This window comes from Clytia hemisphaerica, unplaced genomic scaffold (assembly GCF_902728285.1).
Source record: "Clytia hemisphaerica strain Z4C2 unplaced genomic scaffold, Clytia hemisphaerica genome assembly, whole genome shotgun sequence".
NCBI classification, from domain to species: Eukaryota; Metazoa; Cnidaria; class Hydrozoa; order Leptothecata; family Clytiidae; genus Clytia; species Clytia hemisphaerica.
In genome coordinates, this window is record NW_027104184.1 from 913,492 (window position 1) to 1,057,060 (window position 143,569).

General features: G+C 35.4%; 13 protein-coding genes across 13 annotated transcripts; 9 read left to right on the forward strand and 4 right to left on the reverse strand.

Annotated features, from left to right (window-relative positions):
• The first annotated feature begins 6,154 nt into the window (after window positions 1-6,154).
• On the forward strand, window positions 6,155-11,894 carry LOC136814761 (TNF receptor-associated factor 2-like). Its single transcript, XM_067071183.1, has 3 exons — window positions 6,155-6,198; window positions 6,768-6,920; window positions 10,213-11,894. The coding sequence occupies exons 1-3, from the start codon at window positions 6,155-6,157 to the stop codon at window positions 11,024-11,026; spliced, it is 1,011 nt and encodes a 336-aa protein (XP_066927284.1). The 3' UTR covers window positions 11,027-11,894.
• A 4,366-nt stretch (window positions 11,895-16,260) lies between these two features.
• LOC136814811 (zinc finger protein 16-like) lies at window positions 16,261-18,167 on the reverse strand. Its single transcript, XM_067071237.1, has one exon. The coding sequence runs from the start codon at window positions 18,136-18,138 to the stop codon at window positions 16,573-16,575; it is 1,566 nt and encodes a 521-aa protein (XP_066927338.1). The 5' UTR covers window positions 18,139-18,167; the 3' UTR covers window positions 16,261-16,572.
• Window positions 18,168-21,134: 2,967 nt separating this feature from the next.
• Window positions 21,135-24,924, reverse strand: LOC136814812 (nudC domain-containing protein 1-like). The gene is made up of 6 exons (XM_067071238.1): window positions 24,630-24,924; window positions 24,016-24,508; window positions 23,417-23,660; window positions 23,051-23,210; window positions 22,201-22,317; window positions 21,135-21,995 (listed from the first exon to the last, which is right to left on the reverse strand). The coding sequence occupies exons 1-6, from the start codon at window positions 24,888-24,890 to the stop codon at window positions 21,570-21,572; spliced, it is 1,701 nt and encodes a 566-aa protein (XP_066927339.1). The 5' UTR covers window positions 24,891-24,924; the 3' UTR covers window positions 21,135-21,569.
• A 7,722-nt stretch (window positions 24,925-32,646) lies between these two features.
• Window positions 32,647-37,563, forward strand: LOC136814813 (ER membrane protein complex subunit 8-like). The gene is made up of 6 exons (XM_067071239.1): window positions 32,647-32,952; window positions 34,646-34,722; window positions 35,475-35,544; window positions 35,860-35,907; window positions 36,268-36,311; window positions 37,261-37,563. The coding sequence occupies exons 1-6, from the start codon at window positions 32,755-32,757 to the stop codon at window positions 37,424-37,426; spliced, it is 603 nt and encodes a 200-aa protein (XP_066927340.1). The 5' UTR covers window positions 32,647-32,754; the 3' UTR covers window positions 37,427-37,563.
• Window positions 37,564-39,704: 2,141 nt separating this feature from the next.
• On the forward strand, window positions 39,705-92,247 carry LOC136814763 (transmembrane prolyl 4-hydroxylase-like). Its single transcript, XM_067071184.1, has 12 exons — window positions 39,705-39,765; window positions 40,189-40,449; window positions 41,840-41,918; window positions 42,289-42,420; window positions 42,733-42,812; window positions 43,412-43,473; window positions 44,877-44,911; window positions 53,949-54,114; window positions 58,603-58,660; window positions 59,459-59,592; window positions 91,277-91,367; window positions 91,685-92,247. Exons 2-12 carry the CDS (start codon window positions 40,204-40,206, stop codon window positions 91,997-91,999), a joined length of 1,398 nt encoding a protein of 465 aa, XP_066927285.1. The 5' UTR covers window positions 39,705-39,765; window positions 40,189-40,203; the 3' UTR covers window positions 92,000-92,247.
• On the forward strand, window positions 45,400-47,197 carry LOC136814753 (protein BCAP-like). The gene is made up of 2 exons (XM_067071175.1): window positions 45,400-45,544; window positions 45,858-47,197. The coding sequence occupies exon 2, from the start codon at window positions 45,983-45,985 to the stop codon at window positions 47,195-47,197; it is 1,215 nt and encodes a 404-aa protein (XP_066927276.1). The 5' UTR covers window positions 45,400-45,544; window positions 45,858-45,982.
• LOC136814820 (uncharacterized) lies at window positions 63,361-64,950 on the reverse strand. Its single transcript, XM_067071247.1, has 2 exons — window positions 64,722-64,950; window positions 63,361-64,246 (listed from the first exon to the last, which is right to left on the reverse strand). Exons 1-2 carry the CDS (start codon window positions 64,933-64,935, stop codon window positions 63,501-63,503), a joined length of 960 nt encoding a protein of 319 aa, XP_066927348.1. The 5' UTR covers window positions 64,936-64,950; the 3' UTR covers window positions 63,361-63,500.
• Window positions 65,078-67,448, forward strand: LOC136814822 (uncharacterized). The gene is made up of 2 exons (XM_067071248.1): window positions 65,078-65,348; window positions 66,596-67,448. The coding sequence occupies exons 1-2, from the start codon at window positions 65,132-65,134 to the stop codon at window positions 67,330-67,332; spliced, it is 954 nt and encodes a 317-aa protein (XP_066927349.1). The 5' UTR covers window positions 65,078-65,131; the 3' UTR covers window positions 67,333-67,448.
• LOC136814818 (uncharacterized) lies at window positions 76,879-78,939 on the forward strand. Its single transcript, XM_067071245.1, has 2 exons — window positions 76,879-77,229; window positions 77,943-78,939. Exons 1-2 carry the CDS (start codon window positions 77,019-77,021, stop codon window positions 78,707-78,709), a joined length of 978 nt encoding a protein of 325 aa, XP_066927346.1. The 5' UTR covers window positions 76,879-77,018; the 3' UTR covers window positions 78,710-78,939.
• Window positions 84,578-87,166, forward strand: LOC136814819 (uncharacterized). Its single transcript, XM_067071246.1, has 2 exons — window positions 84,578-84,789; window positions 85,503-87,166. The coding sequence occupies exons 1-2, from the start codon at window positions 84,579-84,581 to the stop codon at window positions 86,255-86,257; spliced, it is 966 nt and encodes a 321-aa protein (XP_066927347.1). The 5' UTR covers window position 84,578; the 3' UTR covers window positions 86,258-87,166.
• Window positions 87,217-90,379, reverse strand: LOC136814823 (uncharacterized). The gene is made up of 3 exons (XM_067071249.1): window positions 90,341-90,379; window positions 88,243-88,469; window positions 87,217-87,912 (listed from the first exon to the last, which is right to left on the reverse strand). The coding sequence occupies exons 2-3, from the start codon at window positions 88,466-88,468 to the stop codon at window positions 87,224-87,226; spliced, it is 915 nt and encodes a 304-aa protein (XP_066927350.1). The 5' UTR covers window position 88,469; window positions 90,341-90,379; the 3' UTR covers window positions 87,217-87,223.
• A 6,696-nt stretch (window positions 92,248-98,943) lies between the features above and the next one.
• LOC136814814 (uncharacterized) lies at window positions 98,944-101,230 on the forward strand. The gene is made up of 2 exons (XM_067071241.1): window positions 98,944-99,201; window positions 100,312-101,230. Exons 1-2 carry the CDS (start codon window positions 98,985-98,987, stop codon window positions 101,037-101,039), a joined length of 945 nt encoding a protein of 314 aa, XP_066927342.1. The 5' UTR covers window positions 98,944-98,984; the 3' UTR covers window positions 101,040-101,230.
• A 16,129-nt stretch (window positions 101,231-117,359) lies between these two features.
• LOC136814755 (transmembrane prolyl 4-hydroxylase-like) lies at window positions 117,360-118,120 on the forward strand. Its single transcript, XM_067071177.1, has 2 exons — window positions 117,360-117,468; window positions 117,787-118,120. Exons 1-2 carry the CDS (start codon window positions 117,382-117,384, stop codon window positions 118,099-118,101), a joined length of 402 nt encoding a protein of 133 aa, XP_066927278.1. The 5' UTR covers window positions 117,360-117,381; the 3' UTR covers window positions 118,102-118,120.
• The last annotated feature ends 25,449 nt before the right edge of the window (window positions 118,121-143,569 follow it).

The window sequence follows — 143,569 nt, forward strand, 5'->3', positions numbered from 1 at the left end:
GATTTTATTTGTTTATAAGTAAGGAATAAGTCAAATTATTGTGATTATTCTACAATTCTGCAATGCCAATGGTTGACGGCCGCCCCTTTTTAAAACTCTAGACGACAACCATGTAGCCATTTGGAAGATTAGATATAACCCACAGACCTCTATATATACCCTTGACCAAGTTTCTCAATCCCAGCCAAGCAAAATATTTGAGCGGAGATATTTGAAAGTGGTAACCTAACGGTAGCACGGCTTAATAAAGGAGAAAAAAAATTTAAACAGAAAATTTGGATGAATTATAAATTGGCCCAACAGCGAGTAGTGCTACCATTAGTGATCAAAGATGGCGGATATGACTTGGTCCAGGGTATAAAAAGGTAAGTGGCATAAATGCCTCTCATCTACTACGGCAATTAAGTTATGTTTGGTGAATCAGGTATTATTATATGGCGACCAAAATTGATCAGGCAAAAATTGAATAGTCGAAATTTTGGATATCAAATCAGTCTGAAAGTTTCTTAACTTTTAGCAGACAAACTAGTGAGTGATGCTTGGTTCTAACAGCGTTCAAAGATGCGTTCTCTAGGTGTGTACAAAACAACCGTAGGTCATCACAAACAATCCAGTGCTAAGAAACCTTTGCATTGAATGTTAAGATAGTGAGACTAAGAGAATTGATTTGATAATAAAAGACCGCTTTATTGCATTAAGCATATTTTGTTTATGTTCGTGCCTTTTATTGCGTAAACGCTTAAGTTCTTAAATAAGCTTAAAAATGTCAGTTATTTTTAAACAAAGCAATGATTGCTGACTAAGGGAGCAGCTATGTCAGTCATTTGGATTCTCTCTTTGATCATATATGAAGCTTTATGTCTGAATTTTTTTAAGAGCTAATTCAATATTCGTAAGGAATTTCGGTAGACAAGATTTCATACTGTTTTTGATTTAAGTAATTGATGGAAAATTTGTAGTTCGTAGGCAAGTAACCATGAATATTATCTCTATCATAAACACAAAGGCTTTGAACGTTCTTAACTTTTTGAGTTTTAAGACTAGAAGTATTCTTAAAGTGTTCTCATTTTCACCATTTTGTAAGTATTTTTATACAGTTTCCTGAGAAATTTGTTGTTATAAGGTCCAGCTGTGCCTTAAAATATTCTCATCTTGTTCTTAATATTTTGGCTATCGAATACTTGTGCTTTTTTATATAGTTTAGTCTTGCAAAATGAACATGTGTTCATGGAGACGCAAGAATCATAGTACTTTCTGATCTTCTGCCCTTCAGATAGAAGCTTTAGGCTTGTTAAGACAAGAGTATTGACTCTATGCCACTAGCTACCTACGCGAAAGATGTTTTTGGCAATAAAAGAAAATTTCTTTTCGGAAATTTCTTTTAAACCTTCAATAAAAGACAATTTTCGGCAAATATACAAAACAAACACGAAAGTTATGAAGCAAGTTGAGAAGAATAGGTGCAAAGAAATGAAGTTTTTCTCTATGAATCAACATCAAGCATATTAAACAGATATAAAAGCTGGTTATTGGGATTTATTGACCAAACATGTGAGGCCTAAAAAATGTTCTTAGCATGTTCTTATTTTCAACATTTTGTAAGTATATTTGTCCATTTACTTAAGAAATAGGTGTTTTAGGGTCCGCAAAGCGTTAAAATGTTCTTAACTTGTTCTTAACAATCTGGCCATCGAAGCCTTATGTTCTTATAATAGTTTGTTCTTATAAAAAAATGTGTAATTATTGACTAACGAAAACACAATCGAAACAACGTTCAAACTTCATTATATTCGCAACATTACTTGAAAACGAAGCCTGGGTCTTAGTGCTCCCTAAACGGAGTTTTTCATTGCAAGCAATTTTCAAAATATCCTTTCTGCAAACTCACGATTTAAAATTGTGTCGTGTGAACATCGCTTAGTGTTTTACATCGCCTTGTTAGTGCATTTTAGTTATACCTCTCTCTAGCTAATTCTATTGATTGATGCCAGCCCATTTTGGTTTTCAAGACATTCCAATACCCACGCATGGCGGACGGTATATCATAATTATGGTCATTTATTTGGTTCAACGATTATCGAATTAAGAATGTTGTGTACGAAGGAGGGTATGGTCTAGTGTTGTTATTTAGTTGTGTTGATTACAGTATCGAATTATGAAAGCTGGATGTATTCATGATATTCATGACGTAATGTTTTCTACGGAAAGACGCCGGTTTTTGCCAGTCGTGGCAAATTTTATACAATTTTTGTCTAAGTTAAATTTGCCACTACTGGCTAAAACCGGGGTATTTCCATAAAAAACATTACGTCACGAATATTATGAATATAAGGTATACCCTCGGTGTTTTTTTTGTTTTTTTTGCTTCCATATACTTCTAAAACTTTAAGAAATCAGTTTTAATAAACATTGGTATAGTGACGAAAGAAGAGTCGAGAAAAGTTCTTTCTTGGGGCATGTGACCAGAACTTGTAAACTGGAACACATTCCCGTGCACTCAAAATATCCGACAAATTGTTTGATACTAGGGTTCTACCAGCGCTAAAAGATTCATTCTATAGGTATGTACAAAGCAAAAGTAGGTCGTCACAAACATTCCAGTGCTAAGAAACCTTTGTACTCAAAATATCTTAGCATAATTAAATATCAAAAGTGCCATTCTGAGAAATTATCAACCTTGATTGGCAAGTCTTTGCCCGATTTAAGCGCCTCTCGGGTGCTAATAAATGATGTATGGATCGTGGCGCTACTAGGTACCTACTAACGACTTCGTACACGTTTTTTTTTATAAGAACAAACTATATAAGAACATAAGGCTTCGAGACCCAAAGATTTAAGAACATTCTAAGAACATTCTAAGGCTTTGGAGACTTAAAAACATGCATTTTCTTAAGAAATTACATCAAAATGCTCAAAAAATGCTGAAAATAAGAACATTTTAAGAACATTTTAGGCTTCCAATCCAAAAAACTAAGAACATCCGAAGGCTTCGAAAATTTTTGACGTTCTTATAAAAAAAAACACGTGTATTCATGATATGCACCATTGCAATACCCTCTGACATTACGTCACGGACCCAATAGCTAATTACATAAAACCAGTCAATACGTCTCTTTCAACCAATCAGCTGTTGGGTCCGTGCAAGAGATCGCAATGGTGGATATCATGAGTAGTTAATAGTTACATTAGCGGAAGTATAAACAATTTTTGTAGGAAATGAGGTTGTGTCTCCACTAAAAAAAATATGTTAATGACAGACAACAGCCTCTTAATATCCTCGACTTATTAAAAGTGCGTAGGATGTATTATGAGAATGGAATGTTTTGAACGCTATGAAGAGAGGCTCAAATGGAAGATGAAAATATCATTTTGTAGTTTGAAAGTTAGATACATTGATGGGTGAAGAAAGAGTAGAGTCGTTATTTGATCAGAAGATTTTGCTCGAAATATGTAAATTGTTTTGTATTCGTCATGGAGTAGAAAGAGGTTCTATGCATGTTACTTTAAGGAGTTTAAAAACACGACTCACGGTTTGACCCGAACATTTTCGGGCCAAGTCTCGGACCATAATTTTTTTGATTTTCGCCTCAAAAAACCCTCCATACTTCCCCGTTTGAGTTCGAATAAGCGAAAGTCAATTATAATTTAAATACAAATGTATCAAAGTCCCCTTCATTTTGGTGTCGATTAAAATTTCAACTTAGTAAATTAAAGGAATATTCCACCCTTTATTCTTAGTTTCACGTGTTTCAATATGTTTCTTTTCGTTGTGAAAGGGGAAGGGCGATTTTGGGATTTCTTAAAAACGCGAAAAAATACAATATGAGTGGTAGTTGTAGTTTTGGGTTGTTGGGATCACACATATGTTAGACATTATGGAAGTGTCAGCTTACCTGCTGTGAGGGTTTTTCTGTCTGTGTCCATACATACATTCTAGTTAAAGGGTAGCTTGCGAATAGCCATTGTGGTGATCCTAAAAGGTAATTCAATTCAAACAAATATAAATCGAAGAAATTTGACTAAAGTATGGGTGTAATAAAAATGAATTTTGCAGGCCTTTAGCGAGCATTCCAGTATGAAAATCAGTCTTGCGTTTAATCATATGGGCCTGTAAAATCACAAATTTTTATATTATTGAGGTCAAAGTGACCCGCAACACGAGAAGCAAAATTTAGAAATCTCTTTCTTGACCTTTCAACACCCTAACTGTCCACGCTTGTCTATTCTTTTAGGCCACACACACAAAATGATCGTTTTATGGGAACAAAAACACCCAATACATGTTTTTGTTTATATGAACATCCAAAAATTTTGAAGCCTTCGGATGTTCTTAACTTTTTGAGTTTTAAGCCTAAAAATGTTCCTAAGATTTTCTTATTTTCGCCATTTTTTGAGTATTCTTTCCCATTTTCCAAAGAAATTTGGTGTTTTTGAGTCCGCAAAGCCTTAAAATGTTCTTAACTTGTTCTTGATATTTTTGCCATCGAAGCCTTATGTGCTTATAAAAAACAACATGTATTACAATGGGGCGATCAGTCCAAAAACCTGCGAGGGGCTAATAACTTTTAAAATAAGGTTAAGGGGATAAAGGGGATGTATGAAAAGCTTCGTATTTTATTCAAGAAAATAAATGTTTTCAAAATTTGGCTTATTGATTGATAAGGGGATGTTATTTAGTGAATTAATATATACTAAAAATTTGAGGGAAAACCATACATTTATGTAAATCATGATATGCACCATTGCAATGTCTTCCATTCCACCCAATAGCTGATTGATTCAAAGTGACGTATTGACTGATTTTACGTCACTTACAACCAATAAGGGGATGTTTTATGGTTACAACCAATCAGCTGTTGGGTCCGTGATGTAATGTAAGAAGACATTGCAGTGGTGCATATCATGAATACACAGACAAAAAATTTAATCAGTCATTTTTGTACATTGGTTTTCTAAGGATCTCTTATGCGTAAATTCAGTCTAGGCCACTAGATGACGAAATTTGTGGTCGCATAAATACCCATAACGACACTCCTTAAGGACTCTAAATTTCTAATGGGAATTTTGAGATGGATTTGGCGGTTGTCATTGACTACCCTGTAAATAAATGTAAATTAAAGGACTTCATTTATCGGGTACTTTAATGGGATAAATTTTCGCGGGGATTAATTTTCGCGGATTTCGCGGATTTGGGTGTCATCCGCGAAAATAAGTCCCATTGGAAATTTGAGAAAGGTCCATCCGCGAAAATTAGTTTCCGCGAAAAATTTGAATTTTTTTTGCAAATTTAGCTCCGCACCATGGAAGTTCAAATTCAACTTTTGATAGTTGTAATACATATCTCCTCGCCCTATTCCAAAACACCCTCTTATTACTTGAAAAAAAAAATTCTTAATTTTCCTGGAAAATTTTTATTTCAATGTTTTGACCCTTTTCAAAAATTTTAATTTGTACCCCAATCCGCGAAATTAAATCCCCACGAAAAATCAGGAAATCCCTCATCCGCGAAAATTAATCCCCGCGAAATCTTAAAATTTCGCGGATGAGCTCAACCGCGAAATTTAATCCCCGCGAAAATTTATCCCATTAAAGTATAAGAATTATCGTATATTAAGGTGGCGCTCACATTTCGACGGTATTTAAGAGTGTGATCAATTTTTTTCCAGCATTTTTTGTTTCGGGATGAGTACTAGTACATTGGTATTTTTTTTGAGAATGCATCTTAAAGAATTCATGATATGCACCACTCTGGAGAGTCTTCTGAGAACTTTTAAAATTTTCCACCCAATACGTCACTTTTTCTATTGTTTTTAAGTGATGTATTGGATGGAATATTTTAAAAGTTCTCAGAACACTCTCCAGTGGTGCATCTTAAAGTATAGTTTGTTTTTTTTACAACATGCTATTTATACGCTACACGTTTTTTATAAGAACGACAAAAGTTTTTGAAGCCTTCCTCCGTAAAATGTTCTGAAAATGTTCTCATGATAATCATCATTCTTTTTGTGAGTATTTCAGTTCAATTTTCTTAGAAATTGGACGTTCTAGCGTCTTCAAGACATTATAATGTTCTCTTGAATTTTTGACCCGAACCCTTGTGCTCTTATATTCTTTGTGATGTTCTTTGTTCTTTGTTCTGGAGTTTCTGGTAAAAATGAGAGTGAAAGTCCCAGAAGGAAACGAGATTTTCTATAAAAGGTTGAAAGGAAAACAGGACTCAAATTTCACAGAAAGATTGATGAGGACTTTTCAAAACCAAATCATATTACAATAACGTGCGGAATTTATTATACAATTAGAAAAAAACTTGTCGAATAAGCTCTTATAAGGGAAAGTACGAGACTGACAATTTGATTTGATATAAAATGAGGAAATATACCGTGTTTTATTCAAAACAGTGGTTTTTTATAGAGTAAGCATAGTGCTGGAAGATACGACGGAGTCTTTATAACTTTATGAAAATTCACGGGGAAATTGAATTTTTTCGAGTTTAATGGAAATTTCGAGTTATAGAAATTGATTTGTAAGGCATTGGAAAGGACAAGTAAATTTGTTCGAATTAAGGAGACACTCGAATTAAGGAGACATTCGAGTAAAAGAGGTTCCTTTACTTTACAAGGAGTAAAATAAATCGATTTCATTTAGTTAGTTAAAGTTAAGTTAAACAAATACAGCTGTCTGTACGAATTTTTTGCAGAGAAGGTCACATAGGGGATTGGGAGGTCTGCAGGCAGCCCTTGATTGGGTTTTAACCATTCACTCCTAAGTTTTAACCATAAAATTCAACTGTATGATAATAAACTTTGTATCAGTTTATTTATCCCTGGATTTGATCATTATATAAAGTCTTTCGTATGTCAAGGTTTTCTTTCTCAAACAGTCAATATGAATTTTTATCAAATGATGGAATCAAAAAAAATGTACATCAGAAATTTTGTTCGTCTGTCTATGAGAAAAATAACATTAAAGTGACATCATTTTTGGTTTACTCTATTAACCAGAGATTAACTCGACCATGTTGTTTCAAAAATGTCTTAACAATGTTAAGACTTTCTCTATCATTACATTTTGATAAAATATATCGTCGTGTATCTTGGTTAATGACTTGACGAAAAATGGAGATGATGATTGAATGAGCTACGTCGTTCAAAGTTTGCGTTAATAATTCTTTATGTGTACGATTTTGAGATTGAGAAGCCAAAGAGAGTCATTCTTGTTCGTTTTCTAGATATATAAAATAGCGAAATTCTATTATTGCTAATTTCTCTTAAAAATTTACTCCAATTTTAGAACGAATTACTCTTTAAGTTTTTCGAGAGCCAGTTTTTTTTTAGGCTTTTTTGGCAAGTTGTTCTTATCTAAATCTGATTCTTATTTCTAGGGCAAAACTGACGCTATTGTGTTGAGTACTCTTTTTTTCTAATTTTATCCCTTAATCAATTTGCTTAAAATTTGGTCATTCCAAGCTAAACATTGTTCTTGACTTTTCTTCTCTTTAGAATTTTTGAGCCTCGTTGTTCTTATGAAAAATTGTGTAATTTAACACACAAACAGATGGTCCATTTGAAGTCACTTTCTAAGTCCCTAGAACGCTAGGAATGTAATTTTAACGTTACTCTCGGGTACCTAATAGCCGGGGGGGTTGGAATAAGCAGGGGGGTCGGAAAAAATCTCAAAACTTAATAAGCGGGGGGGGGGGGGGTTGGAATAAAAATGTCCTGGGTGGAAAATGTTTGAAAAGGAGGCTAATACAGCAGAATTAAGACAAAAAAGGAAACTTTCAAAAAAATTTTCCCAAAAATTAATAAGCGGGGAAGTTGGAATAAGAATGTCCTGGGTGGAAAATTTTCGAAAAATTAATTAGCGGGGGGGGGGGGGGCGGCTATTAGGTACCCGAGAGTAGGTGAACTTTGAAACAATGTATTGTCAGCTGGCTGGGTCATTTCAAAATTTCGCTCTTTTGAATCAACACAGTAGGAGAGCCACAAAAAACTTTCAATATGGAATGTAAATCCTCTCCGTCGCCGAGATGTTTTTAAAACTTTAAGCTGGGCACACGTTCAAAGATTAATTCTATATCCAACATTTCAAGGAGTATTTTCCTTGAAAACGCAGAAAAAGGGCAGGGAGGGGGAGGGCTGTTCATTTCTATAATGGGAATAACTGTAGAACTGAGACACTCCATCTGAGAGATAGGGATTAAGAGATTTTGTGACATCATTTCTGATAGGTTAAGGAATTAAAAATGACAGCTTATCGATTCATATTAAAGTCTGTGTGTGGAAGTTTATATAAAAATGGTTTTGATTTGTTTACTTGCGTTGATCATGTTTTTGTTGTGAGTTCAAAATATTGATCTTTTAAAATGATTTCATGTTTAAATGATTGGGCAATGATAACTTATTTTTTGTACTTCGTGGATCTAAGTTGCGTTATTTTTGTACTCTATGAAAGTTAGATGTTGTTGAGATTCTTAAAGATTTCCTATACCTGTTTATTTGGTCGGGATTGATAGATTGTTTTTAATATACAACCATGGGTATGGAGGTACATCAAGTTTTATATTATCTACTTTTAAATATTGCCCTCTCATTTGGATGTTTTGCAGTAAGATGGCCCACAATCTTTTGACTGAAGCTCATTACAGAGCCCTTAGGGCTAAGCAAAATCTTCTCCATCTTAATTATGATGAGCTTCTATTCATAATGGTATTCTTATGTAACCTGAATTATCCTTAACCTTCCTAAATCTTAATTTGAATCTCTCTATGTCTGAAACTACCTCGAATTTATATGTTCAAGTTATAATAAAAGATCACTTTATCTATCATAGCTTTCCCTGCTGTTTGGCGTGGTAATTTATCTTTATGGGGTTTGAAAAGATTTGGGGGGGGGGCGTATACTTTGTTGATCCTGCAAATTCTTATCCTTCGTCAAATAATGAAGGAATAATCAGTTCTAGGTTCTGAATCGAAATGCGTGACATGCTACTAGATTGTGCCATCGCGTCATTGATGAAATTAAACGACAAACGTGTGCTATACGTTGATAAAAAGATAAAAATAAATGCAAGTGATGTGAGATCATTATTAAAGAAAATCCTTTGTAAGATTCTTATCTCTGGTAGACAGATTATAAACCTTGCGAACATTATGGCTAGAGGAAAAATGGTTTGTACACGTTTTTTATAAGAATAAACTATATAAGGACATAAGGCTTCGATGGCCGAAATATTGAGAAAATTAGCTAAGAAAATCTTAAGGCTTCGGGGACTCCAATTTATTAGGAAAATGGACAAAAATACTCACAAAATAGGGAAAATAAGAACATGTTAAGAGCATTTTTAAGTTGAAACTCAAAACATTAAGACCATCTGAAGTTTTCAAAATTTCTGGATGTTCTTATAAAAAAATGTATGATGGGTAATATCATACAACAATCCTCTGTATCGTCACAACAGGATTAGGTGCTAGTTTACCAGTGCTGACTTCACTCCTCGACCCTGGTACATTCGAACTCAATTCCTGTCATTTAGTTTTTGAAGCAGCAGTTGTAATGTGTGTAGACATTGGCTAATTGAGCTAATAAGACTTGAAGGTTAAGGACGTTTTTGTCAACTTCATTTTAAAATATTTTTTAGAAAGTCTCGTACCTTACAGTGTGACATCTTGTTCTTTTACCTTAATTTCAATGAATGATTTCCAGCCTATAGAGCAAAAAATATATAAAATATCATGTACCGTAAGTCATTCTAATGTCGACATCGCTCGTCTAATTCCGACTCCCTTCTTATAATTGGATCAAAAGGTTGGTTGGAATCACTGATTGAAAAAGATTTTTTCCTCGCTAACTGTTAATTAGCGACCAGCGATTTCAACCTTCCCATTATTATCCCAGCTCTAAAGAAGAAGGGTGTGAGAATTAGATGAGGGATGTCGACATTAGGCCAACTAACGGTAAGGACTGAGTACAAGACTAGAGTGTCTTTTTGTTGTTGTTAAATTTACTAGAATTTATAATTTCTTTCTTTCTATTTTCATGGGTAAGCCTTGGTACCTTGGTTATGTTATCTCGTCTTTATTTCAATGAGTGATTCCCAGCCTAAATTTGTTTGATAAATAAAATTTATAATTTTTCTTTCTTTCTATATAGATAACCCAAATAAAAATACAATCACAAAGTATACAGCATTACATGCTAACAAAATATAAAAAATGATGGTACTATCAAAAATAAAACGATTCATATCGATTGCCAAAGACTATATGGATAGACCGAAACAACGCGACAAAGCGATCGAAGAATTACAAGAACAGTTTCGCAAACAAGAACAAAAACTCACAGAACAGCAAGATATGATCAACAAACTCAAAACAACACTACTAAAAAAGTGTAAAAAGATCGAAAAACTCGAAACGCGAATTGAAACACAGGAAAATGTTTTAAAAGAAGTCACAACAAAGATACGAAAAAAGCGTAAAAAGATGAATAAAATCAAAAATAAAATCGAAGAGGCTGGGGAGACAGTCGAGGAAACTCGTGACGTCATGCATTCTTTTATAAAGACTGAGAAAAATTGGTGCCCGTACGCCTGGTGTATTAGCGATTTCGCGGCCAAACGTAAAAACGCACGATTGAGAAACGAAGAGTATTACGTAACTAGTGAGCCATTTTTTATGGTCAGCGGTTATAAAGCACAAGCGATATTATACCCCAATGGATATGAGAAATCACAAAATAAACACATGTCGATTTTTATAAGACTTTTGGAAGGCCCTATAGATGAACATTTAAGATGGCCGCTTATATGTTGTATAGAGTTCGGTGTTATACATGAAGGAGAACTTGAAAATGCTTGTCAAATAAATACAAATTTATCACAATGCTCTGAAGCTTTTCGTAGACCTTCAAGAGATAGTGATAAGAGTTATGGATTTTTTGAATTTCTACCGTTGACAGATTTGAATAAATATATTGAGAATGATACCTTGGTGATTAATATATCCGCCTGGTCAATCAATCTATGAAAATCGTGTCTCTCATATGTTTTATAATGGAGATAAAATGATAAGCTGGTGATTAATACATCTGACTGGTCCATTTAATCTATGAAAATCGTGTCTCTCATTTTGTGCTATAATAGAGATAAAATGGTATCTTGGTTGATATATCAGCTTAGAGCATTTTGTCTCTAAGAATCTTGTATTTTATTTGTTTTATCATTATGGAGATAAAAATGAATGTTTATTTATGGCAGAGGGTTCAAAAATCTTAATTGTGGAAAATCGTTTGAGAACATAAAATGTAGAACTATGAATTGTATAGACTAAATTTTGCTTAAAAACTTTTAAAAGCTGTATGTAAATTTATTCAGATATCTTTTGGACTAAAGATTTCCCAAAAAGTACGCGTGTCATATTTCACCTAATATTTTACTTTGATTCTCTACAAATATATATGACGGCCCCGATATTTTTTTGTCGGACGCACTTTTAAGAAATCAGTAAGATAGTACAGTTGAGTCTCTATAACTCGAACACACACGGGGAACACAAAAATGTTCGAGTTAAGGAAATTTCGAGTTATGACGTATAAGGTTTATAAAGACATTTTTATCTGAAGGAACGAGAAAACTTATTTGAGCTAATTAGACAATCGAGTTAAAGAGACTCTATTGTATATTTTGCTTCGATTCTCCACAAGTAATACTGATGACCCAGATTTGTAAGAATGCTGAAATTTGTGCCACGTACTTTTAAGGAATCGGTAATTTTAGTATTTTTTAAATAAACTGCTCCGCTGGCGTATGCAATCATATCTTATACATAATATCAAATTGTAAATATTTATTTTCTTCAAACTATATATTACTCTTACTAAGAATTAGCAATGAAAGATTTATTGTCATCTATTACTCGCTATAGAATTCCCCAGGGAGGTCTGTTTACACATTGAAGATTCCTCCTCATTGTATGAAAAACCAATATTTTCTAAAATTCATAAGTTTGGGTAAGTTTTTGAGTTCTAAACAATGTATTTCCAGGTATCCCAGGTATATTCCAAAAGCATCCACTGAAGGGGGACTTCAAAATATTTGTTCTGAAGGCACGTTCCAGCTGGATACGGCGGTCTGTTCTTAGCGAACTAAAGAAAAAAGTCAGCTGGAAAAAAGTGGCCTGTTTTACTGAAGATTGGGACCTGCTGGAAAAATATGGTCTGTTCTACTGAAGATTGGGATCAGCTGGAAAATATGATCTGTTCTACTGAAGATTGAGACCACATGGCTTGGCAGCGGGTTTTAGGTGCCCCCTAAGAAACCAGGCGACCCCTATAAGATTTAGGTAACCCTTGGTTGCCAAATATTTTAGGTGACCCCTAAGTCAAACACACTTTTTTAGACAGAAGACATTCCATAGTGAAGTTTATGATGAAAGAAAAACAAGTTCAGAAAAAAATCACCAAACATAGAATCTAGCCCCCAGGTCCATCTGAAAAATCCAGGTGACCCCTAACATGGTTAGTCTCCCCTAGCCACAGGCTAAAATCAGGTGCCAATTGCTGCTCGACCTTTTAGCCCCCCCCTTCAGGCTAGAGGGGGGGGGGTTCCAGCCATGGACCAGCTGGAAAAATATGATCTGTTCTTAAAATAGTTGATATCCAAAAAGTAAGGTGTCTACGAATTTCCTATCTGTTCTGAGGGAATTTCAAAAAAGTCAAAAACTCTGAATGTGGTTGCCTGGAGTGGCAGCTGAAAATTCTCCATCTATGTAGAACATCTGGAAATTGTTGATCTGTTCGCACAGATATTTGAACTATTAGCTGGAAATTAAGTTTCTGTTCCTAAAAGTCCTTCAATGTCGAGCTGGAATTTAGCGAGATTTATAAGATTTTGTCATCCCTGGTAGATAAGAACAGTTAACTCGCATAAAATCAATCGCCTGGTAATTTTTTTACCTCCTGGCTGGAAAAATATAACTGTTCTGAAGTAAAACTTTCTCCCCTGGAAAACGAGGAACTGTTCTTAATTTCGGGAGAGTCCTTCCAGCTGGCATATCAGAACAGATATATTTGCAAATTTTAGGTCGGCGGCTGTATCTAATATTCGAACTCCAAGCATTCGATTTTTCGACGTATTTTTAAACTAAGGAACTTGCTATAAAATACTCAAAATCCAAAATTCTCAAATAAATTTTGACGTTTGTTGCAGAACTGGGGTAAAACAGGTGAAAATGTGTACTTACTTCGGAGGGAAAATTCGATGGTTCGATGACATCGATGAAAAATCGATATTTTAAGAGCACGATCGAATGAACAAAGATTGAATTATCTCATTTCATTCTCGATTCTCCATCGAGGATTGTTTTTGAATAATTCTTTTGTTCAATAAACTTCATCTAAAATAACAAAAAAACAAAAAGTTATACAAGAGATCAAAGTAAAATGAACATTTCTAGTATTTCGGCACATTTAACGATGGTTAAGCTTATAAAATTAAATAAGCCAGTCGAGTGAATATTAAAAACAAGATTGAAAAGCAAAGCAAAGAGGCCAGGAGACTTTCGGTTTTTTTATTATTATTTCAATTCTTATTTAAATTTAAATTCGTTCCTTGAAATTCTTGTTAGTGTTTTCGAGGATTCGTCACGATGGCCTTTCCACACGCATTACAACACTCTTGATACTATCATAAACATCTCGTCTCTTGAGACACTGTTCAAATTAAGAAATCTTTCCCACACACAAAGCTTTTGATACTATCATGAACAGTTCGTTGTTTCTCTATCGGAACAATGCTCAACTGAACAAGTAATACTTTAATGGACCTACCTATTTATAAAACGAATAATTAGAATTTAATGGAAGTAATGAGAAAATCTCAAAAAACCGCTTTTTTCGGGACATTCCCGGTTCTAGCGGCCGGAAAAATTTCTTTTTCGAAAATTGGGCCCTGTCACATTTTGGGCATTGCCATTTTACATCATTGTGCAAAAAATCATGAAAATCTATCGAGTATAAGTTGAAAAAATGAAGGAAAACCGTTTTACGCCGGTTTTCGGCTGTTCCGGCGATTTTTAAGGAGTTCCGGATTCAAAGGATGATTTTTTTGGAAATCAAACGATGCTAAGTTTTGGGCATCATCATAAAGAACATTTTTCTGTAAAGAAACAATTAAATAAGTTGAAAAAATGTGACGGAAATGTGAAAAAATGACGATTTCCGGCACATTTCCGGTTCTACAGACCGGAAAAAATTTTTTTTCGGCAAACGGTTTTCGACACCTTTTCGGCAGTATTAATGTGCATCTATGGGCAAAAAATCGCAAAAAACTAATGATAAAATCTCGAGAAAATCTCAAAAAACCGCTTTTTTCGGGACATTTCCGGTTCTACCGGCCGGAAAAATTTTTTTTTCGAAAATCGGGCTCCGTCACATTCGAGGGTTTATAGTAATGCACCTTTGTGCAAAAAATCAGAAAAATTGAATGAGCCAATCTCGAGAAAAGTTGGTAACTAACGAACGAACTAACGAACACGGGTTAATTTATAGGACCTTCACCCCACCGGGGTAGGTCCAAAAATCGTTCTTTGCATTGGAACAATTTACCTTCATGCAACAGCCCGTTTATGTTCTTCAAGTATATTCACATGGTGGCTGTCGGCAGCGCCAGAGTCTATCCCCTTTCTTAATTGCGCTAGAACTGGGAGGTCGAATGTTGAGGTGGAGTAGCGCAACACCTACTCTCTGAGCTCCCAGTAACTTATCACCTAGATCAAATTACCTCATCTAGGCTTCTCATATGCTGAGTCGGCGGTGACCGGGGATCGAACCCACAACCCTTAGATTGTAAGGCGAATGCTTTACCGACTGAGCTATCCGGCCACAAGGTTTGGTTAAAAAAGGAGAATCATTGTGCTCAGCCATACCTGATCATTTTGAAAACTCATTGTACGGTTTTGCAGTTGATTTTTTGTCCGGGTGGGTAAATTTCCAAAAAATGTTATATACTCCACCCCCCATATTAATTTTTTTCTGGAAGAGCCCATTATATCAATCAAAATTACCATTTGCATGATCGTTTGATGGAAAAACAGTACCACTGATTGTATACTGAATATCAACTTCATTCGGCTACAAAAATACCAGTACTTAGATCACGTGATTGACAACCAATATAAATGGATGCTGAAAACACAGTCAACATCGGGTTGTCGTCAAAGATGCCAAGCCATTTGATGATTGGTTGAACCAAATTTTTTATCTGAAGAATTTTGTTATTTTTATTACTTTTTGCTGAAAATGAGAAACATAATGTGAAAATATAGACAGTTGGAAAGAAAGATATAAATTTCCCCAGAGCAGCCCCTGGTATTTTTACGTTATAAGAATAATAGAATGCTCAAAACCTAATATTGACTGAGATTTATGTACTATATAAGAATGCAACTTACGCGTTTTTTATAAGAGCAAACTATATTATAAGAACAAGATTATAAGAAAGCTTCGATGGCCCAAATTTTAAGAACAATCTAAGAACAGTTTAAAACTTTGCGGACTCTGAAACAGCCAATTTCTGAGGAAAATGAGCCAACATACTCACAAAATGTTGAAATTAAGAACATGTTAAGAACATTTTTAGGCTTAAATCTCAAAAAGTTAAGAACATCCAAAGGCTTCAAAAATTTTGCATATTCTTATAAAAAACATGCAAATAGAGTTTTAGGTGTTGTGGAACGGATCATTTAAAAAGGAATAAAAAATTAAAAAGACAAACGATCATAAGACACAAATAAAAAGTGTGACGTGTCAGTAAAACGAGGTCGAAAATTTAGGGTGGCCCAAATAATGAGAAAATCCAGGGGGATCCTGGTTCCCAAAAACTCCTCAACATAGGGGATACAATTTCTGGAATAGCCAAATATTAGAAAGCAATATAAAATTGAGTTTTAAGGTGTTGTGGAATGGATCATTTTAAAAAAGCAATAAAAATGAAAAACAATCATAATACAGTAAAGATAAAACAATGCCTCGAAAGATTTGACTCTTATTAACCGATCAACTTTTTAAGATGCTATAGTACCGTTCCAGTGTAACATGGTGCCTTTACAGACTTGAACTACTTTTTGACTTTATTTACCTTAAGGGAAGAAATTTTCGCGGGAACAAAATTTCGCGGTTTTCGCGGATTTTGCCTAAAACCGCGAAATTAAGTTCCCGCGAAATTTTACAAAATCGTCAATCCGCGAAATTAAATTCCCGCAAAATTTAATTTATTTCACGCATTCTCCCAAATTCGTACTATTTCAAGCCTTAAAACAGGTTTTTTGCTTATTTAATAACGCTTTCGGCCAAAAATATCCTGCAACCGCGAAATTAAATTCCCGCGAATTTTTCGAAAATCGCTAAACCGCGAAATTAAATTCCCGCGAAAAAAAATAATTTGACCAACCGCGAAATTAAATTCCCGCGAAAATTTCTTCCCTTAAGGTATTATTATCGGATTGGTTAAGCACCAGTATGCATTACACGATGTCTTTTAAGACTTGAATTGGTCGAAAATCGTTTCCCACATTCTTCACTCACAGCTGAAAGATTCCGTACCTTGATGAATTTTGATATGCCTGGTTAGGTTACTTTTCAATCCAAATCGAATTCCACAAATTTCACATTCAAAAGCTTTTATACCTCGATGAATCACTCTTTCATGATTTAACATGCCTCTCCTGTTTGAAAATTCCTTTCCACAAACCTTACACATAAAATCTCGAACACCTTCATGTACAGTCCGCTCGTGTCTTTTGAGATTGGCATTAGTTGAGAAGTTTTGTCCACAAACTTGACAAAGATGGTCCTTTGAGAGACCTTCATGAACAGTTTGTTTGTGTCTTTTGAGATTGTCATTAGTTGAGAAATTTTTTCCACAAACTTGACAAAGATGGTCCTTTGAGAGACCTTCATGAACAGTTTGTTTGTGTCTTTTGAGATTGTCATTAGTTGAGAAATTTCTTCCACAAACTTGACCAAGGTGGTCCTTTGAGTGATCATAAGCAATATTCTTAGATGTCATCAGAGCAACATCTGTAGTTTTTGTGGCTGTTGCTTTTTTTAATGCCTCTTTATCAAATGTCTCTAAGGTCTGGGTCATGTTACTATGGTGTTTAAAATTGCTATCAGAGTTCTTAAAGCTCTCGTGTACTTGTAAATGTTTGTCCATTTCATAATCAGTGTTGAGAGATTTCTCACAAATTGGACATTTGAGTATCACTTGCTGATGTTGTACCATGTGTTTTGCAAGAATTTTGTTCTCTGAAAACCTCTGCCCACAAACATTACATTCCAAACATTTCCAGCTAAATCGTTGACGTAGAGATCGCTTTCGATTTCTTTGCATGGTTTTAACCTTCTTCTTGATTGATTTAGATTTATGTTTCATTTTACAATGCTTGTTGAGATTATATTTCCGTGTAAATGATTTACCACATTCGGTGCTTTTGAAGGAATCAATTGGCTGTAGATCATCTTGTTTTTGCTTATGGTTCCCTTTTGGTAATGCATGAGATAGCATATCGAATGTGGTGCGATCCTCAACTGCTGGTACCTTTGGTGTGCAACCAGAAATATCCCTTTGCTGCAGTTCAAAGGAATCAATTAGCTGTAGCTCATCTTTTCTATGCTTAGCAAAGTTATGGTTTCCTTTTGGTAATGCAGGAGATACCATATCGAATGTGGTGCGATCCTTAACTGCTGGTGTGCAGCCTGAGACTTCTTGGTGTAGGTCAAGATTATTAAAAGGTACTTCAGTGTTCTCATCTGAAGTCAGGTCAATAAATTCATAATTAACAGACTCGTCGTTAGTTCCATTCATCAATGATCGGGATGAATCTGCGAACTGCTCCTCCATATATAAATCCTGATCGTTTTCGGTTAGGAAATCACCAAAGTAATCCAGTGTTGATAGATCAGTGATAAGTTGTAATTCTGCCATTAGAGACATTCCATTGTTTTCAAACTCTGATATGAAAGGTTTGTGGTAAAGTAGATCACAAACAGTGCGATTCATCTTTATGCTGAATGAAAAGTTTTGTTGATCATCTTCAATCTCATCCTTAATTTGGATATCAATATCATCATGATGAAACATCGTTTTATTTGTCTATTAGTTTTTATTAGATTGCTGAAAAAAATAAAACAGAAGTAGAGTGAAATTTGAAGTTTTATAATACAGACGAGTAATTGAATTTGATGCAAAAAAATGAAAAGGATACAGAATGTCTAGATGACAAGGTGTTTCACATTGAAGATAAGAATAAGAGAGAATTAATGATCCACTGTAGAGGCTAAACAACAAGGGTGTGCCGCTAAGGTTGAAAAAAGAGCCATCCGTTAGACTTATTTTTCAGCTTTTCCAAAATCTAACCTTGACCACTTGAACACCTGTCCTCCAGTACTCCTTTCGACCTAAGTGAGTGACTCTTAGTCCAAGAGAGGGGGACATAGGCAAATGGAGGGTTAGGGTATGTATTGCCCTTAAGGGTGCCTTTTTTGGACCTTCAAAGTCCCTCTGAGGGCTGCTGAGGGTCATAATAATCACAATTTCTAATTTCAGTCCCCCTAAGGGAGGGTTGCAAAAAAAGCTCAAACTCCAATATTTATTTAGCTTAGAAGGCTAAAACTTTCTACAATATGTCTTACATTGAAAATGCTTTTTTAATACTAATAAATTTTTTTCCAGATTTGTCATAGTTAAAAGACATTGTACCTCGTTGGATAATTTCATGTTTCTTCAGAGAACTCTTTTCTGTAAACTGTTTCTTGCAGATCTCACATTGAAAAATTTGAAATACCAGTATGGGTTACACAATGTCTTGAAAGATTTGACCTTCTCAAAAGTCCTTTTCCGCATTTATCACAGCTGATGCGTCTTAACATGTATAGTGAGGTAACTTTTCGATCCAAATTGAACACCACAAATTTCACATTCAAAAGTGTGTATAACTTGATGGATAGCTTGCTCATGGTTTAGCACACCTTTTCTGCTCGTAAATTTCTTTCCACAAACCTTACACTTAAAATCTCGAACACCTTCATGTACAGTTCGTTTGTGTAGCTTCAGACTGGCATTTCTGGAGAACTTTTTTCCACAGAATTGACAAAGATTATCTTTTGAGGAAATATTTGCACCATCTCTAACTATAATCATAGCCGTTTCAGTTGACTGGGCATCTTCCAATATCTTCTTACCACCGTTTCTATCTACTATGGTCGGAAGTATGTTGTTGTCATGTTTTTCAAAGTCTTTGTCCATATTAGAAACTCTGTCAAAAATTGTTTTCTCGCCAATTGGGCATTTGGGTATTGCATTCTGATGTTGCATCATGTGTTTTGCAAGAACTTTGTTCTCTGAAAACCTCTGCCCACATACATTACATTCCAAACTTTTCCAACGAAACTGTTGACGCAAAGAACGCTTTTGATTACTCTCTTTTATAGCATGTTTTTTTGAATTAAGAAGTTGTATATCTTCTAACATCACTTTGCAGTTTCTATCTATCTTTATTTTGTTGATACTTTTATCAGTGTAACTATCAGCCTTTTCGTTATTTTTCTTGTGTTTGTGAAGATGTTCTCATAATTCAGAATCAGTGCTGAAAGTTTTTGTGCAAATTGAACATTTGAGTATCGCCTTTTGATGTTGGACCATGTGTTTTGCAAGTATATTATTCTCCGCAAACCTCAGCCCACAAACATTGCATTCCAAAATTTTCCACCGGAATGGTTGCCTCAAAGTTTTCTTTTGATTCCCTTGAAAGTGGTTGATATCCGAATTATTAATCTTGGAATTGATTGATCTAGTCTTTAAAGGTTGATGTTTCACTTTAATATGCTGATTATATTTTTGTGTAAATGATTCCCCACATTCTGTGCACTCAAAAGATTTGGATTCATTTTGGATTGATGTTTCTTGAGAAATTCTTTGGTTTTCAACAGGGGCTGTTTTTAATTTTGTGTTCTGGTCTACTATTGATTCAAAATTTGAATAACTATTGACTGGCAGCTTCTCGTTACATTTCTGCAGCTCATCATTAATCAAGTTTGATTCATTAAATTCCTCTAAGTTAATCTTTGCTTCATCTCTTTTTGTTTTATTTGTCTGTATTTCATTGGAAAAACCCCGCTGAAAATTGTCCTGAATATTTTCCGTTAAATCACCATCATAGCAATTCAATATCGATAGATCGGTGATCATCTGCAATTCTGACATAAGTGACATTCCATTGTTTTGAAACTCTGTTAAAGGTTTGTGGTAATTTTCATATTCAGAATGATCTATTTTAATGTTGAATGAACAAATCTGTGGATCATCTGATTGGTAGGGTGCAGGCTCTTCTTTGATTTGAATATCAATAACATCGTAATTTTTGTTGCTCATTTTATTTTCGCTTTTGATTCTGTAAAAGAAAATTGTAAAATTCACCCCTTTCTCACAGACCCTCTTGGGTAAATGTGGGGGTAAATATAATGGACCAATAGTCGACGGGGATCGATATTCCCATGTTTTCTATGGCTGGAGATTTGAATTCCATTGATTTCTAGCCAGAAAATTCAGTGGGACAAAAAAAGTAGCATAATATTTTGTAACGAGGATTTGCTTATCTAATTATTTTCAGCGGGAACAAAAACTAGAATGTAATTTTCCACTGGCAACGATATTTTTACCAATTTTTCCAGTTGGAAAAGGGTTCCCAGTGGGTCTGTGAGAAGGGGGTGTTAAAATCAAGCACCTTCCAATTTTCTCAATAAATATTCTACAATCAGTTCATGGTACACTAGTTTTTTGTTACACTTGGCCCAAGACAGATGGAACTAAGAAAACCGGAAGGAGATTAAAGAAGAAAAACATTCAATATATCTTAAAAAAGATACATAGCTTGAGTATGGTATGAGCATTCAATATATCTTAAAAAAATACATAGAGTGTTTACCATCACAATATATTTAAAATGTACAACTAGAGTATACCAGCACTAGACAATTCGAAATAACATTACCATAACATTAACACACTATTCCTTGAAAGCATTCATTAAAGCAGACCTAAAATTTCAAGTAGTAACAAGTAGTAACAAGTCGGTAAAATTTTGCCAATCTAGGCCAATCTTAGGCGTTTTTAGGTCGGCAATGCTGATCTGAGCTCAATTATAGGTCAGCAAAGTTGTTTAAAGGCTACGGCAACGTTTTTTTTCTATTTGAAAGCTACAATGTTTGGTTCAAAGGTCGGATTTGCTGACCAAAAAGATCACTAATGGTCTGCTGCTGAGATTATTGATGATTATGGTTGGCAATGAACTGCCGATCATACACACTCTTTGGTCGGTATTGCCGAATGACGACCTGAAATTTGAGGGCTGTTAAAGTATTTACTTTTGTAAAAATCAATGTAAGTAAGACGAATTAGCTAGTTTTCTGTAGTATTGTGGTCTAGAATGTGAGGCTCAAATCAATTTATCAGTACCAGTAAAAATATCCTTCAAAAGAAAGTCTTTGAATAAATTCCATTGAAGAATAATCCAGCTAACGCTCATTTGTATCCATATTTGGGTCAGGTAGCTCTAAAATATGTACATGGTTATCTGTTAATACACATAATTTATTCTTTGCAACAATACAACCAAAAATTTCATCACTGTCTCTGAAACTTGCAACATACTGTGCACGCTTTTTAGAATGCCCTTGAGAACACTCGTATACATAAACATTTGATTTACAATCTGTAATCACAGCATAACTGAAATCAGGCGAACAACCAACAAACTTATGTTCCTGTTTAGACGCTAGCACATAACCAAAGGCATCTATGGTTGCAATGTGAACCCAAAAGGTTGTTTTGCTACGAGAAGGTTGCCATAGGATTCCATCAACATCATAACGTAAACAAAAATGGGGAACTGAATCTTCACGTACTGATGTAGAAAACAGCATTTGGCCACCAAGTGATGTCTAGAAGAAAAAAAATTTACATCACTTATGGATTTGTTTCTAGTATAATCCTGATTTATACCTCCCATTTATAATTGTTTCTAACAAGATGCAAGGAGAGGGCAGGAGAAGGGCAGGAGAAGTTAAAATTATTGCATTTCTTCAAATAACAATTTTTGTTAGCTGGGTTGATATTATTATTAAAAAAAACGTAAACAAAGCACACCTCTAATTGAACTTTTCCATTTGTGATGTTTATACTATAGACTTTGATTTCTTCTTCTAAATTCTCATCGCATTCCTCTAATTGTTGAATGTTGAAATCTTTTGCATGTTTTTCTTCCTACAGAAAAAAAAATTAAGGTTGCATACCTTTTAATGTTCAAAACCAAAAAACTGAAACTGTTTCACTAAACTGCAAATGGTTTGGGTTTGTTTACCTAAACACAGAAGCTGTTACATTGCTAATTCGATTTCCAGGATCTTGCCTAAAGTCACAGCAACGAATTTCAAAATGGTAACCCAGCAGAAGAAAACATTAAAGCTTAGGGCTTATGCATGCGTGCGCTTAGTGAACTAGCGTAAACAAAATGTAGTGCTTGGTTAGAATAATGGTTTAGTAAAACAAAAAATCAAATGGTGCAGTTTGTTTGCTAAACCCTTGGTTTAGCGAACGAAGAAAACACAGAAAAAAGACTGTTGGCTTTGATCGTCTGTTTAGGTAAACTTTTAAATGAATCAATGCGTTCGCTAAACCCTCTGTTTCACTTTTTGGGGTTTTTGGCTAAATGGTATGCACCCTAATAACCTTCCGGTTTGATGGTAGTGAATTTATCAAGGCATTGTATGAACATGTAAAGCAACCAGTTTGGTGAAGGTTTAGATAGAATTATTACACCACAAAATCACATTACAAGTAAATTCGTATTAAGAAAAAAAGAAATAGCGTATTGCATTGAAAATACAGGAATATTGAATTTTTACATTCAAGTTCCTGTTGGATATTAGCAGGTTCAAGAGTAGAAAGAGTCTTATAATAAAAAGAAATAAACTTAGAAGTTTAAATATCTTAGTACCCTTTGAATGCCTTCAGAAGTTAAGTGTTCCAGCTGCTCATGTATTTGATTCATTCTTTCAAGCTCTTCTCCCTCAATATCATGGACACCGTGCTTTTCATCAGGAATGACCGATGACCAGAACTCACCCGGTGTTTTCTTGACCAACACGATTTCTAATCTGTAAAAAAAAGATTGATGAAATTACATTGGGTTTTGTTCTCAATTATATCAATTAGAGGAAAACCTTTCATTAGAATTATTCTGATATCAAATCCATTAGAAATTGACCATGAAAAGTGTGTGACATTTATTTAGATCAATTTATGTGAAGATCAATTGACTGATACCAGCAGCCAAAGATGAATTTTGAGAGTTATGAATTACCTTCCTTCTTGAATATACCATTTTGAAGCATCCTGTAAAATCATTTTTTCCAATGTCCCTTCCAACAGAGTTTTACCAGTTTTCAGTTTAATGGACAAAAAGTTGTGAAGAAATTGGCATTCCACCTCATCTTGAGTTAGTGTGAGGTCGAAAACAATGGTCAGCATTTCTTTACATTGATGCCAATGATAGTATTTGATGGTATCTTCAGCTTCATCTTGTGAACTTACAGTGTGCAATCTCTCTGTGGGAAGAGATAAAAGGTTATATATAATAAAGCAAGTATGGGTTCAGATTGGTTTTTTGTTTGCATGAAGGTTTTCTTCATATTGAGAATTTTGTGTATTTTTTTCAGAATCTAGAGTTCAGGCAAAAATTAGTCCCACTTATTTCATTGGATATTTTTGTTTTGGAGGGTTTCAGTGGCTTCTAGTCTTTAATTATCATGTTAAAACTCAGAGATAAAACTCTACAGACCCTCATAGCAGCACTCATTTCCTTGAGGCAGAAATATATTTATATGCCACAAAGAGAAGAAGTTTAAATGTTTTAATGTACTTATAGTTGGTAACAGAATATCTAATATGACTTTTTCTTACCATATGTTACTACATTGACCAACTCAAATTCAGTTTCTGAAGCCACAAACAACTCAGTGTAATCCTCACTCAGCCAACATTCACGTGGCAAATTACGGCCTTTGAAAGTTTTCCAATTTCGGACAGTACTTTCAACGTCATCATTTGGACTGTTTGATATTTGAAGCCAATGCAAAAGCGCGTAAGAAACAGATTTTTCATCCTCTTCAAAGTCTTTTAAGGAAAGAACCAAAACATGTATTATATTGGTTGTTGGGTCGTGATGTGAATTGAGAATGGATATGGGTGTGTTGAAATCATGAATTAGTCCTGTGGCTAATGGGCGGAATTGCTTTGATTGACCATCCTTGTGAATCTTCATCAAATGAAGAATACCGCATCCTGATGATGTGATGCAGAGATTTTCTGTTGGAAAAGAAATTGTTGGACTGAAACTGTTCAGATCTTCTCCATGGCTTTCAAGTTTGGCAACAGTATAATACTGAAATTCAGCCTAAAATAAAACCCACAAGTTGGTTTTGAGATCTAGTTTTTGGGTTTTGAATTGTGATTTAGAACATAACAGGATATGAAGAATGTTAAAGACAAAAAAAATAAATTCTCTTTATACTCACCTTTTCAGCTTGTATAAGAACAATGTTTAAGTTTTCATCAACAAAAAAGATATCATTGCTCCATTGATTGAAAAACAAATGATTGTGCATTAGCTGACGCTTGACATAGTTGAAAGTGAATTTATTTGGATCTCTCTTTACTTGGTACACTTTTGATAAAAGTGGCTTAGATGTTGCTTTTAAGCCATCTGTGTTTAGTTTATAACCTTCAAAATCACTATTTATCAAACTTCTTTTTGGTCTCAACGCTCGAGGGGACATCGTGCTTTTTATGTAAAAATTGATAATATAAAATAATTCTACAAAGAAATGAATAAAAGATAAAGCATAACAAAAACACATTAAGATCAAAATTACCTGCTGCAAATAATTTAGGAGAAAGGTGATAACAAAAATAAATTGGAATCCCCAATCTGCAAACTTACTTAGTGGTGCCTATGAAATTCTTTTACTGTGGCAAGATGTTAAAGTTTTTACCATCTTATTCTGGAAGATATTTTTGACATCGATTAAAAAATCAGTTAGGAAAGCCATTCAGGATCCTGCCAGCAAAAACTAAATGACACCTGTAAACTTAAGTTTCTTACGATTTTCCATTGAAAACAATCGAAAACATTAGGACATCCCAAAGCCAGAGCACGAGACCAAAGCAAAATGATCTTCCTTGATAAAGGCGCCCTTTTGGATCTATTGTTAACTCATCTAAAATGGTGGACAGAGTTACGGAACGATAAAGGCGCTCCTTTGAGGGTGGTAATGCCAAGACGTCCAATATGATCATCAGCCAACAGAAGCTGAGTTTCTTGCTGCGCGAGTTACGTCATGCACTCCACCGTAGCAACAAAAGCAAACAACATTTCACAATTATAAGAATATCATTTGTGCTTAATTCTATTTGACTTTGAGAGCTTCATTGAAGATGAAGAAGTAGAAAGATAAAAAATGCGCTGGTTCATTTTGTTTAAATAAGTATTTCCTATCATTGTTGAAAGTTGGAAAAATTTCTACCAACGCAGAAATTTTTTACAGCCAAATAAAGGCACAGTCTGCTTATCACAAGTGTTTCAAGCAGTATATATTCCAACGAAGCCATATTTTGGTTTGTACAGAAATTTCGCCGGCTCAAATCAAAACGACAAAGTGGTCAATCTCACTAAAGCAAAAGATTGCGGCCACAGTATTTCCCTGGATAAAAATTCTGGTCAGGCGATCATCCGTGATTTTAGACCAATGAAAACGCTTCTCTTCCCCGGATTAAAGTTGTGTCTACACTAACATGCGGGAAATAGCTAGAAAAAGAGAGAAAACTGGGGGTCAAATTAAATTGTTCTCCCTTCTTGTGGCAAACATAAAAGACTTTAAGAGGCCATTTATTTAAGAAAGGGGTGTTATATCATCAATAAATGTAAGTAAGTGATATTTTAAGTAACTAGTTCATTAACAATTTTACTTTGAAGTTTGTTTTTGAAAACAAAACCTGCTAGATGATAATTTCATTTTCTTAACTTACGGACCCATTTGGAAGTATTTGTAATACAGATCATTAGGCAGTGTAGTTGCAGCCTATATATACAAGAATTGGAATCTAAAGTCTGAAGTCGTAACTCCTTGCCAGTGACCCCGCAGTGAAATTTTTAGTTGGCAGGACACTGACTTTAGGTTGGTTTGGAAATCATTTTAGTTTGAAATGTAATCTTCACTTTAGATGAATACTTTTATTTATTTGGATTCATGAAAGGTATTCATAAGGTTAGTTTACTTTTTATTTCAAATTATTTCATTGATTTATGGAGCTGCAATAGCTGATTGAAAAACGAGGATTTTTGATAGTTATCAGCCTAGGCTTGGCCGCCATTTTGAATTTCAATTTTTTTCTTCTGTACTCGGCAATAGACGATATCGGATTTAGATAAATGCAATGCATTCTGGTTTCTAGGGATTCTCAAAGGAATTATAATCTATTATAATTGATCTATTATAATTCCTTTGAGAGTCCCTAGAAACCAGAATGCATTGCATTTATCTAAATCTGATATCATCTATTTGGAGGTTGTTCGTAATACGCGATTTGGCTTACGCGAAACACTTGTGTTATTACTTATTATGTTTGCTATATCGTCTAGGCAAAAAACGGTAAAAAAAGACCTGATCTTTTTATGAGTGCAGTTATGATTTTTTTTTTATTGCAGCTGCATACAGGAACTCCACCCCCTGTCAGTTAGTCACACACTAGCGTCCCGCGAAAATGCATATCAAAGATTAATGCTGCGAAAGCGCTATATATATCGTTTACTTGACTAACAAGCAAAAAAACACGCTGCAACTTCTAAAGGGATTTATGAAAAAATAACCCGGCGCTTTTAATGAAATTAACATTCTCAAAAACTATGAGAAATGAGGAAGAGCCCAATGGCTTCAAATCTAAGAACAAATGAAATCTGATGTTTTATATTTGAATTATGTAATCTTACGCATTCGAAAAACAGACAATGCCAGGGTATCAAATAGCGCTATCAGTAAGAATAAAAAAGCCAATAATCACAAGTGTTACACGTAAGCCAAATCGCGTATTACGAACAACCTCTAAATTGCTGAGTACAGGAGAAAAAAAATCGAAATTCAAAATGGCAGCCACGCTGATAACTATCAAAATTTCTCTGCGGGGTCACTTGCAAGGAGTTACGACTTCAGACTTTAGATTCCAATTCTTGTATAGGCTGCAACTACACTGCCAAATGATCTGTATTACAAAGACTTCCAAATGGGTCCATAAGTTAAGAAAATGAGATTATCATGTAGCTAGCAAGGGGGTTTTGTTTTTAAAAACAAACTTCAAAATAAAATTGTTAATGAAATTGTTAATGAACTTGTTACTTAAAATATCACTTACTTACATAATTTATTGATGATATAACACCCCTTTCTTAAATAAATGGCCTCTTAAATTCTTTTATGTTTGCCGCAAGAAGGGAGAAAAATCTAATTTGACCCCCGGTTTTTTCTCTCTTTTTCTAACCATTTCCTGCATGTTAGTGTAGACACAACTTTAAAGGGGACGTCTGCTTTGGGATATCATTTTTACCATTTTTTTAGAGAAGATACCTACGATGAAAAAAAAGTGATTGCAAAAAGAACGAACAAAAAATCTTTTTTTTTGGCTGAGTTATTCAAATTTTAATTTCTATTGTTTTGACTCTACAATGGAGAAAATAAACGAAGGAGAGTAAATTTGTGACGTAGATAATGTTCCCCTCCTCTTTCTTTTAATAACAAATTACTCCGAATAACTCACAAATATCTGCTCTTTTTCGCCAGCGATTTCTAGAACAGAGATCCTCCATTTTCCAAGGCACTAATTCTATACTCAGAAGAGATCGTATTTCAGCCAAGTATAGATAAACTAGATAAAACTAATGAACAGATAAAATTTTCTGAAGGAAAGAAAGCAGATCGACTTTTCTGTTTAATAATTATGAAATCTCTCTCTTTTTACTGAAAATCTTGTTTAACAAATGTTGTTTAAAAAATAGAAGTAACATTTGTTACGTCACAGATTTAAAAAGAAGGGAAATTTTCAAACGTCTATTATTACACATTGAGAAAAAAATTTTCAATAATATATAGCTCGTTTTGATCGTCTTGTTCTAAATTTTCTAAATGTAACAGAAAATGTGTGACAAAAATTTGGGCTGACGTCCCCTTTAATCCAGGGAAATGAAGTGTTTTCATTGGTCTAAAATCACGGATGGTCACGTGACCAGAACTTTTATCCAGGGAAATGCACGACCCTGCCTATGCCCCGGACAGTCCGGGGTTTTTTGATGCGTGCCCGGGGTCCGTATTATTTGTTTTTGAGAGACTACCCCGGACGCCCTAGACAGGCTGCGCGGTCGCTTTTTATAGAATCGCTGATCGCACGGGCTTTTTTCTAATTCATTGAAATATTCTTCCGTGGACAAACGCCGTCTTCCAAAAGATCTTGTAATGTCCTGATTTTGGCGTTTCGTGTGTGAGGCCTGTATTTGAACCTTAAATCTCAAGCGTGGTTTGTTCAGCAATCAAATTCTAAAATCTAACCGAAAGCTGAAAAATGGATCCTGACAGTTACATCAAAATGCCTCGAAAATGTCAATATGAAAATTGCGTAATCAGAGAACGTATGTCTCGCTCATTATACAAAGGCCGAGACAAACTTTCAATAATTGGATTGTAACATCGAGTTAAGTCTCTTTTGTTAAGTCACCAGGGGGTAAATAAAACATACCTTGATACATTTATCGTTCGTTTCAACTTGACGATTCGTTTAAAACTCAGCCTCCTAAATATTTGGGGTAGGTAATTTATGTACAAAGAAATTCATACTTTTCCATCCTGGCCAATCTTTAAAAAAGAAGCGAACAATAAAATGTAATTACCCTTTCCAAATAAACCTCTTCGGTGGCGAGCGTAGTATACTCTGACGTAATTGTAAAATTTATGTAATGGGAGTTTGACATAGTAATATAATGTTGTTTGGGGAATTATGAAGTTCTCTGGAATTCCGATTGCATTTATTCATGTTGATTTTTTATGACTTCTAATGGTACTTTTTCTAACGAGTTTGATTACTCTGTTCTCACACTTATGTCTTTTTTTTTCGCGTCCTTTTACGTGATTACTTTTATTTATATTTTTAAAGACAGGTAAGAAGGCATATTGATGTAACTGCCTGATCAGACAGAGAAAGGTCAGTACAGTCAAGTATGAATATTTGAGGTATTACGAAAATCGCTACTTTTTGCCGTAATCGCTTTCGTTTTTAACATAAGGTCTTAGCAACAGGTACTCCGGGCATAGTTACCGGGCATTGAGAAAAAATCCTGACATAGAATTTCAAAAAGATTCACGCTATCATATTCTACATTACAAAATACACCTGTTCTATGTTGGGTTTTTTTCTCGGTGTTTTGTAGGCTTAATTATCGTCATGCAAAGTAAATAAAACCCCCTGGAAATCTTTAGGTTTTGATAAGCAAAATACTTACATACTATTGTTTACTTTTCAGGTATTCATCCAATCAGAATTCACGCTCAGAAACTTTCAACCAATCAAAATTCAACCGTGACGCGGGAAATGATCCAATCAGAATCCCGAAGCTAAAGACTTACAGCCAATCAGAATTTGTTAGCGAGTGGTATTCATCCAATTGGAATCGCGTTACACGAAAGCGAAAGTGAAAGTAAAGGCGGAAATATATTCTTTTTTTCGATGTGATTTGCATATATTAGAACAGAAAGAAACGCCAATTTGTCAAAGATTTGTTTAAAACCACCTTATTTTTTGTTGAGTATCGCCTAAATTTATCGAAAAAATATGCTTTTCAACATTAATCTTAAAATCTCTTTTATTGTTAAGTATCCCCGGGGCGCTCAATGCCGAAAGAAAAATAAGCGGGCGGAACCGCCCTCGTAGTTTAATCCCGGGATTGAAAAAACCTGGAGAAAACCTTTTCCCTACATATAATGTAGCTAAGGAATTTTAAAACACGGCATTTAAAGTGAAACAAGATGGTGGAGAAGTAGTGATTGGAGGTTTTTGTAATTAGACAGCATGACAAAGGTTTGTTATATTTTAGCATAACAAAGACAAACTCAGGAGGTAAGGTAAATTGCGTTTTGACTGCTTTTAACTGTTTTTCTAATAAAGAATATCTTCAAACTTGACTTCACTGAAGGTAAGTAAAGTTAGTTTTTTTATTTTTAATTAATTTATTAACCTTGCCTAGTTTATAAAAAAAATCTCTCACTTTTTTTGAATTTCACTGTATTTGTGGGGTAAATTTATGGCGCAAAAATTGGAGCCCCGGACGTAGGTCCGGGGAAAAAGTTATTTTTTTCAGACCCCAGACATTTTCCCCGGACAGTTACATCAATATGCCTTCTTACCTGTCTTTAAAAATATAAATAAAAGTAATCACGGAAAAGGACGCGAAAAAAAAAGACATAAGTGTGAGAACAGAGTAATCAAAGTCGTTAGAAAAAGTACCATCAGAAGTCATAAAAAATCAACCTGAATAAATGCAATCGAAATTCCAGAGAACTTCATAATTCCCCAAACAACATTACATTACTATGTCAAACTCCCATCACATAAATTTTACAATTACGTCAGAGTAGACTACGCTCGCCACCGAAGAGGTTTATTTGGAAAGGGTAATTATATTTTATTGTTCGCTTCTTTTTTAAAGATTTGCCAAGTTGGAAAAGTATGAATTTCTTTGTACATATTTTACCTACCCCAAATATTTGGGACGCTGAGTTTTAAACGAATGGTCAAGTTGAAACGAACGATAAATGTATCAAGGTCTGTTTTATTTACCCCCTGGTGACTTAACAAAAGAGACTTAACTCGATGTTACAATTCAATTATTGAAAGTTTGTCTCGGCCTTTTTATAATGAGCGAGATATACGTTCTCTGATTACGCAATTTTCATATCAACATTTTCGAGGCATTTTGATGTAACTGCCCAGTCAGGACCTCTTTGGTCTTTTTTAACATTAGTTCGGATAGAATAAAAACATACCTGATCAACAAAACCAAACCTTCTGTCTTGCGTTTACTCTTTCCTTCCCAACAACTTTCGTTTTTGCTTATGTAGGTTTTAAAATCCACAAGTAATGAACCTCTATAGCTTTATCTGAATAAATCTGGTTGAAAACCTTTTATCAGGTTTCATTCCGTACGTTTTTTATCCACGTTGTGAACCGGTTTCCCCGATTTCCCGATAATTAAAAATTGGAACTTTCCCGTGGGCGTGATTGGGCGTACCGCCATCGCGAAATATTTTTCGTGAAAATTTACCGTATTCTAACGCTAATATAATCTAGATAGGAAACAAATATCAAATTTGATCTTTTTTTTCTCGTATTTCTAAATTTCAAGATAAAAAGAACTATCTACGAATTATTATTATTAACGCGCGTTGAATCGACATTGACATATTTAATGATGTCATAATCAATGCCGTGCATATTTTGTCAACGCCGTGCATATTTTGTCAACATCTTTCTCATTGGATAAATACCACTAAAATATACAAGATAAGTAAACATAAATTTATCGCCCGCGAGCACGGCTTAGCTAAGCACACCTCTCTTATTCATTATCTAAGAATTGAAGCGGGCAAAGATTACCGTGCGGCTGATAGCGGAATGAGGTTTTTTTGAAGATATTTTCAGTTATAATCCAAGGTAGAACAAACTAAACATAGAAAGGGAGTATTTTTTAGTGCTCTATACGATGATCGGTATTTTTTTTGAATTCTATGTTTAGATTTTTCTACCCAGCCCCGTTGCTATGTACGCGCGCCCTGTTGCTAAGACCTTTGCTTGAAATCGAAAGCGAAACCAAGATTATTTAGCGCACACTGCAGTTTGCGTAATATCGATAAAGTGAAATGAGGTCCTGACTGTAACTGCCGGACTGTCCGGGGCATAGGCAGGGTCGTGGAAATGCCGTGGCCGCAATGTTTTGCTTTAGTGAGATTAACCATTTTGTTGTGATGATTTGAGCGGGCAAAATTTCTGTACAAACCAAAATATGGCTTTGTTGGAATACCGGTTGAAACACTTGTGTAATACACACAGGGGACGACGAGGTTGGCTTTTTCTCAGAAAGAATTTAAAATTTTGCTCAGACGTCAGAAAAAAGATCTTAGAAAGTCTTCTTCTAAATAAGTGAAATAAGATAACCATTCAGATCTTACATGAACATTCAGCTCAAGAACCATACAACACCACACAATTCAGCGAATGTATACCTAAGTCGTTTTATCAAGCCCTATCTACCTTTCAGCCTTTACGACGCAACACATGCACCATGTCACTTGATGCCATGTGCGATGGTGCGATTTCGCGCCATTTTAAGATACAGGTCTGGGTTCAAACACCGACTTTGATATCAATTATATTAATCTTTCCTTCAATAGTGGTACATAAAAAATTAGCAAAATTCGGTGAACGTAACAATGGCCTTCTTTCATCAAAACAAAAAATATGGTAGCCCAAGTAGCGTGTTCTTGAAAAAAAGAACTTTTGACGGATTTTCACTTTTATTTTTTCTCAAGACAATTATATCTAGTCATTATGAAAGTTTCTTTATCACCAAGAGCATACTCTAAGGTTCTCCTCCATGCATGTAAATACCCACATAAAGCTGTCAATGGTGTTTTGTTGGCTGAAGAATGTAAACACACAAGTGATCTTTTGAGAATTGTTGATACAATTCCACTTTTTCATCAATGTCTTGGACTAGCACCAATGCTTGAAATTGCTCTTAATCAGGTAATCTTTATAATCTATTTTATTTGTTAATTGTTTTATCAAGAGAGACAGGGTCTTAAGACCAAGAGAGACAGGGTCTTAAGCCTTATAAAACGCTATACGCCACACAAACCGCGCAACACAACACCCTGCCACCCCGCCCGCCCTGCCCCGCCCCCATACTTGATACTTGCTGTTTAAAGTCAAGGAATGATGAAGATCCTTTCTTTCACCGTTCAAACTAATTTTTTTCCATTTAACAGCAAAAAATAAACATTTAAAACCGAAGAACCACTGTTTAGATGCGTGCCTGCGCTGCGCGGCCAGTTTGATCAACTTCAGAATCTAAGCGTCTCGGTTTCCGGTAATTTATTTGCTACTCACTGTAGGAGGGTACCATTTTAAAACGGCATTTTTCGCAGTCCTAGCTACCAAACCAAGGAAAGTTCTGAAGTTTTTGCGGCTTCAAGCCAAAACATTCAAGGTCATTTTGACAAAATCATCAGTTTGAAGATGTGATTTATGGGATAGAAGTTAAAGTAAAGGTACGTGCACACAATGTAGCAAAGCTGCTTCGCTCATAAATTTGTTTCCCAAAAATCACCAACCAGGTCACAATCCCTTATTTCAGGCAGGGAAATCCCTCAATTGCGGTATACTGCAATTGCGGTAGTTTTCATTCGTGTTTAGCCTACAAAGGCTTATAACGACTACATATAGTGCTGGTCGACAAAGACAAACAAACATCGACTGTAAAAAATCGTACGAGAAGAAATTTTTTCTTTATTAAAAGAATCTGATCTACGGAAAAAATATTTTGTCTGTGCGTTAAAAAGATATGATCAATTATGTTCAAAAATTGCCTGTTTTTCATTGAATCTTGAATTCTGATTCTTGAATGTACTGCAATTGCGGTATATGAAAATTGTAAAATTGACGTTTATACTGCAATTGCAGTAAAAATTTACTACCGCAATTGAGGGATTTCCCTGACTGTATTTGTAGCACTGGGAGTTGAAGATGAGAAAAAGCCTACACTCTAGACAGATTGAAACAATTTATAGCTGCTCGTTTTGGGAGACACTGAATAAGCAAGGCAATGATCCTTGATGTGTGATTGATAAGAAAATTCTTGTTGGTGTGAAGGCGCAATAAGAGAATATTTTTTATATGATGACAAGATTAGAATAGGGTGTAAACTGGAACCATGAAAAAATACTTTTTTTGAATTTTCAAAATTGTCACAATTTTTTATCAAAATTTATCATATTGTAAGACTTCTTGCGCAATTTTTAGGTCCATACGTCAAAAATCCACTGTTTGCCCCAGGGGTATCTGATTCGCAGTAGTAGCAAAAAACGGCAAAAATGGCATTTTTTGTCCATTTTAAGACTACAAAAGGCCAGGAAATGGTCAAAATGGTTTTATTTTGATGTGAGAGCGTGATCAGGGATTTATATGAGCTGCCAATTTTGGTCATTAGTTTTACTTTAGTTGTCCTTTGTAAATTTACTTAAATCAGGGAAAATGTGTTAATTGTTAGAATTAGTTTTTTGGCCTGTATTTGTTTCATATATGATTCTCTCTTTCGTCTAAAATGTTAGTGACAAAAGTCAACTTACTCTTGCACAAGATATTGAGTAAATCATCATTTTACACAGAGTTACTTTTAGATTTCCTATTAAAATTAATAATAATTATTATTTTTTCATAGATTGACAGTTACTGTAGAAGCAATCAACTCGTCATTGCTGGTTATTATCAAGGCAATGAAAATTACAATGACAACGAGTAAGTTTCATTCTTCATCCTGAATAATAACCTGCAACTCAACCAAATAGAAAAAAAAATAATAATATACTTTATTACCGTAAGTAGGTCTAATATCGACATCCCTCGTCTAATTCCGACACCCTTCTTTAGAATAGAGACAGGAATAATATGAAAGTTTGAATCGCTGATTGAAAAAGGATTATTTCTCCCTGCCCACTAAGCAAAAGAAAAAGTTTTGACCCTTCTATCAGTTTCAGCTGATAAAAAGGGTGTTAAAATTAGATTAGGGATGTCGACATTAGACCAAGTTACAGTATAACTGTAGTCCTCTTCAGGGATAATGAATCTCATGGAGAGAAACATTTAGTTACCCATTTGGTATCATAATTATCTCAAAAATTGAGCTCATTCTTCAATAAGTCGTCAAATGCTACACAACAACACCCTTTTGCTGAGAAAGACCATGTCTTCAGAACTGGCTTTTGTTTCTTTACAGAAATATGGATTCTATTTTTTTGTGAGGGTTTTCTCAAAATGCTTTAAAATTAGCTCGCAAAGACTAGAAGATTTCTCACAATTTTTCAAAATGACACCTAATTTAAATTCTCTCTTTGTTATGGTTTTTGTTTCTCGTCAAGAGTTGATTCTTTATTAAGTTATATATAATCCAACTTGAATTTTGTCATTCGATTTTTATTTTTATTTGATTATATTATTTTGAATAAGTGTGATTTAGACTTATTTTAACCGTCTCCCTCTTTTTTTTCCAGTCCTGATTTTATCGCTTACAAGATAGGAGAGAAACTTGTTGAAAACTCACAAAATTCCATATTAATGATGGTATGTCAACTTTTCATGATTTTGTATTGAAGATCTAACCCTAACCCTAACCCTAACCCTAACCCTAACCCATTCAAAATTTTTAAAGGTTAAAAAATATAGAAATTTCTTTTCGCTAACATGATTGGCTCAAATCATGGCAAATAAGGCCAGAAACAAAGAAACCCAAAAACTTGCACACCAAAAGTATGGATAAAGTTATAATGTTAGGAATGCGATCATTTATCTATCTATACCTTTAGTAGTATCGAGATTTGTGTCTTGTTTGAAAATTCAGACAATGATTAAAAAAAAATATATTTTAATCTTTTACAGATTGATAATCAGAAAATGGATGTCGACTGCAAAGAAACTGCTCTGAAGGTATTTTATTGTTTTTATTCTTTGATTGCTTTAAATTCTATTGTGAGTATAAAGTTGGTTGTCTGAAGTCAATGTATTCATTGCCTTTCTTTGACGTCTTTCAATCATCTTTTTCAAGCAAAGTTTTTAAAGTTTTTGACTACTCTATAAACAGCTAGAATAGGCAGAGCGAAAAGTCAACCGTCTAAGAAACCTCATACTTTGAAAAATGTGAGCGTAAGCTCAGGTTGCTCTGAAGGCCTGAAAACCGATTTTCTGGCAAACTACAAATAAACCATAGAAATAATGCTACTTAGGGACTAAAGAATAGCTCATTCGCTTATAAGGTCGTGTTTTTTTAACGTTTATTTTTATTTGCAGCTTTATCAAATGCAAGATAATAAATGGAAAGAAAATCCAACTTGGTAAGTCTTCCTAAACTTCCTTTATAATGTTTCTATGGAAATGTCATCTCCATTTTAGTTCCATAGGCCATTTTACAGTCTCAAGGCCGGTCTCCACTTGCGCGCGCTTCAAAACGTATTAGGTAATCAGGACCACTGCGTGCTAATGACAACTTACTATTAGTCCAAAGTTTTGAAAGATTTTGAAGATTTTGGCGTCTAGGCAACCGGAAGTCGTTACTAGAGCGCAACCAGTCCATGATTCCCATGAGTCATTACGACTCACCTAAAGGAAAGTATTAATACATGGGAGTTTCCCTAACTCGAAAACACACGGGGAATATAAATGTGTTTGAGTTAAGGAAATTTCGAAATACGAAGTAAGGTTTATAAGGTATTAACTGAAGGGGACTAGAAATCTTGTTTGAGTTAAGGAGACATTCGAGTTATGGAGGTTCGAATTACAGAGACTTCACTGTATATATGGATCTTTGAGTTGGGGAAAATATATTCTTTGAAAGAAATTTACATTGAGCGAAAATTCCCTTGGTTAACTTGCTGTTATTCTTTCGACTGTAATAATATTGAACAATACAGATTTGAATGTTTGGACCTAGCCAGGTGGGTGGAGGTCCTTTAAATTAACCGAATGTTCGTTCGTTCTTCGTCCGTCCGTTCGTCTTTGGGTCAATAATTTTTTTGGATTTTTTTTGTAAAATTGCTTCATTAGTTTTTCCTAATTTTTTGGACTACTCGTTACACTTTGTCAATCTCTTGCTATTTTGTCCTATTTTTATCTGATTCTCATTATCAGGTAGGTCCATTCAGCATATTGCTTGTTTATCCATCGTCACATGTTGAATTTCAGATAATGATTTTTATGAGCTTAGTATATAGTAAAGCTCAAATAGCAGATGTAGAACGATAAACTCGGTATACTGTACAATGATTTTTTGTTTCTTTATTGTAGGCATCTTGTTGGAGGAGAGACAGCTTTGGCGTGTTCCAGTGATCTGATGAGAAGCAAAACATACCAGAGTTTAGTGGACTTTGATAACCATCTAGACGATATTACATCTGATTGGTTAAACCCTCATCTTAATAAAGTGATCGAGTTGACGTCGACTGGAGAATAACCCATTAGGATAGGAAATATTTAAAGTACTTTTTACCCACTTTTTAACAATCGATACATAACTTGGCTCCATTAAAGTGTATTAGTTTTGGCGGAACTGGAAACCTTTACCCAAACAAATACTCAAATTTTACATAACCAATTTTAGATATAGAAATTTCTATGAAAATTTAGTCCTGTTTTTTTATTACCGAGAGAAATCGTTAGTTTCTGTTAAATTGAATACCGACCAAAATTGCATAAAGTTACTTTAGGCGTAGAAACTTTCGCGAGCAGAAACTTTCGCGATTTTCGCGAATTTTGGCCCTTTTCGCGAAAGTAAATGTCTTTAAAAATTCTAGGAAGGGCCATTCGCGAAAGTTTATGCTCGCGAAAAATTCTTAACAAAATAGAAAATCTGTAAAACTTCAAATTTTGAATAAAATGTAACTTTTATGGCTATTTTTAGCCTGCTAAAAGACTAATAAGTCAAAGGACAAATGTTTCAAGCCAATCTAAGAAGTATTAGTCCCTCTAAGCCATTTTTTCATATGAAAATTCTCAATTTTACGTCTTGATTCGCGAAAGTTTATGCTCGCGAAAAATATTTTTCCGTTAAATTCGCGAAAGTAAATGTCGTGAATTTCGCGATTTTTCGTCCTCGCGAAAGTTTCTGCTCGCGAAAGTTTGTACGCCTAAAGTAGTACCAATGGAATTTAATACACTTAAAAAAGTATAATATTGACAAACTGAAAAGACAGATTGAATGGGCAGATTTTCAAATTGCTCCCTAAAGAATCATTTATTGAAGATTTAATTGTACGAAACTTGACAAATGACGTTATCGAATGGTTAATGGGATAGTAGAATTTAGTTTTATCGTTTGGCAATCGAATTTACCAGTATATTGAACGGTGGTGGAGATACAGAAAACTTGGTTTTAACCTGATGGTTTTCAATGGTTTCAAGGGAATAACAAACGGAACAGGAAGATACATCTTTAAATGATTACGAACAATCAATGATGATTTGTTAATGTTATAGATTTAACAACAGAGGATAATTTTCTTTCACCAGGAATATATCCGGGGGGGCACTCGGTTCAAAAACGATCATATTCTACAATACTTTTGTCCATTAAGGTTAACATGACCGAATTTCCCCAACTTTTACTCAAAAGACTTTATTTGTCTCCACTTTTCTAAACCTTTCCAGTGCTCTTTGGGTAACCCAACCAAATATAATTTTGATTGCCTCCCGGGGGGGAGGGGGGTCACTCAATTAAAAAACGTCCGTACACGCGACCCATTAGGTAATTGAATTAGGTAATTGAAATCGGACCCTTACAGTGCAGAGAAAGTTTCGCCATATTTTAGTAAATTTGGGCAAACAAATTTTGACCCTTCTAAGACAAAATATGGTCAGATTTTCAAATTTGACACCATACAGTATACTTTGGGACGCTTGGACAAAGGACCCTTAAGGGCCACAACGTACGGTTGGTCGTTTACCTTATAAGTGCCCCCGGGTTGCCTCCCCCAGGGGTAAATGCATTTATTAGTTCATGAATAAGAAGATTAATTCGAATTTGAATTACACGTTTTCATTTGTATTTTCGCGAGTCACTCAAAAAATTATGATAAATTCCTCCTTTTACTGTGAATTGAAACTTTGAGCTCGAACTTTTTATTCAAGGGAAAAAAACAATGTTTGCTCACTTTGAGCATTATTCACGTTTCTGTTTGTTTTAAGTTTCGCAGACGAACACGTAAACACGGTAACACGCAAACAAAAAGAACAATTTTAAAACATATCTCATGCAGCATTATTTTGTACTTCTCTCCATCGCAGTGACATTTTAAATCTTCAAAAAGGTCAGTATAAACTTAAAGTCAAAGATGATTAGCTATCAAAATTTAGACAATGTCACTTTATTATTGTTTCTTTGGCTTTTAAAACTTTTATCTCCAATAGCTTCATGGAAATCATTTCACGTCTCTCTTACCATTTGCTTACACAGCATTTTTAAACAAAAGAAAGAACAACCTCTCCCGAAGGAGGGTTCAACGCATGCACAAGCACAAACTTTGACAAGTCTTTTTGTTAATTCTGCATTGTCAACATAAGAGGCTTACCTCCTTTCTTTATCAGAATTTTAGAACAACAATATTGCACTATTTTTAACGAGAACCTATCGGCAACTTCTTACTACTTTTGACACCCTCCTCCGTATAGAAACTATTATATTATAGGAATGAGATGGTCTACGTAAGCTCTACGATGGAGAGCTATGTGAAAAGATTACAGAAAGTGAGAGATAAAGAGAAAGAGAAGGGAACAAAAGATACATAACAATGAAACGTAATTGTATACATTTTTTGCAAGTAGTCTGAGAAGTTTTATCATCTAATTTGTGAATGGTTTTGTATTTTATTTTGACCTTTTTTGAGATTGTGGTCCAAATATTGTTTTAATGGTTTTATTGTAGCAAAAGCTTATACCGTGGACTCTCCCCAATTCGAACTAGAATGGGGAATCTTCTTTGTTCGAATTACAGAGAAATTTGAATTATAGAAAGTATTTTAAGAGGGTTTCCCCACGCAAAAATCTTCAAAAAATTTTAAAAAGGTGAAGTAAATGAAACGACAGAAAATCAAATTTTCAATGTCTTCTCGAAGGGAAAAATGCACAGATTTCTAAATCTTTCCCCTTTAATAGCATAGAAAATAGCATGTAACAAATGCACGAATCCTATGAAATAGGCTAATGTCTTATATTTTAAAGGTGAAATAAATCAAAATGAAGAACCATCACATTTTGTTTTCCACACTTGCAACACTCCTTCTCATCGTTCACTTTGTAAAACTTGAAGAAACTGAGATCGCTGAAGAAGGCCATTGTGACGGTGACGAACCATGTTTCTTTGATGATATTGATGACGAGGAAGATGCCTCGGTACCGGTAACTTTGAGGAAAGATGGAGATGAAAAGCAAAATGGTGAATATCCTGTATTTGATCATTTATCACGACTGGATGGTGTCAAGGTTTGTTTTTCTCAACTTCAGTTGAGTTAGAATCTGAGAATGTGTGTCTGTGTGTGTGTCTGTGTGTGTGTGTGTGTGTGTGTGTATGTCCCAAAACTTTGGGGCAGCCTAGAGAATTCAAAAATTGTTCGATTTGGCTGAAATTTGGCACACTTGTTCCTTGGGTGAATATCTGGGGGTGTTTTTTTCATTTTTTGAAAATTTTGATTTTTGGGGCCTGGGGACGAGTTTTTCGCCAAAACGAGGCTAAAACCTTAGGGCAGCCTGGAGACTTCAAAAATTGTTCGATTTGGCTGAAATTTTGCACAATTGTTCCTTGGGTGAATATCTGGGGGCAGTTTTTTTTCATCTTTTGAAAATTTTGATTTTTGGGGCCTGGGGACAAGTTTTTCGCCAAAACGAGGCTAAAACTTTGGGGCAGCCTGGAGACTTCAAAAATTGTTCGATTTGGCTGAAATTTTGCACACTTGTTCCTTGGGTGAATATCTGGGTGTGGTTTTTCCATTTTTCAAAAATTTTGATTTTTGGGGCATGGGGACGAGTTTTTTGCCAAAACGAGGCTAAAGCTTTGTAGCAGCCTGGAGACTTCAAAAATTGTTCGATTTGGCTGAAATTTTGCACACTTGTTCCTTGGGTGAATATCTGGGTGCGGTTTTTGCATTTTTCAAAAATTTTGATTTTTGGGGCATGGGGACGAGTTTTTTGCCAAAACGAGGCTAAAGCTTTGGAGCAGCCTACAGGCCTCCAAATTGGTCGGATTTGGTTGAAATTTGGCACACTTGTTCATTGGGTGAATATCTGGGGGTCTACAATTGGGCCTATGAATAATTTGAAGCCACTGAAGTTGAGCCCAGTGCGTTGCGCACGTTCGACTATTTTATATACAGTGTGTCCCAAAAAAGCGGACAAATTTTTAAATATAAAGTAAAATCCTTAAGACCTATTATCTAAACTGGGCTTAGAAGAACTGAAATGAGATTATAATTCCCTGTTCAATCAACAATCAATAGATATTCAATTCCCAAGATGATTGAATAGAAACCTGTTGTTGAGATTGAAATATTAAGTGAACAAGGAATTTTGCATAAATCATAAGGATTTTACTTTATAAAAAAATGTTCCGGTTTTTTTAGACACTATACATATCGTTTTCTCGATAGCTTGTTCGACTTCCGTTTGGCGAAGCATGAAATTTTGAGAAATTCGAGACGACGTTTTTGTTCGAAAGATGCCCCAGAATCAGCCAGCTTTTAGCTGTTTAAGCTGATTGTAATCTTTGAATTGATAAAGTACGCATGCGCTGTAACTCGATCGAAATATAAGAAAGATCAGATAAAAACACCAGAAACACCAAAATGAGATATGATTGTTGATTTTTTTCTTCTGTCAGGTTGGCGACGTATTGAAAAAAGTTGTCAATGGCAAAACGTACGAGTTACATACACGGTCATTGAAGCCCTTACTATTCGGTAAGAGAACAAATACATTCTAAACCTTGTTAAATAAAAAAGACAAAGAATGTTGATTAAAGCTGACTTTTACTTTAATTATAGACACCTCTCTCTAATTCGAACCCCTGTAATTCGAATAAAAATATTGGTTCCCTTAGCTAGCTACTTGGTATAAGCCCTCCCTAATTCGAAACTCTCTGTTATTCGAAGAATATTGAAGATCGAATTAGAGAGAGTCAACTATGGTCATGCTCAACAGATTATTGTAAATGTTCATGAAATCCAAGGAATGTTGATTAAAGCTTTCAAGTGAGATATTCCCGATTTCAGAAGGAAAAATTGGACGCAAATTGCATATGATTTTGAAAAGATCTTTCGATTTTTTAAGAAATCCCGAACGCTATCACGGAAGATGAGATTTTACACATTCGAGAACGTGCAAAGTTCTTTACTGATGGTCTCATTCAAAGCGAGGCTAGAGGTGGTCTCACTCCCATGGACAATTTCAAACCCTCGAAAAGTAAGTCTCAGTCTCTTTCTTAGGGGAAAAAATCATATTCTCTAGAAATTCTTTTATCCTGGTTGTGTCTGCGTCTAAGAACGCGCATTCTTTAGGCCATTTCATAGTCGAAATGAATCATGGGTAATTAGATCTAGCGCTCTCGATGCATTTCTTCGCTATTGAGTAGAGCAGCCATTAGGGTACCACTTTTCAAAAAACTCCTATCAAAGTTTTCTTGGTTGGCCGAGATTGAGTAACTTGGTCCAGGGATATATAAAGGTCAGTGGAAACGAAGCTACATCATCTTGATTTTCTATTTGTTACTTTTAGAGAAAGGAAAGGGCCTGGGACCAGCAGCTGATTTTGTAAACTGGGATCTCGATGAGAATAAAATCATTGATCTGAATGAGGTATGTAAAGTAAAAAATCAAAACATGTCACCTATGACACTGCACACTTACACTGATTTTCATTATATGCACCACTATTATTTCACGAAATTATGCAACTTTTCTGTTTTTGTTCCACCCAATACGTCACTTTTTCAATTGTTTAAGTGACGTATTGGGTGGAAAATTTTTTAAAGTTCTCAGAAGACTCTCCATTGGTGCATATCATGAATACCTATCTCACCACACGATTTTTTTATGACTTCATATAACGTCATCTTCAGGACGCTAGGAGGAACATTTGTACAATCATCATACAATCTCCTTTACAATTTGAATATTTGCTTCCATAATGGCTGATTTCCTTAAGTTATAAACTTCAGCATACCTGGAAAAACTTATGTACCCCTGTAAAGTGACGTCATCAAATCTGATCAAATCAGAATTTTTAAAAATTATCCAACGCTATACTGAACGGTTTTGGCGATAGAATAACCTGTATTTTGCGGTACCAGTTTTTGTTTGTGTACCGCAATTGCAGTATGTGGTGTACCGCGATTGCAGTGTGTGATTTCACGTATTACTGTAAATAAAGGTTAAGAATTTTTTGTTTTTTTCAGGTCCAATTGTTCTGTCGAAATTACAATTTCCTTTACTTCGACGAAAAAGAAATTATAGAGATGTAAGCTTTTTACTTTTCAACATTGAGGGCGTTCGGCGTTTCAAGTCATTGGACCTATTAAAATTCTTATTGAAAATTGTAAAGTCTTTATAATTTGAACCGCCATAGTTCGAATGTTCCATGGAAGGGACAATTTTGCGAACCCCGGGAATATTCCGAATTGCGGAGACATCTAACAGTACCCGTATAACTTACAGTCAACTATCTCTAATTCGAACTAAAATATTGGTCCTGTCAGCTGAAAAGTAGTACCGTCAACTGCTCCAACTAGGGACTATCTTACGCAACATGGGAAGGCCATTCCACCACCATTTCACCGAACCTCCAAAGTCATTTGATTTGAGTTTAATGAACCGCCTATTAAAAAATACACAATTTCTCTTTCGCACCGAGTAGGCTTTAAAATCGAAATATGAAAAAAATCCGTAGTGAAACACGCGCGAATGTGAGCGTTTGACGTCACTCGCGCGGCAAGTTACACACTCGCTATTTGTTAATCTCATCGGGCGGTAGGCGGTTAGGCGGCGGGCGTTCTCTAATTCTCCATTCGGCATCCGGTCATTTTAAATGAAAACAAAAGTTAAAAAGGGCGTGCTATCAGTGAAAGTTATCATGACTTGTTACGACAGAAAGTATGATTGATAAACTTGGTAATGGAGTTATCAAAACAAATTTGTTGTCAAAGAGATTTAACAGTAAGTGAAAATACAGGCCAGATATCAACAAGTCCCATGTTGCGTACACTCATCCCAAGTTGGAGCAGTTGACGGTATCGTATGAGACTGTTCATCTAACGTTTCCAGATCATCTAAAAAGAACGACAAATAACTATTAAAAAGCGACAAAAAGAACGACAAATCTTTAAAGAACGACAAATTTCATATTTCGAAAGTGCAATTTCCGAAAGTGACTGTACCACCCTTAGAGATTCATTCCTCTTTGATTATCACGGGAATTTACTGCATGTGGTCGAAAAGAACGGCAAATTACGCATGCGTATAAGTCTCTATTTGAGTGAGCTGGAAACATTACATGAACTAACTCGTATAGAATACTCTCTGGAATTCTCTAATTTGAAGAAAATATATAGTCCCCTGAAAATCGAATTAGAGAGAGTCAACTGTATTTCTATTGAGCAAAGTTTGATAATTAACTTTGAATTAGCATGTATAAGGCTTAATAAAGAACTGTTTGGATTAAATTTCATTTTTTCATCTGGTCACCCCTTGAAGGTCTCGTTATTTATTTCTCGTGTTTTGTAACAATAGACTTTTTGGTGATACAGTGAAAACTCTGTAATCAAACCTCATTAAGTCGAAATTTTCGTTGTGTTTCCCCCTGCTTGTTCGAGTTATGGAGATTCCACTGTAACAATTGTTGTTTTTTTTGTTCAATATCAACAGGTTCAAAAGAGTTGAAATCACTGAATTTGATGACGGTATGTTCATCTTTTGTTACTACAGAACATTTAAGTTCACAATTTTAGGAATGTTTCGTTGTTTTCAAACAAAATCTCATTTCAAAAGATTATTTCTTTGTCTGAAAATATCATTTCAGGACATTAACGGCTAAATGCATAGAACTCGAGTTCATTACATCGATAATGACACCCCGTGTCACAGACCCGGTGGACCCTCAGCCCAACTCGAAAAAATTGCCAAAAAATCGTCCCTTCTAGAAATAATACCCAAGAATTTCAACCCTGTAATGTTTGTGATTATAAAATGGACAAAATCATTTTAACTTCGTGTTAATGAACTTTGATCTTATAAAAAGATCGCATATTTCTTAGAGAAAACATATTTTCTTATAATTAGCATAAAGCAATTATCTTTTTACGCATTTTTAATTGTTTCAATTTTGATCAGAGAGTTTTCACGTTTTCTGATTTTCACATTTTCTGACAGAACACCTTTTGTAGAAGGATGTATGTTGAGGGAAGTCAGAGAAAAAGTCACTATTTTTAATTTACAAATTTGGAATTTAAGTCAATGAATTTCAAGTTATAATTCATCAATTTTCACTGAATTATTGGCATGGCATTTCACAGCACACACTCATAGGCCAGCCGGTGAGTTTTGGTTCTTTTGTTTTTCTGTGGTTTTGTCTAGGACTTTGGTTCTCAGTGTCTCTCTTTAAGTTAGGATAACCATAGGATTTTCAGTACAATTTTCAATTATAGAATTTACCTAAAATTTCATTTGGAATTAGCTCATTTCAGTCATGTTTTCATGTCATTTTGTCTCTATGATTTGTTCACATTTTTGAGATATTTTAGAGGTTTATCACGAGCATTTTGAGGATATCTAGGATATTTTGTCATTTAGTCAAGGATTTGTCATTTTAGTTCAAAATATTTATCATTTTCATTTTGTACTTTTTAGTTTGAACTCTGTCAACACAATACATCAATCAACTTCAATTGTGTGCGTGTTCCAAACCGACCCTTAATCTGTGTCCAGCCTGCCTGCCTCTACATTCAAACGGACACCTTTACCATCCCAATCGCATGTCAGAACGACCCCGACGGAACATTTCTCGCTTCGACTATCGGACGTATAATTTGACCGGAAGGAAAGTTCCACATCAACAGGATCAATCATCCTCACCCTCAACTCGGATCAACTCAGACCAGCCTTCAAAGCCGTCTGAACCGAATCAATCAATCAAGCAACATCACTCAACGATGGAAGCTCAATCTCAAATCGAATTGACAATTGAACATGTCAATGACATCATAGACGAAACACCCGTCCATTCCTGTGCGACCAAAGATGTTGACATCGCCGTCAACGAATTGGTTGAACATCGCAACACTCTTCGACAACACCGTAAACATCTGATGGATAGTGAAATTCATGATGAGAAATTTGTTGCACTATTAACGATCACCCTAAACTCAATTAAAGCCTATTTCAAGGAAGCGAAAGAGTGGAATTTCAAACTCGAACAACTTCGTATCAAACGTGCTAACCAAGATGATGACGCCAAAATAACCGCCATGAAATTCACCGTGGCCGATCTCAAACGCAAAATCGAGGAGATCAATTGCAAGCTTACTGTTGAACTCGATACAAAAACCGACGTTCAGCTCGTTCAAATGGAAAAGGATTCCTCTAATATGAACACTGAGATAAAAGAGGTTTCTAACAAATACGAACAATTATTACAAACTCATGTTACTGACAAAACTTTAGTCACTGATATTACTAAAGTTGGAAAAAGCTATACAGAACTGACCAAGAGTTTCTCTGATTACCTGAAACTTTTGAAAACTGAAGTCGATGAGAGAGACATCTACAAACAACGCTCGTTTGATGAATCAAAATTGAACATCAAGTTGGAAAAATTTGCTGGTTATGCTTCAGAGACCGACATTTACACCTTTCAATCGACATTCAACAAAATCCATCTGCAGACAACACCAACAAAGCTGCTACCAGACCTTCTCAAAAACAATTTCCTTCGAGGACCAGCTCTGTCATTAGTCAAAAACATCCCAGACATAGACGAGATATGGACAGCCCTCAAAGCAGCCTATGGAGATACCAGATGTCTTCTCACAAAGAAACTCCAAATGCTGAGTGATAAGGGAGCGTCTCCAAATATTGTTTCATTTTTAAACGAAAATGAAACGAAAGCTTCGTTTATGTTTCGTTTCGACTTCGTTTCGACTTCGTTTCGACTTCGTTTCGAATATATTCAGATAATGATGTCTGATTAACTTTAATTACTTAAGAAAAGAAGATAATTGAACTGAAAAAAGATAATATTTTGAAACGAATTGTGAAACGAAATAAATTTTTTCTCTGGATTTCATGTCATCCAAAAATTTTTAGAATTTTTAGCAATAGTCTCATTTTGTTACTACAACAATAGAAAGTTCTTACTTCCTCAAAATGCGTAATATTTTTTTCGATGTTTAAAGGGATTCAGTTTCTGAAGTTTCTTGCTTTCAAGCTTGACAAGTTTTCTAATATCTTTTGCCGTCGATTTAAGAATTCTTTTAAACCTGGTTCTGATAAAAAATAAAAATTATGGTATAAGGCTGCGAAGGTACTTTCCCACATAACAACCCGAAACACTTTGCAAATTACTTCAATAAAATTCATATGGGAATACCGTAATTAATTACAACTGAGTTGGTAATTAATTACAAATTGAGTCGGTAACACCTTTAAGACCTGTTAAAATTGTTGCACTAATTATATCCCTGTTAGCTGATAGCCCCGAACAGTAAGAAAAACATATTTCTGAAAAAGTCTACATCATAAAATACGAAAGCAGACTTCAATTTGGATTGATCTTCAACCAAAACATTCTGTTGAAAATAAAGTTCAGTCATTAAGATATATTCCTAAAAAAGCGTGCATATGTGAAATTAAACATGAACTCCCTATCGTATCCGTTTCAAATTTTTAAGTGAGAAGTTTCTCTAAACGAAATGAAACAAAATAGAAAAAACTCAGAGATAATATTAGATAATTATCTCTAAATTAGAACTAATTATGCATTTCGTTTGAGCTTCGTTTGAACTTCGTTTTAAATCGTTTCATGAAACAATTTGAAACGAAAAAATTGAAACAACATTTGGAGACGCTCCCTAAAGACCCACTGTATCGTATCAAGGACCCCGAAAAACTCATCCTAGCTATAACATCAATTATCAACATCATCAAAGAACTGATGCGACTAGCAGAGGAACACCATCTTGAGGAGTCTTTATTTTATGGAGATGGCCTGAATCGTATCTACAACCTGATTGGAGATAGTCGTTTAACCCGTTGGTTATCATCGATCTCTGACGAAGTCCTTTCACCCAAAACCACCTGGCTTCGCTTCATCAAATTCTTGGAGAAAGAACAACGACTTCAACAACAGAAACTAGTGATTCACACCAACAACCCTCAGAAGAAGAAGACTGATCCACCACAGAAGGACAAGAACGGTCCCAGACATGGGGGATATTCAGCAGACTCAAAAGAATTGTTGTGTTCAATCTGCAACACCCCTGATGGATCAGATGATCACGTCTCCACAAATGGACCAGGACATTCTCGATTACTTCAGTACTTCACATGCAAAGCATTCGCCGAGCTGACACCAGCAAACAGACTTGCACTACTCAAGAAGAAAGGATATGAGAGAGGAATCTACCTACTTCAAACAATCCTCGTCAATGACCAACGAATCAACGTGTTCTACGACAATGGTTGCAGTGATCTAATCATCAAGGAGTCAGCGATCGCCAAACTTGGTAACCATGCAACCCAGATATCATCCACACCGATCAAAATTGGTGGTGTTGGTGAATCAACAACCTTATCAACACTTGGTACCTACAGTTTACAACTACCATTGTGTGACGGAGATCAAGCCTTGGTTTCCGGCATCTGTATCAAGTCGATCACAGCAACATTTCCTCATTACCCATTGGATCAAGTCATGGAGGATATTCAGCAATCATTCAGCTCAAGTGGCATATCACATGTCACACTTCCTAAACCAGCTCACGTCGTTGGAGGAGACACTCACCTGGTGTTGGGTGTCAAGTATTTACGTTATCATCCCAAGCTCATTTACCAGCTACCATCCGGACTTGGTATCTATCAATCCGCATTCAAAAACGCCGATGGAGGACGTGGAGTGATCGGAGGCCCACATCACATCTTCACAAAGATACACCAATCATTCTTCAGTCATACCCAGATGTTGAGTTTTCTTCAATCACCAATACCTCATCGCAAGAGGAGGAGTCCAAGTCGACCCAGATGTGAAGATGCTATCCTTACTCAGCAAAGACAAGCGTTTCGAGCTCTCAGAATCAACAGGATCAGAGATTACATATAGATGCATCAAGTGCAGATCCTGCTCGACCTGCAAAGTTCCGACCATCAACAAGATTCAGCATCAGGGAGGAAGCAGAGCAGGAGCTGATCAATGAATCAGTCAAACTCGACCTCAATACCAACACTGTGACAGCAACCTTACCCTTGCTTCAGGATCCAAGCATCAGACTCAGCCCAAACAAGGACATTGCTATGAAAGTTTACCAGCAGCAAATTAAAAAGTTAAACAAAATGGAGAATCAACAAGACAAGCATGACATCATTGCGTCAGAGAAGAAACTTCAAGATCTTGGTTTAGTTGATTATGTTCATAATCTACCAGCTGACCAACAACAGATGCTCAAATCCAGTACCGTCCAAAACTACATACCCTGGCGAGCAGTGTGGAAGTTATCATCACTCAGCACTCCATGTCGCATTGTTTTTGATGCGTCACAACCAACCCAATCAGGATTCAGTCTCAACGATTTGCTAGCCAAGGGAACAAACAATTTGAACAAAACTTCAGGAGATGATGATCAGATGGTCCATCCATGAAATTGGTTTACACAGTGACGTCAGTAAAATGTACAACACTGTTAAGCTCGACCCAACGCATTGGACGTTGCAACGCTACATATGGCAAGATGAACTCGATCCATCAATGATTCCCAGAGAGAAAATAATCAAGACACTGATCTACGGAATACGTTCCAGCGGTAACCAGGCTGAACGTGGATTGCGTCAAGTTTCCGAAACCTTCAAAGATCAATATCCAGCTGCCAATCGAATTCTTCAGGAGGATGTGTACGCCGACGACTGTATTTCTGGCGACATCAACTCAGAGGAAGCATGCAAACGAGCAGACGAGCTAGAAGTTATCACATCCAAAGGAGGCTTCAAGCTGAAAGGAATCACCCTATCAGGTGCAGATTCACCATCACACCTTACTGACGATGGAGTATCAGTGGCAGTCGGTGGTATGAAATGGTACTCAAAGTCTGAAGTTTCGATCTCAATCTCAGAACTGAACTTCTCACCAAAGAGAAGAGGAAAGAAATGTTCAGCTGCAACCAATATCATCCCAGAAGTACTCACACGTCGCCACTGTGCATCAAAGGTGGCTGAAGTTTTCGACATTACTGGCAAGCTATCACCACTTATCGCTGCTATGAAACTCGATCTACGAGAGTTATCCAATCTTCAATTGACTTGGGAAGATACCATACCAGATAGCCTACGACCAATTTGGATATCACATTTCGAGATGATGCAAGAACTTGGAAACATCAAATTCAAACGTGCCATCGTGCCTATCGATGCTGTATCGCTTGACATTGAAACGTTGGATTTCGGAGATGCAAGTAAAACATTGATCTGTGTATGCATATACGTTCGATTTCTCCGCAAGAATGGTCATTATTCCTGCCAGTTATCATTTTCAAGAACCAAACTCGTACCAAAAGACATGGACATTACACGTGCTGAACTTTATGCATCTCTAATGGCTACCCACACTGGAGAAGTTGTTCAACGATCGCTCAAACGATACTTCAAATCAGCAACAAAGTTTACAGACAGCCAAATATCCCTGTATTGGATAACCAACGATCAAAAAGTGCTCAGACAATGGGTCAGAAGTCGTGTCATTGAGATCAATCGATTCACAAGCAAAGATGACTGGTTGCACGTAAAATCCAGTGACATGATTGCAGATATAGGAACCAGGAAAAGAGCAACTTTGAATGATGTCAGTCAAGAATCATTCTGGATCAATGGCTTCGATTGGATGAAACAAGAAAGAGTCAATTCCCAGCAAAGCGTGTTGAAGAAATCACATTGTCCAACAAGAGTTATCCGAAGTCAATAAGGAAACCCAAATCTGCAAGAACATTGAAGTGCACGTCAGTCTCAACAGTGACGAAATAAAGAAGAGATACGAGTTCTCTTCCTACATCTTGGATCCAAATCACCATTCATTCCATCAAGTCATCCGAATCATGGCATACATCTTACGCTACTGCAACAATCTTCGCAAAGCAAAACCAAAGCTTAATGGGGAATTATCTGAAGAGGAGTTATCATCAGCAGAACAGTACTATTTTCAGAAAGGAACATCTGAAATCAAGAAGTTCACCAACAAATCGAAGTACGAAAACATCGCAAGAGAACAAAATGGAACACTCAAGTATTCTGGTCGTATACTTCCTGATCAAAGCATCTCAATCGTGGGAAGATTCACCAAAGTCAAGAAAGACTTGAGCTCGTCAACCTTCTGTGTGCCTGTTTTAGATAGGTACTCTCCCTTATCATACAGCATTGTCATGGACATTCACTGGAACCACCCTACTGCACGTCATTCTGGTGTTGAAACAACTCATCGATTTGTTCTACAGAAAGTGTACATCATTGATGGCAGAAGTCTCGTCAAGCAAGTTCGTGATTCATGTCAACGGTGCAGATACCTGATGAAACGTACAGTCGAAATTGCAATGGGACCAGTTCCACCATATAATCTCACCATAGCACCAGCTTTCTTTACTCACAATCGACCTATCAGGACCTTACCTGGCTTATCAACCACAAAACAAAAGAAGACTATCAAAATCTGGCTTGTAGTTTTGTGTTGTTGTTCAACTTCGGCAGTCAGCATCAAAACAATGGATGACTATTCAGCAACATCATTCATCATGGCATTCACAAGATTGATGTGACAGAGGATTTCCAAAAAAGCTCCTTTGTGATGAAGGGAGTCAGTTGGTTAAAGCATGCAAAGAGATGAACCTCAACCTTCGAGATGTCCAATCAACCTGATGAAGCTTCACAAAGTCGAATTTCAAGTCCTTCCTGTGCAGGGACACTATATGCATGGGAAAGTGGAAAGGAAGATACCTGAAATCAATGCATCTATCGAAGATCGCTTCACAAGGAAAAATTGTCTCTCTACAGTGGGGGAAACGTTATCTGCGACAAAGGCAAATACGATCAATAACCTACCACTCGCCCTTGGTAACATCGTTGGTGATTTCGAATGCATGGACTTGATAACTCCAAATAGATTGTTACTAGGAAGAAACAATGATAGAATCCTGAGGGAAACGTGATAACACCGATAATCCATCAAAAATCTTACAAGCAAATGAGCAGATCTATCAGTCTTGGTCGAGATTTGGCTTATTACCCATGTTCCAAATTGATGAAGCAACAAAAATGGTACCAACAGATAGCATCAAATTGGAGATATTGTCATCTTTACGAAAACTGATTCGCATATCAAAGGATTATACGTATGGTCAAGTTACTAATCTTGAATACAGTACCGAGGTGTTGCACGTAAAGCCCCACCATAGATACAAAAACGTGACAGAGAACGTATTTCGTGAAAAAAACGAGCAGTTCGTGGTTTGGTTATTATTCATCATGTTGACGAGTCTGACGTAATGACTCAACTTGGTCAAATGGCATTGTATGTTGATTTGGCTTGTTCAAAATGATTTTCCCATTGGGGGGAGTGTAATGTTTGTGATTATAAAATGGACAAAATCATTTTAACTTCGTGTTAATGACTTTGATCTTATAAAAGATCGCATATTCTTAGAGAAAACATATTTTCTTATAATTAGCAGAAAGCAATTATCTTTTTACGCATTTTTAATTGTTTCAATTTTGATCAGAGAGTTTTCACGTTTTCTGATTTTCACATTTTCTGACAGAACACCTTTTGTAGAAGGATGTATGTTGAGGGAAGTCAGAGAAAAAGTCACTATTTTTAATTTACAAATTTGGAATTTAAGTCAATGAATTTCAAGTTATAATTCATCAATTTTCACTGAATTATTGGCATGGCATTTCACAGCACACACTCATAGGCCAGCCGGTGAGTTTTGGTTCTTTTGTTTTTCTGTGGTTTTGTCTAGGACTTTGGTTCTCAGTGTCTCTCTTTAAGTTAGGATAACCATAGGATTTTTTTCAGTACAATTTTCAATTATAGAATTTACCTAAAATTTCATTTGGAATTAGCTCATTTCAGTCATGTTTTCATGTCATTTTGTCTCTATGATTTGTTCACATTTTTGAGATATTTTAGAGGTTTATCACGAGCATTTTGAGGATATCTAGGATATTTTGTCATTTAGTCAAGGATTTGTCATTTTAGTTCAAAATATTTATCATTTTCATTTTGTACTTTTTAGTTTGAACTCTGTCAACACAATACATCAATCAACTTCAATTGTGTGCGTGTTCCAAACCGACCCTTAATCTGTGTCCAGCCTGCCTGCCTCTACAAACCCCACTGGGAAATTGCCCTATGATTTTATCACCAATTGAAAATTGCACTTCAAAAACAATCCCCACTTGCGTTTTTGAACTGAAAACAATAGATTTCCCATTCCCATTGATATTTCATTAGTTTCAATAGTCAGGTATGATGATTGTAGCCTGTTACTCCCCCCGGGGATACCTAGGCAAGTGAAAGGTATGTGTATGTGCCGCCATTAACTCCCCACTGAGAGAAAAAGTTCCACTGAGCTTGCGAGACAGTGGTGTTTAATACATTGAGTACTGGAAGAAATGTTCTGCGAAATTCTTTGACTCGAATTTCTAAATTTACTAACCCTCAGAAATATTCTTCTTTTTCAACAATAGGTAAAATAACACCTGAGGAATTTGAGACGTTAAACACACTCGGTATCGAAGATTACTTAAACATTGTGATGCGAGAACATCCCAAACATCGTCAACGAACTTCCGATCAAGTCTGGTTACCAATGTCTGAAGAATACGATGTAGTCCTTAGCAACTTAAGAAACAGGTATGACGATTGTAGCATGTTACTCTTCCGGGGGTATCTAGACAAGTGAAAGGTATGTGTATTAGCGCGTTTAGCGTGCAGTGGTCCTGATTACCCATTACGCTTTGCGACTGTGAAATGGCCTATTGCCAGACGAAGATGGCTTTATTTCTAAGCAATGCAGTCAAATAACAAGTGGTTGACTATAAAAGAGTTTGAAATGTTGGATTAGAAGCTTAAATCATTGTTGAGGGGAAATAATGATCGCGCTGGTTTGGAGAGTTCCGTTTCAGTTAGAAATATATTATCTTTCTGTAAGGAACTACCTAGATTCAGAGATTCAGTTTTAAGTGTTTTGACATTATTATAGGGCCCGAGTCAGGATAAAATCAAACGGAATTTAAACAGCGATGACGAGTTTTAGGTCCAAATTAAAGAGAAATTCATTATGTTGTTATATAAAGTGGTAAATTGTCTAAGAATAAAATTATAAATCCTTTAGAGTATGTATTTCTATCAATATAAACGTTAAGGTTATTCCCATGACACATTTTGATTTGCGCATACCATACCATAGTTCTTGATCGTCCTCGTCTAAGATAGTTTACGATAACCGCCGCCCTAATGCACATTTTGAATGAGAGACATTTTAACTCTCGTGTTATATCCATAAGTTCAGCTAACATGACACTTAGTATTATCCTTAAATCTATAGTCTAGCGTATGTATCAGTAAATTGCGAAGTAATGTGTTTTCCTCTGGGTGTTCCTATTTTAGGAGTGTATAATTTCTCATTAAAACGTCGTGGCTGTGTGTTGCATAAATGTTATTTGATAAGCGTATTGTCCTACAAAGATCATATTTTGATCATGTTCATCGTTACGACCTTGAATCGCAAATTGCGACCTTAAATCACAAATTACGACCTTGAATCAACACCAATAAATTTTGTAGAAGTGAAACCAATTCTTACAAACTAAGAGCCAGTACGCATGCTCCAAATCAAGATCAATATAGAAGCGTTGATAGATTCCATTGATGTAAACCATCCTAAAATGAAAGCCCAATCATAATCCATCGCTACTTTGGTTACCATTATGTTTTTCTGATTATCCTTGTCCGAAAAAATCGCCATGGCAATGATCCCAAACACTGCTGTTCCAAATAAAGCAACTGAAATTAATTTTGCTTTAATCTTAACTCCGAAAATCAAGCCGGATAACACCAGTGCCAAAACACTACATATTAATGCTAGAATGATGCATGCTTGCACTGCCCGTAGACTCTTGGTGATTTTCAACTCCTGGCAGACTATACAGCGACGTTCGCCTATATCTGTCTTACGATTATACTGTGTACATTCACGCCAGAGACCGATTGATATGGTCTGCTTAACACCTCCGTTATCGATGCTTCCGTCAACCCATTTCATCCAGCCCGTCATTTCGTCATGACCAATGCAAATAGATGCAAAAAATGCTGTTATTTGTATGCAGATTAAGAAAATGATCGTCTTTGCTATCTCCATTGTCTCTTTTGTATTTTCTGAAAGAAAGAAGATATAAGTTAATAAAAAAGGTATCTAATAAGCAACGGTGTCTGAAAAAGATAAAGTGTCAGAGACTCTGGGACTCTCGGGCGATCTCTAGACTAACCCTTTTGCTAAGAATCTTACAACAATTTTGAAAAAAGAAATTCACAAGCACTTATGTACAGCTTGAAAAAGCTATCCTCAGAAAGTTTAGCTATTCAATAATGTGATTGAAAGACTGAAAGGTATTTTACTTTCAAAAACCGTTGAAAACTACTGAAAATAAGTTAAAAAAGATACGCTTTAGATATACCCAACGTAAACTTTGGTTTTCAAAGGTTTTTCATGATATAATCTTCTTTCGAGACTCCCCTTGTCCTTTTTATTTGCATAATACCTCTCATTTACCCTCCGGTACATAACCCCTGCTTCTTCCCTGAAACTACCTTGTCTCATAATTCATTTTACTAACTTTTAAAACTCTGTTCATCTTGAAAGGAGCAGACTTCTTCCACTCCGTTTCAAACCTAACTCTAACTCGTGTCATTCAAAAGTTTTCCCAAAAAAAAACCACAAGACTCTCGACAAACGAAAAGTAGAAAAATATTTTTTCAGACTTAAATCTTTTTCAGTTTTCCCTCAAAGAGAAGAGTAATCTTGAGCCTAAAATCTTTTCCACATTATACATGTTTCCCTTATTTTCTCCAAACGTTCATAACATTTTTGTTTTTACTTCATATTTTATTCATGTCTAATGTATTATAGATACCCCGCCGTTCTCAACTTTTTCCGAACTAAAAGCTTTCACATCTAAAACGTTTTCCTTCATTTACAAGAAGGGTATAAAACTAACAAGTTTTTTATAAGAATATCGTTTTGGTTAAGGAATGTTCTATAATTTTAACTATTGAAACGTTTGCCTTGAATTCTGAACTAAATCACTACACGTTTTTTTTATAAGAAAGCCTTCGGATGTTCTTAGATTTTTGAGTTTGAAGCCTAAAAATGTTCTTAACATGCACTTATTTTCACCAATTTTTGAGTATTTTTGTCCATTTTCCTAAGAAATTGGATATTCTAGGGTCTACAAAGCCTTAAAATGTTCTCAACTTGTTCTTAACATTTTGGCTATCGGAGCCTTATGTTCTTATATAGTTTGTTCTGATAAAACAACGTGTAGTTTATTCTCAAGAAAAGAAACGATCCAATTTCAGAATAAAGAGTTAAGAAAAATCCACAAGACTCTTCTCAATATATTTTCTAATCATTTATAAATTTCTCTTTGCTGCTATCACTGTCAAAATATATTTTGGCAATTTTGGATATTAGATTAAAGCTCGGGCGAGAATTGTGCTTTCTGGCTACATATTCTCAGCCTTAATTAAATTTATTGGAACATTTTTGAGCTTTTAAATCCTGCACGAAAAGGGTCCTGAGATCCTAAGGTCCTTAAGTCTCAAATTAAAACTCAGAATTAAAACTCTACTTTCCAACCCTACATCAAAGCACATAAAAATCACTTGTGATTTTAAAATTTTAAAGGAATTCCCCTGTTGTGCAAATACTTTACAGCGGTGATTGTAGCATTGAGCCGAAAATCAGAAGACAGGTTTTTCTTCAGAAGTTCAGTCAATCTACAGCGAAATTAAAACAATATATACCAAACAACCAAAGCGTCCAAATGTAGTAACAATTTTCTGTCTGTTTTCCATGAATTTTGAAAAAAAATTGTAAAAACGACAGCTTTAATAATTTACTCTAATTAGCTAAGGTCCTCTTGAGGGTTAATATAATCAAAATCTGATTATTATTTTATAAAAATTTGATAACTTTGTTTTTGATTACCGCCAAAAATCAAGCATTACGGACAGTTTCTGTTTAATCCTTTAATCTTCAGTAAGCTGGATACACGTTTTTTTTTTATAAGAACGTCAAAATTTTTCGAAGCCTTCGGATGTTCTTAGTTTTTTGGATTTGAAGCCTAAAAATGTTCTTAAAATGTTCTTATTTTCAGCATTTTTTGAGCATTTTGATGTAATTTCTTAAGAAAATGCATATTTTTAAGTCTCCAAAGCCTTAGAATGTTCTTAGAATGTTCTTAAATTTTTGGGCCTCGAAGCCTTATGTTCTTATATAGTTTGTTCTTATAAAAAAAAAAACGTGTACAGAAACTAAGTTGTTAATTAAAATAATCCACAATGGGCAAAGATAGTCGAAAGGATTACATCGCCTGTACAAACAACTTCACACGTGATGATGATTACCGCCAAAAATGAAGCATTACAAATCATCACGGATCCTTTAGCGAATTTTCTTTACAGCCCTTGCAGCCTGAATCAGTGATACGGTGGATTTATCATAAGGTCAGTGAGGTGGCCCTCCCAGCGGTTTGCATGATTGCATGAATTGGTTGTTTTGGTTGCGTGAGTGCGTTAACGTAAAAATCCAAGGATTGCATGAATTTGCGCTATTGTGTATGAATACTTGAATTTTACCTTTTGCAATACAATTTCCCCCAATTTTCAGATGTTTCCCCGATTTTTCTCGAAAAATATTCCGATTTTCTGAAAAATCGTGTTTGCGTGAAATTCCGCTTGAGGGGCCTCAGTGAGAATACAGTTAAGAAGCTATAAATACCAATAGTGAGATGATCAAACCCCATCTTTTGATATACACGGTTTTTTTATAAGAACATCCAAAAATTTTGAAGCCTTCGGATGTTCTTAACTTTTTAAGTTTTAAGCCTAGAAATGTTTTTGACATGTTCTTATTTTCCCCCATTTTGTGAGTGGTTTATTAAAAATAGGTTATTTTAGAGTCCGCAAAGCCTTAAAAAGTTCTCAACATGCTCTTAACATTTTTGCCATTGAAACCTTATGTGTTTATTATATGGTTTGTTCGTTTGTTCTTATAAAAAAACGTGTAGTGGGTTTTGAAATCTTTAATTGATTTAACTCCCTTGTTGTTTTTTTCTACAGATTTGGAGAGATCTTCAAGATTCCACAAAGAGTATTGCTTGGTTCTGAGCATATGCAAGTAAGAGAAAGTTCTCTTTGGTCGGGGCCATTGACTTCCAAGCCCGAAGGGTTAGACTCGAGACTCCTGGATGGGAAATGAAGCCACTTATTTCCCATCCAGAACGCCCGGAAAGTAAAATCTATCACTAAATTTCAAAAAATGCATTCCTCAAAAACAAAGGAACCGCTAGATACAATCCGTCGTCATGATTAGGGCGCATTCTAGGTGCGTTCTGGATGGGAAATAAGTGGCTTCACCTTTTCTTGCCAGGGAACGGTTAAAGATTCTACTCTAGCCCTTCGGTCTTTAAACTCAATGGTCGGGTCCTCTAAGCTTATGAAAACCTTGAGAAGAAAAATATTGTAGCAAAAAGATAGGAGGGCAAAGTGTGTTGAAACCCCAGGGAGGGGTACTTAGGTAAATGGAGGGGTACTTAGATAAATGGAGGGGTGCTTAGGCAAATGGAAGGCACGTGTATGTGCCACCCTTTAGGGTTTCTTTTTGGGCTTTCAAAGTCCCTCTAAGGGTCGTAAAAAGCACAATATCTTATCACAATACTCCAATATTTATCCCTTAAAAGGCTAAATTTTAAGGAAAAATACCCGGTTAGGGTTCCAAATTTCACAAATTTCCGATTTCCGATTTTAGACCCTAAAATTTCCGGTTTTTAAAATTCGGACTCCCCCCCCACCCGGGATTGCAACCTCATCGTATTGCTTGCTTTTCGATTGTTACTGATAGCGTCCATCAGAATCGTAAGTATATTTTTCTCCAATGAAATTGCTCATAATTTTAACATATATTTGCTTTGTTTAGATCGTGCGTTACAAACCGGGAGGTCATTATCACGCACACCATGACACGGAAACACACAAAGCAACCAACAAACCGTGTTGTCATCACACCAGTACAGCAACCATCAAACAACATGGTAGATGTAGGCTATGCAGGTATCCATTCTCTTTTGTGTTATCTTGCTGTGTTACTTCCGTTCTTTGAGAATGTAGATTGCTAGCAGTATGGTAGCATAGTTCGGATCCCCCTCTCAAAGGGGCGGGGTGACACCTTCCGAAAAAATGAAGCAGGGGCGGGGATCAGAAATTTTCATGAAAAGGGGGATAGCAAAGAATTGTAGATTATTTTCAAGCACTATTATGAAATTTGGTCTTCATGAAAGGAAGCTTTGTGCTAAAGTAATCTGAGTCAAAAAGAAGAAAGAAGTTTATTATTTCGCTTTCTCTTTATCTCTCTAAAGATATTTCACATATATTTGTTAGCTATTTTTGTCCAAAATCCTTGGGTGATAAGCATTAATGGTTGAGGGATTCCAAGAAGGAGGGATCAGAACCCTTTCCGCACCATGGCTATCTACTAAATGCTATCAAATGCAGCTCTCAAATACAGCTCTCAAATACAGATCTCTAATTCGATGTTCTTCTAATCGATACGATTATTCGTAATATTGAAAATCAACGTCAACAAGTCAACCGTTTATTTCGATGAAAATCCAGTTCCCCGTCGACTATACAGTCGACTCTCAACATAATTCAAACCTCTATTATTCAAATTTTTCTTAAATTTGATGTAAAATATAGGCCCGTCAGTGAGAAACTGACGAACGAGAGTTTACTTTCAATCTAGTGTTTGTATGAAAACGCGCGTGCTGCACAACTTGCGAAATAAGTCTTGCTTCAACTAAGTAGGAGATGCACTTCTAGTTTTCAGCTTTATCTCATTCACCAAATGGTATGAATGTGTCGCCCTTAGGGCTTACTGCCGTTGGTATCTGGTATGGGCAGTAAGCCCTCCCGTCAAAAAAGGGAGAAGTGAGCGAACTCTCACCCTGGAAAGGAACGGTTTAAGTAAAACTCAAGGACGTGCGTTTTCGAAAATCTGGGTCGTCTTCGCCTTATTTACGACAGCCCTCCTGATAGGACATTTTTACAAATACCCTCTAATTATACTTTGAATAGTTTAAAAGAGAACTTCAAACATTCTCTTTCTGTTGAAGCTAGAATCTTGATAAAGTGCAGGCTATAGTTTATACAGGCTAAAGGCTATAGTCTACACAAGCGGTCACTGAAAAACAGGATAATTTTGAAAACAGGAGAGCAACCCAAAGCGGAGTAAATAGTGACGGATATAGTTTGTCCAAAACTCTATCATGCAATGTTCTTTCCCTTGGTGTCGGTAGTAACAACTGCGCTAACATTCCCGTGTTTACTACCCTTCAATGACTATGGCAGCGCTTACATCACAGGGAAAACTGAGTAATCTCTAGATTCCATACAACACAAAACATGTCATCGAAACGTAGCTTATAGACGAAAGAAGTACAAAATTGGACTTTAAGAGAGCAGATCTACAACAACAATCATTATCTTTTCATTTCACAATGAATACGTAGATAATCACCATGTCATAAAACTCCCCTACACCAAGTTTATGGTTGTGTTGTCTACGCTTACTCGATAACAGCTGGTAATAACTTTGTTACGGTCACGGTAAACCCCTGAAGGAAAATTAAAATTAACCATCTGAAGAAAATAGTCCTTCCGCAGAAAATTCTACAACAAGAATCTTGTTGTGCTCTTGAAAGTCAAAAACTAGATTTTCCTGATACGGTGCCCTATTTCTTAACAAAATCACGCCACTTTATTGTCATTCCGAGTCCTATTATTAGAGGAGCGCGATATCCTCACAAATTTGAGAATGCATATTTGTCAGATTGTTTGTTTACACACATCCCTTTAGAGCTTTAGAGAAGTGGGTAGAAAACAATTAAAATGACTTCTTACCAACAATTATACTACTTCTAACATCTTACATTTCCTACTCGATGTTTGTATGCAAATACTTTCATGAATGAATTATTTCGATGAACTTAATTAAATGAAAGGCGATTATAAAAAAAATTCGAAGGTATCAAAAGAGGTATTTTTATTGCTAGACTGATGCTGTGCATGTCATTTACATTTTAATTGCTCTCTCGCTCTCAATTTTTTCAACAATCACAAAACCGCTATTAAATTCAAATGCTATCAAAAGTTACATACAGCCTTTTTTGTCTCCGCTGCAGAATACATTGAGACAGACTTTATATTAGACCGGCACGCCACACGGTTTACGCGGGAAAAGTGAGCATGAGCTTAAGGGAGAAAATTTGTAAGCAGGTGGAGATGAAAACCCCTATTTACCAAAGACTTTTCTTGTTTTTTAACCAGATAGTTTTTTTCGTGCACTTTACTGTGGGTTACAACTTGCAGCCTTATTAGGTAATTCATAGATCGATATAAGCCCTCCGAATGGAAGGAGCTACCAAGCCATGGCATATACCATGACACTCGAATGACACTGGAAGAGCAATGCTAACGCGAGGCCAAACCTTATAAGTGCCACGGAACGTCACAATGCCAGTCTAATCTACCTATTATCAGATAATTTGGGCAATTCTATTAAAGAAGAACATGTTAAGAGCATTTTTAGGCTTCAAAAATTTTGGATTTTCTTATAAAAAAGGTGTATTCGAAAGTTTTGAGCCTTGGGGACACGAGCAAGCTTTTCTCGCGTTTGTGCAATGCAACATATTCCATCCCACCAACACTAGAAAAAAGTGCATGTCTCACGGTTTCTTTTTTTTTGTCTCATGAGACAAATCACTTGTTCGCTCCCGTCTCATGTATGGATGTCAATGCTGGACATTGACCAAGAAACAATTCGATTATATTGAGAGTCAATATATCAAATTCTTACGTTACCTAGTCAGAGGAGGTAATCAACGCAAACCTGAACTGACTGAATATACAACAAATGATGGAAAAAAAGGAACATTCAAAAAACTACTCTACTCAAATGAGCAAATCAAAAACCTTATCGACCGGCCTTTGCTTTCTAAGTAACTTCAAAATCAGCAATACAACTGGATTGCACACTGCACCCGAGCTTCAAACGAATGCTACTAAAGGGGGGGGGGGGGGAGTTAAGAAAAACACTTTTGAAGTCGTTGCATTGCATCAGTATGGCAACCAAGATTGCGTTGAGTTTGAATAATTTTTGAATCCATAAAAAACTACTTCAATTACTGTTAGCTATCCAGCATCACACTTCAAAACCTATCAACACTTCTTCTTCCGTCATTATGTAATATATGCTGACTAAGGAGAATTAACCCTATTCATACTAGGTTTTTAGGGACGGTTCAAAACAAGGGAGGGGCTTTTCCTTTTCATCATGGTCAAAGTAACCAAAAACCGAAAATTTCTTATGCTCTTATGAATAGCTATTACAAAAGCTTTAGAAAAAAGTTCCCTGAATCTAAAATGTTTATTTTGTCCTAAATATTCAATAAATTACATAAAAAATAATCTTGTATTGGAAAAGTGTCAATTTTTGTGACACCTTACTCACAGAAAAGTCATCATGCTTAAGGTGTAAAAATTTTTATGTGTCAAAATTTATTTTATTTTAAAGCTGAATAAAAGTTAGGAATTTACAGAAAATTTCATGCCAAAAGATTTATTATTTCAGGAGCTATTTTTAGTTTGACCCCCGAACAGAAAAAGCCCCCTCCCTAACGAATAGAGTTAATATAGAGATTTTTCCAAATTAGTGGGAGGTGGAGAAAGTCATTTTTTCTTTCGTTGTGTTGTGTTAGCAAATTGTGAAAGATACGTTGACAATTGATGGACTTAATAAGCATAAACCTAATCCTCGTCACCAAAAACGCCTTTTTTCAATTTGAGTAAACGAGTGATAAAATCTTTAGGTAATAAAAAAGAGAACCATTACATCAAAATTGTTAGTATATATTTCCGCCATTTGCCGAAGCAAAATATTTGACGTGAAGTTCAAGTGAGGTTTATATGACCTCGACATCTTTGTTTGAAACGACTTTTCTGATGGTCACTTTTTTTAAAAAGGGTTCAATATCCATTCTAACGATTAACCATTCGATGAATTTCTGACATATGCTAAGGATACTGACAGGCAAAGACAAAACTACTAGCCAAGGATGCTCTTCTAGAAGCCCTTCAAGACCATTGGAACTTAGATTCATGACAATCTCTCTTTCAATATTGATTCCATCCACTTTGATTATGCGTTCTGTTTCGATCTCACCATTCCGACACATTTCAGGTAACTCGTCCAAAAGATTTTGAACATGTCGTTGATATGATTTTTCTGTTTCCTCATCATCAAAATGAATATCAAATTCTATCTTCCGAATATTCTGCTCATTTTCAATATTGTTAATCGAAACTTCATCAATCTGGCTCAAATCAATCCAATGTTTATATTTGAAAGTCTTATTTTCTCTCCAAATGGTTTTTCTTGTTTTCCAAAATTTCCAGATCGGTTTTGGTTCTCTCACTTCACAATATGTTACAACTTCAGGCGCTGTTCGTATGTTTTGTTTGATTTTATCTTCCCAAGCAATCCCTCTTTCATGGCTTCCTCCAAAATGTAATCTTAAATCCTTATCACAACATAGCATAATGGCTGCTATAGCTGCATGAAGAAATGACAAAACAGCCCATGTTCCGAAAATAGATTTCATGATCGACGACTTGACAAAAATTGTTCCAATCAAAGATGAGCAAAACTCTAAAACCGAGAGAAAAAGAAGTTTGATATACCTATATGAATCTACTCTATATCTACAACCAGTCAGTAACGCTATAGAGAAATGGTAAGTATTAGCTTAACGGGAAATACTTCCCGAACGGGAAGGTGGAAAATTTCCCGAAACATTTTTCGTTTCCAAATTGTATAAGAAACAAGTTTCCTGTTTGAGAAAATTAGCTTTAAACGCTCCGGAAATGGTTCTGGACAAAAGGAAAATAACTGATCGCCCTTGTTGAATATATAAATAAGGAGAGTAGCCTCTAAAAGCCATAAAATGTGTTAAATCAGAAATTTATTTCTTTTTTGGGCATGACGTTTGGGAACTAAATTTTACAATGGTAGCTCTAGTCGTCTCGATATAATTATATGTTGACTGATCAATTCAAATATACATTGAACTAAATGTCTTTGCAAGCTCCAATCCAGTACGCAAGGAAACTTCATGTATACTTACGCCATGGCAGGACCTCCAAACGTACAGATTTTAAATCATTTTCATGTCGACAAAAAAATGCAAAAACTCCATCAAATAAATGAAAGATAATATACACTCCAGTGACGAAGCCTGTTTCAGCGGGGTGTCTAAATCCAAAGAAAACGCCCAATGGAATACAAACAACAAAAATCCCATAAACCATTGAATAATACATCCATAAAAAGTCAGACATTTTGTTGTCCCTTTTTTTGTGTGCCTATGTTATACAAGCGATTCCGTATAACAAATTATCTACCATTAAAATGCAATTACAGTAATTCTAATTAACAGAAAAGCGTTGATAAGATTAGAGAAAGTAGGAAATATAACACTCCATATTACTGCTACTGTTTTTTAATAAAACAGGCATGCAAAAGGGACAATAAAAAATGTGCTACTTTTTATTTATATATTATGGTGTTGCTTTTTGTGTTTTGGTTGGCGGTATTGTTTGTGGCGGATGGTTTGGATATGAGCAACACCCCGGTGAAGCAGTTTTTGCCACTGGAGTCTATATTATCTTTCATTTGTATGATGGAGTTTTCGCATCTTTTTGTCGCCACGAAACTGATTTAAAATGCAAACGATTGAAGGTCCTGCAATGGCGTAAGTCTACATAAAATTTCCTGGTTAATCATTTTATTATTATAACGCTACTAAGAGTAAAGGTACCAGATGCAGCTTTAGATTCACTGCATTGTTTGGGCCCGGGGGGGGGCACTCGATCTGAAAACGACCATACGTTCGGCCCAAAATTTGGCTTCTAAAATCGGACCCTTACAGGGGGGGTTTCATGGTTGGCGGAGGAGCGGAATCGGCCCTTTTTTCGGACGGAGTGGCGGAATTTGGCGAAAATTTAGACGGAATTACGGAAATTGGGTTCTCTGACGGAGACGGAAAATTAGACAATTTTAGTGCGGAATAACGGAATTTAGCAAAAAAATTGGCGGAATTTCGGAATTGGTAAAAGATTTTCAAAATTTGCGGAATTTTCGACAAAAATATTGAATTTCAAAGGAATTTTCGGTGACGGAATTTTGGTTCAATTTAAGACGGTGTGACGAAAATTGGAGAAAAAATTGGCGGAATTACGGAATCGGGTACCCCCTGAAACCCCCCCCCCCTTACAGTGCAGTGAATTTCCATGAAAAATCATACCCTTACAGTGCATTTTTCAAAATTTCTCTGCCGTAAGGGCGAAAATTTTTGCAATTTTCCAAGAAAATGTGGAATTTTTCCTCCAAAATTGACCAATTTTGTGCCAATTTTACCAAAAAAATTGGCCTTTTATCACAATTTCTTACCCTTACAGTGCAGTTCAGTGCATTTTTGTAATTTCCTACCCTTACAGTCACTAGCTGAACTATGAAAAACCTACCCTTAAGGGCCGAACGTCTGGTAGGTCATTTACCTTGAGTGCCCCCCCCCCCCCCCGGGTGTCCAAGGACCTTTAGTTCATTTTACACTTTTGAATTGATCATTCAGCAACATTATATCGAAACGGCTAGAGCTACCATAGTGAAATGAATTCCTGTTTTAAACACAATTTATTGCTGCCATTTTGGATGGATGAGACTACCCTCCTTATTTATATATTTAACAAAGGCGATCAGTTATTTGCCTTTTTGTGTCCTGGACCATTTCCGGAGTGTTTAAAGCCAATTTTCTCAAACAGGAAACTTGCTTCTTATCCAATTTGGAAACGAAAGATGTTTCGGGAACTTTCCCACCTTCCTGTTTGGGAAGTATTTCCCGTTAAACTAATACTCACCATTTCCGTATAATATTGCTGACTGGTTGTGGATATAGGGTAGATTCATATAGGTAAATAAACTTCTTTTTCTCGGTTTTAGAGTTTTGTTTTGCTTTGCTTGGAACCCTTTGTATTGAGTCGTCGATTATGAAATCTATTTTCGGAACATGGGCTGTGTTGTCATTCGGTCACACAGTTATTACAGCCATTATGCTATGTTGCAATGACGGTTTAAGATTAACTTTTGGAGAAAGCTATGAAAGAAGGATTGCTTGGGAAAACAAAATTAAACAAAACATACGAACAGCGCCTGAAGTTGTAACATATTGTGAAGTGACAGAACCAAAACCGCTCTGGAAATTTTGGAAAACAAGAGAAGTCATTTGGAGAGAAAATGAGACTTTCAAATATAAACATTGGATTGATTTGAGCCATATTGATAAAGTTTTGTTTAAGAATATTGGAAAGGAGCAGAATTTTCAGAAGATTGAATTCGATATTCAATTTGATGATGAGGAAACAGAAAAATCATATCAACGACATGTTCAAAATCTTTTGGACGAGTTACCTGAAATGTGTCGGAATGGTGTGATCGAAACAAAACGCATAATCAAAGTGGATGGAATCAACATTGACAGAGAGATTGTTATGAATCTAAGTTCCATTGGTTTTCTAGAAAAACAACCTTGGCTATTGTTTTTGTCTTTACCTGTCAGCATCCTAAGTATCTGTCGGAAGATCATCGATTGGTTAATCATTAGAATGAATATTGAACCCTTTTTAAAGAAAGTGACCATCAGAAAAGTCGTTTCAAACAAAGATATCGAGGCCATATAAACCTCACTTGAACTTAACGTCAAGTATTTAGCTTCAGTAAATGACAAAAATATCGACTAACAAATTTGATGTAATTGTTCTCTTCTTTATTACCTGAATATTTTATCACTCCCTTACTTAAAGGTTTTATTTTTACATAAGTGCTCCTGTTTCATATCAGACACATATTCAATATCAGGACTGTGTCTCCCTATTGTTATATCATGCTAATAAAAGCAAAAAATTGTTTTTCTTTTCCTCATTCTAACCAATCTTGCTCCACATCCATGTCAATCCAGTGTTAAAAAGCTTGCGAATTAAAATTGATGAGTAAGCAAACGATATCACTCTTACTTAGAAACACAACCTTTAAGTTAAGAAAATGTGGTTTACGTGATGAGGATTAGCTTTGTGGTCATTAAGTTCATGAATTATTAACGCATCTTTTACAATTTACTAACACAATACAACGAAAGAAAAAATGACTCTTTCCACCTCCCAGAAATTTGGAAAAATTCTCCTTAGTCAGCATAAATTGCATAACGGTGGAAGAGGAAGTGTGGATAGGTTTTGAAGTGTGATGCTGGATAGCTAACAGTAATTGAAATAGTTTTTATGGATTCAAAAATTATTCAAATTCAACGCAATTATGGTTGCCATACTGATTTAGCGCACTCTATGTGGTCTACTTTGAATATCATAAAAACTAATATCTATATAAGATTTTAGCTCTAAGACAATCCAAAAATATATAAACAATGCTTTGATTCTTCAGTTTGATCACTTGAGACTTTTGATTCTGGCATTAGATTTTGAGATGTGGATGTTTTTTTATCGTTTGTGTTGGCGATTTTGTTTCCATTTGTCTTCTAGGTCTAAAAACGTTGTCAAAAGGTTTTACATCACAATTTATTAACAAATATCAAAAGGATTAAAAGTTTTATCATGCCTATAAAAAACGTATTCGGTTATTGATGTCAAACGTCGGTACGTCATCACAAAAGTAGTCAAGAAAAAGTTGAGCGTCAAAGGGGGGGGGGCACTTCTATGGTCCGACCCACGGCATGTGCCGCCCTTATAGGTAGGTTTTTCGAGATCCTCAAAATGCACTATAAGGGTGTACTCTTGATAGATGTACTCATTACTATGGGCCACATAAAGAGAGAGAAAAAAAGATCGTATTAAGATTTCTAATTTAGTTTATTACATTTCCTCCTTTCTCAGAGACTCTTTTTAAGCGATAAGCGCTCAGCTTTAGACTTCACATTGTAATATGGTAGTTTTTTCAGTGCTGATATGAAAACACTGTAGTTTTCTGACCGAGATGAATTTGGATGGTATTTTTCATACTGAAAACGGTTTTCAGGCAATAAAAGAATTGAAAACATGATGTCAGGAAAAAATATCGAGTTTCAACATGTGATTGAGTAAAAAAATGTTTGTGTATGTTATCGCCAAAATATAAGATAGTACGGAACTTTTTCCTCAGTGGGGATGAAAATTCCTATTGAAATCCCAATAGGGATAGAAATTGAGTTGTCCCAAAGATAAAAAATCCAGATGGCTTTGGAGTGTAATTTTTAAACATTGAATTTCGAGTGGGGATAAAATGAAGTTCATTTCCGCCAGTGGGGTTGAATTTTCAGTGTATTTTCCAACCGGGGACGAAATTTTTGGCAAATTTTCCATTGGGATTCTGGCGTCCCACCGGCTCTGTGAGACAAAGGTCTTTATTTCAAAAATTAGTTTTAAGGTTTTATTCAATAGCCCTTTTCAATACTCCTTTGTTGCACAAATGTACGTCTTTAAAAAATGAATGGAAAAACAGAGACAACTAAAAATACAATTCTGTGAGCATACACTTGGAAACCTTTTGCTCACAGTTGCATAGGGTGTCCTGAAAAAAAGTATAGAGTTGTACCACTTCTACAGAAAGAAAGTTCTTGTGTGTCTTTATTCACTAAATTTGCAATGTTTATGAACGTCATATTAATTGTCATGAGACATCTTTAATGGATAACTTTTACAATAACCAATTCTCAATAACTTTAACGTCATTAAAATTGTAGAGAAAGTTAATTCTTTTAATCATAATGACTGTTGTAAATACAATTACTTTGTTGGTATATATTTCTTACATTTTGTTAAACACACGAAACAACCTTCTACTCAGAATCATGTTCGAACTTGATACTTTTTTTCGAGACACCCCGTAGTTTGACTCACTCTAGTTTTCATTTCTTTTATTGCTGAAAATACAGCAGCAAGTCCTAGTACATGAACGGTGATTTAAATAATTCCTATTGAAATTATATTTTAAGATTCTGAATACAGTAAAAATTCTTTTAGCTTTTTCATTTCCATCCTGTAGACTGAATCATATCACCTCTCACGTTCTTTTATAAGATCATTACAAATTTTTTGAAGCCTTCGGATGTTCTTAACTTTTTGAGGTTTAAAACAATATATATTTCATTTTTTATGAAGACAAAAATATATAAGAACATAAAGCTTTAATGGCAAAAAATATTATGAACATTTAGGTTTTCAGGGACACCTGATTTCTTAGGAAATCGAACAAAAATACTCACTAGAATTGTGAAAATAAGAACATTTTTTGACTTACATGTGAAAAAGTTTAGAGCACCCGAGGGCTTCAATGATTTAGGATGTTTTTACAAAAAACATTTGTTTAACGTATGACATGATTCAGTGCAGTAGGAAGCATTTTCATATTGGGGGGCTGGAGTTTAGTGACACCACAAGGGCCAGCCATGGTTTGGCCCGAGGGGGGAAATTGTGAAAATTTGAGCTCTAGATTGCTAAAAAATGCACTCAAAACATGCACATAAAAGACAAATTAAAAAAGAAAAAATTTGCATTTTGCAAAATAACTATTTTTGAAAAAATTATAGGGGGGCATAGCCCCCTTTGCCCCCCCCCCCAGTTGCTACGGCACTGCATGATTTATACTGCCTCACACGGATTGAAAAAAAAAAGAGTCAGCATAAATTGTGATCTTTTTGCATTTCATAAAAAGAAATGTCTATATACACCATTTTGGTTTCAAGGAAATCTTAAAATATTTCAATGATGTTTTTAGGGTTGGTGTAATTTAAGATGCACGATCTAACGATTTACGATTCACGATGCGCGATCCATGCATACAGTATGCTGATTATTCCTAATAATTATCATAAAACTTAAATTATATAACATAACTCTAAAACAATGGCATAATCTTTTCTCACTTTTGTTTACCACGGTAAATTTGTGCAACAAAAAAGAAATGAGTAGGTAATGGAACTACGAATAATTACGACCGTAAAATTATGAAAAAAACTAACTTACATAATCATACTGTTGATAATGGAAGCTACCTTGTAAACATAATCTTACAATAGACGGATAGTGTAAGTAATCAATGCACAAGAAATATTTCTGCTCTCTCTTAATCGAATATAGGAATTTCTTTCTTAAAGCAAATAAAAGAATATATTGGCAAACAATATGTTTTGCGAACCGTAATGTACGAAGCAAAAAACTGGTGCTTTATTATGAGAAAGAATTTTCTTTCGGTAAACAATTCCCCTATTGATTCAAGTTATGAAAGAGAGAGAGAGAGAGAGAGTACAGAAGGTGAATGCACGTGGTTTTCACTTTCTTTTAATCTATGACTGATTTTTAAATATAATTTGTATAATCTTACATAAATGATGTTTTCAAAAATAATTGAGTTTCAGCGAATGAAAGTTTGTAAATTGCCTAAATATTTAATCATAATTTGCATAATTACGCATGAATTAACATATTTTATGCACGGATCGCGAATCGTGCATCGTAAATCGTTAGATCGTGCATCTTAAATTACACCAACCCATGTTTTTATACATACATAAAAAGGAGAAAATGGAAGTGAGAAAATTTCTAATTACATATTATATAATTACTTTTTCGTTGTTGGCGGGTGTTTTTTTTGGTAGTGGATTTGCATATGTATTTGGACATAATATGTACACCTCTGAAGGAGGTGTTGCCATTGGAGTGTATATTGTCTTCCAATTATTGGATGGAGCTTTTGCAGCTATTTGTCGTCACTCAAATGGCTTAAAACGTTTGCGTTTAATGGTTCTTCAATGGCGTAAGTAAAGATAAATCTCCCTTATTTGATTAAAAATCTATTCATTTCGCCCTTCGAAGCAGAGGGGGTACGAGATTTTTACGTCGAAATCTCGAATGGGGAGATGTCATCTTCAATTTTGGAATCTTGGCAAAATAGCACATTGAGATCGAAATATCTTGAAGTAACTAAATCTTTTTTATACTGAATTTTGCAAGTCTTTTTTCTTTGTCCTTTCTACATTAGAAGTTTGAATTTAATATAGGCTTTGTATAGTATCATTTGATCTTTTATGTATTCAAAATATCGGCACTTTCTTTTCTCTGATTTAGAATTTTGTTTGGCTTTGCTTGGAATTCTTTTGCTGAAGTCGTTGATCTTGAAATCTATTTTCGGAACATGGGCTGTGTTGTCATTCGGTCACACAGTTATTGCAGCCATTATGCTATATCGTGATGACGATTTAAGATTAAGTTTTGGAGGAAGGTATGGAAGAAGGATTGCTTGGGAAAACAAAATCCAACAAAACATACGAACAGCGCCTGAATTTGTAACATATTGTGAAGTGAGAGAACCAAAACCGATCTGGAAATTTTGGAAAACAAGAAAAGTCATTTGGAGAGAAAATAAGACTTTCAAATATAAACATTGGATTGATTTGAGCCAGATTGATGAAGTTTCGATTGAGAATATTGGAAAGGAGCAGAATATTCAGAAGATTGAATTCGATATTCAATTTGATGATGAGGAAACAGAAAAATCATATCAACAACATGTTCAAAATCTTTTGGACGAGTTACCTGAAATGTGTCGGAATGGTGAGATCAAAACAAGACGCATAATCAAACTGGATGGAATCGACATTGATAGAGAGGTTGTCATGAATTTTAGTTCCACAGAAGAGCATCCTTGGTTAGTGGTTTTGTCTTTGCCTGTCAGCATCCTTAGCATCTGTCGGAAGATCTTCGATTGGTTAACCATTAGAATCGATATTGAACCCTTTTTACAGAAAGTGACCATCAGAAAAGTCGTTTCAAACAAAGATATCGAGGTCATATAAACCTCAGTTAACTTCATATGTTAAGTATTGTTTTGGACAGATCTGCATGTTTAACGTGATGATCCAAAACCAGGCATATAAACTCATTTTTCTGTTCAACTGTAAATACATTCAGCCTTTAAACAATAGAGCTTGTTTCATTAGTATAGGACTTTTAGAAATCAACAGACGAAACCTGGTAGACAATGAAGACTCAGTAGAAAGTTTTATTTAAATTTTTTCTTTGTAATTTTTTGTTTATATTAATGGTAAATGCCCCCTTATCCCCCGGGGGTAATAAATTTTTCTTTAATTCGAACTAATATGTTGTCCTCTCAGCTAGAAATAAGTATTAAATACTTTCTATAATTTGATTCTTTCTCTAATTAAATTATCATATTTGACTGCAATCTCAGAGTCTTCTTGGTACTCCTCCGGTAAGCTTTTTCGGAAATCATCAATTAATTGTTGGCTCGTTCAAAAATATAGTGTCTCTATTTGCTCTTCAAAATCAATTTTAAAGTTTGTAATTACTCGCCATGTTTTCTTGTAACCTTCAATAGAGCTTTGATCAGTCAAATCAATACAATTTTCGTAGTCTGGAAGTACCTTAAGGGAACAAAATTTGGCGGATTTGGCGGATTTGGTCAAAATCAAGTTCCCACCAAATTTATTTTTTCCCGCCATCCGCCAAATTAAAATTACTGCATTTATTCCCCCAAATGTGTGCTATTTCAGGGATTTTCTTACTTGATTGAAGTTTTTGGACAAAAATATCCTTTATCCAGCCAAATTTAATTTTTCAAGCCATCCGCCAAAATTAATTCCCTCTGAAAACAACCTGTTCTCACAGAACCGGTAGGATTGGGGATAAAGATAAAGGACTGAAGGCCGATGGGGATTGATATTACCTTGTTTCTAATCGCCGGGGATTTGAATTCCATTGTTTTAAGAAAGAAAATTCATTTGGGATGGGGAAAATATCCAAAAGTAAATCTTAAACCGTCATCGCAATATAGCATAATGGTTGCGTGGCCGAATGACAACACGGCCCACATTCCGAAAATAGATTTCATGATCGACGACTTGACAAAAATTGTTCCAATCAAAAGATGTGCAAAACTCTAAAACCGAGAGAAAAAGAAGTTTATTTACCTATATGAATCTACTCTATATCCACAACCAGTCAGTAACGCTATAGAGAAATGGTAAGTATTAGCTTATCGGGAAATACTTCCCGAACAGGAAGGTCGAAAACATCTTTCGTTTCCAAATTGGATAAGAAGCAAGTTTCCTGTTTGAGAAAATTGGCTTTAAGCGCTCCGGAAATGGTCCTAGACAAAAAGATAAATAACTGATCGCCCTTGTTAAATATATAAATAAGGAGAGTAGCCTCTAAAAGCCATAAAATGTGTTAAATCAGGAATTTATTTCGTTTTCGAGCATGACGTCTGGGAACTAACTTTTACTATGGAGAATGGCTATGTGGCTGACTATGGTAGCTCTAGCCCTTTCGATATAATTCTGTCTCGATCAATTCAAATGTACATTGAATTAAAGGTCTTTGCAAACTTCAATCCGCAGTCCTCCCAGTAAAATTAAAATGTTTTTATGTGGCTCTAGGTACCAGATTTAGCACATTGTGCACATAGCCCTCTTCCTTAGGACAATGAAAAATAAATATTTTGGGAGCCCGAAAAATGCAGTGAATCTAAAGCTGCATAATGTATAGTCTAGCAAGCTAGACGACTAATTCAGACATATTAGAAATAAAGCAAAAAAGTAAATTTTAGTCGTCTAGAAACCTTTGTGCACTAACTCTTTAACTTTAACAAAAAAAAAGTGTCAATATCGCAATTAAAATTTTTCCCGGCTCAAAAAAAATTCTTGAAAATAAAATGTGTGTGGATTTGTGTGTTAAAAATGTTTCATTTGAGTTGATTTTATTTTGAGAGTTTGTTGTTGCTTAATAAATTGTTTTCTCGCTACGCAAGTTTCTGCGTAGCTAGGCCCGGTATCTATAAGGCTGGAACACCGGATTCTTCCAGTCGTTTATACAAACTAAATCCCGTATCATTATTTTTGTTTACTATTAGTATTACATGCATTATAAACGACTCCAGTCTACATAATGTACATTTACTTTTATAGAGCGTAATGACAATAAAAAAATTACGCCGGGGAACTTTATGTACACTTACGTCATCGTAGAACCTCCAAACGTACGCATTTTAAATCAGTTTCGTGGCGACAAAAAAAGGCAAAAACTCCATCAACTAAATGAAACACAATATACACTCCAGTGATGAAACCTGTTTTAGCGAGTCTGCTAAATCGCGTGCCACGCGTGCCAGCGTGCCATCGGTTTTTAAGCGTGCCAGCGTGCCATGCGTGCCATGCGTGCCTTCGTGTCAACTGTCTTGGCGTGCCGGCGTGCCAGCGTGCCAACCGTCTACGCGTGCCAATGTGCTAGCGTGCCAATGTGTCTTGGCGTGCCAGCGTGCCTACGTGCCATCCAAATTCCGGCGTGCCATCCAAATTTTGGCGTGCCATCCAAATTTTGGCGTGCCATCCAAATTTTGGCGTGCCAACCAAGTTTTGGCGTGCCATCCAAGTTTTGGCGTGCCATCCAAATTTTGGCGTGCCAACCAAATTTTGGCGTGCCATCCTTATTCCGGCGTGCCATCCAAGTTTTGGCGTGCCAACCAAATTCCGGCGTGCCATCCAAGTTTTAGCGTGACAACCAAATTTTGCGTACTTTTTTTAAATTTCCAGAGTCTTTATTTTCCATGAAACATTAATTGTTAGGCGATATTTCGGAATATACACTTACTACGGTCTCTTACACGGGTTAAGTAGTAGGCAAGTGAGGGGGAGTAAGAAAAGAAAAAGTCAAGAAAAATGATGACTTCTGAAAATTACTTTAGCCCTCGGACAACCATTTAACTAAGCTCCTTATTTTTGGCTACAGCTCCTGACCACTTGATTTAAAAAGGCAAAAAACGGTAACCATAAACTCATGAGCTTTTTGGCTATTTTGAAGTTTTAGGTTTCCAAAAAAAAAAAATTCCAGAAAAAAACTTTTTCAAAAGGTTTCAGAATGAAAAGCTTTTTCAACTTTTTAGAACAGTAGCGTAGACAGGGGTGAAGAAAGATCTGCGTATGAGAGTAGATTTTAACGACAAAGCACTTACCTATTCGTGACATAAAAACATCAACCGCCCCCCCCAACATGGACCCCCTCAAAAATACCATATGTTTAATTAACTGTGCTATTCATTGTTACTAAAAAAGGTAACACATGGTAACAGGGAGGAACGAGGTGACAGGTGAAGAATGGTGGCTCTGAGGCGTGAAAAATTTAAGAATACACTCTTTTTATTAGCATAACGTTTATAAGCCTACTTAGGTTCAAATTCGGTAAAAAAAAAGCATAACGCTAAGTATCTAAACATATATTATATATAAAGCTGAAAATGAGATTTTGCTTTGTCAAGAAAATGACAGGTAGACTACTGCCTTTCGCGTGGAAGAAACACGTGTATCTCCTTCAAAACTTTTAAAGTTATGTAATGCTCTGTTCATATAAAAATGAAAATAATAAAATAATAATAAAAGTACTACTATTTTCATATCTCTAAAACAGTTCTTTTGGAGCATTTAATGTTTTCATTGCATGACAATCTATATCCATTTGCACCGCCAGCATCCTATTGAGCATGAGAAAACATCTTGTTGTAAATTGGTGTACACACCTCATATTTTGTGATAATGCCATTATTTACATAATTTAAGTGTCATTACATAAAATAACCTTGAAAATGCTTTCCCACTAATTTTGAGGGAGTCCATATTGGGGTCCACAATGGGGTCCATATTACAGGGGTCCAAGTTGTGTCATCTTCTCCCCAAGCTTTACCGAAATTTCGGTAAAAATTCGGACGAGCACGCCGAAATTTGGATGGCACGCCAAAATTCGGATGGCATGCCAAAATTCGGATGGCACGCCGAAATTCGGATGGCACGCCAAAATTCGGATGGCACGCCAAAATTCGGATGGCACGCCAAAATTCGGATGGCACGCCGAAGTTTTAATGGCACGCCAAATTTGGATGGCACGCTGGCACGTTGGCACGCCATGGCACGTTGGCACGCTGGCACGTTGGCACGCCAAGGCACGTTGGCACGCAGGCACGCATGACACGTAGGCACGCTGACACGCATAGCACGCTGGCACGCGATTTAGCAGACTCTGTTTTAGCAGGGTGGCTAAATCCAAAATAAACGCCCAAAGGAATACAAACAACAAAAACCCCATAAAGCAATGAATAATACATTAATACATTACAGACATTTTTTGTCCTTTTTGTGTGCCTATGTTACTTAAGCAATCCGTATAACAAATTATCTACCATTAAAATGCAATTACACACAGTAATTCTAATTAACAGAAACGCGTTGATTAGATTACAGAAAGTAGGAAATATAACACTGCATATTACTACAATTGTATTTTAGTAGACCAGGCACGCAAAAGAGACAATAAAAATGGGAGACTCTTTATGTGGATATTATTATGTTGCTTTTTTTGTTTTGGGTATTCTTATTATGGGTGGCGGATTTTTTGGATATATCAACCACCCCGCTGAAGCAAGTGTTGCTACTGGAGTGTATATTGTCTTCCATTTATTTGATGGAGTTTTTGCAGCTATTTGTCAAAATGATTTCGAATGTAAACGTTTGAAGGTCTTGCAATGGCGTAAGTATACATAAAGTTTTATTGTCATTACGCTCTACAAAAGTAAATGTACCAGATGCAGCTTTATATTCAATGCATTTTTTGGGCTCCCAAAATATTTATTTTTCATTGTCATCAAAAGCTATGTGTGTGATGCCAAGGAACTCAATCTGGTACCCAGAGCAACTTACAAAACTTTTTAATTTTACTGGGAGGACTGGATTGGAGTTTGCAAAGACCTTTAGTTCATTTGAATTGATCGAGACAGAATTATATCGAATTGGCTAGAGCTACCATACTTAAAATTAGTAACTATGGTCATGCCCAAAAAAGAAATAAATTCCTGATTAAACACATTTTATGACCGCCATTTTCGATTTTCCACTACGCATTTATTTCGGGGAAGTAACTGCCAAATCAGTGAAAAAAAAATAGACAAAAAAGGTATTAAGAAGAGTCTACTCTTCTTACTTATTTATTTAACCAGGGCGAACAGTTATTTGCCTTTTCTCCAGGACCATTTCCCGAGTGTTTAAAGCCAATTTTCTCAAACAGGAAACTTGCTTCTTATCCAATTTGGAAACAAAAGATGTTTCGGGATTTTTTCCACCTTCCCGTTCGGGAAGTATTTCCCGTTAAGCTAATACTTACCATTTCTGTATAGTGTTGCTGACTGGTTGTTGATATAGAGCAGATTCATATAGGTAAATAAAACTTCTTTTTCTCCGTTTTAGAGTTTTGTTTTGCTTTGCTTGGAACCCTTTGTGTTGAGTCGTCGATTATGAAATCTATTTTCGGAGCATGGGCAGTGTTGTCATTTAGTCACACAGTTATTGCAGCCATTAGGCTATATTGCGGTGACGGTTTAAACAGTTTAGGATTAACTTTTGGAGGAATCAATGAAACAAGGATTGATTGGGAAAACAAAATCAAACAAAACATACGAAAAGCGCCTGAATTTGTAACATATTGTGAAGTAAGTGAACCAAAACTGATCTGGAAATTTTGGAAAACAAGAAAAGTCATTTGGAGAGAATATAAGACTTTCAAATATAAACATTGGATTGATTTGAGCCAGATTGATGAAGTTTCGATTGAGAATATTGAAAAGGAGCAGAATATTCAGAAGATTGAATTCGATATCCAATTTGATGATGAGGAAACAGAAAAATCATATCAACAACATGTTCAAAATCTTTTGGACGAGTTACCTGAAATGTGTCGGAATTGTGAGATCAAAACAAAAAGCATAATCAAACTGGATGGAATCAACATTGGAATCAACATTGACAGAGAGATTGTTATCAAGCTAAGTTCCAGCGGTCTTGAAAAGTTTCTAGAAGAGTATCCTTGGTTAGTTGTTTTGTTTTTGCCTGTCAGTATCCTTAGCATATGTCGGAAGATCATCGATTGGTTAATCGTTAGAATGGATATTGAACCCTTTTTCCGAAAGGTAACAATCAGAAAAGTTGTTTCAAACAAAGATATTGAAGTCATATAAATCTCACTTGAACTTCACGTCAAGTATTTTGTGGACAGATCTGCATATTTAACGTGATGATCCCGATCCAGACATATAAAATCACTTTTCTGTTCAACTGTAAATAAATTTAGCCTTTAAACACGAGAACTAGTTTCGTTATAGGGGCCGCCCACATAGTACGTATGCACTAAGGGGGAGGGGGGTTCTTCTTAAAAAGTGTATGTTTGTGTACAGGGGAAGGGGAGGGGTCAAAGGGAAATGTACGTACGTAGAGAATTTTTTTTCATAGCCCTTTTTCGCTGTTTTTTGTCGACTTTTACGCTTGTTATACGCATCTAGGAAAGGAAAAAGTTTCTTGATAAGCATTGAGTTTCATGTATGAAATAAAACCCTTTCTCCGAATCAAACGATTTGAATTCGAAATTTTTTTCAACCGAAGGGGGGGTGAATGAAAAAGTACGTACTTAGAAGAGGGGGTATAGCCATTTGTGTACGCTTGCGTACAGGGGGGGGGGAGAGGGTACTCGATTTTCGACATTTCAGTGCGTACGTTATGTGGACGGCCCCATATGACTTTAAAAAAATTGAAAAAAAAAACCTGGTACACAATAAAAACTCAGTAGAAAGTTTTATTTAACTATTTTCTTTGTATTTTTTTTAAATTAATAGTAAATGTCAATTTCCAGTCTCCCCCAGGGAAAGCCACTCGTTGACTTTTTGAAATTTGCGTAAAACGATACCCCGGATGGGACTGAAATTGGGAAATTATCTCTGAATTTTCCAGTCGCCCAAAATTCCCTCAATAAAATACCCTGTTTTTACGATGCTTTAAATATTCTTGATACAACTCTTGTGGATTAAAAAAGGGGCATACTGGTCTTTATATATTGACAAAATTTAATTCTCGTATACAGTCAGCCCTCTCTTATTCGAGCCTCAACAATTATTCGAATTTTTCTATAATTCGAACTAAGTATTGGTCCTCTCAGCTAGAAATAAGTATAAAATACTTTCTATAATTCGAATCTTTCTATTATCTGAAGAAAATTCTCGGGCCCTTGAAGTTCGAATTAGAGAGAGTCATTCGCTCTCTTATTTTTCTAACGTTATCGATTGAAACAACTTATTTAAGAAACATTTTTCAAATGAAATTTTCTATCAAAATATTTTCTTTTGAATAGTTATTCGTTTGGTAAAATACCAACTTCCACAATCCTCATCAAACAATAGCAAACCTTCCAACATAAGTCCTGGAATACCTAAAATCCAGAAAAACATTTCAAAAGATTCCTTTTGTTAAACAAATTACAGTCTTATTTTGTCTGCTGAATGTGATGTTGTATTTGACTGCAATCTCAGAGTCTTCTTGGTACTCCTCTGGCTCCTCTGGCAAGCTCTTTTGGAAATCATCAATAAATTGTTTGCTCGTTCGAAAATAGAGTGTCTCTATTTGCTCTTCAAAATCAATTTTAAAGTCTATAATTACTCGCCATGTCTTCGTGTAACCTTCAATGGAAATTTGATCAATCAAATCAATACAATTTTCGTAGTCGACAAATATTTTAGCATCATTACCAATTACTTCTTTAGATTGCCAAAATTTCCAAATCGATTTTGGTCGAAAAGCTTTACAACGAATTGTGATTTGTGGATCAGTATTTATTTGTTCTTCAATAAATTCTGGTAGAGTTTGTTTTTGAATAAAGAAATTCTCTTTGCCATACCAATATTGTTGGAATACTTTCGTTATTATAAGAACGAATATATAAATTGTTGTGAGCACACTCCATGATATGAAAATAATGCGAATAAGTGATTCTTCTATCAAGATTGCTGCCAAGAGACTTGCAGACAGTTCTAGAAGAAAGAAAAATAAAGAAATAGTCAAATTATTAAGCTCCACGTTATCTTGGTCTGTTTGTTCTGGAAGTGCCTTAAGGGAACAAAATTTGGCGGATTTGGTGGATTTGGCGGATTTGGCGGATTTGGTCAAAATTAAGTTCCCACCAAATTTATTTTTCCGGCCATTCGCCAAATTAAAATTACTGCATTTATTCCCCCAAATGTGTGCTATTTCAGGGAATTTCTTATTTGATTGAAGTTTTTGGACAAAAATATCCTTTATCCAGCCAAATTTAATTTTTCAAGCCATCCGCCAAAATTGATTCCCTCTGAAAACAACCCGTTCTCACAGACCCGGTAGGATTGGGGATAAAGATAAAGGACTGAAGGCCGATGGGGATTGATATAACCTTGTTTCTAATCGCTGGGGATTTGAATTCCATTGTTTTAAGAAAGATTATTCATTTGGGATGGGGAAAATATCCAAAAGTAAATCTTAAACCGTCATCGCAATGTAGCATAATGGTTGCGTGGCCGAATGACAACACAGCCCATGTTCCGAAAATAGATTTCATGATCGACGACTTGACAAAAATAGTTCCAATCAAAAGATGAGCAAAACTCTAAAACCGAGAGATAAAGAAGTTTGATATACCTATATGAATCTACTCTATATCCACAACCAGTCAGTAACGCTATAGAGAAATGGTAAGTATTAGCTTATCGGGAAATACTTCCCGAACAGGAAGGTCGAAAACATCTTTCGTTTCCAAATTGGATAAGAAGCAAGTTTCCTGTTTGAGAAAATTGGCTTTAAGCGCTCCGGAAATGGTCCTAGAGAAAAAGATAAATAACTGATCGCCCTTGTTAAATATATAAATAAGGAGAGTAGCCTCTAAAAGCCATAAAATGTGTTAAATCAGGAATTTATTTCATTTTCGAGCATGACGTCTGGGAACTAACTTTTACTATGGAGAATGGCTATGTGGCTGACTATGGTAGCTCTAGCCCTTTCGATATAATTCTGTCTCGATCAATTCAAATGTACATTGAATTAAAGGTCTTTGCAAACTTCAATCCGCAGTCCTCCCAGTAAAATTAAAATGTTTTTATGTGGCTCTAGGTACCAGATTTAGCACATTGTGCACATAGCCCTCTTCCTTAGGACAATGAAAAATAAATATTTTGGGAGCCCGAAAAATGCAGTGAATCTAAAGCTGCATAATGTATAGTCTAGCAAGCTAGACGACTAATTCAGACATATTAGAAATAAAGCAAAAAAGTAAATTTTAGTCGTCTAGAAACCTTTGTGCACTAACTCTTTAACTTTAACAAAAAAAAAGTGTCAATATCGCAATTAAAATTTTTCCCGGCTCAAAAAAAATTCTTGAAAATAAAATGTGTGTGGATTTGTGTGTTAAAAATGTTTCATTTGAGTTGATTTTATTTTGAGAGTTTGTTGTTGCTTAATAAATTGTTTTCTCGCTACGCAAGTTTCTGCGTAGCTAGGCCCGGTATCTATAAGGCTGGAACACCGGATTCTTCCAGTCGTTTATACAAACTAAATCCCGTATCATTATTTTTGTTTACTATTAGTATTACATGCATTATAAACGACTCCAGTCTACATAATGTACATTTACTTTTATAGAGCGTAATGACAATAAAAAAATTACGCAGGGGAACTTTATGTACACTTACGTCATCGTAGAACCTCCAAACGTACGCATTTTAAATCAGTTTCGTGGCGACAAAAAAAGGCAAAAACTCCATCAACTAAATGAAACACAATATACACTCCAGTGATGAAACCTGTTTTAGCGAGTCTGCTAAATCGCGTGCCACGCGTGCCAGCGTGCCATCGGTTTTTAAGCGTGCCAGCGTGACATGCGTGCCATGCGTGCCTTCGTGCCAACTGTCTTGGCGTGCCGGCGTGCCAGCGTGCCAACCGTCTACGCGTGCCAATTTGCTAGCGTGCCAATGTGTCTTGGTATGCCAGCGTGCCTACGTGCCATCCAAATTCCGGCGTGCCATCCAAATTTTGGCGTGCCATCCAAATTTTGGCGTGCCATCCAAATTTTGGCGTGCCAACCAAGTTTTGGCGTGCCATCCAAGTTTTGGCGTGCCATCCAAATTTTGGCGTGCCAATCAAATTTTGGCGTGCCATCCTTATTCCGGCGTGCCATCCAAGTTTTGGCGTGCCAACCAAATTCCGGCGTGCCATCCAAGTTTTAGCGTGACAACCAAATTTTGCGTACTTTTTTTAAATTTCCAGAGTCTTTATTTTCCATGAAACATTAATTGTTAGGCGATATTTCGGAATATACACTTACTACGGTCTCTTACACGGGTTAAAGTAAGGCAAGTGAGGGGAGTAAGAAAAAGAAAAAGTCAAGAAAAATGATGACTTCTGAAAATTACTTTAGCCCTCGGACAACCATTTAACTAAGCTCCTTATTTTTGGCTACAGCTCCTGACCACTTGATTTAAAAAGGCAAAAACGGTAACCATAAACTCATGAGCTTTTTGGCTATTTTGAAGTTTTAGGTTTCCAAAAAAAAAAAATTCCAGAAAAAAACTTTTTCAAAAGGTTTCAGAATGAAAAGCTTTTTCAACTTTTTAGAACAGTAGCGTAGACAGGGGTGAAGAAAGATCTGCGTATGAGAGTAGATTTTAACGACAAAGCACTTACCTATTCGTGACATAAAAACATCAACCGCCCCCCCCAACATGGACCCCCTCAAAAATACCATATGTTTAATTAACTGTGCTATTCATTGTTACTAAAAAAGGTAACACATGGTAACAGGGAGGAACGAGGTGACAGGTGAAGAATGGTGGCTCTGAGGCGTGAAAAATTTAAGAATACACTCTTTTTATTAGCATAACGTTTATAAGCCTACTTAGGTTCAAATTCGGTAAAAAAAAGCATAACGCTAAGTATCTAAACATATATTATATATAAAGCTGAAAATGAGATTTTGCTTTGTCAAGAAAATGACAGGTAGACTACTGCCTTTCGCGTGGAAGAAACACGTGTATCTCCTTCAAAACTTTTAAAGTTATGTAATGCTCTGTTCATATAAAAATGAAAATAATAAAATAATAATAAAAGTACTACTATTTTCATATCTCTAAAACAGTTCTTTTGGAGCATTTAATGTTTTCATTGCATGACAATCTATATCCATTTGCACCGCCAGCATCCTATTGAGCATGAGAAAACATCTTGTTGTAAATTGGTGTACACACCTCATATTTTGTGATAATGCCATTATTTACATAATTTAAGTGTCATTACATAAAATAACCTTGAAAATGCTTTCCCACTAATTTTGAGGGAGTCCATATTGGGGTCCACTATGGGGTCCATATTAGAGGGGTCCAAGTTGTGTCATCTTCTCCCCAAGCTTTACCGAAATTTCGGTAAAAATTCGGACGAGCACGCCGAAATTTGGATGGCACGCCAAAATTCGGATGGCATGCCAAAATTCGGATGGCACGCCGAAATTCGGATGGCACGCCAAAATTCGGATGGCACGCCAAAATTCGGATGGCACGCCAAAATTCGGATGGCACGCCGAAGTTTTAATGGCACGCCAAATTTGGATGGCACGCTGGCACGTTGGCACGCCATGGCACGTTGGCACGCTGGCACGTTGGCACGCCAAGGCACGTTGGCACGCAGGCACGCATGACACGTAGGCACGCTGACACGCATAGCACGCTGGCACGCGATTTAGCAGACTCTGTTTTAGCAGGGTGGCTAAATCCAAAATAAACGCCCAAAGGAATACAAACAACAAAAACCCCATAAAGCAATGAATAATACATTAATACATTACAGACATTTTTTGTCCTTTTTGTGTGCCTATGTTACTTAAGCAATCCGTATAACAAATTATCTACCATTAAAATGCAATTACACACAGTAATTCTAATTAACAGAAACGCGTTGATTAGATTACAGAAAGTAGGAAATATAACACTGCATATTACTACAATTGTATTTTAGTAGACCAGGCACGCAAAAGAGACAATAAAAATGGGAGACTCTTTATGTGGATATTATTATGCTGCTTTTTTTGTTTTGGGTATTCTTATTATGGGTGGCGGATTTTTTGGATATATCAACCACCCCGCTGAAGCAGGTGTTGCTACTGGAGTTTATATTGTCTTCCATTTATTTGATGGAGTTTTTGCAACTATTTGTCAAAATGATTTCAAATGTAAACGTTTGAAGGTCTTGCAATGGCGTAAGTATACATAAAGTTTTATTGTCATTACGCTCTACAAAAACAAATGTACCAGATGCAGCTTTATATTCAATGCATTTTTTGGGCTCCCAAAATATTTATTTTTCATTGTCATCAAAAGCTATGTGTGTGATGCCAAGGAACTCAATCTGGTACCCAGAGCAACTTACAAAACTTTTTAATTTTACTGGGAGGACTGGATTGGAGTTTGCAAAGACCTTTAGTTCATTTGAATTGATCGAGACAGAATTATATCGAATTGGCTAGAGCTACCATACTTTAAATTAGTAACTATGGTCATGCCCAAAAAAGAAATAAATTCCTGATTAAACACATTTTATGACCGCCATTTTCGATTTTCCACTACGCATTTATTTCGGGGAAGTAACTGCCAAATCAGTGAAAAAAAAATAGACAAAGAAGGTATTAAGAAGAGTCTGCTCTTTTTACTTATTTATTTAACCAGGGCGAACAGTTATTTGCCTTTTCTCCAGGACCATTTCCGGAGTGTTTAAAGCCAATTTTCTCAAACAGGAAACTTGCTTCTTATCCAATTTGGAAACAAAAGATGTTTCGGGATTTTTTCCACCTTCCCGTTCGGGAAGTATTTCCCGTTAAGCTAATACTTACCATTTCTGTATAGTGTTGCTGACTGGTTGTCGATATAGAGCATATTCATATAGGTAAATAAAACTTCTTTTTCTCCGTTTTAGAGTTTTGTTTTGCTTTGCTTGGAACCCTTTGTATTGAGTCGTCGATTATGAAATCTATTTTCGGAGCATGGGCAGTGTTGTCATTTAGTCACACAGTTATTGCAGCCATTAGGCTATATTGCGGTGACGGTTTAAACAGTTTAGGATTAACTTTTGGAGGAATCAATGAAACAAGGATTGATTGGGAAAACAAAATCAAACAAAACATACGAAAAGCGCCTGAATTTGTAACATATTGTGAAGTAAGTGAACCAAAACTGATCTGGAAATTTTGGAAAACAAGAAAAGTCATTTGGAGAGAATATAAGACTTTCAAATATAAACATTGGATTGATTTGAGCCAGATTGATGAAGTTTCGATTGAGAATATTGAAAAGGAGCAGTATATTCAGAAGATTGAATTTGATATTCAGTTTGATGATGAGGAAACAGAAAAATCATATCAACAACATGTTCAAAATCTTTTGGACAAGTTACCTGAAATGTGTCGGAATGGTGAGATCAAAACAAAACGCATGATCGAACTGGACGGAATCAATATTGAAAGAGGGATTGTTATCAAGCTAAGTTCCACCGGTCTTGAAAAGTTTCTAGAAGAGTATCCTTGGTTAGTTGTTTTGTTTTTGCCTGTCGGCATCTTAAGCATATGTCGGAAGATCATCGATTGGTTGATCGTTAGAATGGATATTGAGCCCTTTTTAAAGAAAGTAACAATCAGAAAAGTCGTTTCAAACAAAGATATTGAGGTCATATAAACCTCACTTAACTTCACGTCAAGTATTTTGTGGACAGATCTGCATTTTTAACGTGATGATCCCAAACCAAGCATATATACCCATTTTTCTGTTCAAATGTAAATACATTTAGCCTTTAAACACCAGAGCTCGTTTCATTATAGGACTTTTAAGAAATTAACAAACGAAACCTGGTAGACAATAAAGACTCAGTAGGTTCAAGTTTTATTTAATTTTTTTTCTTTGTAATTTTTTTATATTAATGGTAAATATCCCCCTGGGGGTACCACCTTTGCTCACCGACGGGGATTTCGCCGACGTTCGACAAAGGACCCTACGTGTAACTTGTTTTTTCTCAAAATCTTGCCAAAATTTGTATAAAAGTAAAACGATACCCTGAATGGATTTGAAAATGCGAAATTTTCTCTGAGTTTTTCCAGTTTCCTAAAATTACATCAATGAAGACACCCTACGAGGGACTAATTTTATCATTTTGGTGTGTTTGCGACCCTACAATGGAGGTAAAAAAAGGTTTACTGTACATCCTTGTACCCCATTTGCAAAGTCAGGGGTACTTGGGTACCCTTTTTGCAAAGTGAGAAGTACTTGGGTACCCCAGGGTAAATGGTTAACCCTCCCAATTTTAATTTTTAAATGTTTTACGATGCTTTAATTATTATTGATACAACTCTTGAGGATCAAAAAGGGGCCAACTGGATACTGCTCTTTATGTATTGAGAAATTTAATACTCATATACAGTCAACCCTCAACTATAATTCGAACTAAACTATTTGTCTTCTTAGGTAGAAATAAGTATAAAATAATTTCTGTAATTCGAATCTTTCTCTCATCCGAAGAAAATTCTTAGTAGTTAGAATTTCTATTAGTAGTTCTAATTAGAGAGTCATTTGTACTCTTATTTCTCTAATGATATCGATTGAAACAGCTTGTATTTAAAAGAAACATTTTTCAAACGAAATTTTCCATCATGATATTTTCTTTTGAATAGTGATTCGTTTGGTAAAATAACAACTTCCACATTTCTCATCAAACAATAGCAAACCTTCCAACATAAGTCCTGGAATACCTAAAATCCAGAGAAACATTTCCAAAGATTCATTTTTTAAACAAATTACGGTCTTATTTTGTCTGCTGAAACTGATATCGTATTTGACTGTAATCTCAGAGTCTTCTTGGTACTCCTGCAGTAAGCTCTTTCGGAAATCATCAATGAATTGTTGGCTCGTTCGAAAATATAGTGTCTCTATTTGCTCTTCAAAATCAATTTTAAAGTCTATAATTACTTGCCATGTTTTTTTGTAACCTTCAATAGAGCTTTGATCAGTCAAATCAATACAATTTTCGTAGTCGACAAATATTTTAGCATCGTTACCAATTACTTCTTTAGATTGCCAAAATTTCCAAATCGATTTTGGTCGAAAAGCTTTACAACGAATTGTGATTTGTGGATCAGTATTCATTTGTTCGTCAATAAATTCTGATAGAGTTTGTTTTTGAATAGAGAAGTTCTCTTTGCCATACCAATATTGGTGGAATACTTTCGTTATTATGAGAACGAATATATAAATTGTTGTGAACACACTCCATGATATGAAAATAATGCGAATAAGTGATTCTTCTATCAAGATTGCTGCCAAGAGACTTGCCGACAGTTCTAGAAGAAAGAGAAATAAGAAATGGTCAAATTATTAAGCTTCATGTTATCACGATCTGTTCGCTCTGAAAGTACCGCGGTAAGAAAATTTTGCGGACTTGGCGGATTTGGTCGCAAAAATGTCCTTCATCCACCAGATTAAATAGACGCAAAAGTTCTTTCAGAAGAGATTTAATTTGGATCTTATTATCGGACTTTTTGATTTTTCTAAAAAAGCGATGCATTGTGGGATTGTTTCGGGTGTATTACAATAGAATTCCCTCGAGGAATTGCTAGTTTTTACAAAAAAGATCTCCTTTTGTTGAAGTTTCAATGCAGATTATACTTTACCTATATTGAGTATAAGGTGGTTGTATTTTTTCTTGTCTGTGTATACTGTTTGAAAGACATATCTTAAACAAAGGTTTAAGCAGAGAAATACCACAAATGTCCCATGTACCATTCCATTTTCTGCTGGGTACCGGTAAAATATATAGATATCAGTTCCCAATAATGACAAGGAGACAAGACAACAGAATGCTAGTACTATTAAGACTGCCCATTCATCGCATCTCATTCTAATATAGCAAAAATAAAAATGAATTAAACACATTACAAAGGAATATTAAATACTAAGAACAATGACCAATATATTTTAATGTGTTGAATTTTCGCTGGAATTAAATTAATATTTCACAGGGACTTACTCTCGGGTACCTAATAGCCAGAAGGGGGGCTGGAATAAGTGGAGGAGGAGGGATTTAGAAAAATTCTCAAAACAAACAAAGCAAGGGGGTTGTAATAAAAATGTCCTGCGGGTGGAAAATTTTTGAAAAATTAATTAGTCGGGGGATGGCTAATAGGTACCCGAGAGTAATCCCCGCTTTAACCCTCGCTAAAATTTATCCCATTTGAGTATAGTGTATGTATCACATTGAGAGTGAGACATCGTATTTAGATTAGATCATTGGGATATAGCCCAATCGACACATAACATTATTTCAGCGTTCATTTAACGTTATTTGGACGTTGTGAACATTAGATAAACGTCGGAAAAACGTTGTGTGGGAGCTGAACCCTGCAGAAGAATCTCTTATGTAGGATTTAAAGCCAATTACTCTCGGGTACCTAATAGCCGCCCCCCCCCCCCCCCCCCCCGCTAATTGAAATTTCCCTTTTTTGTCCCAATTCTGCTGTATTAGCCTCCTTTACAAAAATATTCCACCCAGGACATTTTTATTCCAACCCCCCCCCCCCGCTTATTCCAATCCCCCCGGCTATTAGGTACCCCGCTATAGCGACCGTAGCATGAAGGTAGAGCATCCAGCTACGGTGCGCAAGGTTGTGGGTTCGATCCTTAGCCGGGTCACACCAAAGATTCCCAAAATGGTACTTGATGCCTCTCTGCTTGATGCTCAGTAAGTAAAGAGACGGATCAAGGGTAAGTGGAGAATTCCAGGGAAAGGAGTGGCGCCCTCCCCTACCTTCGGGTAGACAGCCGAACGAAAAGGGAGCCTTCGGGTCGCACTCGACTGCGGTCGCAAACTTACTTACTTATTAGGTACCCGAGAGTAATTACAACATAAGTTGCGAGACCCGTTTGGTTTTCACACCCCTTTCTCACAGACACACTGGGAACCCTTCCAACTGGAAAAATTGTCCAAAATATCGTCCCCAGTTGAAAATCATCCTCCAATTTTTGTCCCCATTGAAAAGAATCATACAAACCAATCCTCACTGCAAATTATTATGCTATTTTTCTCATCCCCACTGAATCTCCTGACTTGAAACAATGGAATTCAAATCCCCAGCCATAAAAAAACATGGGAGTAACAAATCCATCGAGTTTCAGTCTGCTATTTTTACCCCCCCTACCGAATCTGTGAGAAGGGGTGTACGTAGGATTTTGGGATGAGCTGGAGTTTTTACAAGATACTTCACTAATTGGTCATTTAAAGTGATAGAAATGACGCGTTCTTTAGAAAAAGTAATAAGATTCTTTTATCACATCTTAACGACCAACCAAATCAAATAAGAGCTTGTAAAAACTCCAGCTTGTCCCAGGATTTTAAGCCACGTAATTATAACATAAGTTGCGCCGCCCGCGCAGTTTTCATTAAAAAGCTAGATTGGATAATTGAATTTTTTTCTTCATCAATCCTTCAATTTAACTTGATGATATCCCTACCCTGGGTATCCTAGCTTCACTATTTTGCTTGAGAAAGGTTGAATATTATTCTTTAAACTCAATGAACTTAGCCTGGAGTCGTTTGTAATCCATGTATAAAAATACAATAATTGTTACGGGATGATATCAGTTTGTATAAACTACAATTTGTCGCTTGTTTTACTTATGCGTCTAGCGTGCTATGATCTCAATGACCATTGTAACCCTGACCATTGTAGACCTGCTGAACTTTTCCAGAAATACGAAATTTGAAGCACTCACATGAATAAATTTTAGCTCCCTTTTCGATAACAAAGACCAACATTACAATTTTTTCTTGAAAAAATATAATACAAGCTTCGCTCATAACATTTGATTTTACTTCTCTCTCTCTATTCTCGAGAAAAAAACTCTTAATGCTCTGCTGTAACATTATAGTGGCAGTAATTATCAGGATCCAATTTCAACGAAAATGATTCTGCGGTTTACTCACGACGATGTAATGAAAAACAAGAATTTTATACACGATACACATCTCCTTTATCAAAATCATTTCCGGAGATGCGCGCAGTCTGATCTATCACAGGTTCTAGTTTAGAGTTCGGTGAACCAAATTTTCTTTAGATAGCGAATGTTTCTAAAGCAATTTCCAATATTTCTTTATTCGTAGGTTTATGACCATCATGTTCTATTGGCGGAAAAACTCGCAAAATTCGCCAAAATTAATTCTCGCCAAATATAATTTCTAGAAACCACTTTCTTGTGTTTGACCGTATATTTTTTTCTTCATTCGTAGAAATTAATTTTCGCCAAAATTTAATTTTTTTCACATAAGCCTCCATTATTTTGAGATGCCTTGGAGTTTTTACAAGATACTTTACTAATTGGTCATTTAAAGTGATAGAGATGACGCGTTCTTTAGAAAAAGTAATAAGATTCTTTTATTACATCTTAACGACCAACCAAATCAAATAAGAGCTTGTAAAAGTTCCAGCTTCTCCCATTATTTTCCCTAAAATCGCCATTTCTTCTCGATTTTCAGCTAGAAGATTTGAAAAATAACATGTCGCTCGCTAAATTTAGAAATTTTATCAGATCGCCAAAATAAATTCCGCCAAATTTCTTCTCTTAAAGAAGGTATATGGAGTTCGGTGAACCAAATTATCTTTGGATAGCGAATATTATTAAAGCAATTTCCTATATTTTTTCTATTCGTAGGTTTATGACTATCATGTTTTATTTGGAGAAACCTGAAGAAGGTGGAGAAACGGCTTTCCCTGCCGCTGATAACATCACTTATTCAGATGCTGTAAGTTTACTTTTTCCTCGATTAGCTCAAAGTTTTTCATACTTTTTACACCCTTAGCACTTCTCCCATCTTATTTCATTACAATTTTTACAGTGTGCGTCTCACGCGCGTTGTATTTTGCGCAAGGCTTAAAATGGGACAGATTTCGAAAAATAAAGATTTGATAGATTTAGAGATTTGAATTTTTTCTTAAAATGTCACCACTTCTTTCTGAAAGAAAAAGAACACATCGTTGATTTTTCTATTTTTTAAAGAGAAAGAAATATCTTAATGGTCTCTAGTGTTGGAAACTTCATCAACTTATTTTGAATTGACAGGAATTTCGTCGACATGGTTATCCAGCAAAAGATTTATTCAACTTGAACGAACATTGTTACGATTCAAATCTTGTTGTGAAGCCCCAGAAAAGATCAGCTGTAGCCTGGTATAACCATCATGTTGATGCGAACACAGGCTGGTTGGGAGAGATTGATGATTGGTCTTTGCATGGTGGTTGTGAGGTGCGCAAAGGTGAAAAATGGATTGCTAATTTATGGTTAACAGCTCCTTATGCCGGCGAAGAAACGAAATTGAGTATGTATTCGGCAGAATATATGGAAATGATGAGAGATAGAGGTGAAGATCTGTATTAAATGAACTTGACTTATTTTAGTGTAGTTTGATGAACAGGATAATCATATCACTTAAATCCTTATAAATAATAAGTAGAATATATTAGTTTAAAATTCGATAGAAAATAAAAGTTCGGATCGTATCTTAACTTTAAAAAGGCCTTTGGCACCGGAAGCGCAAACACTCCCCTAATGCACCCGACAATTTTTCTTCGAGGAATACACTATAATTCTTTTCATTTCACGATGCCAATGTGATGCATGTGATGTAATAGAGTGATGCCGGCCGGGTGTAGGAAATTTCATAAAATTGGGCTCTTCCAGAAAATGTCCGAACATTGGGGGTGGAGGTAGGCTGCATGCATCCCCAAATTAGTTTTGATATAGGGGATGCGAATCAGGCTCTGATATCGCTTCCGAGAAAATTACCGAATAGCTATGTATTTTGCAGAATTTTGGCGACTTGTATTTTTCAAAAAACTCGATGTGTATTGTTTGAGTTATTTGATGACGTAAATAGAAATTAAATAAAGATTCAAATAAAAAGAACATATGGCTAGAAATCTCTCTTTCTCCTCTATTTCTTTTTGTTTATCGAAATTAATTGAATTAGCAAACAAAACTCTCAAGATAACAAAAGACGACAAACTGTCAATCAAAGTTCTCTATCATTCAACTCTTTTTTTGGTTAGCAGATTTTTTGCTAAGTTCGGAACGGTTTTGTGAGCCTGATTCGCATCCCCTATATCAAAACTTATCAGAGGGGATGTGGGCAGCCTAGGGTGGAGGATATATTGTCCCGGCGTGGGGTAGCGAAAAATCATCAAAATTTGCCTTGTGGGGTAAATTTGCTCTGTCTGGGGGGTCAACTGATGCTTGTCCGGGGGGTAAAACCCGTTTTCTGGGTCACTGGAAATCGTTATATCCTCCACCCACCCCCCATATTCAATTTTTTTCTGGCCATTCATGGTTTAGTAGAATTGAATATTCTAACCTTTAGAAATTTTTAAATACAAAAAGCTTTATGAAATTAATATGACTGAAATTTGTGTAGGTATATTTCTGAATGATGAAGTTCGAATAATGACCTCACTCACTTAACTTACTCTTGAGTAAGTATACTTACTTTTGAGTTTTCAAGACAATTTGAAACCTCATTACACTTTTTTTATAAGAACATCCAAAATTTTTGAAGCCTTCAGATATTCTTAACTTTTCGGGTTCTAAGCCTAAAAATGTTCTTAACATGTTTTTGTCTTCACCATGTTTTAAGTATTTTTTGTCCATTTTCCTGATAAATCAAGTGTTTTCGAGTCCATAAAACCATAAAATGTTTATAATATTTTGGTCATCAAAGCCTTATATTCTTATTATTATTCTTATTTGTTCTTATAAAAAACATGTACTTAAACTTTCACTCATTTTACTCATTTTCTTCCACTTGATTACTTTTTCAACAATCACAAAACCGCTATTAAATTCAAATGCAATCAAAAGTTACAGCCTCTTTTTGTCTCCGACTTTAATTTAAAGGCTCTGAAGTCTTGTTTTTTTTAATGTTTATTTTCGCACACAGTATATTACAACATGTGGTCGTATTTGGTAATTAATTGATCGATATAAGCCCCCCGAATGAAATACTTGAAATACGTGAAGTTAAGTGAGATTTATATGACCTCGATAGCTTTGTTTGAAACGACATTTCTGATGGTAACTTTCTTTAAAAAGGGTTCAATATCCATTCTAGCGATTAACCATTCGATAATTTTCCGACAGATGCTTAGGATGCTTACAGGCACTAACCAAGGATGCTCTTCTATAAGCATTCAAATACCATTAGAACTTAGATTCTTGACAATCTTTCTTTCAATATCGATTCCATCCACTTTAATTTTGCGTTTTGTTTCGATCTCACCATTCCGACACATTTCAGGTAACTCGTCCAAAAGATTTTGAACATGTCGTTGATATGATTTTTCTGTTTCCTTGCCATCAAACTGAATATCAAATTCTATCTTCCGAATATTCTGCTCATTTTCAATATTGTTAATCGGAGCTTCATCAATGTGGCTCAAATCAATCCAAAGTTTGTATTTGAAAGTCTTATTTTCTCTCTAAATGACTTTTCTTGTTTTACAAAATTTCCAGATCGGTTTTGGTTCTCTCACTTCATATTTTGTTATATCTTCCAGGCGATACTCCTATGTTTTGTTTGATTTTATCTTCCCAAGCAATCCCTCTTTTATGGCTTCCTCTAAAATGTAATCTTAAATCCTTATTGCAACATAGCATAATGGCTGCTATAGCTACATGAAGGAATGAGAAAACAGACCATGTTCCAAAAAAAGATTTCATAATCGATGACTTGACACAAATTGTTCCAATCAAAGATGAGCAAAACTCTAAAACCGAGACAAAAAGAAGTTTGATATAGCAAGTCACTGGATTTGGTTGAAGAGAAATGACGAGTTTTGGCAAGAGGGATAAAGAAGAAAGACAGTGAAGTAGGCAACCGATTGCCTTGTGCAAGTTGGACCTACATGAATGGTTTTGTCGTCACCAACAAATCAACCAGCCGTAACCAGTTGGATTGGGACTCACTTCAGTGAGGGGGGCCGGTGCGTTATGGATACCGTCGAGAGGAAGGCCCCGAAACGGAACGCATTCTCTCCTGATGACCCATGAAGACTGGATCCGGTATGCGGAGCAATGTGGCTGGCAATCACTTACCAAGGTAAGCTGTTATTCATTTCTAGGAATCTACTCTATATCCACAACCAGTCAGCAACACTTTACAGAAATGGTAAGTATTAGCTGAACGAAAATTACTTCCTGAACGGGAAGGTTGAAAATTTCCTGAAACATCTTTAGTTTCAAAAGTTGATAAGAAGCAAGTTTCCTGTTTGAGAAAATTGGCTTTAAGCACTCCGGAAATGGTCCTGGAGAAAAGGCAAATAACTGATCGCCCTTGTTAATTAAATAAATAAGGAGGGCAGTCTCTTCTTGATTCTCATTTTTGTCTAATTTTTTTTTTTACTGATTCGGAAAATACTTCCCAAAAATAAATGCGTGGAGGAAAATTGAAAATGGTGGCCGTAAGATGTGTTAAATCAGGAACTTATTTCTTTTTCGGGCATGACCATAGTTACTAATTTTAAGCCGTCTTGATATAATTATCTATTGACTGATCAATTCAAGTCTACATTGCAAACTGCAATCCAGTCCTCCCAGTAAAATTGAAATGTTTTTAATGTGGCTCTGGGGACCAGATTGAGCACATTACGCAAATAGCTTCTTTCCTGAGGACAATGAAAAGACAAGAAGCCGGAGCGGCGTGAAGGTCCAGCTGACGTGGCAATAACCGAATGTCGTTTGTACAGGGTTCCTTAAGTGACGCAAAAAAATTCCTTCCCATCCTCCACCCTGAGCTACTATTCTTTGACACTTTCTGTATATTATTAAGTTTTGAAAGTTTTTGATGCATTTCCCGAAATTTCGAAACTTTTGCCGCTTAGGGGATTCGAACCCACTATATACAAAGCACCTATGATTAGAACGCCAGCGTCTTAACTACTCGGCCATCGAGTCACAACTGCATTGAGGAGTTCAAAGTTACTTATAAACAAGGTATTTACTCCAAACTCTACCCGGGGGCTAAAACCCTAACCAGGGGTTAACTCGCATCCCCAACCCTAGCCATAACCCTACCTGAAACAACCCTTTAATCTAACCGGGAAATTTGACTCTACTACCAATTCAATCCAAAACATAGGTCAAACTTCGCGCGAGTAGGCGGGGCAAAAATTCTAGATCGGCAGTTGGTTTAGCCTGGACTTGTTAATTTATTGCGCGCACAGTCCCCGACAAAGACAAAATCCTTTCGATCAGTTGCTTTTTAAAGGTCCATTCTGCTGCGCGCTGAACCAATTAAACAGGAAAACTTTATGTATACTTACGCCATTGCAGGACCACCGAATGTACGCATTTTAAATAATTTTCATGTCGACAAAAAGATGCGAAAACTCTATCAAATAAATGGAAGACAATATACACTCCGGTGTCGAAACTTGTTTCAGTGGGGTGGCTAAATCTAAAGAAAACGCGCCCAATGGCGGATACAAACAACAAAAACGCCATAAACCATTGAATAATATTATCCATATAAAGTCAGACATTTTTTGTCCCTTTTGCGTGCCTGTTTGTACAGGGTGTCCCTAATTAAAGTATCGAGTTTGAACATGCGATTGAGTAGAAAAGTTTGTGTGTGTTATCGCTAAAATATAAGAACGTTCTCCATCACACAGGCTTATTACAAAAGGTAGTTACAACGTATAAATTAATCGTAATGACAAAGAAAAAAGAGGGAGAGCTCAAAATACAATTTTGTGAACACGCAGATAAAACTTTCTACTCATAGTTGTGTTTCGACTCGATACTTTAATTAGGGACACCCTGTACAAGTATACAAGCAATTATCCGTATAACAAGATATCTACCATTAAAATACAATTACAGTAATTCTAATTGACAGAAAATGCGTTGATAAGATTACAGAAGGTAGGAAATATAACCATGGAGGTACAAAGAAAAACAAGAGAAGAATGGGTGGGTTTAAATCTGTAGGGGAGAATTGATTGACACTCCCTTTGTCGATAACAATTCAGAACATAAACGAAACAAAAACTCAAAATCACTTTTATGCATTCTTTTATGAACATAATCAATCTTCTTCCCTTTGTTATTCGTGCCACTGTTACAAGAGGTAAGTTCGGGAACCTCTTAAGACAAAGAACGTAAGGAGGAGAAGATCCATTAAGTTTTGAAAAGAAATCTTGTAAACGATTTTTCCGATTCATTTTAAATGAGTAAAAAATTGGAAAATGATTTCAATGACGATGATGACAACTACGCAAATGACTGCATTTTTAATGATCCCTTTTGTCAATTGGTGAAATTTTATTGGCCTAGTTTTAGAAATTAGATAGACGAGATCCATTTTTTGGCATCGGTTTAAGAAAATATTTGGACTAAAAAAAGGCCTATAAACTTGGCAATCCTTCATCAAATGACAAGACTTTTCAATTAATGTTTTCTTCAATGTGAGCTTAATTGCTTGATATTTTCCTCCAAAATTCTCCAGCGACTTTTTGTCTAAAAATTGATTCTGAAATCGTGTGTGCTTATAAATAACTTTCTATTTTCTAGCTTCAGAAAATATATTTTCGAAACAAAATTTATAACGGATAACGAAATGGAACATAAACTTGTTTTTTGGGGCTAAGTTTTATTTATAATTCTCGTATATTAGAAGGCTAGTATCTTCAATACTGATGTTAAGAATATTCAGAGCAAACTTGAGTTCTACTAAAGAGTCTTTACTTCATCGGGCGAGCTTAGATTTCTTCTATATATTAATAGCCGTAGTCTGTATGTCAGTTTGTTTTTTGTTGGTTTGTTTTTTGTTTGTTTTTTGTGTGTCACTTTCGTTTTCGCAAGCAATGTTCTTTTAAAAGATGACTTTTGCTTCTTGCTCCACAAATTTGTTTAACGATATTCGCGCCGTTTTATAAAGACTTTGTTTTGATTGATAGATTAGACTTTTTCTTTTTTTTTTCTTTCTTTTCTTTTGTTTTATGTTTTCGAATGTAATTAACGACCTTATTTGATTTGAGACATTCGAATTCTTTTCAAAACAAAAGAAATTTTTTAAACAGAATCTGTTAAAGAAAAGAACAAATATAAAATAAAACTCAAGAATCACATAACAAGTTTGTTAGAACAACAGCAACATAAAAAATACATTCAAAAGGCGGTAAAAACTAGAATTCTTTCTTCGTAAAAACGGACCTTTAAACATGTATGTCGATAATTATTTTGCTGTAAATCTAAGTCATTGTTGAATTTGTAAAATTATTGAAGTTATGACGAAGTTATTTTATAAAAAACAATATAAAATTGCGCTATCACGCCTTTTTGTCTGCGTGTCCTAGCTGCCTTCCGGGGGGACTATGGTTGCGAGCTGACTTTCGGCCCTGCCCCTCGGACCCTTAGCAGAATAAAGAGGAGACGAAACAAGGGAAATTGTGTGAATTTTAATTCACTTTTTGAACTAATTTGACCAAATTTCTATCTTTCTGGGGGCAAAAAGTTGAAATTTTCCTATTTTTCCGATTCTTAATGGGACTGAAGTTTGATTTTCCGATTTTTCAAACTGCCATGTTTCAAAAAGGCACACTTAAGGCCGGCACATACCCATACCCATACACTTCTCTTGCCTAAGTACCCCCCCCATCGGGCTGCCTTTTTTCGACGAATCACGTGTCATGTCTATTATTTCACTCCGCTTATCTTGACATCAAAGTTTTCCTAAACTTAAACATCAAGAACTACGGAAAATATAACGCAAGCGAAGCGAGAAAAAAAATCTAATTGCAGAGCCGTCTTGGACGTCGCCGGTATGGTGTAATTTGGGAATGATGCCCTTTCTGTTTTCTGATCATTTTTGCCACAAAAAATATGGTTAAAAGATACGTCACCCGGGAGGGATAGAGTAAAACTTTGAAGAGAATTCTTCCCTTAAATTTTGATTTCATCGTGTTTAAGCCACCTTCCCAACATCTCAAAGGACTTTAAATGCGTTCAGCAAACAGCTAAACCGGCGTGCGAAGCCGGGTACCGGCTAGTTTTGTTATATTTTTATAAAAGAGATTAAATGACGTTCATGACCGATTACCGACAATTAAACTCCTGTTATGCTTTATATCTTCATGATATTGCAAAAGACAAGTTTGGCATACTATGCGTTTTTTATAAGAAATCTAATATTTTTGAAGCCTTTTGATGGAAAATAGAAAATTCAAAAAGTGGTTGGTCAGCTAGAAAGGGTTTTATATTTCCTACTTTCAGTACTTATATCAATCATATAAGGCTTTTCTTTTCTGTTTATGATTGATATATTACTTGAATTGCATTTTAATAGAACAGGCACGCAAAAGGGACAGTAAAAATGTCCAACTTTTTATCTGTATATTATGGTGTTGCTTTTCTTGTTTTGGTTATTGTTATTGTTAATGGCGGATTTTTTGGATATATTCACAACCCTGCTGAAGCATGTTTCGTCACTGGAGTGTATATTGTGTTCCATTTAGTTGATGGAGTCTTTGCATTTTCTTGTCGCCACGAAACTAATTTAAAATGGGAACGTTTGAAGTTCCTGCAAGGGCGTAAGTATACATAAAGTTTCCCTGTTTAATCTTTTCATTATTATAACGCTCCTAAAAGTAAATGTTACCAGATGCAGCTTTAGATTCACTGCATTTTTTAGGCTCCCAAAATATTTATTGTTCATTGTCCTCAGGAAGAAGGCTATGTGCATGATGCTAAAGACCTTAATCTGGGTTCCAAAGCCGCTTGCAAAACTTCTTAATTTTACTGAGAGGACTGAATTGAAGTTTGCAAGGACCTTTAGTTCATTTTACACTTTTGAATTGATCAGTCAGCAACATTATATCGAATCGGCTAGAGCTACCATAGTGAAATTTAGTTCCCAAAACGTTATATCTGAAAAAAGAAATAAACTCCAGGTCTACTTTAATGGGATGAACTTTCGCAGGGATTAAATTTCGTGGATTTCGCGGATTTGGCTGTCATCCGCAAAAATCCGCGAAATCAAGTCCCAATGGAAATTTAGAAGGGCCTCATCTGCGAAATATTTCTAAGCAAACCTCAAGATATGTCAAATAAATACTTTTTGAATGGTTACTTGCATCAAAGAGGCGCAACTGATGTTTATTTTAACAACCTACATGTATGATTTGACAATTAAAGTCACAAAATCGTGAAAATATTGACACACAATAGTGCCACCCACGAAATTAAGTCCCTACAAGATTTTTGATTTTTGCAAATAGGCCCAACCGCGAAATTCAATCCCCACAAAAGTTTATCCCATTAAAGTAACAAATTTTATTTCGATTTTTGACCACGCATTCATCTCTGGGAAGTATCTGCCGAATCAGTGAAAAAAATAGACAAAAATGGTATTGAGAAGAAAATACTCTCCTTATTCATATATTCAACAAAGACGATGAGTTATTTGCCTTATCTTTAGTACCATTTCCGGAGTGCTTAAATCCAATTATCTCAAACAAGAATCTTGTTTCTTATCCAATTTGGAAACTAAAGATGTTTTCGGAAAATTTCCAGTTTCTTGTTCGGGAAATATTTCCCGTTAAGCTAATACTTACTATTTCCGTATAATGTTGCTGACTGGTTGTGGATATAGGGCAGATTCATATAGGTATAATATAAAACTTCTTTTCTCTCTGTTTTAGAGTTTTATTTGGCTTTGCTTGGAACCCTTTGTATTGACTCGTCCATTATAAAATCTATTTTCGGAGCATGGGCTGTGTTGTCATTCGGTCACACAGTTATTGCAGCCATTATGCTATATCGTGATGACAGTTTAAGATTAACTTTTGGAGGAAGCTATGAAAGAAAGATTGCTTGGGAAGACAAAATCAAACAAAATATACGAGCAGCGCCTGAAGTTATAACAAATTGTGAAGTGAGAGAACCAAAACCGATCTGGAAATTTTGTAAAACAAGAAAAATTATTTGGAGAGAAAATAAGACTTACAAATATAAACATTGGATTGATTTGAGCCTGGTTGTTTTGTTTAAGAATATTGAAAAGGAGCAGAATATTCAAAAGATTGAATTAGATATTCAATTTGATGACGAGGAAACAGAAAAATCATATCAACGACATGTTCAAAATCTTTTGGACGAGTTACCTGAAATGTGTCGATATGGTGTGATCGAAACAAAACGCATAATCAAAGTGGATGGAATCAACATTGACAGAAACATTGTCATGAATCTACATTCCCCTGGTCTTGAAGAGCTTCTAGAAAAGCATCCTTGGTTAGTGGTTTTGTCTTTGCCTTTCAGCATCCTAAAAATCATCGAATGGTTAATCGTTAGAATGGATATTGAACCCTTTTTACAGAAAGTGACCATCAGAAAAGTAGTTTCAAACAAAGATATTGAGGTCATATAAACCTTACTTAACTTCACGTCAAGTATTTTGCTTCGACAAATGGTAAAAATATAGAATAGATTAACATATCTTTTTTATTACCTGAATATTATATATCACGTTTTTATAAGCATGATAAATTTTTTTTTATCATTCACTTGCTTACCTATTCTAGAAGAATGTGGTTTATGTGCTCATTAAGTTCATCAATTATTAACGTATATTTCTCAATGAGTGTGATTAATTACGTGCGTCCCGTGCCCTCGTGCCCTCGTGGGTCGTGCCTTCGTGACTCGTGCGTCCCGTGCCCTCGTGCCTTCGTGCCCTCGTGGGTAGTTCGTGGGTCCTGAAAAAAGTTACGTGGGTCCTGAAAAAAATTACGTGGGTCCTGAAAAAAATTACGTGGGTCCTGAAAAAAAATTACGTGGGTCCTAAAAAAAATTACGTGGGTCCTGAAGATTTGATTTTGTGGGTCCAGAAAATGATTTCGTGGGTTCAGTAGTCACGCGTGTCCTTGTAATTGTGCGGAATCTTTTTTGGAGAGTTTGTTGGGATAAATTTGAGAGTTTAATCGGATATTGTTCTCCTTAAAGCTATACTTTGAGACAACATACGATCTCGCCAAAATGAAAACACCATTTTCGAATACAAATTTCCAAAATTAATTGACATTGAATATTAAAAATTTTTATACTAGGGAAACATGGCACTATCAGACTGTCTTTGTGCAAAATTTCAAGTTGTATTCCAGTGTGATGCTTGAGATATGAGAGGATTTCTAATGCCAAACTTCAATTAAATATTGAAAAATCCCTGCCTATTTCAGAAAGTTCTTATAATTAACACTATATCCATCTCTTATTGCCCCGCAGGGGCTTTTGTTGCTTCACGTAGCGGACTTGCTCGCCAGAAAAATATTCATGTTCAGATTCATCTTGTTTCTTCCGATTCTGAGCGGGCCGCCGCGGTTCAAAAATGTTCGCGCGCGATATCTCTTTTGTTGCTACTTGGTACTTTATAAGAATCAAATCAATAACTCTTGATTGAAGGCAATATGCCTTTCGGTAATTAGTTCTTACAAAGTAAACAAAAGATGGCGAAAAAGATGAGCATATTTATTTTTATTATAAGCATCTACTTTATAAGAATCAAATCAATAACTCTTGATTGAAGGCAATATGCCTTTCTGTAATTAGGTCTTACAAACTAAGTAAACAAAGTATGGCGAAAAAGATGAGCATATTTATTTTTATTATAAGTGTCAAATCAATTTCAGAATTTTTGGCGTTTCCACTGTGATAACATGTGAGCAATAACTTCTCTTTTTGAGATGTGAGCGACCGTCTATCGCATGTCATCTCAAAAGTAAAGTTGAAACCAAGCTTTCTTCCTCCGACTTAAATTTTATCGATTAAACGAATTTAAAATCTACATATGCGTTATTTTGCTTACTTAGGGATATTTCGAAAGGAAGCTCTGCAGGGCATTCTTAGCGACAGCTACTTGCTAGTAATAAAAACCTGAATAGTTCGGTTAAATAACCCGAAAATAAATTTTTCTGCATCTGTTGACATAACAGATAAATTTAAGGGCTCTGACCATAGCGAGCCTAATCGTTTGTGTTTACAAGATTTTGTAAAAAGTTTTCGACAAATTTATACAAAGCCCTTCGTGGCATCGAACCATCGACTTTTCGCACCTCAACTTAACCAAATTTTCTATAATAATTCTGGGATGCCAAGTATATGTTTTTCGGACCCACGAACTGTACCCACGAGATTTTCTTTCAGACCCACGAACTACCCACGAGATTTTTTTGGACCCACGAACTACCCACGTAATTTTTTTCGGGACCCACGAACTACCCACGTAATTTTTTTTGGGACCCACGAACTACCCACGTAATTTTTTTCGGGACTCACGTATTTTTTTTTTGAACCCACGTAATTTTTTTTAGGACCCACGTACTTTTTTTTTGGACCCACGTATTTTTTTTCGGAACCCACGTAATTTTTTTCGGGACCCACGAGGGCACGAAGGCACGAGGGCACGGGACGCACGAGGCACGAAGGCACGACCCACGAGGGCACGAGGGCACGGGACGCACGTAATTAATCACACTCTTTCTCAATTTGCTAACACAACAGAATGAAAGAAAAGAATCACTTTCCCCACCTCCAACAAAAATTGATAAAATCTTTAAAAAGTTTTTATCATGCTCATAAAAAACGTATTCATTTATTGATGTCAAACAACGTACGTCATCACAAAAGTATTCCAGTGAAAGTTGAGCGTCCGAGGGGGGGCGGGGCACTTCTATGGTCCGACCCACGGTCTTACGTGTAGGTTTTTCGAGACCCTTAAAATGCACTGTAAGGGTTTTGTTTTTTTGGAATTGAGAAACTGGTGGGGCCTCTTTCCCTCTCCCCTCAAATTCTTTTGTGTTAAGAAAGATAGAAACTCAAAAAACTGATTCAAATAGAAATGACTTTACTAATTAATGTACGTCCATTATTATCCGTCAATCAGTGTCATTACTATGGACCGCATACAGAGTTATAAAAGGATTTTGTATTTACAAGAAAAAGAATATTGTATTAAGAACCTAATTTAGTTTATTACATTTCCTCCTTTCTCAGGAACTTTTTTAAGCGCTCAGCTTTAGACTTCAAATTGTAATATGGTACTTTTTCCAGTGCTTTAATGAGCTCACTGTAGTTTTTTGAGAAAGATGAATTTTGATGGTATTTTTCATACTGAAAACAGTTTTCGGGCAATTATGGACCTCTTCATAAATTACATCATGAGTAACGCTTACCTCGTTTTTAAATGGTAATTCATTTCTCAGAGGATTTCATTAAAACGTTTACTCTACTTATAAAAGTAGCACTTTATGAATTTTTGAGAATGGGTGGTGTAACATAACAGAATAGATAGTTCAAAAATATTTTTCAATCGCTTAAAGATAGGTAGCTTTTTTCTAATGGCCCCCAAAACGGAGGTTTGCAATTTTAGCGATTTCTCGAGATATCTTTAAGATATGAAAACAAAATTTTTACATAGTTTTGAAATGTGATTTACCTTAAAGGAAAAATTTTGGCGGAAAGAAAATTTGGCGGATTTGGCGGATTTGAATGAAATCCGCCAAATTAAGTTCCCACCAAAATTTATTTTTTCCGCCATCCGCCAAATTAAATTCCCGCAAAATTAAACATTTTGAAAATATGATCTCTTTTAAGTTGTTTTTGCTATTTTTTCGCTGTTTTGACGCCATCTTAAGGTTAAATTTTTAAGGGACCGCCAAATTAAATTCCCGCCAAATTTAGTTTTTTCGTCCATCCGCCAAATTAAATTCCCTATAAAAAAACTTTTTTGGCCATCCGCCAAATTAAATTCCCGCCAAAATTTCTTCCTTTAAGGTAGAGGGTTTTGGGCACAAATTAGAGGATTTCATTAAAACGTTTACTCTCCTTATAAAAGTAGCACTTTATGAATTTTTGAGAATGGGGGGTGTAACATAACAGAATAGATAGTTCCGGCTTTTAGCCAATATTAGAATTGAAAGCTACAGCATGGTGTCTGGAAAAAATATCGAGTTTCAACAATTTTCAGGAAGCTTTTGGGATCTTCTACAAATATTATTTTGATGAAAAGTGGGAACATCATAGCAAAATATGTGCAAACGTACTGCATGAATACTTTTTCTGATTCATTTTTCTTCTAAAAACAGAACACTCAAGGGGACAGAGATGGATTTCTATTATGAACAGTTTACAATAGAAAAGACAAAGAAGCAATCCGCTAAGGAATTCTCGTCCTTCATCCAGCTCCGCTATAACATATCCCTGGTTCTAGTTCAAAATATTGTCGAAAGGTTTTACATTACAATTTACAGTATGTGGCCCCCAAAACGGCGATCAAATTTAAAATTTCTCTCGAATCTAGAGGAAAGTTTTACAAAAATTTTTGCTGCATGAAAAACTTTAACATTTCTACTTTATTTCCAAGAAGTTATTTTTCAAAACTTTAAATTTCAAAAATATTTTTCAATCGTTTAAAGGTAGGTAGCTTTTATCTAATGGCCCCCAAAACGGAGGTTTGCAATTTTAGCGATTTCTCGAGATATCTTTAAGATATGAATACAAAATGTTTACATAGTTTTGAAATGTGATTTAGAGGGTTTTGGGCACAAATTAGTTTGATAAAATTTTTACAGTATACCCCTGGTTGTCAAAACGGAGGTTTGGGGCCCCCAAAACGTAGGTGTGGTTAAAATCAAATTATTAAGCCCAGTGGTAATAAGGGGAGAAACTATGAACATATTTTTGTTTTCCCCTAAATTTACGACCCGATAGATGTAAAATTTATGATTTTTATAAAATATTTCAAGAAATTCGATGATGCAAAGTCCAAACTGAAAATTGAGAAATTTTCAAAATTACAATTTTGATTTAACAACGTCTTAATCAAGTTTCTGAAAACCAATCTCTTTTGAAAATAGTTCCATTCATTTATGGAATAAGCTGTGAAAATTTTAGAAAAACAGCTTAACTGATATTTTTCTCCTATATTTTGCAAAAAAATTACAGAATTTGCCGTTTTTGCTGATTTAGCGAAAAATTTTATATGTAATATTGATTTTTTGTTATAAACTATTATTTCAAGCTGATAGGAATGGAATTCCAATAGTTTCTCATATTTAGAATTTTCGGTTTTATCAATGCTGGTTCTAGGACCCCAAAATACTGGTTGACCTTTAAGATGCTATATCTTTTACCCATCCTCTAAAGTCACAGATGTATCTGCATTTTCTGAAAGGCATTAGGTGTAGAAAGTTTCCTATACCCCATTTTCATAACTTATTTTCACTATCCAAGCTAGAGTGAGTTATATGCAATTTTTATCTCATTTTGGTTTTAAAATATTTCCTTTAGACGCAAATATGTTATTTTGAATCTGTCACAAACCATCAAAAACATGCTCATTTTTAAGTATAACCATCATTCTTTCAAAATAAACAAAAATTGTTTAATTCTGATAAATCTACATGTCAAAATTCTCATTTTAATGATGACCTCCGCTTTGGGGGCCGTCTCCGTTTCGGGGGCCATATATTGTATTAACAATTGAAACAAAATGTGCATAAAATTCATTTTGACCCATAAAATGCATTCGTCCGATCCACACGGCATGTTCCGCCCTTAAGGGTAGGTTTTTCGAGAGCCTCAAATGCACTACAAGGGTGTACTCTTGATAGAGTGCACTACAAGGGTCTTCTTTAAATCTTTTAATTTTGATGACGCTCATAATGGTTTTGTGTTAAGACAGATCTAATCTCGAAAATTGTTATTCAAAATGACTAATTAGGGTCATTTATGCATTATCCATTAATCAGTGTCATTACTATGGACCACATACAGAGAGAGTAAAAAAGATCGTATTAAGATTTCTAATTTAGTTTATTACATTTCCTCCTTTCTCAGGGACTCTTTTTAAGCGATAAGCGCTCAGCTTTAGGCTTCACAATGTAATATGGTAGTTTTTCCAGTGCTGATATGAAAACACTGTAGTTTTCTGACCGAGATAAATAGACCTTTTCATAAATTACGTCACGAACATCACTTGCCTCGTATTCAAACAATTACTATGGTGATTATGTCCCTTGAGACATTAAATGATTTTTTTATAAATAAAAAGTAGTTTTAATAAAATCCGCTGGGAGTGAATCACCTTGGCAATAATTTTAAAACGAGGCAAGTGATGTTCGTGATGTAATTTATGAAAAGGCCTATTTTGATGGTATTTTTCATACTAAAAAACGATTTTCAGGCAATAAAAGAATTGAAAACATGGTGTCAGTAAAAAAATATCGAGTTTCAACATGTGATTAAGTAGAAAAGTGTTTGTGTATGTTAATACCGAAATACAGTATAAGAAAGTATTCCATCATGCAGGCTTGTTAACACCCTTGTCTAACAGCCAAGGTGGATCTTTTTCCTCAGTGGTGATGGAAATTCCTATTGAAATCCTAATGAGGATAGAAATTCAATTGTTCCAAAGATAAAAAATCTAGTATGAATGGTTTTGAAGTGCAATTTTTTAACATTGAATTTCAAGTGGGGATGAAATGAAGTTATTTTCCCAGTGGGTTTTAATTTTCAAGGTATTTTCCCACCCAGGGACGAAATTTTTTCCAGTAGGGTTCTGGCGTCCCACCGGCTCTTTGAGACAGAGGTCATTATTGTATTAAAAATGTACGTCTTTAAAAAATGAATGATAAAAAGAGACAACTACTCAAAATACAATTTTGTTAACGAGTGTGATTAATTACGTGCGTCCCGTGCCCTCGTAGGTCATGCCTTCGTGCCTCGTGCGCCCCGTGCCCTCGTGCTTTCGTGCCCTCGTGGGTCCCGAAAAAAATTACGTGGGTCCCGAAAAACAATACGTGGGTCCATAAAAAAAATACGTGGGTCCTAAAAAAAATTACATGGGTTCTAAAAAAAATTACGTGGGTTGAAAAAAAAAATACGTGGGTCCCGAAAAAAATTACGTGGGTAGTTCGTGGGTTCCAAAAAAAATTACGTGGGTAGTTCGTGGGTCCCGAAAAAAATTACGTGAGTAGTTTGTGGGTCCAAAAAAATCTCGTGGGTAGTTTGTGGGTCCGAAAGAAAATCTCGTGGGTACAGTTCGTGGGTCCGAAAAACATATCCTTGGCATCCCAGAAATATTATAGAAAATTTGGTTAAGTTGAGGTGCAAAAAGTCCATGGTTCGATGCCACGAAGGGCTTTGTATAAATTTGTCGAAAACTTTTTACAAAATCTTGTAAACACAAATGATTAAGGTTCACTATGGCCAGAGCCCTTAAATTTATCTGTTATGTCAACAGATTCAGAAAAATTTATTTTCGGGTTATTTAACCGAACTATTCAGGTTTTTATTATAAGTGATGGATATAGTGTTAATTATAAGAACTTTCTGAAATAGGCAGGGATTTTTTAATATTTTAATTGAAGTTTGGCATTAGAAATCCTCTCATATCTCAAGCATCACACTGAAAAATAACTTGAAATTTTGCACAAAGACAGTCTGATAGTGCCATGTTTCCCTAGTATAAAAATTTTTGATATTCAATGTCAATTATTTTTGAAAATTTGTATTCGAAAATGGGCTTTTCATTTTGGCGAGATCATGTGTTGTCTTAAAGTATAGCTTTAAGGAGAACAATATCCGATTAATCTCTCAAATTTATCCCAACAAATTCTCCAAAAAAGATTCCGCACAATTACAAGGACACGCGTGACTACTGAACCCACGAAATCATTTTCTGGACCCACGAAATCATTTTCCGGACCCACAAAATCAAATCTTCAGGACCCACGTAATTTCCTTTAGGACCCACGTAATTTTTTTCAGGACCCATGTAATTTTTTTCAGGACCCACGTAATTTTTTTCAGGACCCACGTAATTTTTTTTAGGACCCACGTAATTTTTTTCAGGACCCACGTAATTTTTTTCAGGACCCACGTAATTTTTTTCAGGACCCACGTAATTTTTTTCAGAACCCACGTAATTTTTTTCAGGACCCACGAACTACCCACGAGAGCACGAAGGTACGAGGGCACGGGACGCACGAGGCACGAACGCACGACCCACGAGGGCACGAGGGCACGGGACGCACGTAATTAATCACACTCTTTGTTAACATACATATTAAAACTTTTTGCTCACAGTTGCACAGGGTGTCCCCAAAAAGAGTATTGAGTCGTACCACTTCTACAGAAAGAAAGTTCTTGTGTGTGTTTCACTAAATTTGCAATGTTTATGAAAGTTTCTCTCTGTGTCATATTAATTGTCACGAGACGCATGAGACATCTTTCATTAATAAAATAACCAATTCTCAATAACTGTAACGTCATTAGAATTGTAAAGAAAGTTAATCCTTTTAATCATAATGAATGTTGTAAAAACAATTACTTTGGCTGCGTTTAGACCAACTGGCATTTGTAATTTGGCATTTGCTCATGAGTGAGTCGATTTTAATAGCTTTTCCATTGTATTTTCTGTCATGGCATTTAAGGAATCGTCTTTTTAGAGTCATTACTGAAAAGGTGATTCCTTCAAGTTCAACTTTGACAGATCAAACAATGAAAAGCATGGAATTTCTCAAAAACTGCAGTCATTAAGAGTGAAACTTTTTGCCGTAGGGCTAGGCTATGGCAAATCTTGCAAATTTTACAATCTATAGAAAGAACTGAATAAAAAACGTGCAAATACTTTAAAAAATCAAAAAAGTCATTTTTTCTCTTTGTTTTGGTTCCTTTGTTTGATTTGAAATGCCAGAAAAGGGGAAATGGCATTTCAAATGCCAACGAAATGCCAACACGCTGGCATCATTAGGCGTTTGACAAACCGAACAATTGCGCGGAACAATAGAATTCAAAAGAATACTGCAAGCAATTACAAATGCCAGGCTGGTCTAAACGCAGCCTTTGTTGGTATCTATTTCTTACATTGTGTTACCGTATTCAACCTAGGCTTTTAGGGGTAGTTCAGAACTAGGGGGGCTTTTCCTGTACAACCCCTTAACTTTTGATCTAGTGGGTCTTTTTGGATGAAATTTGGCACACAGCAAGATCCTTGTCACATACTGTAAGGGCACCCTGTAGTTCGACTCACTATAATTTTCATTTCTTTTATTGCTGAAAACACTTTTTTTTTTTTTATAAGAACCAGTAATTTTTGTTGAGGCTCGGCTGTTCTTATTTTTTTGGCACTTCGAGCCTCAAATTGTTCTTATCCTGTTCTTATTTTTAGGGCAAATTTGGGGGTATTTTTGGGTTTGAGCCCTAATTTCATTAATTTGGCTCTTATTTTACCTAAAACTCAGCAACTCCAGGCTCAGGATTGTTCTTAAATTGTTCTTATTTTTTGGCATTTTTGAGCCTCACTGTTCTTATAAAATTGTTCTTATAAAAAAAAAGTGTATACAGCAGCAAGTCCTAGCGCATGAACGGTGATTTAAATAATTCCTATTGGAATTATATTTTAAGATTCTGAATACAGTAAAAATTCTTTTAGCTTTTTCATTTCCATCCTGTAGGCTGAATCATATCACCTCTCACGTTCTTTTATAAGATCATTACAAATTTTTTAAAACATTCGGATGTTCTTAACTTTTTGAAAATTAAGACAATATATTTTTCATTTTTTACGAGGACAAAATATATAAGAACATGAGGCTTAAATGGCAAAATATTATTTAGAACATTTAGGGTTCCACTGACACCTGATTTCTTAGGAAATCGAACAAAAATACTCCATAGAATAATAATTACAAGAACATTTAAGAACATTTTTAGACTTACATGTGAAAAAGTTTAGAGCACCCGAGAGCTTCAATGATTTAGGATATGCTCTTACAAAAAACGTGTATTTAACGTACGACATTTGGACATATACATGACTGGCACACGACGTTGTTTCAACATTCATCTAACGTTATATGGACGTTATGAACATTAGATAAACGTTGAAACAACGTTGTGTGCCAGCTGGGAAAGTAAAAGAACCTCAAAAGGGCTTAAAAATCTTATTCAAAAATTGTATTTTTAAGTTCTTTTGTTATAGAGAATCAGTTGTAAGTACATATATACGTGAAAAGGAGAAAATGCTTAAAATGGAAGTGGAAGTATTTTTAATGATATATTACATAATTGCTTTTTGTTTGTTGGTGTTTGGTATTATTGTTGATGGATTTGCATTTGGACATTATATGTTCACCTCTAAAGGAGGTTGGGTCACTGGAGTGTATATTGTCTTCCACTTATTTGATGGAGTTTTTGCAGCCATTTGTCGTCGCTCAAAGGGCTTAAAACGTATGCGTTTAATAGTTCTTCAATGGCGTAAGTAAATATAAATCTCCCTTTTTGATTAAAAATCTATTCATTTCCCTTTCCGAAACAGACGGCGTACGAGATTTTTACGTTGAAATCTCGAATGGGGAGATGTCATCCTCAATCTCAGCATCTTGGCAAAATAGCACAAACAGGAGAAAAGATTGAGATCGAAATAACTAAATCTTTTTTATCCTAAATTTTGCAAGGTCTTTTTTGTTTGTCTTTTCTACATTAGAAGATTGAATTTAATATAGTCTTTGGATAGTATCATTTGATCTTTTATGTATTCAAAATATCGGCACTTTCTCTGATTTAGAATTTTGTTTGGCTTTGCTTGGAATTCTTTTGCTGGAGTCGTTAATCATGAAATCTATTTTTGGAACATGGGCTGCGTTGTCATTTGGCCACGCAACCATTATGCTATATCGCGGTGACGATTTAAAATTAACTTTTGGAGGAAGCCATGAAAGATCGTTTGATTGGGAAGACAAAATCAAACAAAAAATACAAACAGCGCCTGAAGTTGTAACATATTGTGAAGTGAGAGAACCAAAACCGATCTGGAAATTTTGGAAAACAAGAAAAGTCATTTGGAGAGAAAATGAGACTTTCAAATATAAACATTGGATTGATTTGAGCCATATTGATAAAGTTTTGTTTAAGAATATTGGAAAGGAGCAGAATATTCAGAAGATTGAATTCGACATTCATTTTGATGATGAGGAAACAGAAAAATCATATCAACAACATGTTCAAAATCTTTTGGACGATTTACCTGAAATGTGTCGGAATGGTGAGATCAAAACAAAACGCATAATCAAAGTGGATGGAATCAACATTGAAAGAGGGATTGTGATGAATCTAAGTTCCATTGGTCTTCTAGAAAAGCAACCTTGGCTAGTGTTTTTGTCTTTACCTGTCGGCATCCTTAACATATGTCAGAAGATCATCGAATGGTTAATCGTTAGAATGGATATTGAACCCTTTTTACAGAAAGTGACCATCAGAAAAGTCGTTTCAAACAAAGATATCGAGGTCATATAAACCTCACTTAACTTCACGTCAATCATTCTTTGGACAGATCAGCACTTTTTACGTGATAATCCCAAACCAAGCATATGAAACCATTTTTCTGTTCAAATGTAAATACATTTAGCCTTTAAACACGAGAGCTCGTTTCATTATAGGACTTTTAAGAAATTAACAAACGAAACCTGGTAGACAATAAAGACTCAGTAGAAAGTTTTATTTAAATATTTTTCATTGTATTTTTTTTATATTAATGGTAAATATCCCCCTGGGGGTGCCACCTTTGCTCACAGACGGGGGTGTCGCCGACGTTCGAAAAAGGACCCTACGTGTAACTTGTTTTTTTCTGAAAGTCTTGCAAAATCTTGCAAAAAACGATACCCCGAATGGGTTTAAAATGCGAAATTTTCTCTGATTTTTTCCAGTCTTCTAAAAATACCTCAATGAAGACACCCTATGAGGGACTAATTTTGGTGTGTTTGCGACCCTACAATGGAAGTAAAAAAAGGTTTACTCTACATCCTTGTACCCGTTTTGCTAAGTGAGGGGTACTTGGGTACCCTTTTTGCAAAGTGAGAAGTACTTGGGTACCCCAGGTTAAATGGTTAACCCTCCCAATTTTAACTTTTAAATGTTTTACGATGCTTTAAATATTCTTGATACAACTCTTGAGGATCAAAAAGGGGCCAACTGGATACTGCTCTTTATGTATTGAGAAATTTAATACTCATATACAGTCAACCCTCAACTATAATTCGAACTAAACTATTTGTCTTCTTAGGTAGAAATAAGTATAAAATAATTTCTGTAATTCGAATCTTTCTCTCATTCGAAGAAAATTCTTAGAATTTCTATTAGTAGTTCTAATTAGAGAGTCATTTGTACTCTTATTTCTCTAATGATATCGATTGAAACAGCTTGTATTTAAAAGAAACATTTTTCAAAAAAATAAATTTGACGTCAATCAGAAAGGTTGTGCTCTTCGTTTTTTCGAAAAAATGGAGAATTTTTAATAAAATTATAAAAAATGGAAAAAACAACCAAATTTCGACAAAAACTGGCATCACCTGACAAGAACCTGACCCTTGATGAAGATGTGATTGACAACAACCGTTGTACGGAGCATAATTGCATTAAAGATAATGAAAAAATGAAGATTCAATGCCATAAATGTCAAAGAATGCTACATTATGCCTGCACTGGACTACCATCATACCAGCTGAATATGTTTTTGAATAAAGGTTACAGAAAATACCAATGCATAACTTGTTGTTCTCTGGCAAAAGACCTCAGCATAAAAATCCATCATCAAGCAGAAAGAATAGAATGCTGTACACACAGCTATAAAAAAATTGACGCATGTGAAACCATAATACACCATAAAAGTGAGAATGAAAAGAGACTTAACACCGTGGTCAAGGACTTACAGGCAAAATGTCAGGAATACCTAAAAGACAAAAATCAAGTAGCTGATCTAATCCAGAGCCAATTTTCCGTCCTGGAAAAGAAGCTACCCACCAAAATTGAAGAGACAGTGAATGCTAAGATTTCGAAAGTTCAAGTGGCTAAAGAACCAAAAAGTTTTGCCGACGCTGCGAAAGTAAATAGTTCGTTGAACCTAAACAACATGAAGCAGTTACTCAGAAGGGAGAAAGTCGAAGAACAAATCAAAGACCAAAGAAAGCTGTCAATAGACGCAAACATCATCATCCACGGGGTGCGTGAAAAAGAAAATGAAGAAGATATCGATTTCGTAAACGAACTTTTGAACGACGTCAACGTAAAAACTCAACCAACCTTCGTCTCTCGAGTTGGAAAACAATCAAATGGTGTGCGTCCAATCAAAGTCGCCTTCAAAGACAGCCATATAAAGTACCGCTTCATGAAGAAGTTGACTGAACTAAGACAGCACGAGAAGTACGTAAAATTGATCATCACCGACGATTTAACGAAAATTGAGAGAGAGCAAATCAAAGAATGGAAAAGAAGAGCAGACGAGATGAATAAAGCCAAGTCGAATGAAGATTTTAATTGGAGGGTGCGGGGAAGTCCTCGTGACAAACTGTACCTAAAAAAGATTTTTTGTACAAGATCGGTTTAGAGGCCCTCGTGTGCCTGGACTGTAATTCTTTAATAAATAAATAAACGAAATTTTCTTTTGAATAGTGATTCGTTTGGTAAAATAACAACTTCCATATTTCTCATCAAACAATAACAAACCTTCCAACATAAGTCCTGGAATACCTAAAATCCAGAAAAACATTTCCAAAGATTCATTTCTTAAACTAATTACAGTCTTATTTTGTCTGCTGAATGTGATATCGTATTTGACTGCAATCGAGTCTTCTTTGTACTCCTCTGGTAAGCTCTTTCGAAAATCATCAATGAATTGTTGGCTCGTTCGAAAATATAGTGTCTCTATTTGTTCTTCAAAATCAATTTCAAAGTCTATAATTACTTGCCATGTTTTTTTGTAACCTTCAATAGAGCTTTGATAAGTCAAATCAATACAATTTTCGTAGTCGACAAATATTTTAGCATCGTTACCAATTACTTCTTTAGATTGCCAAAATTTCCAAATCGATTTTGGTCGAAAAGCTTTACAACGAATTGTGATTTGTGGATCAGTATTTACTTGTTCTTCAATAAATTCTGGTAGACTTTGTTTTTGAATAAAGAAGTTCTCTTTGCCACCATAGCAATATTGGTGGAATACTTTCGTTATTATAAGGAAAAATATATAAATTGTTGTTAACACACTCCATGATATGAAAATAATGCGAATAAGTGATTCTTTTATCAAGATTGCTGCCAAGAGACTTGCCGACAGTTCTAGAAGAAAGAGAAATAAGAAATGGTCAAATTATTAAGCTTCATGTTATCACGATCTGTTCGTTCTGAAAGTACCGCGGTAAGAAAATTTTGCGGACTTGGCGGATTTGGTAACAAAAATGTCCTTCATCCACCAGATTAAATAGACCTTATTGTAGTTTTTGATTTTTTTTTAAACAGCGATGCATTGTGGGATTGTTTCGGGGACATCACAATAGAATCCCCTCGAGGAATTGCTAAGGGATTTAAATTGTAGTTCCCCGAAACAATTCCACAATGCATCGCATTTTTAGAAAAATCAAAAAGTCTGATAATAAGATCCAAATTAAATCCCTTCTGAAAGAACTTTTGCGGCCATCCGTCAAATTAAATTTCTGCCAAAACTTCTTCTCGCTTCTCACTTAGTCACTCGCTGACCACCTTATAAAAACAAGCGGATCATTTTAGTAAGAACCTAAGAACCTAAGAACTAAGAACAAACAACTCAGTCAAAATCTACTAGTTTTTACAAGAAAGAAAAAAATTCTCCTTTTATTGAAGTTTCAATGTAGGTCATACTTTACCTATATTGAGTATAAGGTGGTTGTATTTTTTCTTGTCTGTGTATACTGTTTGAAAGACATATCTTAAACAAAGGTTTAAGCAGAGAAATACCACCAATGTGCCATGTACCATTCCATTTTCTGCTGGGTACCGGTAAAATATATAGATATCAGCTCCCAATAACGACAAGGAGACAACAGAATGCCAGTACTATTAAGACTGCCCATTCATTGGATTCATTGACTGCCCATTCATCGCATCTCATTCTAGTTAGCAAAAATATAAATAAATTCAACTCATTATAAAGGGATACTAAATACAATGATATATCTTAATGTGTTGACTTCTCGCTGGAATTAAATTAATATTTCACAGGGACTTACCCTCGGGTACCTAATAGCCGGGGGGATTGGAATAAGCGGGGGGGGGGAGGGGTTGAAAAAAATCTAAAAACTTAATAAGCAGGGGGCCCGAAGGACTAGATACGGACTCGTGAATGGGAAATGAAACCACTACTTTCCATCCAGATCGCCCGCGCGTAGTTTTTACAAAAACGCCGGATTGAAACTAAAATCTATCGCTAGATTTCAAAAAATATAGTCCTCTTAAACAAAGAAACCACTAGATACAATCTTTCGTCATGATTACAGCGCATTCTATTCGCGTTTTGGATGGGATATAAGTAGGGATATATTTCTCTTGCCTGATAAGGGTTGAGGTTTCGCCTTTAGCCCCTCGGGCTTGAAACTCAATGACCCCGACCATTGTGGCCCACAGATCTGTAAAGCCCGAAGGGCTAGATTTGCGGCCTTTATCGAAAAGTGAAGCAAGTTTTGGTAGGATTTCCTACCAAAGAAATTACGTGACAACAAGCAATTTCACTGGTTTGAGAGATGCGAAATAGCGTTTTCCGCCTAATTTTTTTGATTTCGCGCTCTGAAAACAATTAAAATGCTAGATCCTATCCATCGGCACGAAATTTAAAAAGTCAAATTTTTGCTTCACTTTTTTTTGCCGGAGAAAGCTTAAAGTTGCCTATCTAGCCCTTCGGGCTTTACAGATATCTGTGTCGTGGCCCTGATGAATCTTTCCAGAACAACGAAATTTAAAGCGCTCATATGGATAATTTTTAGCCCCCCCTTCCGATAGACAGATAACCCGTCTTGTATTTATATAATCTGATGACCTGTGAGGCAGATTTCTGCCTAAAAAAATTTACAGTGGGAAATTCGAATTTAGCGATGTCCTCACTTACTAAAATAAAAACCAACCGACATTTATAGACCTGCTGTTTTCCAGAACAACGAAATTTGTAGCGCTCACATGGATAATTTTTAGTCCCCCTTCCGACAACAAACATCACCACAATATTGAAAACATTACAATTCTCTCTTGAAAAAAACACAATACAAGTCTCATAACATTGATTTTACTTAGAGTTCGGTGAACCAAATTTTCTTTAGATAGCGAATGTTTCTAAAGCAATTTCCAATATTTTTTTATTCGTAGGTTTATGACCATCATGTTCTATTGGCGGAAAAAAATCACAAAATTCGCCAAAATGAATTCTCGCCAAATATAATTTCCAGAAACCACTTTCTTGTGTTTGACCGTATAGTTTTTTTCTTCATTCGTCGAAATTAATTCTCGCCAAAATTCAATTTCTTTCACACAAGCCTCCATTATTTTGAGATGCCTTGGAGATTTTACAAGATACTTCACTAATTGGTCATTTAAAGTAATAGAGATGACGCTTTCTTTAGAAAAAGTATTAAGATTATTTTTATTACATCTTAACGACCAACCAAATCAAATAAGAGTTTTTAAAAACTCCAGCTTGTCCCATTATTTTCCCTAAAATCATTTCTTCTCGATTTTCAGCTAAAAGATTTGACAAATAACAGGTCGCTCGCTAAATTTAGAAATTTTGTCGGATCGCAAAAATAAATTCCGCCAAATTTCTTCTCTTAAGAAGTTATATAGAGTTCGGTGAACCAAATTATCTTTAGATAGCGAATATTATTAAAGCAATTTCCAATATTTTTTCTATTCGTAGGTTTATGACTATCATGTTTTATTTGGAGAAACCTGAAGAAGGTGGAGAAACGGCTTTCCCTGCCGCTGATAACATCACTTATTCAGATGCTGTAAGTTTTCTCTTTTCCTCGATTAGCTCAAAGGTTTTCACACTTTTTACACCCTTAGCACTTTCTCCCATTTTATTTCATTACAATTTTTACAGTGCACGTCTCGTGCACGTTCTATTTTGCGCAAGGCTTAAAATGGGACAGATTTCGAAAATTAAAGATTTGATAGATTTAGAGATTTGAATTTTTTCTTAAAATGTCACCACTTCTTTTTGAAAGAAAAGAGCACATTGTTGATTTTGCTAGTTTTTCAAGAGAAAGAAATATCTGAATGCTCTCTAGTGTTGAAAACTTTATCAACTTATCTTGAATTCACAGGAATTCCGTCGACACGGTTATCCAGCAAAAGATTTATTCAACTTGAATGAACATTGTTACGATTCAAATCTTGTTGTGAAGCCCCAAAAAAGATCAGCTGTAGCCTGGTATAACCATCATGTTGATGCGAACACAGGCTGGTTGGGTGAAATTGATGATTGGTCTTTGCATGGTGGTTGTGAAGTGCGCAAAGGTGAAAAATGGATTGCTAATTTATGGTTAACAGCTCCTTATGCTGGCGAAGAAACGAAATTGAGTATGTATTCGGCAGAATATATGGAAATGATGAGAGATAGAGGTGAAGATCTGTATTAAATGAACTAAAATCATTTTAGTGTAAAATTTTTATAAATAATGAGTAGAATATATTAGTTTAAAATTCGATAGGAATAAAAGTTCGGATCATATCTTAAAAAAGGCCCTTGGCACCGAAAGCGCAAACACTCCCCTTCTAATGCACCCAGCAATTTTCCTCGAGGAATACACTATATTTCTTTTCATTTCACGATGCTAATGGAAGTGTGGTGCCGGCCGGGTGTAGGAAGTTTCATAAAATTGGGCTCTTCCAGAAAATGTCTTTACATTGGGGGTAGAGGATATATTGTCCGTGCGGTAGCGAAAAACCATCAAAATTTGCCTTGTGGGGTAAATTTGCTCTGTCTGGGGGGGGGGTCAACTGATGCTTGTCCGGGAGGTAAAACCCGTTGTCCGGGTCACTGGAAATTTATCCTCCACCCCCCCCCTCATATTCACATTTTTTCTGTTCATTCATGGTTTAGTGAATTAAATATTCTAGCCTTTAGAAATTTTTAAATACAACAAACTTTATAAAATTAATATGACTGAAATTTGTGTAGGTATATTTCTGAATGATGAAGTTCGAATGATGACCTCACTCACTTAAGTTACTCAAACTTTTGACTTTTCAAGACCATTTAAAACCTCATTACAGGTTTTTTATAAGAGCATCCAAAATTTTTGAAGCCTTCAGATATTCTTAACTTTTCGGGTTCTAAGCCTAAAAATGTTCTTAACATGTTTTTGTCTTCACCATGTTTCAAGTATTTTTTGTCCATTTTCCTGATAAATCAAGTGTTTTCGAGTCCACAAAGCCATAAAATGTTCTTAATATTTTGGCCATCGAAGCCTTATATTCTTATATAATTTGTTCTTATAAAAAACATTCACACAATTTTTCCCGTTTAATTGTATCAGTTAACACAAATATAAGGAACTGGGAAATCACTTTGTTACATACTACGAATTCGATTTTTGCAATGTTATCAAAAATGATTTAGAAAATACAATTTTATACCACAGTATCTTTTGATTGAATAATTCCTTTTAAAATTTTTTTTCACATTGATAATACTCTAAAATCATAGAATCACTCATTTTCTTTTTGTTAATCTTCCACTTAATTACTTTTTCAACAATCACAAAACCGCTATTAAATTCAAATGTAATCAAAAGTTACAGCGGTCGTGTTCACACTGCAGACCTTCCTTAATTAAATCCATTAACAACAAACAAAGAGATTTATGATAAATGAATACACTGGTTTATCACAGTTCTTTGTAGCTTCACGAAATCTTTTGGTAACAGATAATTGATTTTGCTTAAGCCTTCTGATTGGTCGTTTTTAACTGATAATCTCATGTAAATTTGGATCGCATTGATACCCATACGCCATTCGAATTGATACCCATACCACGCCATTCGAAATTCGTAAACGTATTGATTATAGAGATTGTACTCCATTTTCTTGGCAGTTTTGAGATTAATCGTTCTCACGCATCAACAACACTGATTCATATGACTCAATTTTTACATTTTTTCTGTCTTTTTTTATCTTTTCTGTTTTGCTGAAATATACTTTATTGCACAAAAAGCTCCTTTTGTTCATGTTAATGTATCTTCCTTAATAAAATCTTTTGTTTTAAGGGAAGCCTTAACCCTACCTTTAAGACAATATAGCTTACGACTTTTAATTAAGGAAGATCGATTAAAAGTTACAATACTACGCGTTCGACTCTTTATTAAATACACGCTCTGGTCGTGTTCAGACCAAGGTTTAAAGCAATTAGGTCTACATGTTTCTTTTATATTTCTTTTGTATCTAACGGCACGCTCCTCATTAGTTAATCCAAAGTTTAAAAAGGAATCACCCTCTGGTTTAAAAAAAAAGTTTTTACGATTTCGTTACAGTTTTCTGAATAGATGAAATCAAAATTCGCAAGTGAAAAGCATGCTCTTTTTGTAAATGAAGAAAAAAGAACGTGAAATTTATGACTTAGAGACGCTCGGAGCATCTCTAGCAGTAATGGCTTAAACGAACACGAATTAGTGTTTTTCAGAGGGATTCCCTGAAATCTTTTTTGTTTCAAAGTATCTCAAGAGAGAAGATGACATGATTTCAAGTTAGGAAAGGAGATTCCTCGAGATCGCCAATCGATGATGACAAAAGAAAAGTGATTATAATTGAATTCCCATATCAACAAAGTATTACTTATAAACCTTAAACTTAAACTTTCAGATCTGAACACGACCTCTGTATGTAGTCAACAAAGGATTCTCCTAACTACATTTTAATTAAGGAAGATCTGCAGTGTGAACACGACCAACAGCACCGTTTGCACTATTTCTATTTTTTTGACTGGAAAACTCAGAGAAAATTTTGTAATTTCAAACCCATTCGGGGTATCGCTTTACGCAAATTTTGGCAAGATTTTCAGAAACACTAGTTACACATACGGTCCATTTTTCTACCCTCAGCGGCACTACACAGTCGGGTGTGTATCAAAAAATGCAAAGAATAATATTTAAATAAAGCTTTCTACTGAGTCTTTATTGTCTACATACTAGGTTTCGTTTGTTAATTTTTTAAAGTCCTATAATAAAACTACCTCTCGTGTTTAAAGGCTAAATGTCTTTAAATTTGAACAGAAAAGTGGGTTTAAATGCCTGGATAAGGATCTTCACGTTAAAGATGCAGATCTGTCCACAAGATACTTGATATGAAGTTGAAGTGGGATTTATATAAATTCAATATCTTTGCTTGAAACGACTTTTCTAATAGACGATATCGGCTTAACGAAATTCTCCCCGAATGATTACCCATGATGCATTGCGCAAAAAAATTCAGTAAGTCAATATTGTCAGTGAATTTGTTTGCGCAATGCATCATGGGTAATCATTCGGGGAGAATTCGGAAAGCCGATATCGTCTATTGTTACTTTCTTTAAAAAGGGCTCAGTATCCATTCTAACGATCAACCAATCGATGATCTTTTGACAGATGCTTAGGATGCTGACAGGTACAAACAAAACAATTAACCAAGGTTGCTCTTCTAGAAGCAATCCAATACCATTAGAACTTAGGCTCATGACAATCTCTGTTTCAATATTGATTCGATTCACTTTAATTTTGCGTTTTGTTTCGATCTCACCGTTCCGACACATTTCAGGTAACTCGTCCAAAAGATTTTGAACATGTTGTTGATATGATTTTTTCTGTTTCCTCATAATCAAATTAAATATCGAATTCAGTCTTCTGAGTAATCTGCTCCTTTCCATTATTCTTAACCGGAGCTTCATCAATCTGGCTCAAATCATTACAATGTTTATATTTAAAAGTCTTACTTTCTCTCCAAATGACTTTTCTCGTTTTCCAAAATTTCAAGATCAGTTTTGGTTCTCTCACTTCACAATTTGTTACAACTTCAGGCGCTGCTCCTATGTTTCGTTTGATTTTATCTTCCCAAGTAATCCCTCTCATATGGCTTCCCCCAAAATGTAATCTTAAACCGTCATCGCAATATAGCCTAATGGCTGCTATAGCTGCATGAAGGAATGACAAAACCCATGTTTTGAGAGTAGATTTCATGATGGACGACTTGAAAAAAAATTGTTCCAATCAAAGATGAGCAAAACTCTAAAACCAAGGAAAAAGAATTTTGTTATACCTATGGGAATCTACTCTATATCCACAACTAGTCAGCAACGACTTTGTAATCTTTGGATGTTTTAAATGGTTTTAGATTCTGTAAGGCTGCTTTTTATTAATTTCTATTTTGCCGCCCTGGGTTTGCTAGGAAAGTTTTGGAAACATGGGTTTGTACTTTCATTCTCTAGGGAGACCAAGCTCTATAATTTTAGAACTTTGTATTTTGAGGTAAATTTTTTTTTTTCTAAAATTTTGAGCTTGGATAAACCATTGAATAGTACATGCATTAAAAGTCAGACATATTTTGTCCCTTTTGCGTGCCTGTGCCTGTGTGTACAAGTATACAAGCAATTATCCGTGTAACAAGTTATAAACTTGTTTTGTGAGGCTAAGTTTTATTTAATTCTCGTATATTAGAAGGCTAGTATCTTCAATACTGATGGTAAGAATTTTCAGAGCAAACTTGAGTTCTACTAATGAGTCTTTACTTCATCGGGCGAGCTTAGAATTTCTTTTGTTACATTTTTATAAAAGAGTTCAAATGACGTTCACGACCGATTACCGACAAATTAAACTCCTGTTTTGCTTTATATCTTCATGATATTACACTGCAGAAGACAAGTTTGGCATACTATGCATTTTTTATAAGAAATCTAAAATTTTTGAAGCCTTTTGATGGAAAATAGAAAATTCAAAAAGTGGTTGGTCAGCTAGAAAGGGTTTTATATTTCCTACTTTCAGTACTTATATCAATTATATAAAGCTTTTTTTTTCTTTGATTGCTATATTACTGAAATTGCATCTTAATAGAACAGGCACGCAAAAGGGACAATAAAAATGTCCCTCTTTTTAGTTATATATTATTTTTTTGTTATTTTTGGTTTGGTTGGTGGTGTTGTTTGTGGCGGATTTATTGGATATAAGCGACACCCTGCTGAAGCAGGTTTTGCAACTGGAGTCTATATTGTCTTCCATTTATTTGATGGAGTTTTTGCATCTTTTTGTCGCCGCGAAACTCATTTAAAATGCGTACGTTTGAAGGTCCTGCAATGGCGTAAGTGTACATAAAGTTTCCCTGTTTAATCTGTTTATTGTCACAACGCTACTAAAAGGAAAAGTACCAGATGCAGCTTTAAGCATTTTTTACTCGCAAAATATAATTTATTTTTCATTGTCCTCAGGAAGGAGGTATATACGTGGTGCTAAGGACCTCAATCTGGTTTCCAAAGCCACTCGTAAAACTTCTTAATTTTACTGAGAGGACTGATTTGAAGTTTGTAAGGACCTTTAGTTCATTTTACACTTAAAGTCAGCAACATTATATCGAATCGGCTAGAGCTAACATAGTGAAATTTAGTTCCCAAAACGTCATGCCCGAAATAAATTCTTGGTCTACTTTAATTGGATAAACTTTCGCGGGGATTAAATTTCGTGAATTTCGCGGATTTGGCTGTCATCTGTGAAAATCCGCGAAATTAAGTCCCACTGGAAATTTGGAAGGGCCTCATCCGCAAAATATTTCTAAACAAAATTCAAAATATGTCAAATAAATACTTTTTGAATGTTTACTTGCTTCAAAGAAGCGCAAATAATGTGTATTTCAACAACCAACATGCATGATTTGACAGTTAAAGTCACAAAATCGTGAAAATATTGACACCCAATAGTGCCACCCACGAAATTGAGTCCCTACAAAATTTTTGAATTTTTCAGATAGGCCCAATACCGCGAAATTCAATCTCCACAAAAGCTTATCCCATTAAAGTATAACACACTTTATTTCGATTTTCCACCACGCATTCATCTCTGGGAAGTATCTGCCGAATCAGTGAAAAAATAGACAAAAATGGTATTATGAAGAAAATACTCTCCTTATTCATATATTCAACAAAGACGATGAGTTATTTGCCTTTTCTCCAGTACCATTTCCGGAGTGCTTAAAGCCAATTATCTCAAACAGGAATCTTGTTTCTTATCCAATTTGGAAACTAAAGATGTTTTCGGAAAATTTCCACCTTCTTGTTCGGAAAATATTTCCCGTTAAGCTAATACTTACTATTTCCGTATAATGTTGCTGACTGGTTGTCGATATAGAGCAGATTCATATTGGTATAATAAAACTTATTTTCTCTCGCTTTTAGAGTTTTGTTTGGCTTTGCTTGGAACCCTTTGTATTGAGTCGTCGATTATGAAATCTATTTTCGGAGCATGGGCTGTGTTGTCATTCGGTCACACAGTTATTGCAGCCATTATGCTATATCGTGATGACGGTTTAAGATTAATTTTTGGAGGAAGCCATGAAAGAAAGATTGCTTTGGAAGACAAAATCAAACAAAATATACGAGCAGCGCCTGAAGTTGTAACATATTGTGAAGTGAGAGAACCAAAACCGATCTGGAAATTTTGGAAAACAAGAAAAGTCATTTTGAGAAAAAATAAGACTTACGAATATAAACATTGGATTGATTTGAGCCTGGTTGTTTTGTTTAAGAATATTGAAAAGGAGCAGAATATTCAAAAGATTGATTTTGATATTCGATTTGATGACGAGGAAACAGAAAAATCATATCAACGACATGTTCAGAATCTTTTGGACGAGTTACCTGAAATGTGTCGGAATGGTGAGATCAAAACAAAACGCATAATCAAAGTGGATGGAATCGACATTGAAAAAGAGATTGTCACGAATCTACATTCACCTGGTCTTGAAGAGCTTCTAGAAAAGCATCCTTGGTTAGTGGTTTTGTCTTTGCCTTTCAGCATCCTCAACATCATGGAATGGTTAATCGTTAGACTAGATATTGAACCCTTTTTAAAGAAAGTGACCATCAGAAAAGTCGTTTCAAACAAAGATATTGAGGTCACATAAACCTCACTTAACTTCACGTCAAGTGTTTTGCTTCGACAAATGGCAGAAATATAGAATAGATTAACATATCTTTTTTATTACCTGAATATTATATCACGTTTTTATAAGCATGATAAATTTTTTTTTATCATTCACTCGCTTAGCTATTCTAAAATAATGTGGTTTATGTGCTCATTAAGTTCATCAATTATTAACCTATCTTTCTCAATTTGCTAACACAACAGAATGAAAGAAAAGAATCACTTACCCCACCTCCAACAAAAATTGATAAAATCGTTAAAAAGTTTTTATCATGCTCATAAAAAAACGTATTCATTTAATGATGTCAACCAACGTACGTCATCACAAAAGTATTCCAGTGAAAGTTGAGCGTCCGAGGGGGGCGGGCATTTCTATGGCCTCTTCAGGGGCCTCTTTCCCTCTCTTCTCAAATTCTTTTGTGTTAAGAAAGACAGAAACTCAAAAAACTGATTCAAATAGAAATGACTTTACTAATTAATGTACGTCAATTATCATCCGTCAATCAGTGTCATTACTATGGACCGCATACAGAGTTATAAAAGGATTTTGTATTTACAAGAAAAAGAATATTGTATTAAGAACCTAATTTAGTTTATTACATTTCCTCCTTTCTCAGGAAATTTTTTTAAGCGCTCAGCTTTAGACTTCAAATTGTAATATGGTACTTTTTCCAGTGCTTTAATGAGCTCACTGTAGTTTTTTGAGAAAGATGAATTTTGATGGTATTTTTCATACTGAAAACAGTTTTCGGGCGATTATGGACCTCTTCATAAATTACATCATGAGTAACGCTTACCTCGTTTTTAAATGGTAATTCATTTCTCAGAGGATTTCATTAAAACGTTTACTCTACTTATAAAAGTAGCACTTTATGAATTTTTGAGAATGGGTGGTGTAACATAACAGAATAGATAGTTCAAAAATATTTTTCAATCGCTTAAAGATAGGTAGCTTTTTTCTAATGGCCCCCAAAACGGAGGTTTGCAATTTTAGCGATTTCTCGAGATATCTTTAAGATATGAAAACAAAATTTTTACATAGTTTTGAAATGTGATTTACCTTAAAGGAAGAAATTTTGGCGGAAAGAAAATTTGGCGGATTTGGCGGATTTGAATGAAATCCGCCAAATTAAGATCCCACCAAAATTTATTTTTTCCGCCATCCGCCAAATTAAATTCCCGCAAATTTAAACATTTTGAAAATATGATCTCTTTTAAGTTGTTTTTGCTATTTTTTCGCTGTTTTGACGCCATCTTAAGGTTAAGTTTTTAAGGGACCGCCAAATTAAATTCCCGCCAAATTTAGTTTTTTCGTCCATCCGCCAAATTAAATTCCCTATGAAAAAACTTTTTTGGCCATGCGCCAAATTAAATTCCCGCCAAAATTTCTTCCTTTAAGGTAGAGGGTTTTGGGCACAAATTAGAGGATTTCATTAAAACGTTTACTCTCCTTATAAAAGTAGCACTTTATGAATTTTTGAGAATGGGGGTGTAACATAACAGAATAGATAGTTCCGGCTTTTAGCCAATATTAGAATTGAAAGCTACAGGGTGTCTGGAAAAAATATCGAGTTTCAACAATTTTCAGGAAGCTTTTGGGATCTTCTACAAATATTATTTTGATGAAAAGTGGGAACATCATAGCAAAATATGTGCAAACGTACTGCATGAATACTTTGTCTGATTCATTTTTCTTATAAAAACAGAACACTCAAGGGGACAGAGATGGATTTCTATTATGAACAGTTTACAATAGAAAAGACAAAGAAGCAATCCGCTAAGGAATTCTCGTCCTTCATCCAGCTCCACTATAACATATCCCTGGTTCTAGTTCAAAATATTGTCAAAAGGTTTTACATTACAATTTACAGTATGTGGCCCCCAAAACGGCGATCAAATTTAAAATTTCTCTCGAATCTAGAGGAAAAGACGTTTTACAAAAATTTTTGCTGCATGAAAAACTTTAACATTTCTACTTTATTTCCCAGAAGTTATTTTTCAAAATTTTAAATTTCAAAAATATTTTTCAATCGCTTAAAGGTAGGTAGCTTTTATCTAATGGCCCCCAAAACGGAGGTTTGCAATTTTAGCGATTTCTCGAGATATCTTTAAGATATGAATACAAAATGTTTACATAGTTTTGAAATGTGATTTAGAGGGTTTTGGGCACAAATTAGTTTGATAAAATTTTTACAGTATACCCCTGGTTGTCAAAACGGAGGTTTGGGGCCCCCAAAACGTAGGTGTGGTTAAAATCAAATTATTAAGCCCAGTGGTAATAAGGGGAGAAACTATGAACATATTTTTGTTTTCCCTTAAATTTACGACCCGATGGATGTAAAATTTATGATTTTTATAAAATATTTCAAGAAATTCGATGATGCAAAGTCCAAACTGAAAATTGAGAAATTTTCAAAATTACAATTTTGATTTAACAACGTCTTAATCAAGTTTCTGAAAACCAATCTCTTTTGAAAATAGTTCCATTCATTTATGGAATAAGCTGTGAAAATTTTAGAAAAACAGCTTAACTGATATTTTTCTCCTATATTTTGCAAAAAAATTACAGAATTTGCCGTTTTTGCTGATTCAGCGAAAAATTTTATATGTAATATTGATTTTTTGTTATAAACTATTATTTCAAGCTGATAGGAATGGAATTCCAATAGTTTCTCATATTTAGAATTTTCGGTTTTATCAATGCTGGTTCTAGGACCCCAAAATACTGGTTGACCTTTAAGATGCTATATCTTTTACCCATCCTCTAAAGTCACAGATGTATCTGCATTTTCTGAAAGGCATTAGGTGTAGAAAGTTTCCTATACCCCATTTTCATAACTTATTTTCACTATCCAAGCTACAGTGAGTTATATGCAATTTTTATCTAATTTTGGTTTTAAAATATTTCTTTTAGACGCAAATATGTTGTTTTGAATCTGTCACAAACCATCAAAAACATGCTCATATTTAAGTATAACCATCATTCTTTCAAAATAAACAAAAATTGTTTAATTCTGATAAATCTACATGTCAAAATCCTCATTTTAATGATGACCTCCGCTTTGGGGGCCGTCTCCGTTTCGGGGGCCATATACTGTATTAACAATTGAAACAAAATGTGCATAAAATTCATTTTGACCCATAAAATGCATTTTGACCACATCTTCACCTTAATGAGCCAAACAGTAAGAAAACATCAAGATGATTCAAAAATTTTGTCATGCTTATAAAAACCATATTCATTTATTGATGTCAAACGGCTGTACGTCATCACAAAAGTAGTCAAGTAAATGTCGTAAATGTTGAGCGTCCGAGGGGGGCACTTCTATGGTCCGATCCACACGGCATGTTCCGCCCTTAAGGGTAGGTTTTTCGAGAGCCTCAAATGCACTACAAGGGTGTACTCTTGATAGAGTGCACTACAAGGGTCTTCTTTAAATCTTTTAATTTTTATGACGCTCATAATGGTTTTGTGTTAAGAAAGATCTAATCTCGAAAATTGTTATTCAAAATGACTAATTAGGGTCATTTATGCATTATCCATTAATCAGTGTCATTACTATGGACCACATACAGAGAGAGTAAAAAAAATCGTATTAAGATTTCTAATTTAGTTTATTACATTTCCTCCTTTCTCAGGGACTCTTTTTAAGCGATAAGCGCTCAGCTTTAGGCTTCACATTGTAATATGGTAGTTTTTCCAGTGCTGATATGAAAACACTGTAGTTTTCTGACCGAGATGAATGGTCTATGCACATTTTCATAAATTACGTCACGAACATCACTTGCCTCGTATTCAAACAATTACTATGGTGATTATGTCCCTTGAGACATTAAATGATTTTTTTATAAATAAAAAGTAGTTTTAATAAAATCCGCTGGGAGTCAATCACCTTGGCAATAATTTCAAAACGAGGCAAGTGATGTTCGTGATGTAATTTATGAAAAAGCCTATTTTGATGGTATTTTTCATACTGAAAACGATTTTCAGGCAATAAAAGAATTGAAAACATGGTGTCAGTAAAAAAATATCGAGTTTCAACATGTGATTGAGTAGAAAATTGTTTGTGTATGTTAATACCGAAATATAAGAAAGTATTCCATCATGCAGGCTTGTTAACACCCTTGTCTAACAGCCAAGGTGGATCTTTTTCCTCAGTGGTGATGGAAATTCCTATTGAAATCCTAATGAGGATAGAAATTCAATTGTTCCAAAGATAAAAAATCTAGTATGAATGGTTTTGAAGTGCAATTTTTTAACATTGAATTTCAAGTGGGGATGAAATGAAGTTATTTTCCCAGTGGGTTTTAATTTTCAAGGTATTTTCCCACCCAGGGACAAAATTTTTTCCAGTAGGGTTCTGGCGTCCCACCGGCTCTTTGAGACAGAGGTCGTTATTGTATTAAAAATGTACGTCTTTAAAAAATGAATGATAAAAAGAGACAACTACACAAAATACAATTTTGTTAACGAGTGTGATTAATTACGTGCGTCCCGTGCCCTCGTAGGTCATGCCTTCGTGCCTCGTGCGCCCCGTGCCCTCGTGCTTTCGTGCCCTCGTGGGTCCCGAAAAAAATTACGTGGGTCCCGAAAAACAATACGTGGGTCCAAAAAAAAAATACGTGGGTCCTAAAAAAAATTACGTGGGTTCTAAAAAAAATTACGTGGGTTGAAAAAAAAAATACGTGGGTCCCGAAAAAAATTACGTGGGTAGTTCGTGGGTTCCAAAAAAAATTACGTGGGTAGTTCGTGGGTCCCGAAAAAAATTACGTGAGTAGTTCGTGGGTCCAAAAAAATCTCGTGGGTAGTTTGTGGGTCCGAAAGAAAATCTCGTGGGTACAGTTCGTGGGTCCGAAAAACATATACTTGGCATCCCAGAAGTATTATAGAAAATTTGGTTAAGTTGAGGTGCAAAAAGTCCATGGTTCGATGCCACGAAGGGCTTTGTATAAATTTGTCGAAAACTTTTTACAAAATCTTGTAAACACAAATGATTAAGGTTCACTATGGTCAGAGCCCTTAAATTTATCTGTTATGTCAACAGATTCAGAAAAATTTATTTTCGGGTTATTTAACCGAACTATTCAGGTTTTTATTATAAGTGATGGATATAGTGTTAATTATAAGAACTTTCTGAAATAGGCAGGGATTTTTTAATATTTTAATTGAAGTTTGGCATTAGAAATCCTCTCATATCTCAAGCATCACACTGAAAAATAACTTGAAATTTTGCACAAAGACAGTCTGATAGTGCCATGTTTCCCTAGTATAAAAATTTTTAATATTCAATTCTCTCAAATTTATTCAATGTCAATTATTTTTGAAAATTTGTATTCGAAAATGGGCTTTTCATTTTGGCGAGATCATGTGTTGTCTCAAAGTATAGCTTTAAGGAGAACAATATCCGATTAATCTCTCAAATTTATCCCAACAAATTCTTCAAAGAAGATTCCGCACAATTACAAGGACACGCGTGACTACTGAACCCACGAAATCATTTTCTGGACCCACGAAATCATTTTCCGGACCCACAAAATCAAATCTTCAGGACCCACGTAATTTTTTTTAGGACCCACGTAATTTTTTTCAGGACCCACGTAATTTTTTTCAGGACCCACGTAATTTTTTTCAGGACCCACGTAATTTTTTTCAGAACCCACGTAATTTTTTTCAGGACCCACGAACTACCCACGAGAGCACGAAGGTACGAGGGCACGGGACGCACGAGGCACGAACGCACGACCCGCGAGGGCACGAGGGCACGGGACGCACGTAATTAATCACACTCTTTGTTAACATACATATTAAAACTTTTTGCTCACAGTTGCACAGGGTGTCCCCAAAAAGAGTATTGAGTCGTACCACTTCTACAGAAAGAAAGTTCTTGTGTGTGTTTCACTAAATTTGCAATGTTTATGAAAGTTTCTCTCTGTGTCATATTAATTGTCACGAGACGCATGAGACATCTTTCATTAATAAAATAACCAATTCTCAATAACTGTAACGTCATTAGAATTGTAAAGAAAGTTAATCCTTTTAATCATAATGAATGTTGTAAAAACAATTACTTTGGCTGCGTTTAGACCAACTGGCATTTGTAATTTGGCATTTGCTCATGAGTGAGTCGATTTTAATAGCTTTTCCATTGTATTTTCTGTCATGGCATTTAAGGAATCGTCTTTTTAGAGTCATTACTGAAAAGGTGATTCCTTCAAGTTCAACTTTGACAGATCAAACAATGAAAAGCATGGAATTTCTCAAAAACTGCAGTCATTAAGAGTGAAACTTTTTGCCGTAGGGCTAGGCTATGGCAAATCTTGCAAATTTTACAATCTATAGAAAGAACTGAATAAAAAACGTGCAAATACTTTAAAAAATCAAAAAAGTCATTTTTTCTCTTTGTTTTGGTTCCTTTGTTTGATTTGAAATGCCAGAAAAGGGGAAATGGCATTTCAAATGCCAACGAAATGCAACACGCTGGCATCATTAGGCGTTTGACAAACCGAACAATTGCGCGGAACAATAGAATTCAAAAGAATACTGCAAGCAATTACAAATGCCAGGCTGGTCTAAACGCAGCCTTTGTTGGTATCTATTTCTTACATTGTGCTACCGTATTCAACCTAGGCTTTTAGGGGTGGTTCAGAACTAGGGGGGCTTTTCCTGTACAACCCCTTAACTTTTGATCTAGTGGGTCTTTTTGGATGAAATTTGGCACACAGCAAGATCCTTGTCACATACTGTAAGGGCACCCTGTAGTTCGACTCACTATAATTTTCATTTCTTTTATTGCTGAAAACACTTTTTTTTTTTATAAGAACCAGTAATTTTTGTTGAGGCTCGGCTGTTCTTATTTTTTGGCACTTCGAGCCTCAAATTGTTCTTATCCTGTTCTTATTTTTAGGGCAAATTTGGGGGTATTTTTGGGTTTGAGCCCTAATTTCATTAATTTGGCCCTTATTTTACCTAAAACTCAGCAACTCCAGGCTCAGGATTGTTCTTAAATTGTTCTTATTTTTTGGCATTTTTGAGCCTCATTGTTCTTATAAAATTTTTCTTATAAAAAAAAAGTGTATACAGCAGCAAGTCCTAGCGCATGAACGGTGATTTAAATAATTCCTATTATAATTATATTTTAAGATTCTGAATACAGTAAAAATTCTTTTAGCTTTTTCATTTCCATCCTGTAGGCTGAATCATATCACCTCTCACGTTCTTTTATAAGATCATTACAAATTTTTTAAAACATTCGGATGTTCTTAACTTTTTGAAAATTAAGACAATATATTTTTCATTTTTTACGAGGACAAAATATATAAGAACATGAGGCTTAAATGGCAAAATATTATTTAGAACATTTAGGGTTCCACGGACACCTGATTTCTTAGGAAATCGAACAAAAATACTCCATAGAATAATAATAACAAGAACATTTAAGAACATTTTTAGACTTACATGTGAAAAAGTTTAGAGCACCCGAGAGCTTCAATGATTTAGGATATGCTCTTACAAAAAACGTGTATTTAACGTACGACATTTGGACATATACATGACTGGCACACGACGTTGTTTCAACGTTCATTTAACGTTATATGGACGTTATGAACATTAGATAAACGTTGAAACAACGTTGTGTGCCAGCTGGGAAAGTAAGAGAACCTCAAAAGGGCTTAAAAATCTTATTCAAAAATTGTATTTTTAAGTTCTTTTGTTATAGAGAATCAGTTGTAAGTACATATATACGTAAAAAGGAGAAAATGCTTAAAATGGAAGTGGAAGTATTTTTAATGATATATTACATAATTGCTTTTTGTTTGTTGGTGTTTGGTATTATTGTTGATGGATTTGCATTTGGACATTATATGTTCACCTCTAAAGGAGGTTGGGTCACTGGAGTGTATATTGTCTTCCACTTATTTGATGGAGTTTTTGCAGCCATTTGTCGTCGCTCAAAGGGCTTAAAACGTATGCGTTTAATAGTTCTTCAATGGCGTAAGTAAATATAAATCTCCCTTTTTGATTAAAAATCTGTTCATTTCCCTTTCCGAAACAGACGGCGTACGAGATTTTTACGTTGAAATCTCGAATGGGGAGATGTCATCCTCAATTTTGGCATCTTGGCAAAATAGCACAAACAGGAGAAAAGATTGAGATCGAAATAACTAAATCTTTTTTATCCTAAATTTTGCAAGGTCTTTTTTGTTTGTCTTTTCTACATTAGAAGATTGAATTTAATATAGTCTTTGGATATTATCATTTGATCTTTTATGTATTCAAAATATCGGCACTTTCTCTGATTTAGAATTTTGTTTGGCTTTGCTTGGAATTCTTTTGCTGGAGTCGTTAATCATGAAATCTATTTTTGGAACATGGGCTGCGTTGTCATTTGGCCACGCAACCATTATGCTATATCGCGATGACGATATAAAATTAACTTTTGGAGGAAGCCAGGAAAGATCGTTTGATTGGGAAGACAAAATCAAACAAAAAATACAAACAGCGCCTGAAGTTGTAACATATTGTGAAGTGAGAGAACCAAAACCGATCTGGAAATTTTGGAAATCAAGAAAAGTCATTTGGAGAGAAAATGAGACTTTCAAATATAAACATTGGATTGATTTGAGCCATATTGATAAAGTTTTGTTTAAGAATATTGGAAAGGAGCAGAATATTCAGAAGATTGAATTCGACATTCATTTTGATGATGAGGAAACAGAAAAATCATATCAACAACATGTTCAAAATCTTTTGGACGATTTACCTGAAATGTGTCGGAATGGTGAGATCAAAACAAAACGCATAATCAAAGTGGATGGAATCAACATTGAAAGAGGGATTATGATGAATCTAAGTTCCATTGGTCTTCTAGAAAAGCAACCTTGGCTAGTGTTTTTGTCTTTACCTGTCGGCATCCTTAACATATGTCAGAAGATCATCGAATGGTTAATCGTTAGAATGGATATTGAACCCTTTTTACAGAAAGTGACCATCAGAAAAGTCGTTTCAAACAAAGATATTAAAGTCATATAAATCTCACTTGAAATAGCAAAGCTTCCAACATAAGTCCTGGAATACCTAAAATCCAGAAAAACATTTCCAAAGATTCATTTTTTAAACAAATTACAGTAGTCTTATTTTGTCTGCTGAATGTGATATCGTATTTGACTGCAATCTCAGAGTCTTCTTGGTACTCCTGCGGTAAGCTTTTTCGGAAATCATCAATGAATTGTTGGCTCGTTCGAAAATATAGTGTCTCTATTTGCTCTTCAAAATCAATTTTAAAGTCTATAATTACTTGCCATGTTTTTTTGTAACCTTCAAGAGAGCTTTGATCAGTCAAATCAATACAATTTTCGTAGTCGAGAAATATCTTAGCATCATTACCAATCACTTCTTTAGATTGCCAAAATTTCCAGATCGATTTTGGTCGAAAAGCTTTATAACGAATTGTGATTTGTGGATCAGTATTTATTTGTTCTTCAATAAATTCTGATAGAGTTTGTTTATGAATAGAGAAATTCTCTTTGCCATAGCAATATTGGTGGAATACTGTTGTTATTATAAGAACAAATATATAAATTGTTGTGAACACACTCCATGATATGAAAATAATGTGAATAAGTGATTCTTCTATCAAGATTGCTACCAAGAGACTTGCCGACAGTTCTAGAAGAAAGAAAAATAAAGAAATGGTCAAATTATTAAGCTCCACGTTATCTTGATCTGTTTGTTCTGGAAGTACCTTAAGGGAACAAAACTTGGCGGATTTGGTCAAAATCTGCCAAATTAAGTTCCCGCCAAATCTATTTTTTCCTGCTATCCGCGAAATTAAAATAACTGCATTTATTCTCCCAAAATGTGTGCTGTTTCAGGGTTTTTCTTATTTGATTGAAGTTTTTGGACAAAAATATCCTTTATCCCGGCAAATTTAATTTTTCAAGCCATCTGCCAAAATGAATTTCCTCTGAAAACAACCCGCTCTCACAGACCCAGTAGGATTGGGGATAAAGATAAAGGACTGAAACCCGATGGGGAATGAAATTACCTTGTTTCTAATCCCTGGGGATTTGAAATCCATCGTTTTAAGAAAGAAAATTCATTTGGGATGGGAAAAATAGCACAATATTATGCAGCGACGATTGGTTTATTTGATTATTTTTAATGTTGACAGAAATTAGAGGATGGTTTTCCAACGGGGACGATATTTTTGCCAAATTTTCCAGTGAGAAGGAGTCCCAGTGTGAGAAGGGGTGTTTGAACAACTTTTTCGGCCATCCATCAAACTAAATTTCCGTCAAAATTTCTTCTCTTAAGGTAATTCATGGTTTTTCTAACTCGCGACCTTATAAGAACAAGGGGATCATTTTAGTAAGAACCTAAGAACAATTTAAGAATAACCCGGAGCCTCAAACCTCAGATGTCATAAATAGCTAACACAGTGCTAATTTTACGTTTGCTTACTCATCAATTTTGACAAGCTTTTTTCACATTGGATTGACGCGGGTGTGGAGCAAGATTGGTCAAAAAGAGGAAAAGAAAAACTTTTTTTCGCTTATATCAGCATAATATAGCAATAGGCAGACACTGTTCTGATATGAAATATGTGTCTGATATGAAACGAGAATAAAAAATAAAACCTTTTAAGTCAGTAAGTGAAAGAACGATTCAGGTCATCTTGAAAATTACGAAAAAATAAGAACAGCGCCAAATCTCAGTCAAAATCTACTAGTTTTTTAAAAAAAAAAAGAAGAAAACTTAATTCCCCTTTCCTCTCATTTAGTTGCTACTAATGGCTTTTTCCAGAAAAAATTTGTTCATGGGGGTGGAAGATATAGCATTTTTCCCTGGGCATTTCGATTTTCCATCCCCTGAACACGCGTTTCACCCCTGGAAAAGCTCCAAATCTACCCCTGGACATTGCAAATTCACGCAATTGACATGGCAGTTCTTCAGGATGTTTCGATACCCATATGAACGCTTTTTTTCTGAAAAAGCCCAATTATTGAAAAAAGCTAAACTTTCAAAGTTTGTTATAGTTTACCTATATTGAGTATAAGGTGGTTGTATTTTTTCTTGTCCGTGTGTGCTGTTGGAAAGACATATCTTATACAAAGGTTTAAGCAGAGAAATACCACCAATGTGCCATGTACCATTCCATTATGAACTGGATACCGGTAAAATATATAGATATCAGTTCCCAATAACGACAAGGAGACAAGACAACAGAATGCCAGTACTATCTCGACTGGCCTTTCGCATCTCATTCTAGTATAGCAAAAATATAAATAAATGAAACTCATTACAAAGGAATATTAAATACTAAGAATAATGACCGATATATTTTAATGGGATAAATTTTTGCTGGAAGCAAATTATTAATTAATATTTTGCAGGGACCTTAAAGCCTGGGGGGGTTGGAAAAATTCTCAAAACTTAAGATAAACCTTGGAAGAACGTTGTGCGCCAACTTGGAGCCGAACCCTACATAAGAATCTCCCGGATGATATCGGGTTGATTTGCCCCTTCTATTTTTTTAAGTTTTTTTTTACAATGATCTTAACCGTGACCATTGTACACGTTTTTTTTATAAGAACATAAGGCTTCGATGGCAAAAATGCTAAGAACAAGTTAAAAACATTTTAAGGCTTTGTGGGCTCGAAAACACCCGATTTCTTAGCAAAATGGACAAAAACACCCAAGAAATAGTGAAAATAAGAACATCTTAAAAACATTTTTAGACTTAAAACCCAAAAAGTTAAGAACATCCCAAGGCTTCAAAAGTTTTGGATTCTCTTATAATATAACAATCAATCGTAAAAGGGGTTACGCACGGAGAACGAGTCTTGTGTTCGCAAAGCGAAAGGATTCTATAGATCCCCCAAGCCCACTAGTTATGTAAGAAGAGGTGAAGGCTATCAATCCGCTGCTCAAAAGAATATCGTACTTTTTTCCCGAAAATCCGAAATCCCAAAGAAATTCCGAAAATCTATAATTCCATAAATCTAAAAATTACAACTTAAAACAGATCAAAACTCAAAATACTGCGAATCTTGTGATGATGACGTCATTTTGGCCCTAAATATCGTCACCGAAAGGGTAATAAATTTTTAACTTCACTGAAATTCGAAATCGATTTGTAATTAATAATAATAATAATAATCTTTCTCTTTTAATCACCCCAAGGGGTATATCTACACTTACACATATAGTACAATGGTTAAAAATTTCTTTTTTAAGGCGAGACCAATTTAATTTGTTGTTCTACGGGCCCGACCGACCGTATTTTTGCTAAAATCAAAAAAATAATAATATTGAATTTCCACTACAATATATTTTACACACTAGTTATTTGTAAGAATCAAATTTGAATAAAGCTGAAAATTAATTCAAGAAATTGAAAAATTTAGAAAATCAAGCATTCCATACACTAAGATTTTATCATGATCTGCATCGAAGATAAAAAAAGTGAATTTTTTAACCAGATATTTTTTGGAAAACATTTTCGGTACCTTACCAACCCTGATAAATGAAAAATCTATTTTTATTTTACCGACCGACCGACCCATATTTTGCTAACGATCTGCCCGTAGAACAACAAATTAAATTGGTCTCGCCTAAAGTAAAATAAATCTATCTTGAATTATAAGATCTCATGCCCTCTGCTACTTGACTTGATTAGAGATGGATTGTTGGAATTAGGGGGAAAGAAATTATGTATACGAAGGATTAGAGTAAGAAAATGGCTAAGCCAAAGCACAACAAGAAAAATGTCTGAACTAAAAAAAAATATTGGCTCAAGAGACTTCCTAGAAGTAAAACTTACAGATACAAGGCCATATATAGGTTGATTAAAGGAGTGTTGGGATATCATCCATTCTACATGATGCCATAGTTATCACTCTTTGTTAACTTTGTTATTTTGTCTTTGTATTTTGTATATAGCTGAAAACGAGAAAACATTGTAATAAAGTATTAGAAAAAGCATGTGATTTTAGGATAGTATATAATATCATGTGATAGATTATATATTATGTTATTATGTTTTCCCTACCTTGCTGACTCATCTGATAGTGTCTGGATGAATGTAGCATTTGGAGTCAGCAAGGCCCCCCCCTTGTTTCTGTTTGCCTTGTTTGCCCAACTGCACTGTCATGCTCTCTGCTCCAGTCCCCTTTTGCTATAAAGCCTTTGCATGCAGGCAGTTCCAGTTGGGCTAGAGTCAGTGCTACCTTGACTAGCAAAATAAATTGAAGTTAAATTGCTTCGTCTGATAAGTCTTTAACTCAACTGTAATTTGTACACTATTGATTTATTGATTTGGTATATCTCAAGATGTTTTAAAGAAAGAGATTTATACATAGGATTTATAAAACCTCTTCGTCTCAGTCAACTGATACCCATACTCGTAAATAAACCGACCCAACAGGAGCATAAGGCTGTCCAAAGCAACCTCGTTCCCAGGGCCCTCTCACTTTTTTATAATTTTGACGGTCGTTTCGATTTGCTACATCCTATATAAAAAGCAAATCGTCATGGGGACGAGGTTGTGTCTAAAGTGGAAAGAGACCAATGATATGATATTAATTGTTCTGATAGATTCTATCGATGATTACCAATCCAATGAATAAGACTCAATAAGTAATAGTTATCGCATGAATTTGAGTGCAATACGAGAAATATTAAAGAGGCGAGCCTTTTTATTAAACGTAAATCTATTTACAGAAAGTTAGAGGAAGCAAAAATTCCCGAGTTAAAAAAGGAAAAATAACTCGGATAGTTAAAGGAAGCACAATTTCCCGAGTTAGAAGATCAAAAATAGCTCGGAAAGCTAAAGGAAGCAAAAATACCAAAGTTAAAATGAAAAATAACTTCCGGGTCTCTATGATTTCGAATGTTTTTGTTCGAAAATCTTGTTATTCGACAATAAGTTCCCGCCGAAATTATGCACATCAAAATAAAGAAAAAACTTTTCGATCCAGAAGCTTCAAAATAAATGCAGCAGCTTTTTCAGAGAAGTGAAATTATTATACATTATACCAAGGAATTGATTGTACACAAAAAAAGAAGATGTATTATAATTTTTTCGATTGAGAAGAAATTCTGCATCATTCCGTTTTTTTATCAGATTGATAACACTTTTCGATGTTTTTGTTTCGATGCATGGAGGAGAGAAAATGCATACTGGTTTAAATACGGTTAGTGTAAAACGCAGGTCTCAGGTCACAGGTCGCAGGTCACAGGTCAGTGATGACAGGTTGACTCTAATCATATCATTGCAGAGGAAAATGTTTGGAAAACACAAAGAATTATCAAAAACATAATTCTCAAGCAATTTCATCCATATAAAACCATTTCAAACATCAAAATTTAACCATGTGCTTTTATCGATCTTTCGCAGTTTGCGCCGTATATAACAACGCAGGAGACTTTTTACAAAAATTCCTCGTTACCTGGTTTATAATCAAAAACTTGACAAGTATTAAAGAATTTCAAGTTTTTATGCATGTATTGATAAAAAAACTGTTTGGTTTTCACAAACGAAAGTGCCGAAAGCTGAATTTATTTGATTTGGGTCGTATCACGGGTGTGTGTCGAGTAGTTTTGTAATAATTTTCGTCAGATTTAATTTCACTTACTTTTTGGAAATATTAGAATAAGAGCTCATCAAAATATAGTTTTTTTTACGTTTTCCCATTATTTATTCCGAGAGTTCAGTTCTTTTCGGCTGTTTTGTTTTGATTTTTATCACACCGCTTTTGTACCCAAATGTTAGCCAATTTTTATTTAAAGTCAACGTAAAGCCTCATATCACTCCTCTCATTGCACTCGATAAATTTTCCAATCCAAAGAGGGGTTAGCCATTTCTCAGAACTCGTTTCCAATCTCGAGTTATCGCATTTATTTTGTTATGATGACATCATCAACTGAAAATGGCTAAAAATCTTGCTAAATTTGAAAGTCCCACTTAATCCTTATAACACCTTCCATCTTATTCTCCATAAAATTCCCGATAAAATGAGGGATCAACGACCTCCCAACTCCCTTCCAATCTCGCGTCATCACATTTTTTTGTTTTGCTAAAAATTCAGCCAAATTTGAGAGTCCTTTTCAAGCTTTCTAAACCCTCCATCTCATTTCCCATAAAATTCCCGATAGAATGAGGGGTCAACGACCTCCCAACTCCTCTTCAAACTCGAGATATCGCATTTTGAATTTTTTTCCAAACCCGTGACGTCATTGGGTCCCTTTACCCCTAATGTTATTAACGGTCAATTCGCGAATTTAGGAATTTTTGCTGTCAACAGCACTAGTATTTTTTTACATAGATTTTCTTTTCTTTTCAAACATCTTGGAAGTATTTATGAGGTAAAATTTGTATAAATTGAAATTATTATATATTGTTAACCGGTTAGTTTTTCGAAGCGAGCTACACGGCTGTTTGCGCAATGCAATTGGTTCTTTTTGTATGACGAAGGGCCTTCACTGGCCAGAGTTGCCCGTCGTTAGGAAAATTTATTGTGACGTCACTTTTTCAAAGGAAAATGAACAATGCGTTGACATCATTTCTCTCATTTTTTATTTCTGACGTCAGAAATTATAACAATTTTTAATCTCTTTTCGCTTTATTTCGCTATTTTTTCTGGATAAAGCGCTAAAAATCAATCAAGGCTGAAGGAAACGGTTAACAAATACAATAATGACGGGTTTTTTCGGGCTGTACTGAAAATATTGCCCTCGGTCAACGCAACAACCTCGCAAGCTCGGTCGTTACTTGACCTCGGGCAATATTTCTCAGTACAACCGTCACTAACCGGTCATTATTGTATTAATATATTATATTCTCAGAATTTTTTCCAAGGGAAAGTGAGTTTTTAAATTTGCGAAAGATTGACACTGCAATGACTTCTTCGTAAACTAGCCATAATTTTCATTAAAGTGCCACCGCAGAAGAACGATCAAATAAATTGTTGAATTTGGAAAGAAATGTTACTGATAGCCGTTACTTCTGTTAGAATGGCATCTCATCTGAAGCAAAATTTAGTCTACAAATATTAGCAATTTGTGTCCATCTCATAGATATGTAATAGTTATCGGACAGTTGCGAGTACAATATGAGAAATATTTTACGAGTTCCGAGATTTTTTCGTACAATATTTTCCGAGCCTGAGGCGAGGAAAATATACGGAAAATCCGGAACGAGTGAAATATTTCCATATTGTACGAGCTCCATTTGCTGGAGGTCAAGATCACGGTGGGCAGCAACCTGGGTGAGGGTACGAACAGGCTCGGATACAGAGAGAGGCTATAACCAATGGAGGAGAGTGCACTTTATTATCGTTTTACCTTATATAGAAACTGATTACTCTCCATGAATAAGATAGCCTACCTCCTGTATCCGACCCTGTACGAACTGTTTCCATTCTAGTGGTTGGTGAAAATGTTTCATGATAATCGATACCTTCAACTTGGGAGTATCCCTTAGCAACAAAACGAGCTTTGAAGATTGGGTTTTCAGGGTCACCTTTTAAATTATAGACCCACCTTCCCCCAACTAAAGACTTGTCAGAAGGAAGTTCTTTTTCAATAAACGTGTGATTTGTCTGCAAGCTCTCAAATTCATTGTCCATGGCTTGCTTCCATTTGCTGGCTTCTGGACAGGACATAGCTTCTTTGAAGGTTGCAGGTGTATTGATGTGATAACAATAATGGACGAACTTGGCAGCATCCATTTCATCAGGTTCATGTTTTGGTTCATCTGGTATTGACGGTTGTTGGCGTGACCTGAGAGGATACGATTTCCTTGGCTCAGACGTAACGGGTATTGGTTTCTCCTCAGATGGTTCAGGTTTGGTAGTCGGTTCATCAGTAACTGGTGAGGTATCGTCAGCAACTGGTATTTCTTGGTTGACTGTGGGTAAAAATTTTACGAGACGATGTTTTGAGACTGCTTTGGTTTCAAGGTCATAGACTAGGTAGCTGGGACTATCTCGATCGTATCCGACGAAGACTCCTTTAGATACCCTGGGATCTAGCTTCTTTGGTTTGATGGTGATAGGATAACAAATCGATCCGAAACTTGAAGTCGAGCAACGTTTGGTTTGGAACCGGTAATAAGTCCATACGGAGTGTTCTTAGTCCGCTGACTGTAGCATCGGTTACGGATATGAGTTGCAGTCATGACGGCATACGTCCACAGATTCTTGGGTAAACCAGCCTCTAACAATAATGATCTAGCCATTTCAAACAACGTGCGCCAACTCCTTTCAGCGGTACCATTTTGATGAGGTGAATATGGGGCACTCTTCTCATGTTTGATTTTATGCTTAATCAAAAGATCACTGAACTCATGAGAAATGAACTCCCCACCATTATCTGATCGAACACGTTTTGGCTCTCCTGATGGAAAAATGTCCTCATGAAAACTCAAAGTTTTAACCTTTCCATACGGGGCAACATCAGCTAAGAATTTTTCTGTGGCACGAGTGGCACGAGTGGCGTCTGATTTCTCCTTGAGAAAATAGGTAAACATATTTCCTGAATAATCGTCGGTAAACACAATGGCATATTTGAAGCCATCCTTAGCAATTGGATCTATAGGTCCAGAGAGGTCGGTATGAATCAGCTCAAATGGCTCAGTTGCTCTTACGTCTGGGTTACGGTTGCGAGTAGTATTCAGGATGTCAGCCGTGTTGCAGTGACCAAGAATACGATGCCACGTTTGAAGGCTCTCTGAACGATTAGAGTTGACAGCTGACTTGCAGAGGTAATACAAACGTTTCTCTTGGAAAATTGGAAAAATAGTTCCATTTGGTGCGATAAGTTCATTTCTATCCTCCGAAAATATTACTTTACAACTGTGACTTGTGGCTGATTTAACAGAAAAAATGCATTGCGGAAAGTTTGGAATAAGCAAAACATCTCTCAACTTTACTTCAACAAATTCATTTTCGTTGGTTCGAAATTTGGTAATTACAGTTCCCTTCTGTTTAGCCACACCATTTACTGTTGTATCATCAGCTAATTCGATATAGTGGTCACTTGATTTGAATGTCGGATCAACGTCTAGGAAACACGACTTGTCATTCACTATGTGAGTAGTAGCACCACAATCAACGAGAAACGTAATCGTGCTAGCTTCAATGTTTGACTTTGTATCACTAGCTTTGAAAGCAAAAGAGTGATCTTCTCCTTTTATGGACGTTTTGTTTGCACTGTCCTTTTTCTTTCTACACTTGTTAGTGTTGTGACTTTTGTTTTTACAGATACTACACCACCGACCTTTAATCTTTTTGTCACAGTTGGTTGATTTGTGTCCTGGAGTTCCACAGGAGTAGCATACGATTTGTTTCCTTCCTTCCTGGGCTTGGAGTTTCATTATGGCGGAGGATTGATCAGCAGGGTTAAATTGGGTTCTCGAATTTTCGGTTTCTTCTTAATGAAGTTTTGAATTTATAATAAATTCGTCTACATTTTCAGCTTGTGTAGTAACAGCAACAGGTGCCTTATATTCATCTGGTAATCCTTTCAATACCATGGCAATTAACAATGAGTCACTAACCTGCTCTTTCACAACACGTAGAGAGGTGGCTGCATTTTCAGCACGTAACAGGTAATCTGTGATGGGTTTGGTATGATTTTTCTTGAGGGTAGTAAGTCCATTATATAGAGTGATAATTCGAGGTTTACTGCCACTAGCATAATGCTCCTTTAGAATGTTCCAAGCTTTTCTTCCATCATCCTGGGCTTCCCTCATTACTAGGGTTAAAGAACGTTCATCCAAGAACTGGATTAATTCGGCGAAAGCTGTTTCGTTGGATTCTGCAGATACTTCCTCGGTCGTTGTAAATACTTTCTTCAACTTTTTAAGTTTCAGTACCTTTGTCTCCCAAAGTTCGAATTTCTTTTCGTTACCATCGAAAACTAGGTTCTGCCACCATAGTATAAGAA

What these genes read in the sequence shown, in the direction of transcription:
- LOC136814761 (XM_067071183.1), top strand. Translation starts at nt 6,155, where the DNA reads ATGAGAGTGAAAGTCCCAGAAGGAAACGAGATTTTCTATAAAAG. An exon ending in AACGAGATTTTCTATAAAAG is followed by an intron (nt 6,199 to 6,767) that starts GTTGAAAGGAAA and finishes TTCACTCCTAAG; the next exon opens with TTTTAACCATAAAATTCAAC. An exon ending in ATGATGGAATCAAAAAAAAT is followed by an intron (nt 6,921 to 10,212) that starts GTACATCAGAAA and finishes CAAAATATAAAA; the next exon opens with AATGATGGTACTATCAAAAA.
- LOC136814811 (XM_067071237.1), bottom strand. Translation starts at nt 18,138, where the DNA reads ATGTTTCATCATGATGATATTGATATCCAAATTAAGGATGAGATTGAA.
- LOC136814812 (XM_067071238.1), bottom strand. Translation starts at nt 24,890, where the DNA reads ATGTCCCCTCGAGCGTTGAGACCAAAAAGAAGTTTGATAAATAGTGAT. An exon ending in TTCTTATACAAGCTGAAAAG is followed by an intron (nt 24,509 to 24,629) that starts GTGAGTATAAAG and finishes GTTTTATTTTAG; the next exon opens with GCTGAATTTCAGTATTATAC. An exon ending in CTTCTGAAGGCATTCAAAGG is followed by an intron (nt 22,318 to 23,050) that starts GTACTAAGATAT and finishes TTTTTTCTGTAG; the next exon opens with GAAGAAAAACATGCAAAAGA.
- LOC136814813 (XM_067071239.1), top strand. Translation starts at nt 32,755, where the DNA reads ATGAAAGTTTCTTTATCACCAAGAGCATACTCTAAGGTTCTCCTCCAT. An exon ending in GAAAATTACAATGACAACGA is followed by an intron (nt 34,723 to 35,474) that starts GTAAGTTTCATT and finishes TTTTTTTTCCAG; the next exon opens with TCCTGATTTTATCGCTTACA. An exon ending in TGGAAAGAAAATCCAACTTG is followed by an intron (nt 36,312 to 37,260) that starts GTAAGTCTTCCT and finishes TCTTTATTGTAG; the next exon opens with GCATCTTGTTGGAGGAGAGA.
- LOC136814763 (XM_067071184.1), top strand. Translation starts at nt 40,204, where the DNA reads ATGAAGAACCATCACATTTTGTTTTCCACACTTGCAACACTCCTTCTC. An exon ending in ATTGAAGCCCTTACTATTCG is followed by an intron (nt 41,919 to 42,288) that starts GTAAGAGAACAA and finishes CGATTTTTTAAG; the next exon opens with AAATCCCGAACGCTATCACG. An exon ending in AATCACTGAATTTGATGACG is followed by an intron (nt 44,912 to 53,948) that starts GTATGTTCATCT and finishes TTTCAACAATAG; the next exon opens with GTAAAATAACACCTGAGGAA.
- LOC136814753 (XM_067071175.1), top strand. Translation starts at nt 45,983, where the DNA reads ATGTCAGAACGACCCCGACGGAACATTTCTCGCTTCGACTATCGGACG.
- LOC136814820 (XM_067071247.1), bottom strand. Translation starts at nt 64,935, where the DNA reads ATGTCTGACTTTTTATGGATGTATTATTCAATGGTTTATGGGATTTTT. An exon ending in TTTGGAGGTCCTGCCATGGC is followed by an intron (nt 64,247 to 64,721) that starts GTAAGTATACAT and finishes TCTCGGTTTTAG; the next exon opens with AGTTTTGCTCATCTTTGATT.
- LOC136814822 (XM_067071248.1), top strand. Translation starts at nt 65,132, where the DNA reads ATGTGCTACTTTTTATTTATATATTATGGTGTTGCTTTTTGTGTTTTG. An exon ending in ATTGAAGGTCCTGCAATGGC is followed by an intron (nt 65,349 to 66,595) that starts GTAAGTCTACAT and finishes TCTCGGTTTTAG; the next exon opens with AGTTTTGTTTTGCTTTGCTT.
- LOC136814818 (XM_067071245.1), top strand. Translation starts at nt 77,019, where the DNA reads ATGGGAGACTCTTTATGTGGATATTATTATGTTGCTTTTTTTGTTTTG. An exon ending in TTTGAAGGTCTTGCAATGGC is followed by an intron (nt 77,230 to 77,942) that starts GTAAGTATACAT and finishes TCTCCGTTTTAG; the next exon opens with AGTTTTGTTTTGCTTTGCTT.
- LOC136814819 (XM_067071246.1), top strand. Translation starts at nt 84,579, where the DNA reads ATGGGAGACTCTTTATGTGGATATTATTATGCTGCTTTTTTTGTTTTG. An exon ending in TTTGAAGGTCTTGCAATGGC is followed by an intron (nt 84,790 to 85,502) that starts GTAAGTATACAT and finishes TCTCCGTTTTAG; the next exon opens with AGTTTTGTTTTGCTTTGCTT.
- LOC136814823 (XM_067071249.1), bottom strand. Translation starts at nt 88,468, where the DNA reads ATGAGATGCGATGAATGGGCAGTCTTAATAGTACTAGCATTCTGTTGT. An exon ending in CCACCTTATACTCAATATAG is followed by an intron (nt 87,913 to 88,242) that starts GTAAAGTATAAT and finishes TCTTTCTTCTAG; the next exon opens with AACTGTCGGCAAGTCTCTTG.
- LOC136814814 (XM_067071241.1), top strand. Translation starts at nt 98,985, where the DNA reads ATGTCCAACTTTTTATCTGTATATTATGGTGTTGCTTTTCTTGTTTTG. An exon ending in TTTGAAGTTCCTGCAAGGGC is followed by an intron (nt 99,202 to 100,311) that starts GTAAGTATACAT and finishes TCTCTGTTTTAG; the next exon opens with AGTTTTATTTGGCTTTGCTT.
- LOC136814755 (XM_067071177.1), top strand. Translation starts at nt 117,382, where the DNA reads ATGACTATCATGTTTTATTTGGAGAAACCTGAAGAAGGTGGAGAAACG. An exon ending in ACATCACTTATTCAGATGCT is followed by an intron (nt 117,469 to 117,786) that starts GTAAGTTTTCTC and finishes TTGAATTCACAG; the next exon opens with GAATTCCGTCGACACGGTTA.